General features: G+C 40.7%; 3 protein-coding genes and 2 long non-coding RNA genes across 6 annotated transcripts; 4 read left to right on the plus strand and 1 right to left on the minus strand.

Moving 5' to 3' along the window:
• The first annotated feature begins 28,298 nt into the window (after positions 1–28,298).
• On the plus strand, positions 28,299–29,120 carry LOC129856667 (uncharacterized). The gene is made up of 3 exons (XR_008759794.1): positions 28,299–28,410; positions 28,519–28,574; positions 28,717–29,120. It is a non-coding gene; the product is annotated as an uncharacterized LOC129856667 (long non-coding RNA).
• A 12,200-nt stretch (positions 29,121–41,320) lies between these two features.
• On the plus strand, positions 41,321–42,488 carry LOC129856805 (uncharacterized). The gene is made up of 3 exons (XM_055924514.1): positions 41,321–41,396; positions 41,575–41,937; positions 42,091–42,488. Exons 1-3 carry the CDS (start codon positions 41,354–41,356, stop codon positions 42,486–42,488), a joined length of 804 nt encoding a protein of 267 aa, XP_055780489.1. The 5' UTR covers positions 41,321–41,353.
• An 11,197-nt stretch (positions 42,489–53,685) lies between these two features.
• LOC129857154 (integrin alpha-6-like) lies at positions 53,686–60,607 on the plus strand. Its single transcript, XM_055925124.1, has 6 exons — positions 53,686–53,957; positions 54,454–54,575; positions 54,719–54,798; positions 55,078–55,342; positions 55,755–55,874; positions 56,345–60,607. Exons 3-6 carry the CDS (start codon positions 54,754–54,756, stop codon positions 56,536–56,538), a joined length of 624 nt encoding a protein of 207 aa, XP_055781099.1. The 5' UTR covers positions 53,686–53,957; positions 54,454–54,575; positions 54,719–54,753; the 3' UTR covers positions 56,539–60,607.
• Positions 60,608–67,472: 6,865 nt separating this feature from the next.
• On the minus strand, positions 67,473–111,636 carry LOC129857155 (NXPE family member 3-like). Of its 2 annotated transcripts, XM_055925126.1 has the most exons (6): positions 111,422–111,636; positions 82,443–82,519; positions 79,647–80,422; positions 72,205–72,272; positions 71,522–71,728; positions 67,473–71,237 (listed from the first exon to the last, which is right to left on the minus strand). In XM_055925126.1, the coding sequence occupies exons 2-6, from the start codon at positions 82,506–82,508 to the stop codon at positions 70,705–70,707; spliced, it is 1,650 nt and encodes a 549-aa protein (XP_055781101.1). In that variant the 5' UTR covers positions 82,509–82,519; positions 111,422–111,636; the 3' UTR covers positions 67,473–70,704. The 2 variants fall into 2 exon arrangements, with proteins under 2 accessions (XP_055781101.1, XP_055781100.1); XM_055925125.1 differs by lacking the exon at positions 111,422–111,636 and having other exon boundaries at positions 82,443–83,097.
• An 18,475-nt stretch (positions 111,637–130,111) lies between these two features.
• Positions 130,112–131,087, plus strand: LOC129857156 (uncharacterized). The gene is made up of 3 exons (XR_008759877.1): positions 130,112–130,224; positions 130,490–130,539; positions 130,838–131,087. It is a non-coding gene; the product is annotated as an uncharacterized LOC129857156 (long non-coding RNA).
• Positions 131,088–139,951: the final 8,864 nt, after the last annotated feature.

Here is a 139,951-nt window from a genome sequence, read left to right on the forward strand (position 1 = left end):
ATAGCGTTATATTAGCTTAGCACAGTAGCAAACCACACAACAGCATTGATTCCAGCCAAACATAGCGATAACGTATTCACCACCAAAAATATTAATTTTCACTAACCTTCTCAGAATTCTTCAGATGACAGTCCTGTAACATCATATTACACAATGCATGTAGAGTTTGTTCGAAAATGTGCATATTTAGCGGCACAAATCGTGCTTATACAATGAAAATAGTGTCCAAATACTCAAGCAATCTGTCCGGCGCCATCTTGGAAAGACACCTATTCTTATCGACAACTATTCATAAACTTGACTAAAAAAATACAGGTTGGACAGCAATTGAAAGACAAATTAGTTCTTAATGCAATCGCTGAATTACATTTTTAAAATTAACCTTACTGTGCAATACAGGGTGCAATACAGGGTGCGATAACGCAAGGCTACACGGCAAATAATGGCGTCTTATGCATTTTACTTTTTCAACAGAACAACGAATTATCAGCATAAATAGTTCTTACTATTAGCTGAACTCCCATCAGAATCTTGGGAAAGGTGTCCTTTTGCCAAAAGAATCGTTGCTGGGTTGGAGAATGTTTTCTTCCAGGTTGCAATTAGCAGTACACAATGGCATGCGAGAGAGAGAGATACCCAACTCAATACAACGGCAGAAAATGAAATGCCCGAAAATCGCAATATACTGACATAAACTGATATAAATCGGTTTAAAATAACAAGATTATGATGTCTTTAAAGCCTATATCGAATAAAAACAGAGCCGGATATATCTAGGAGCTAAAACCAGAGCTTCTAAAAACGACATCTAAAAACGACAGACCCTCTCTGCGTCAGCGCGAAGATCCAAAAGGGGGGACACCTCGATTCCAATCAATTTATAGACTTTCTGAACTGCGTAGAAACTCCATTTCAAGTCTCCCTATTCGCTAACAACCAGGGGAAGGCGTATGCAGTGCATCTCAACCAATAGAGGACAGGCAAATTAATACACAGGTCTCAGAACAGCCAGCAAAATTCTGCATTCTGACATACACATAGGAAAATTGCTCTAAGTCGAGTTCTGTTTCACCCACAGATATAATTCAAACGGTTTTAGAAACTAGAGAGTGTTTTCTATCCAATAGTGATAATAATATGCATATTGTACGAGCAAGAATTGAGTACGAGGCAGTTTAATTTGGGAACACCAAGAAAAAAATAGTGCTAACAGCTCCCCCTATTGACAAGAAGTTTTTAAGTAGTACTTTAAAGTATTTTTACTTAAGTGCTTTACACCACTGCATATTCACAGATTTATGAAGTACGTGGTCATTCTATGATACAAGTTCAAATGAAACTTAATCAACTAGGGTTATAAGTCTCTGTTATTCAGTTAAAAACTCAATTTGAAATGGATATACGTTGTTATAAATGGTATATCAACAAAGTATTATAAAAATAGATGAATGAACTAGATCCTTAAATCTTCTGAACAGTACTGACACATACAGTTACTTCGTAAAGTATTCAGACCCATTCACTTTCTCCACATTTTGTTAGGGTACAGCCTTATTCTAAAATAGATTAAATGTTTTTTTTCCCTCATCAATCTACACACAATGCCCCATAATGACAAAGCAAAAACAGTTTTTTTATTTTTAGTAATGTTAGCAAATGCATTTTCATAAGTATTCAGACACTTTGCTATGAGACTAGAAATTGAGCTCAGGTGCATTCTGTTTCCATTGATCATCCTTGAGATGTTTCTACAACTTGATTGGAGTCCACCTGTGGTAAATTGAATTAATTGGACATGATTTGGAAAGGCAAAAACCTGTCTATATAAAGCCCCACAGTTTACAGTGCATGTCAGAGCAAAAACCAAGCCATGAGGAAAAAGGAATTGTCCGTATAGCTCCGTGACAGGATTGTGTCAAGGCACAGATCTGGGGAAGGGTACCAAACAAAAGTTTGTAACCAACAAGAACCTTCTTAAAGCTGTCTGCCCAGCCAAACTGAGCAATCGGGCCTTGGTCACTGACAGAGTTCCCCTGTGGAGATGGGAGAACCTTCCAGAAGGACAACCATTTCTGCATCACTCCACCAATCAGGCCTTTATGGTAGAGTGGCCAGACGGAAGCCACTCCTCAGTAAAAGGCACATGACAGCCCGTTTGGACTTTGCCAAAGGCACCTTAAGGATTCTCAGACCATTAGAAACCAGATTCTCTGGTCTGATGAATCCAAGATTGAACTACTTGGCCTGAATGTCAAACGTCACATCTTGAGGAAACCTAGCACCATCCCTACGATGAAGCATGGTGGTGGGAGCATTATGCTGTGGGAATGTTTTTCAGTGGCAGGGACTGGGAGACTAGTCAGGATCGAGGGAAAGATGACCGGAGCAAAGTACTGTGAGATCCTTGATGAAAACCTGCTCCAGATCGTTCAGGACCTCAGACTGGGGCGAAGGTTCACATTCCAACAGGACAACGACCATCAGCACACAGCCAAGACAACGCAGGAGGGGCTTCGGGACAAGTCTCTGAGTCTCCTTGCCAAAGCCCGGACATGAACCCGAACGAACATCTTTGGAGAGCCCTGAAAATATCTGTGCAGTGACGATCCCCATTCTACCTGAGTGAGCTTGCAGAGAAGAATGGGAGAAAGTCACCAAATACAGGTGTCACACCCAAGAAGACTCGAGGCTGTAATCGCTGCCAAAGGTGCTTCAACAAAGTACTGAGTAAAGCATCTGAATACTTTTTAAATGGTTTCTTTTTTTTAAACAATTTCTACACATCTGTTTTTCCTTTGTCATTATGGGGTATTGTGTATAGATTGATGAGGGGGGAAAAACGATTTAATTGATTATAGAATAAGGCTGTAACATAACAAAATGTGGAAAAAGTCACACAAAAAAAGGGTCTAAATACTTTCCGAATGCACTGTATGTGGGCATTTAAAGACTAATTCCCTACTGCTACTAGTTGACATCATCTAGCTCAAAGTAAGTGAAGACATTTTGAGCAGAAATATGGATGTAATTCCATTGTCTATGGTATTGCATTAGGATATTGTATTGTAATATTGTAAAAGTTCATCCGAAAGCAATGTCCTGAGATTATTTAACCAAAACGCTTACATTTTGTCTAATTAGAGATGCTTGACTGAGATAATTTTGTCTATGCTGTATCTGAAACAAAGTTTGCTCCCAGTCTGAGTATCTGACATCAGAGTACACACTCTCCTGTGGTTTCTCTCTCTTCTTTCTTCCTCTTTTAGTTTTCTTCTCAGACTAATGCAATGCAGCATAATTCAACGTATCTGTGTTTGGCACCTAAGTAAGAGAGTACAGTAAATAAAAACTCAATTTTGCACAATAACAGAAAAGTCGAAATAATAACATCATTATTTATTTATTTTCAGAGTAAAAGCCTGAAACAATGCCTAAAGACTGGCCACATGTAGAGGAAGCCATAGATTTTAAATGGAAAACAACCTTTCAAAATAATAGTACTTCCTGGATGGATTTTCCTCAGGTTTTCGCCTGCCATATCCGTTCTGTTATACTCACAGACGTTATTTTTGGAAACTTTAGAGTGTTTTCTATCCAAATCTACCAATGCATATCCTAGCTTCTGGACCTGAGTAGCAGGCAGTTTACTTTGGGCACGCTTTTCATCCAAAATTCCAAATGCTGCCCCCTACCCTAGTGAAGTTCATGACCAATAACCTAAACTGACGTTTTAAGCATGTTGACATTGTTCAATATAATTTTTTAAGTTACACTACAGGTTTCTGGACAATAAATAAGCTAATGAATATTAGGGTAATTTGACATCTTAAAGCCCCACATCTAAAATGTTCCTATATATTAAAATTAAACTATCAACCACTTTATTGATCAACTGAGAGCTGGCCAAATTATAGCTGCAGGTTATAATTAAGAATATACAGGTTTTCTTTATGATACACACAACATGGCCCTAGGACCATGCCTCAGGACTACCTGGCATGATGACTCCGTGCTGTCCCCAGTCCACCTGGCCGTGCTGCTGCTCCAGTTTCAACTGTTCTGCCTGCGGCTATGGAACCCTGACCTGTTCACCGGACGTGCTACCTGTCCCAGACCTGCTGTTTTCAACTCTCTAGAGACAGCAGGAGCGGTATGAAAAGCCAACTGACATTTACTCCTGAGGTGCTGACTTGTTGCACCCTCGACAACTACTGTGATTATTATTATTTGACCATGCTGGTCATTTATGAACATTTGAACATCTTGGCCATGTTCTGTTATAATCTCCACCCGGCACAGCCAGAAGAGGACTGGCCACCCCTCATAGCCTGGTTCCTCTCGAGGTTTCTTCCTAGGTTTTGGCCTTTCTAGGGAGTTTTTCCTAGCCACCGTGTTTATACACCTGCATTGCTTGCTGTTTGGGGTTTTAGGCTGGGTTTATGTAAGAAGGGCTATAAAAATACATTTGATTTGATTTGATTTTGATCACTCCTGTTCCCAGGGGTGTAAATGACTCCTGGATGAGATTCTCCTTTGACGGCTCTGAACCAGTACACACTGTGTTCTCCTGTACAGGTCTTAGAGAGTACTGTACACTGCAGAGTCACTGAGTCTCCTGGATGGACTGGGTCAGACTCTGGCTGTTGCTCCACTGTCTTGTAGTCAGACCTCTGACCGTTTCCTAAATTAATCAGAATATATTGAGTAATTATTAAACTCTCAAATAATATAAGACAAACAAATTTTACTGCAAACTTTCTGATAGCTGATAAATTACTAATGTACCAAGCAAATGTTTAGTTTAATTACTGAACAAATTCTTCTCCAATTAACATTGTATGGACAGACGGTGGAGATGAGAAGCAGGTACAGGGAGTGAACATTTAATAAAACACTGACATGAAACAGAACACGGACAGCTTCTGGACAGGGGAAACGTAAACGAATATAATGCTGACACGGGGATGAAACAGAGGAAACAGTCAGATATAGGGATGGCAATCAAACGTGAAGGAGTCCAGGTGAGTCCAGTGAGCGCTGATGCGCGTAATGATGGCCACAGTTGTGCGTAATGAAAGGCAGCCTGGTGCCCTCGAGCGCCAGAGAGGGAGAACGGGAGCAGGCGTGACAAACATAACTTATAAATACAAAGTACAATTATTTAACCTTTTAAAGACAGAGATGTGCCATCTCTACAATTCACAGTCAGCTCTCTTCCAATTGCACAATAATACAGGGCTTCATCTTCTGGGAACTTCATGAGAGTAAGGAGAAACATCTTTTGAGACAATTTTACATTGAAGGGTGAATTGTTATATCCAGAGTGAAACACAGGCTCTGTAAAATATTTCTGCATTGATGCGACAAGTTGTGGAATACCTCCCACAGTTTGCTTGTACCAGTGCATTTCCTCATAGTTGAATTCTTCTACTGGGAAAACATAGCAGGGTTACAGGATCACCAAGTTGAACAGTGATCACTGGACTTAGCAGGTTAACATGGTCTACATCTAAATCAAATGGAAACAGAAACATAAGCATACTGTAGCTATCACACAGTCAAGGACAAATGTTAAACAAGAGAAAACAGTAGTATGTGAAAATCATTCTAGATGAAATACGTTTATTTTGCTTTCTTTGTTAATTAACACTGACTCAAGTAATTATTTATTTGTAGATGGTATGTGTGTTGGTTGAACATTCTAAATGTCAATTTATCCTATCATTCAAGAAGCTTGAAATATATTGAATTGCACGGCACCAAAACAATATTTTTTATATTCTACCAGTGAAGAAATTGTACTTACACACTGCACTGAGAAGAATCACAGCAACCCCTAATCTGACCATCATGGTACGTAGTAGGGAGGTGGTGTTTGTTTGGTCTGTGTTTAAATGAGAACCCAATATCAAGTTTTAAAACTTGAAAACATGCCTCATTGGCTGGAACATTTTATCCACATATCTGTATGTGACCGATAACATTTGATTTGATACGTTTTCTTTTTTACAATTAAATCTCTATGTTTGATGTAAATGTGACTCACCACCTGGATTCGGTCTTATCTTGCAAAATTTGAAATTGTTTTTTTTTACATTGGATAAAAGTAGAGACGTAGAGCTACAAAATGGTATATCATACAGTACACTGCATTTTAGAGGAACAAAGGGAAAGTATTTCTACTTTTAAAGTTGATACACTTGTAAACTCACTTTTGAGAAAAGGGCCTTTGAATGTTTTGGTACCTAGAGAGCTCTCTTTCATTCAGCATTGTTCACACCCTCTTAAGCCAGCCCCACCCATCTCTTTAAGGATTCACATGAGGTCATGTGCTAAACAGTGAGTAGTTTAGTAAAGATTAAGACTAAAAGTGGCAGTAGCCTATAATAATGAAAAATTCCAGGTAAACTGAAAGTGTCCATCAATTTTTTTAAAGAAATATTAGATGACGCTTACCCAGACACAGTTGTCTAAATTGATGGGTCATGTAAAATAAATGTTTTAAGCCCCAGCCACATCCAGTGTTGGAAAAAGTACTAAATTGTCATACTTAAGTAAAAGTATAAATCATTTCAAATTCCTTATATTAAACCAGACAGCACAATTGTATTTTTATATCTCTTATTGAGGGAAAGCCAGGGGCACAATGTACTCAAGCATCAAAAGTGAAAATATAAACCACTTCAAATTCCTTATATTAAGCAAACCAGACAGGACAATTGTATTATTTTTACTGACGGAGAGCCAGGGGCACACGCCAACACTCAGACATAATTTACAAACAAAGCATCTGTGTTTAGTGAGTCTGCCAGATCAGAGGCAGTAGGGATGACCAGGATGTCCTCTTGATAAGTGTGTGAATTGGACAATTTTCCTGTCAAAATGTGACGAGTACTTTTGTGTGTCAAGGAAAATGTATGGAGTAAAAAGTACATCATTTTCTTTACGAATGTGGTGAAGTAAAAGTTGCCAAAAAAATAATTTGAAAAGTAATGTACAGCTACCACAATATCAGAAATAGATAAAAATAAACGATACATTACGTACAAGAACAACATCAATAACGATATCAGTGATTGACAAGGTTATTATATGCATAAAATCAGGGATAAAGTGGCTGGGCAGCGGGATAAACCAAAAAATAGTGACAGCAATGTATAGCGTGTGTGTTAGGAGTGAGTCATGTGAATAGAGGCACTGCAGATAGTGCCGATGACAGGTCCGTCCAAACCACGCATGAAGGGAATCTATATTCGGAGAGCCTGTTTCTGTCCTGCCCTTGACTTTGGTGCAGGGCATGTGATGTCCATAGCCTATTCGTCTTAAAACTCCTTGATCTTGTCAAAAAGTTTGTTTGTCTTGCTGTGTCCAGTCCAGGTGGTGCTTTTACATGCAGACCATGTATGGGAGGAAGGATGTCAGCGTTATGCAGCATCAAAGCTGTTATACAGGGAATAACAACCAAAATCAGAAGACCTTACACCCCTGCACAACATCATTTCACCTCCCAAGCTTAGATAAGAATAACCTCATACAATGAAAATATTTTTTTTACCTGATGTACTGGTACTGCTTGATCTGTGGCAGTGGCCTGAAGTACGGAGTCAGGTGTTGTTGCCAGCCTTAACTCCCGTTCCATCCTCCCCAGCTGACTATAATTCAATCTCCATCCCCATCATCTCAATTTGAATTTGTTGTGTTGAATGTTCGTTTGATTACAAGCTAAATAAATTATTATTATTATCATAGACATGGATTGATTGAAGCCACATATTGAAGGAGACATTTGATTAAATCGTTTTTTTAAACCAAATGTTTAAAGTTAAGTTTAACTATAAATAGCTTGCATTTTGTTTGTAGCATTTAAGAATTTAAACAAAAACATTAATTTCTGATCAATGTTGAGAATATTGTCATAGCAAAATCTTCACAACTGTGTTGGTGTGTGTGGACCATGTTAATTCCTTAGTGAAGTAGACACAAGGAACTTGAAGCTCTTGACCCGCTCCACTGCAGCTCTGTCAATGTGGTTGGAGGCGTACCTGCCCCTATGTTAACTGTAGAGCACAATCATCTCCTTGGTTTTACTTACGTTGAGGGAGAGGTTATTATCCCAGCACCACACTGCCAGGTCTCTGACCTCCAATTTATAGGCTACCTCATTGTCGCCGGTGATCAGACCTACCACCGTCATGTCATCAGCAAACTTGGTGATGGTGTTGGAGTCATGAGTGGTCGAGAGTAGCCACGCAGTCGAGGGTTAACAGGGAGCACAAAAAGGGTCTAAGCACACATTTCTGTGGGTCCCCAATGTTGAGAGTCAGCGTGGCAGAGGAGATATTTTGTACCCTGAACAGCTGGGGTTGGCCCGTCAGGAAGTCCAAGATCCAGTTGCAAAGGGAAGTGTTCAGTGCCAGGGTCCTAAGCTAGGGTGTGCATCATGGCTCCCTCCCTCTTTTCTCTGCGAAGGCTTTTGCCTCTTTCCAGGTCATCCATGCTTTACTCAGTTCCTGTAGAGTGGAGCATCTCTAGTTGTTTTTTGGCCTTCTCTGCTTCATTACTCCTTGTGGGTTGTAGACCAGTGCTTGTCTTGTTATGTGTATTATGTCTTTCCTGAGTGATCCTGAGTGATCTCCATTTTCTTCTCCTCAGACTGATGATGACCTCGTTCTTCTTTATTCTCAGGTCTTGGTTTGTTATGTTGTTGGGCCACTATATCCTCAGTATATACTGCACCATTGGAAGTTATTGATAAATATTCTGAGTGGAGCCCTTTTATATGATAATTGAATTGTGGCCTTGATCTTTCCTTCACCTGGTCCTAAAGCCGCTAAAGCAGCTATTCCTTGACCCTAAAGGCCTGGAGTAGAATAGCACTGTCCTATGCTATCCTGTTTGTAGGGTAGGATCTCTGTAACATGTGTACCATTGCTGTACTTACACTCTACCTGTCTATGTAACCACCAGGTTAATACATAGGTATCGTTGGTAGACAATTACCTTTAACTAGGTGTAATTTCTAACAAAAGAGAACATTAGAGTTGATGTTGTGCCATCATGATTATTATATTACCTGTACAATAAAGGTACAATGAGCTCAGAACTTTGAGAACTGTTTGTTGGCTATTCCCCTTCACATAACTATTGGCAGTGACTACCTTTGGCATAACATTATCTGAAAGCTGTACAAATAGCAATGAAGCCTATTTGACATTACCCTCTTGTAAAGCACTTCAGGAAAGAGTTGCAGGCGTCTATATAATAGAAACATTGAAAAGTGACACAACTTTAGCAAATAACAGAATAGTGGCCTAAATGAAAAACTGCAGGGGTTTGGGTAACAAAAACACTGTTGCTAGTTCGGAAATGTAACAGGAAGTATTGTGTTTTTTACACCAGCCTATCAGGTTGGTCTTTGACTTCAGACCTGCATATTGGTACATACTTATTTCAAGTGTTTATCTGGTCAGAGGACTAACCTGAAGTTGGAGCTACACACAACGATGATCAGAATCGGTGTTGTTGTGGTATTATTCAGTTCAATATGTAAGTTTTGTAATTCCTACCTTGACTTGTCTAACCGTAATGTGATTATGTTCACAATGTAAGAATTGGAGGGGGAAATTGTCTTTATGGGGTTTCTGATACTGTTGAGCTTTCGTCAGTCCTTCAGTCCTAGTTCTTCTGATTAACCTAAACTTTTCTATCTGTTTTGCAATTTTAGATGTGACAAAATGCAACAATGTTCAGCGGCATTTTCAAGTTCAGGGGGTTCAAATTGGTGACCCAGTGACTCTCTACTGTGTTTTCTAAAAGCAAGTATACAATGAGGGAAACATGTTCTGGTTTAAGCAAATAATGGGGGAAATCCCTCACGTTGTTGCAAGGATGCAGAAATTTCAGCCCAGGCCTGAACTGTACAAGGAATTTAACAATTCACATCTCAATGTGGAGAGGGCTGAAGCTGACGGGATATATCGTCTTACAATCCCAAAGATGGAACCAATGGATGAAGCTATTTACTATTGCGCAAGTAGGACAGACTATGAAGTAAACTTGATCAATGGGACTTTTTTAGTATTAAAAGGTAATGAGAAGATGTTAATGCCCATTATTTTTAGTTCAGGGTTCTTATGTCTTCATATGTTTTCTATGTGTCTGTGTGGTTTTAACATTCATGTGCATTTAAGAAAGTTTTGTTTCAAATTGATTTATATGAAACAATAAATGTCCCATTTAGGTAAGAATCACCAGAGGTCTGATTACAAGACCGTGGTACACAGGTCAGTTTCTGACCCATTCCACCCAGGAGACTCTGTGACTCTGCAGTGCACAGTGCTCTCTGAGACCTGTACAGGAGAACACAGTGTGTACTGATTCAGAACCAGATCAGGAGAATCCCATCCAGGAGTCATTTACACCCCTGGGAACAGGAGTGATGAGGGTGAGAAGAGCCCTGAGACTCCCTCTCCTACACAGAGCTGTGTCTACAGCCTACAATGCAGCCTATTAAAAGGTTGGACAAAGAAGTTCCTGTTGTTCGTTGTTCATTCTTATTATTTTGTTATTAGATCATAAAGCTGTTTTCATTGTATTGTTATTATGTTCCCCATGTGTTTGTAGTTGGGATGGGCTGTAATGCGCTGGTTCCAGTTGGTATTGGTCTGTGTGGAGCATTGATGTTGAATGCTGTTTTACTGTTCTTTATACACTCAAGTCAAAAGGAAACAAACGGTTAGTTTTGCATTGGTGCTGTAATTTAAAAAGTGGTGCTATAATTTGACATTTTTTGACTACATGAAAATTTTTATTTTAAACAATTAATTAATTAATTTAATTATATTTATCCAAAGCATCATGCTGGGAGACTATTCACAGCTGGACCATTTCATTTTTAAAATAATCAAATTCAAGTGCTCTAACTTCCCGTTTATCTTTATATATCTCTGACATTGTGTCACAGTGTCAACTTGCTCACACATTTCCAACATGCTGTTATGCAGGTACCATACTGTTATGCAGGTACCATACTGTTATGCAGGTACCATACTGTTATGCAGGTACCATACTGTTATGCAGGCACCATACTGTAATCCAGGTACCATACTGTAATCCAGGCACCATACTGTAATCCAGGCACCATACTGTAATCCAGGCACCATACTGTTATGCAGGCACCATACTGTTATGCAGGCACCATACTGTAATCCAGGTACCATACTGTTATGCAGGTACCATACTGTTATGCAGCCACATTACTGTTATGCAGGCACCATACTGTTATGCAAGCACCATACTGTTATGCAGGCACCATACTGTTATGCAGGCACCATACTGTTATGCAGGCACCATTCTGTTATGCAGGCACCATACTGTTATGCAGGCACCATACTGTAATCCAGGTACCATACTGTTATGCAGGCACCATACTGTAATCCAGGTACCATACTGTTATGCAGGCACCATACTGTAATCCAGGTACCATACTGTTATGCAGGCACCATTCTGTTACGCAGGCACCATACTGTTATGCAGGCACCATACTGTTATGCAGGCACCATACTGTTATGCAGGCACCATTCTGTTACGCAGGCACCATACTGTTATGCAGGTACCATACTGTTATGCAGGCACCATACTGTAATCCAGGTACCATACTGTAATCCAGGCACCATACTGTAATCCAGGCACCATACTGTAATCCAGGCACCATACTGTTATGCAGGCACCATACTGTTATGCAGGCACCATACTGTAATCCAGGTACCATACTGTTATGCAGGTACCATACTGTTATGCAGCCACATTACTGTTATGCAGGCACCATACTGTTATGCAAGCACCATACTGTTATGCAGGCACCATACTGTTATGCAGGCACCATACTGTTATGCAGGCACCATACTGTAATCCAGGTACCATACTGTTATGCAGGCACCATACTGTAATCCAGGTACCATACTGTTATGCAGGCACCATTCTGTTACGCAGGCACCATACTGTTATGCAGGCACCATACTGTAATCCAGGTACCATACTGTTATGCAGGCACCATACTGTTATGCAGGCACCATACTGTTATGCAAGCACCATACTGGTATGCAGGCACCATACTGTTATGCAGGCACCATACTGTTATGCAGGCACCATTCTGTTACGCAGGCACCATACTGTTATGCAGGCACCATACTGTTATGCAGGCACCATACTGTAATCCAGGTACCATACTGTTATGCAGGCACCATACTCTATTGCAGGCACCATTCTGTTATGCAGTCTCCATTCTTGGTACTTTTCTCTCTCATGTGCACTTTTACTAATCCAGCTGTGTCTGGATAAATCACACTATGTTGTTAATTTTATGAAGTTTTTTTTCAATGATTTTCTAATCATTTCAATTAGTTCTGCTGTGGAAACAGACGGCACATCTCTACAAATCTGTGATGCCATTCTCAGTGCTGACCTATTGGGTCAACAGGTACAAGTACTAGCTTACAAATAAGTATGTGACAACTATCTTACTTAATGATCAACATCAAGCCTTGTGGACATTATTCACTTATCTTATGAATTGGGGTTTTTTTCTCCATGTTTCTGCCCAGGGATTCAGTGGTGACTGGCTACAATAAACTGGAGTGACCTTTACCACCAAGACAACTGGAACCAGGAGAAAGAAATGAAAGAATTGAGGGAGCATCCTGTCGTTCCAACAATGCAAGTTGCAACCTGAGAGAAACAAGCAAATCTATTTTTATAGACATCGATCACAGTTTGTGTTCTACAGTTTAAAAGGGTGTAATTCCCAGAGTTGTGCTTTTATGTTTCTTTGATTATTTCAGAAATGAAGTGTGAATGCATGTGCAGTAAGTTTTATTAGTAATCCATTTCAAAGAGTTGAACTTTGATGACAGTTGTGTAAATCAACCTTTGTACCATTATTAAAAGCTCAATTTTAAATAATGTGATGAATCAGACGATGTTTAATGATAAAGTGGTTTGATGATTCGACGTAGACCTACAGGTAAATTCTGGTACATTATAGCTATAAACTGTCATGGATCCCTCCGGAACTTTCATTACGCACACCTGTCCCCTATTCCCACTGATTAGTACTTGCATAAGTGTGTCCTTTGTTTTGTGGATCTGTTTTTTGTTGACTATAGCATAGTCTTCATATCCGAAAATAAAAATTTTGGGTATCATCTTTCTAAGGGTTCCGACTGAATTCACACACTGACATTCCTCTGCATTGCCACGCGCAACTTTTTCTCAGCTGGCACAATTTGATTGGCTGCTGTCCGATTCAAACTGTAATCCGTTAAATGAAGAGTTGATGCACTGCACACTTTTTTTAATAGCATAATTTTTTATATTTGGGCTTGGGGAGGGTATCAAGTCAGTTCGAGTCAAAGGGCTCAAGTCCAAGTTAAGTCACGAATCATTGGTGTTAAAGTCAAAGTCGAGTTGCAAATCATCATATTTGTGACTGGAATCTGACTCGAGTCCAAGTCATGTTACTCGAGTCCACACCTCTGATTAAGAAAAACGAATATGCATTCCTGCGCCTGTCTCCCGAATCTCTTCATTCCAAAGTGACATAAACATGTTGTTGGAACTCAAGAAATACAGTAGAATGTAATTAACTTACATTATATACAATGTTTAAGAAGGTATGCTATCCTACTGTTTGTTTCATGGGTTACAGTAAATTCCACAACAATCATACATTTAGGAAAAATGATTAAAACAATTAAAATAGAACCATAATATAATTATACATTATATAAAAAAGACTTCAAATGAGGGCTGATCAAGTCAAATGTTCTTTGAAGTATATTATTGCAACACACTTTACAGTAGAACAATAGGTAAGTAAGTCATCCTTGCCCAAGCCAGAACGGCTCATAGGTTCAATATTCAATAGCGGAAGGCAGCTTGATGTACAAGTACACCTCCTGGACAGGACACTTAACCCAATCCATCTCCTTTATGCTGACTGCCAAACAGAGACTAATCCGTTCCCATTTTTAGAGTAATTGATATGACTCGACCGGGGATCAAACCCTCAACCTTCTAATCTCACAGTGGACACTAAGCACAAGGCCATTGAGTTGGCTCACAGTTAAATAGTGTATCTAAACAAAGGGCTAACATACAATAGATACGATACAAGAGAAGAACATAGAATCACTAAGGAAGTCTAAAATAACAATACAATCACAGATTAAGATTAAAGGCCAAGCAAAAAAGGTAGATTTTCCGGCATGATTTAAAGACCTCAATAGTTTCTGGCCCTCTACCTCACAGGACAAGCCGTTCCATAACAGTGGTGCTCTGACAGAGAACGCTCCTAGAAGAACAAGCTTATTCTATGACACATTATAGTGTATCAAATGTCATGACTGTCTGAATACATTATATACATCTATATTAACAAGAGTTTCTTGACCAAACTACATCCATTCCTCTGCACATGAACAAAGTTCAGTCCCAGTCTGAGTACCTGACATCAGAGTACACACTCTCCTGTGGTGTCTCTCTCTTCTTTCTTCCTCTTCTAGTTTTCCTCTCAGAGAAACTCAATGCAGCATAATTTAACGTAACTCCTTCTTTATCCTGTGAATCATCATAATATTTTTTTATAAATAAATGTAGTCATAATAATAATAATTGTCAGGTAACTGGAGTATCTAGTATCATATTAAACATCTTCTACAAACAGGCCAAAATTATAACAATTGCATTCATATACCTGATCACATTCGGTGGTTGTGTTGTCATGTCCAATATGCTGTGCAACACTCACTGTTAACGTGAATAAAAACAGCATCAACATGACAAAAGTCAAGATTGGTAGAAGACAGCACAATAGTTGGCAACAAGTATTGGGTATTAATCTTTAAATGTTTTAGGTGTTCATCTACAGTTTTTAATACCAAAGACCTCACCTTGATAATGTTCACAAATTGGCTTTGTATTTCTGGTGAAGATGAGGATAATGATTACAATCACACAGAAAATCGATGTCACTCCCAGTCCAATGACTACATGTTCCAGTGATCTTCCTAAAAGGAAGAAAAAATGTAATAAATACAGTCAATATATACCACCCAATTATTATATTAAAGTAAAAAAATTAAAAAGATATATACCACCCTTATATTTAAAAAAAATAGTAAGAGAGATATATACCAACCTTATATTAAAATAAAATAGTAAGAGAGATATATACCAACCTTATATTAAAATAAAATAGTAAGAGAGATATATACCAACCTTATTAAAATAAAATAGTAAGATAGATATATACCACCCTTATATTAATATAAAATAGTAAGAGAGATATATACCAACCTTATTAAAATAAAATAGTAAGATAGATAGATATGGACCACCCTTTATATTAAAATAAAACAGTAAGAGAGATATATATATATACCAACCTTATATAAAAATAAAATAGTAAGATAGATATATCCCACCCTTATATTAAAATAAAATAGTAAGAGAGATATATACCAACCTTATTAAAATAAAATAGTAAGATAGATATATACCACCCTTATATTAATATAAAATAGTAAGAGAGATATATATACCAACCTTATATAAAAATGAAATAGTAATATATATATATATATACCACCCTTATATTAACACAAAGAGTAAGAGACATATACCACCCATATATTAAGATAAAATAGTAAGTGCGATATATATAGCACCCTCAAAATGTGTCTCCTCCATATGGACTATGGCGTCATGAGGTCGCCTAAGCATAGAGCTCTGTAAATATTGTACATATTTTCTTCATTTTAAAGTGTTTTCTTGTTGTATTTTTTTAATTCATGTTTTGGTTTTGAATGTTCTGTTATTTAATTTTTTATTTTTTTACCTTTATTTAGCAAGTCAGTTCAGAACAAATTCTTATTTATAATGACGGCCTACCAAAAGATAACAAGGACTGAAACTTTTCAGCAGCCATGGCATCACCCAGGTGGTTGCTACATTTCTTGTAATGGAGAAAAAGTACCTACAGAAAGGAGCGGCTTCTATGGAGGAACTGAATGCAGGAGAAACAGGTGTGGTGCTCCGATGAAGAGCCACTGGCCTGTTTGTCAGACTGTCTATGTCTCTCTCTTTCTGTACCACCGATGCCCCCTCTGCTCAAACTATACTGCCTCTCCAACCCAAACTGACTCAACTCCCGTTCCATCCTCCCCAGATGACTATAGATATTCAATCTCCATCCCTATCATCGCAATTTGAATTTGTTGTGTTAAATGTTTGTTTGATTACAAGCTAAATAAATGATTATTATCATATTAAAGGCATTGATTGACTGAAGCCACATATTGAAGGAGATATTTGATTAAATAGCTTGTGTTTAAAGTTAAGTTTAACTATCAATAGCTTGTATTTTGTTTGTAGCATTTTTTGAATATATATTCACATTAATTTCTGGTCAATGATGAGAATATTGTCAAAGCAAAATGTACTTCAACCCCTGTGCTATATGCACCACTTAAATATTACTATTTTCTACACTACAACGCATAATATTCATTACCTACCAATATTTAGGTTTATTCCATTGCCAAACAGAATCTCCCCACATGTGACCACAGCACAGTAGTAAGTCCCAGCATCAGAGAGACTGAGGTTGTTCTTGGAGAGGCTTTAGACACAGCTCTGTGTAGGAGAGGGAGTCTCAGGGCTCTTCTCACACTCATCACTCCTGTTCCCAGGGGTGTAAATAACTCCTGGATGGGATTCTCCTGATCCGGCTCTGAACCAGTACACACTGTGTTCTCCTGTACAGATCTTAGAGAGTACTGTACACTGTAGAGTCACAGAGTCTTCTGGTTGGACTGGGTCAGACACTGGCTGTTGCTCTACAGTCTGGTAGTGTGACCTTTTCTGACTGACACCTAATTGATGTTGTTTTTATGAAAGAAATGTCAGTGTCACGTGAATTCAAAAATATTGCAGTTTGGCTCTCTAGAATCATATGTATGCAGCAACCTCAGCATCTATAACTATGGATAACTTATCAAACAAAACTGTTGTGATAAACATTGAGATAAATCATATTACTGAAATAAAGTTACCTTTTACAGCCAAAAATGTTCCATTTCTAAACTTCATCTCATACACTGTTCCTATTCCACAGAAGTATGCTGCCTCATCTGATCTGCTGATATTGTTGATGATGAGAAGATATCCAACTTTTACTTTCTCCATTGTGAAACGTAGGTCATTAAACTCTCCATTAAGAACAAAATTAGCTGATTTTCTCTTTTCTAGAGTTGCCACAACTTGGGGCATTTGACCAGCTGTTTGCTTGTACCAGTACAGCCATTGGAAATAATCAATTGTCTCTGAGAAGAAACATGGAAGAGATACAGACTCTCCGAGCTGAGCTGTGGTCAGTGGAATTTGCAGAGGAACTTCTTCAGAGTGAATCAGGACTACACAAAAATTGAAAGAAATCAGTTTTTCAGCTATGCTATCCATTCATTCAGACAATTCATTTTTTTTATATATATATATATAGATATATACATTATAAATATTGTAATCCAATCTTTGCACCTGAATTGCCCACAAATATATTGCCATTGTAATTGCATCATATTGAATCTGAAGACATACAGTATCTTTTCAATCAGACATCATTATATGATCAGTTTGAAATGTTTCTATCCAGTAAGACAGTACAGTATGAGACAGTTGTTTAAACTGGTACTTACACACTTGACTGACTAACATCCAAACAAGGTTGATTCTGATCATCTTGATGTGTTGTAACAGTTGGTCTACAGTCCCCAAGGGAAACGACTGATGTAAGGAGAAATATAGTCTGATTTGAATTCTAAGAACTACCTGATTGGTTGGAAAAAACTAAAGTTCAACATTTCCTGTTCCATTTCCAACCAATAAGCAGTTAGTGTAATCAAAAGACCAGTGATATGTATCTGGGACTACAGTTCTATAATGCTTCTCTTACTGTAATCTGTTGGCTGAATGCTTTAGGCCTACTAATTGATACCATACTTATGTCATATATCTCTATTTGACCATAATGCCTTTTCCATGGTTTACTAGGCCTACTTCTTAGCCCACCTATCTTAATTGCCTCTCCTCAGTAAGATCTTAGCATAATCGCTTATGTAAATTAACTTCTTAAGGTAAAATGATTGCCTTAAAGAGATATTATACAAAAATATGAATTTATTTGATGGCATAACAATCATTCTTATAACTTGAATCATGAATAAAATTATTTTATCAATAATTTGACACACAGCCATGCAATCAAGTGTAATTGTCAAGTGTAAGCACTGTTATTGTGAAGTGGAAACATCTAGAAGCAACAACGTTCAGCCTGCAATGTGATAGGCTACACAAGGTCACAGAATGGGACTGCCGAGTGCTGAAAAGCATAGCGCGTAAAAATCGTCTGTCCTCAGTTGCAACACTCACCTCTGAGTTCCAAACTGCAACCGGAAGCAAAGTCAGCACAAGAACTGTTCGACGGGAGCTTAATGAAATGGGTTTCCATGGCAGAGCAGCCACAAACAAGCCTAAGATCACCAAGCGCAATGCCAAGCATTCTTAGGAAAGAAATGTCAGTGTCACGTGAATACACACTTATTGCAGTTTGGCTCTCTAGAATCATATGTATGTAGCACCCTCAGCATCTATAACTATGGATAACTTAACAAACAAAACTGTTGTGATAAACATTTAACATTTAACATTTAAGTCATTTAGCAGACGCTCTTATCCAGAGCGACTTACAAGTTGGTGCATTCACCTTATGATATCCAGTGGAACAACCACTTTACAATAGTGCATCTAACTCTTTTAAGGGGGGGGGGGGATAGAAGGATTACTTTATCCTATCCTAGGTATTCCTTAAAGAGGTGGTGTTTCAGGTGTTTCCAGAAGGTGGTGATTGACTCCGCTGACCTGGCGTCGTGGGGGAGTTTGTTCCACCATTGGGGTGCCAGAGCAGCGAACAGTTTTGACTGGGCTGAGCGGGAACATTGAGATAAGAGTATCCTGGATGGACTGGGTCAGACTCTGGCTGCTGCTCCACTGTCTTGTAGTCAGACTTTTGACCATTTCCTAAATGAATCAGAACATAATGAGTAATTATCAGACTTTCAAATAGTATAAGAATAACATATTTTACTGCAATCTTTCCATAGGCTGAGAAATTACAAATGTACCGAGCAAATATTTTGTTTAATTACTGAACAAATTATTGTCCAACTAACCTAATTTATAAATATAAATTAAAATGATTTGACCTTTTAATAAAGACAGAAATGTGCCATCTCTAAATTCCACAGTCATCTCTCTTCCAATTGCACAATCGAACATGGCTTCATCTTCTGGGATCATCTTCATAATAGGAAGGCAAAACATAATCTGATCCAATTTTACATTGAAGTGTGAATTATTAAATCCGGAGTGAAACACAGGCTCTGTAAAATATTTCAGCATTGATGCGAAATGTTGTGGAATACGTCCCACAGTTTGCTTGTACCAGTGCATTTAATCATCGCTGAATTTTTCTACTGGGAAAACACATAGTTTCACGCCCTGGCCATAGAGAAGCTTATATTCTCTATTTTGGTTAGGCCAGGGTGTGACTAGGGTGGGCATTCTAGTTTCTTTATTTCTATGTTTTCTATTTCTTTGTTTTTGGCCGAGTGTGGTTCCCAATCAGAGGCAGCTGTCTATCGTTGTCTCTGATTGGGAATCATACTTAAGCAGCCTTTTTCCCACCTGTGTTTTGTGGGTAGTTATTTTCTGTTTAGTCTCTATTACCTGACAGAACTGTTCGCTTTCGTATTGTTACTTGGTTCAAGTGTTTTTTGATAAATAAATAATCATAGACACTTTTCACGCTGCGCTTTGGTCCACTCCTTCCGACAACAGGCGTTACAGAACTACCCACCACCAAAGGACCAAGCAGCATGGCCAGGAGGAGCAGGGATCCTGGGCCCGGGAGAAGAGTGAGTGGAGGACCTCATGGACATGGGAGGAGGTTATGGCAGAGGACAAGACACTGCCATGGAAACAGGCGGAAACAGCAAGGGAGGAACGGCAGCAATACCAGGAGTCACGGCAACGAGGCAAGCACGAGAGGCAGCCCCCCCAAAAATGGGGGGTGGCACACGGGGGGGAGAGCAGATTCAGGGTTCAGACCTGAGCCAACTCCTCGTGCTGACCGTGGGGAGCGAGTGACCGGTCAAGCACCGTGCTATCCGGTTCTGCGCACCATGCCTTCAGTGCGCATCCACAGCCCGGTGCGCTCTGTGCAAGCTCCCCGCAGTGGCCGTGCTAGAGTGGGCATTCAGCCAGGACGGATTGTGCCGGCTCAGCGTTCCTGGCCTCCGGTGCGTCTCTTCGGCCAAGGCTATCCTGAGCCAGCTCTACGCACGGTGTCCCCGGTTCGCCAGCACAGCCCAGTGCGGCCTGTTCCAGCTCCCCGCACTTGCCGGGCTACAGGGGGTATCCAGCCATGACAAGGTGTGCCAGCTCTGCGCTCCAGACCTCCGGTGCGCCTCCACGGTCCAGTGTGTCCTGCGCTGGCTCTACGCACTATGCCTCCAGTGCGCCGTCATAGCCCAGTGCGTCCTGTGCCAGCTCTCCACACTCACCGAGCTAAAGTGGGTATCCAGCCAGGATGTGTTGTGGTAGCTCCACGTACCAGGCTTCCATTACATCTCCTCAGATAGGTGAGACCCGTTCCGGCTCCACGTACAAAGCCCCCAGTGATGATCCATGGCCCGGAGCCTGTAGTGATGATCCATGGCCCGGAGCCTCTAGTGATAATCCATGGCATGAAGCCTCCAGTGATGATCCATGGCACGAAGCCTCCAGTGATGATCCATGGCCCGGAGCCTGTAGTGGTAATCCATGGCACAAAGCCTCCAGTGATGATCCATGGCCCGGAGCCTGTAGTGTTCATCCATTGCAAGGAGCCTGCAGCGAGGGTCCCCAGTCCGGAGCCTGCAGCGACGGTCCCCAGTCCGGAGCCTGCAGCGACGGTCCCCAGTCCGGAGCCTGCAGCGACGGTCCTCAGTCCGGAGCCTGCAGCGACGGTTCCCAGCCCGGAGCCTCCAGCAATGGTTCCCAGTCCGGAGCCTCCGGCGATGATCTGCGGCCCGGTTCCTCCAGTGAAGGTCCATGCACCAGGGCCGCCACCAAAGTGGAGGAATCTGCGGGTGGAGGGGGGTCTACGTCCCCCACCGGAGCCGCCGCCGTGAAGGCATGCCCACCCAGACCCTCCCCGTTAGAGTCAGGTTTTGTGGCCGGAGTCCGCACCGTTGGGGGGGGGGGGGGGGGGGTACTGTCACGCCCTGGCCATAGAGGCTTTTATTCTCTATTTTGGTTAGGCCAGGGTGTGACTAGGGTGGGCATTCTAGTTTCTTCATTTCTATGTTTTTCTTTTTCTTTGTTTTTGGCCGAGTGTGGTTCCCAATCAGAGGCAGCTGTCTATCGTTGTCTCTGATTGGGAATCATACTTAGGCAGCCTTTTTCCCACCTGTGTTTTGTGGGTAGTTATTTTCTGTTTAGTCTCTGTTACCTGACAGAACTGTTCGCTTTCGTATTGTTACTTTGTTCAAGTGGTTTTTGATAAATAAATAATCATGAACACTTTTCACGCTGTGCTTTGGTCCACTCCTTCCGACGACAGGCGTTACACATAGCAGGGTTACAGGATCACCAAGTTGAACAGTGATCACTGGACTTAGCAGGTTAACCTGTCTAGGATCAGCGTGGCGCTAGCGGCACACCCCCCCCCCCCCCCACTGAAAAACCAGTGCCGCGAAATTCAAAAAAAATATTTTTTTAAAATATTTAACTTTCACACATTAAAGTCCAATACAGCTAATGAAAGACACAGATCTTATGAATCCAGTCAACATTTCCGATTTTTAAAATGTTTTACAGGGAAGACACAATATGTAAAGATGTACATCTATTACCTAAAAACACATTAGCATAATCCACCATCTTTTATTTGTCCACCAACACCAGTAGCCATCACCAATTCGGCTAAACTAAGATATTTATAGCCCCTAACCAACAAAAAAACTCATTAGATGACAGTCTGATAACATATTTATGGTATGGGATAGGTTTTGTTAGAAAAAAGTGCATATTTCAGGTATATGGCATAGTTTACAATTGCACCCACCATCACAAATGGACTAGAATAATTACAATGAGCAACGTGTTTACCTAACTACTAATCATCAAACATTTCGTAAAAATACACAGCATACACGAATCGAAAGACACAGATCCTGTGAATACAGACAATATTTCAGATTTTCTAAGTGTCTTACAGCGAAAACACAATAAATCGTTATATTAGCTTAGCACATAGCAATTAGCAGCCCAGCATTGATTCTAGCCAAAGTGAGCGATAAAAGTCAACATCGCCAAAAGATATTAATTTTTTCACTAACCTTCTCAGAATTCTTCCGATGACACTCCTGTAACATCACATTACAACATGCATATACAGTTTGATCGAAAATGTTTATATTTAGCCACCAAAATCATGGTTAGACAATGTGAAATGTAGACAAGCTGGTAAAGAAAACGTCCTTGCGCCACTTAGACAGTGATCTACTCTTATACATAAATACTCATAAACGTGACTAAAAAATATAGGGTGGACAGGGATTGATAGACAATTTAATTCTTAATACAATTGCGTTATTACATTTTTTAATTTATCCTTACTTTTCAATACAGTTTGCGCCAAGCGAAGCTACGTCAAAAAACATGGCGTCCTAAGCCACTAAAATGTTTCGACAGAAACACGATTTATCATAATAAAAATGTCCTACCTTGAGCTGTTCTTCCATCAGTATCTTGGGCAAAGGATCCTTTCTTGGGAGAAATCGTCTTTTGGTGGAAAGCTGTCCTCTTGCCATGTGGAAATGTCAACTACGTTCGGGATGAACTGAAAAGCGTGCCCAACTTTTCACATCGTTGCAAAAATAAATGTCCCAAAATCGCACTAAACGGATATAAATTGCTATAAAACGCTTTAAATTAACTACTTTGTGATGTTTGTAACTCCTATAACGAGTGAAAAGATGACCGGAGAAATATAACAGGCTAAACTAACGCTTGGAACAGGAGAGGGTCGGTGTCTTCCACGCGCGTTACGCAGCAAGAAAAGACTTGCTAGCTAAAGGTTTTTTTCATTTGTAGGGCCTGTGAACGAGCAATCGAGCCCGTTGGAATCGTCATCACGTAAAGGCATCCAGGGGAAGACGTAAGAAGTGTCCGTATAGTCATAGCAACGACAGTGCCCGTTTAAATGACTTCAGAAAAGTGGCCAACGTTTCTCAAATCTGACTCCATGTCAGGGAAATTGCTGTAGAATGGGCTCTGTTCCACTTAGAGACAAAATTTCAACTCCTATAGAAACTATAGACTGTTTTCTATCCAATAATAATAATAATATGCATATTGTACGATCAAGGATTTTGTGGGAAGCCGTTTAAAAAATTAGCCACATTAGCATAAATAGTCTAAACAGCGCCCCCATCCCCAACAGGTTTTAACATGGTCTACATCTAAATCAAATGGAAACAGAAACATAAGCATACTGTAGCTATCACACATACAAGGACAAATGTTAAACAAGAGAAAACAATAGTCTGAAAATCATTCCAGATGAAATACGTTTATTATGCTTTCTTTGTTTATTAACACTGACTCAAGTTATTATTTATTTGTAGATGGTATGTGTGTTGGTTGAACGTTCTAAATGTCAATTTGTCCTACCCTTCAAGAAGCTTGAATTTTATTGAATTGCACAGCACCACAACAAAACATTATATTCTACCAGTGATGAAATTGTACTTACACACTGCACTGAGAATAATCACAGCAACCCCTAATCTGACCATCATGGTATGTAACATTTGGGGAGGTGGTGTTTGTTTGGTCTGTGCTTAAATGACAACCAATGATCAAATATTCAAACTTGAAAACATACCTCATTGGCTGGAACATAGTGTTCAATACTTCCTGTAAAATGGTCCAACCCGTGACCCATTTTTTCGATAAACCTGACAAGCCTGTTAATGTCATAAGGTCACCACCGTAGCTTTCATGGTACTGTATACTATGGTGTCTCATATATAGTTTATTTTTAAGTGCCTAATTGTCCTATCCACATTACTTTTTGTTGTTGTATGGATACATGTGTAAATATTATATAACGTATTATAGATGATGCCTGTACTATTTTTGACCGTGATTGTTTTTAGTGTCTCAAATGTGGTCTCAATGTGGTTTTAAAAATATTTGTACTTTGTATAATTGTACCATTGTGGTTTGAAACTTAAATACATTTTTCTAACTAACTATATCAATGAATTTCTTATTTTTTCTGTCTGTCTGCACAGTACATTTGCTATATATTTCCAGCCTTTTTACTTGTCCTGTTTCATTGAATTGTTTTTGTCATGAAAACATCTGACTGAAAATGCACTTGTTTCCCTTGTAGGTGTTTTGACTACAACACTGTGAGGTCCTATATCGAAGTGGTCTGGGATCATTTAAGGTAGACTGGGTTGGTTACCTGAAAGCTCTCAAGTGTCAGGCTAAACAGGCAGTAACCAGTGGACCACTCAGGAACCTATGGTCTTAAAGGATACAAGCACAACAACATCTGTTAAATATGTGTATGTGACCTATAAAATGTTATTTTATTTGATATTTGTTTTTTACAACCAAATGTCTATTTTTGATGTAAATTGCATGTTATAGAAGGGTCCAGACACCTTTTTGTCATTTCAAATTTTTGAGAAACTCACCCCAAATAGAAAATCACTTCCTCATTATCGTGTAGTACGGAGGCCCTGAAAAAACATGAACAAAGGCTCCAAAAACACCCAAATACATCCTTTTAGAAACGTCAAAGCTCTCAGTATAGGGATGCAGGTCTTTAGATGTTGTACACATGAGATGACATAAACTTCTGACCCACTGGAATTGTGATACAGTGAATCATAAGTGAAATAATCTGTCTGTAAACAATTGTTGGAAAAATTACTTGTGTCATGCACAATGTAGATGTCCTAATCGACTTGCCAAAACTAGAGTTTGTTAACAAGAAATTTATGGAGTGGTTGAAAAACGAGTTTTAATGACTCCAACCTAAGTGTATGTAAACTTCCGACTTGAACTGTATATATATAAAAATATGAATATCATGGTGGACACCTAAGACTTTGTATGCAATGCCCTGATACATTTAGTGCTCAAATCTCCGATAACTGAACAATGAGGTGGACACAAGGAATAGTGTTTTTGTAATTTGTTATAGGCTGTTTATAAAGACACTTAAATGTGGCTCATTTGACCAACATCCCTAATTTATTGATGACGCTGGCTGCGCCAGGTTGGATCTGAATGCATATGGCATATTGCTTTTATGAAGATTTTAGAATATTCACATGAAAATCTGTCACTAATTGGATGGAAACCTAGCTAGACACCCTAGACTCTGGCAAGTGCGCTAGTCCAGTGTCACTTTGATTATGCCTGCACATCAAGGTTCACCAGCAGCCACAAACATCTAAGGATTATGCTTCCAGCCAAACAAACTTGTAAGAATTGTACCTGAACTCCCCTCTCATCTGGAGGTTGAGCATTTTTTTGTCTCTATCTCTGTAATGTGTCTGTTTCTATGTAATTGTAGATGTATTTACGTACAAAATAGGGACCACAATGGAAATAGGTCCCCGACTTTATTGTGCAATACACAATTATTATTTTTTTAATTACTGACAAATAAGGTCAATCAATCAATCAATCAATCCAAACTGTGCAGCAGCCAATTGATGAATGGAAAAAGACATCTGAAACAAAACACCAAAAAGTTTAATGACATTCGGAGATTGTCAAGCAAAGCCTTCAATACTTGGTAAGTCTACAAGGTAGGGAGGGATGTATTTTCTGTTTGTCGAGATTGCCATAGTCTAGTTATTGTGGTGTTGAAACTGAAAACCATAATAATGACATGCCCGAAGTCAGTAAGCTTTGTTTATTGGTTGTGTGGTGCATTGGCACATAAACTTGTCGGTGGAAAATTCATTCCATATATTTTATATAATCATAAATATGGCATCAAAATGTTGAAAATCTGATTACCTCTAGCTGATCATTGTTTGCAGCTGGATCTGATCGTAGTGTAATGAAACAGGCAGGGAGAGCGAGCACATCTGTGGTGGTCGGTGAACCCTCAACCTTCGGGCCCATAGCCCTGCGTGGCATCGACTGTGCCACAAAAGCAAGCTAAAGTGGCAAAGTCAATATCCACATTTATAAACACAGTTATTGTTATTTGTGGTTGTAAACATTATTTTGAGTAAATTCTATAAGGGGGAGAGTGTTTAATCTATTTTACAGTAGAAGGGGGGGTCATTTGAAAATATTTTTTACTTTGGGGAGGGGGGTGCTTCTTTTATGACACTTTGAGTTGGACCAGCCCCTCCCCCCAATAAATGTATGTCTGTCCCTTAGGTAACCAACCAGGTTGTTGGTGGGAAAATCTAACAGGAAGTGTAGCATGATTTAGTTTTCTCCAGCCTATCAGATAGGTCTGTGAGTATAGACTTGCCATTTTTGCATTTCATGGGCAGAGGACAACTGCACCAGACGTGTAAGAGCTACTCACCAAGATGGTCAAAATTGGAGTGATCGTGGTACTTCTGAGTTTGATGTGTAAGTGAAATTCCAACCTTAACCTATTTTTCAATAATGAATGGCTTAATTCCAAGACCCTAGTTCTGGACTAAAACTATTCTTAATGGAGATTCTGAAAAGCATTCTACATGGAGATGGCCTCGTCTATGTCTAGGAAAGCAGTCGTTGATCATGTATTTCTAGTATGTATTTCATGATACTAATCTGAAATGTTAAAGGAAACACGGTGCATATGAATAAAAACTGTGGACATGTTTCACCTCAAACACAATTGAAGGTGTTACATAAAAAAATATTTACAGAAAAATATTTTCCCATTTAAGTTGAGTGTTTCTTGTAAATGCATTGCATTATCACTTTATAACGTAGGCAATAGTTGTATTTTAATTGCCATGGCTATAAAATGTGTTTTTACAGATGTGACACAATGCAATGATGTTCAGTATCAAACTCCAGTTCGGGAGGTTCATCCTGGGGACCCAGTGACTCTCTACTGTGTTTTTTCAAAGGAAGATATCAATATGTTCTGGTACAAACAAATGGTGGGGCAAAAGCCTCAAAGTATTGTAACAATGACAAAATATGATGTGCCTGTATGGCACAAGGACTTTAACCATTCACGTTTCAATGTGGAGAAGGCTGATGCTGATGGGATGTATCGACTTGCTATTACAAACACGGACCCAACAGATGAAGCCGTTTACTATTGTGCAGTGAGAACAGCCTATGAAGTCAACTTTATCAATGGGACTCTTTTACTATTGAAAGGTAATCATAGTGCCTAAATACTATTAACATTAGTAAATGTACATGTTATTCACACAGCTCCCTTTGTACCCACTGTGTTGTGTTGATTGTTTGAATGCTAATAGTAGCATGCACATATGTGTTATTACAAAATAAAAACTCTCATTAATGTATACAATTAGCTGACAAAACTGTGCTCTTTGAATCTTTGTGAAGCATGTGATACATTAGAGAATCAAAACATGTATCCCATTTAGGTAAGAATCACCAAAGGTCACACTACCATACTGTGGTGCAGAGGTCAGTGTCTGACCCAGTCCATCCAGGAGACTCTGTGACTCTACAGTGTACAGTACTCTCTGAGACCTGTACAGGAGAACACAGTGTGTACTGGTTCAGAGCCGGATCAGAAGAATCCCATCCAGGAGTCATTTACACCCCTGGGGACAGGAGTGATGAGTGTGAGAAGAGCCCTGAGACTCCCGCTCCTACACAGAGCTGTGTCTACAGCCTCTCCAAGAACAACCTCAGTCTCTCTGATGCTGGGACTTACTACTGTGCTGTGGCCATATGTGGTGAGATCCTGTTTGGCAATGGAACAAACCTGAATATTGGTAGGTATATATGTATATATCTCAAATCTAAAACATTCTTATCAACTGAAGCCATGATTAAAGTTTGAATAGTATCAGTTCTTGAGGTTGTACACCTAAAAAACATCCAAATAACTTTTTTTTACATAAGTATGAATGCCAAAACTATGATTTTGTTGTACATTTCTAGAAAAAGCAACAGATCCTGTAATCATTGCTCTGGGAGTGACCTCGGCCGTCTGTCTGATTGGGATCATTATCCTCATCTGCACCAGACATACTAGACCAGTTTGTGAACATTGTAAAGGTGAACTGTTTAACATTGCAAATTGTTAAGGATTATCTCAAACTGTTTGGCAAATTTCCCTTTGAAAGTCTAGTAATTTTGATGCTTTATTTTTATTAATGGAAACAGTGGGTGCTTCTCAGCATATCGGACATGACAACTACACTAGAGAATCAAGCAGCAAGGTAAACACAGCAAAGTTGTCTAAACAGTATTGTCCAGAAATGTAACATGGCATTACTTTTCTCACCTTATTATTTTAAAACTACGTATCCTGTTAGGGTTTAATAGTTTATAATAGTTTGATGAAAATATTACTATTCACAGGATCAAAATGCAGATACTCTGAATTATGCTGCATTGAATTTCTCTGAGAGGAAAACTAAAAGAGGAAGAAAGAAGAGAGAGACACCACAGGAGAGTGTGTATTCTGATGTCAGGTACTCAGACTGGGAGTGAACTACAGTACAGAGGAATACATTTTGGTCAAAAATAGATTTTTTTAATTGCTATTATATACTTTAATTGTCAAGACAAAAAAGCAACACTCTTTTTGTATCATAGGGCATCAGGGTTTTTCTCATCTCTGCAACCCAGAAGCAAATCTAATTTCTAGACTAATGTGAGTAGCAGAACCAAGAACAAATCCTCTTTCCTGTATTTTATTGTTCATGTTTTCACATAATTCAAGAATTGATCCCAATTGTTGTTGTAATGTTAAATGAACCTTGTGATATTTATTTTTATTTTTTATCTAGTATACTTTGTGTAGTATCATTGCATACCACAGCATTTCTTGAGTTCAAATTTGAATTCATGAATCTGTTGATGTACAGTATATTTTGCTTTATTACATTACAAAATGTAACATTGCATATTAAAACACATTTCGCCAATAAAATATTGTTTCCATGTGAACCCAGTGCAGACTCTCAAAGTTGCATTAACAATGTCATAATGAAATCATGAAAAACCACCATGGCCCATACTGCTTCCCGGTGGTGATCTGGGCACCCTTTCCAACCATGTACATACTGTATGTCCACATGGTACCGTCTCCATTCAAGGACTTGACAGCACTCCCTCTTACAATTCCTGCAAGATACCCACACTGCAGTTTCACTTATACCCTGTTCACACTGCTAAACGGAGCTTTACTGCACTGCCCTGGTTGTCTGGCAAGCATAAAGATGTATGATCTTAATTTGATCACCCTGTTGCATGATCAAATTGTATTTTTCACATGCTTTGTAAACAACAGGTGTAGACTAACAGTAAAATGCTGACTTAAAATAATAGAAAGATAATAACACGAGGAATAAATACAAAACTAGTAAGATTAACTTGGCTATATACACAGGGTACCAGTACCAGTACCGAGTCATTGTGCGGGGGTACGAGGTAATTGAGGTAGATATGTACATTTAGGTAGGGGTAAAGTGACTAGGCAACAAGCTAGATAATTAACAGTAGCAGCAGCATATGTGAGTCAAAATAGTTAGTGCAAATAGGATCAATATAGATAGTCTGGGTAGCTATTTGGTGAAATATTTAGCACTCTTACGGCTTGGGGGTAGAAGCTGTTCAGGGTCCTGTTGGTTCCAGACTTGCTGCATCGGTACTGCTTGCCATGCGGTAGCAGAGAGAACAGTCTATGACTAGGGTGGCTGGAGTCTCTGATCATTTAGTGCTTTAGTGCCTTCCTCTGACACAGCCTGGTATAGAGGTACTGAATGGAAGGGAGCTCAGCCCCAGTGATGTACTGGGCAGTACGCACTACCTTCTGTAGCACCTTTAAAAAATAAATAAAAAATAACCTTTATTTAACCAGGTAGGCTAGTTGAGAAAAAGTTATCATTTACAACTGCGACCTGGCCAAGATAAAGCAAAGCATTGCGACACAAACAACAACACAGAGTTACACATGGAATAAACAAGCGTACAGACAATAACACAATACAAAAAAAGAAAGTCTATATACAGTGTGTGCAAATGGCGTGAGGAGGTAAGGCAATAAATAGGCTATAGTAGCGAATTAATTAACATTTAGCAAATTAACACTGGAGTGACAGATGTGCAGATGATGATGTGCAAGTAGAAATACTGGTGTGCAAAAGAGCAGAAAAGTAAATAAAAACAGTATGGGGATGAGGTAGGTAGATTGGATGGGCTATTTACAGATGGGCTATGTACAGCTGCAGTGATCGGTTAGCTGCTCAGATAGCTGATGTTTATAGTTAGTGAGAGAAATATACATCTCCAGCTTTAGCGATTTTTGCAATATTTTCCAGTCATTGGCAGCAGAGAACTGGAAGGAAAGGCGGCCAAAAGAGGTGTTGGCTTTGGGGATGACCAGTGAAATATACCTGCTGGAGCGCGTGCTACAGGTGGGTGTTGTTATCGTGACCAGTGAGCTGAGATAAGGCGGAGCTTTACCTAGCATAGACTTTTAGATGACCTGGAGCCAGTGGGTCTGGTGATGAATACGTAGCGAGGGCCAGCCGACTTGAGCATACAGGTCGCGGTGGTGGGTAGTATATGGGGCTTTGGTGACAAAACAGATGGCACTGTTATAGACTGCATCCAGTTTGCTGAGTGGAGTATTGGAGGCTATTTTGTAAATGATATCGCCGAAGTCAAGGCTCAGTAGGATAGTCAGTTTTACAAGGGTATGTTTGTCACCAAGGAGGCTTTGTGAAGGAGGCTTTGTTGCGAAATAGGAAGCCGATTCTAGAATTCATTTTGGATTGGAGATGTTTAATATGAGTCTGGAAGGAGAGTTTACAGCCTAGCCAGATACCTACTGTAGGTATTTGTAGTTGTCCACATATTCTAATTCAGAACCGTCCAAAGTAGTGATAGTAGTCGGGCGGGCGGGCAGGCAGCGAACGGTTGAAAAGCATGCATTTGGTTTTACTAGCGTTTAAGAGCAGTTGTATGGCATTGAAGCTCGTTTGGAAAGATGTTAAATTCTTATGGGAAGGTGGGACGGTAGCGTACCAACATCCGGTGAAATTGCAGAGCGCGAAATTCAACTTTCATAAAATCACAAGTGTAATACATCAAAATAAAGCGTAACTTCTTGTTATTATTCCAGCCGCCTGTGTCAGATTTCAAAAAGGCTTTACGGCGAAAGCACACCATGCGATTATCTGAGGACAGCGCCCCGCATACAAAACCATGAAAAACATATTTCAACCAGGCAGGTGAGACACGAAAGTCAGAAATAGCTAAATAATATATGCCTTACCTTTGATGATCTTCTTCTGTTGGCACTCCAAAAGGTCCCAGTTACATCACAAACAGTCCTTTTGTTCGATAATGTCCTTCTTTATATCCATAAAAACTCAGTTTAGCTGGCGCGCTTCAGTCAATAATCCACCCAGTTTCCCTTCATCAAAATGCATACAAAATTAATCCCAAACGTTACTAATAAACTTTTCCAAACAAGTCAAACAACGTTTATAATCAAACCTTAGGTACCCTAATACATAAATAAACAATACATTTTAAGACGGAGAATCGTTATTGTCTTTACCGGAGAAAAATACCAAAGAAGGCGCTCTTATTCACGCGCTTGGAAACACAACAGCCAAAATGTGAGCCACCTAGAAAAACAAAAATTTCTGGCAAATTTTTCCAAAAACCAGCCTGAAACTCTTTCTAAAGACTGTTGACATCTAGTGGAAGCCCTAGGAACTGCAATCTGGGAGGACTTCACCTTATAATAAAAGTGACAGCCTTTGAAAATAGTGGTAGGCTGCCATATTAGTTCTGTTATACTTACAGACATTATTTTAACAGTTTTAGAAACTTTAGAGTGTTTTCTATCCAAATCTACCAATTATAATCATATCCTAGCTTCTGGGCCTGAGTAACAGGCAGTTTGGGCACGCTTTTCATCCGGACGTGAATATACTGCCCCCTACTCAAGAGAGGTTAACACAGTGTCCAAAGAAGGGCCAGATGTATACAGATTGGTGTCGTCTGCGTAGAGGTGGATCAGGGAATCACCCGCAGCAAGAGCGACATCGTTGATATATACAGAGAAAAGAGTCGGCCCGAGAATTTAACCGTGTGGTACCCCCATAGAGACTGCCAGAGGTCCGGACAACAGGCCCTCCAATTTGACACACTGAACTCTGCCTGAGAAGTAGTTGGTGAACCAGGCGAGCCAGTCATTTGAGAAACTAAGGCTGTTGAGTCTGCCGATAAGAATGCGGTGATTGACAGAGTTGAAAGACTTGGCCAGGTCGATGAAGACGGCTGCACAGTACTGTCTTATCGATGGTGGTTATGATATTGTTAAGTACCTTGAGCGTGGCTAAGGTGCACCCGTGACCAGCTCGGAAACCGGATTGCACAGCGGAGAAGGTACGTTGGGATTCGAAACAGTGATCTGTTTATTAACTTGGCTTTCGAAGACTTTAGAAAGGCAGGGCAGGATGGATATAGGTCTATAACTGTTTGGGGGGATTCAAAGAGGGGGATGATCGCGGCAGCTTTCCAATCTTTAGGGATCTCGAACGATACGAAAGAGAGGTTGAACAGACTGGTAATAGGGGTTGCAACAATGGCAGCGGATAATTTTAGAAAGAGAGGGTCCAGATTGTCTAGCCCAGCTGATTTGTACGGGTCCAGGTTTTGCAGCTCTTTCAGAACATCTGCTATCTGGATTTGGGTGAAGGAGAAGCTGGGGAGGCTCGGGCAAGTAGCTGTGAGAGGTGCGGAGCTGTTGGCCGGGGTTGGGGTAGCCTTGCGGTCGGATGCCAAGCAGTTGCCATACCAAGCGGTGATGCAGCCAGTCAAGATGCTCTCAATGGTGCAGCTGTAGAACTTTTTGAGGATCTGAGGGCCCATGCCAAATCTTTTCAGTCTCCTGCTAGGTAAGAGGCGTTGTCTCTTACGTTTGTATTTCCATTTCTATTTATTAGGGATCCCCATAAGCTGCTGCCAAGGCAGCAGCTACACTTCCTGGGGTCCAAACACACTAAAGCACCCACATTATATATACAACTAAATATAAAACAGTGAACTATGTTTGTACTAAGTGACCTAAAGATAAAACAGTACATCATATAACATCCCTACACCACCACATATCCACAGCTAAAATGTTCAATACCACCATACAACAATATCACAATGTGTGAGTATGCATGTGTCTGTACCTTTGTGTGTGTCTCTTCACAGTCCGCATTGTTCCATAAGGTGTATTTTTACCTGTTTTTTAAATCTGATTCTACTGCTTGCATCAGTTACCTGATGTGGAAAAGAGTTCCATGTAGTACTGGCTCAATGTAGTACTGTGCACCTCCCATAGTCTGTTCTGGACTTGGGGACTGTGAAGAGACCTCTGGAGGCATGTCCTGTGGGGTATGCATGAGTGTCCGAGCTGTGTGGTAGTATTTTAAACAGACAGCGTGGTACATTCAGCTTGTCAACATCTCTTACAAAAACAAGTAATGATGTAATAGTGCCAGACATGCACACAAACATATACAGTTGGCATTGTTGCTATGATTGTAGTTGTCCTTGATGTCCTTTGTTATGTAATTTTTTTTGCACTGTTGTTTGCTGTTTTCTTCTGCCTTCTTCTTTTTTCTCTTTAGTTCTTGGTGCATTGGGGGGGGGGGGGTTCTTGGGGGTGTGGAATGGAATTATTATCCATTTTTTCTTCTGGGGGGGAGACTGTGGGAGGGGTCTCGAATGGTTGAGGGACAACTATTGGGGAACTGTGGGGGGTTCTTGGAGTGTTCGGGTTCACATTTTTTGGCCGGGTGGGAGATCTGTCAACGTGCTCTTGAGCAGGGCATTGACCCTGGATGCTTCTGTGTGTCGCTCTGAATGGGAGTCTGTTGGATGACTGGTATGGTGTAGTTGTTGAGAGGCTTCACTGCAAGTATATTGTATGTTTTGGATATTCAATTTAAAATATATGATAATTTAAAAAAAAGTAATGATGAAGTCAATCTCTCTTCCACTTTGAGCCATGAGAGATTGGCATGCATGTCATTAATCAGAGCTACTCAATACTGCCCCTGCAGCCATAAAAAGTTAATGGTAGCTCTCCGTGTACTTTTAAGGGCCAGCCGTGCTGCCCTGCTCTGAGCAAACTGCAATTTTTCCAAGTCCCTCCTTATGGCACCTGACCACACAACTGAACAGCAGTCTAAGTGCGTCAAAACTAGGGCCTGTAGGACCTGTCTTGTTGATAGTGTTGTTAAGAAGGCAGAGCAGCGCTTTATTATGGACAGACTTCTTCCCATCTTAGCTACTGTTATATCAATATGTTTTGACCATGACAGTTTACATTCCAGGGTTACTCCAAGCAGTTTAGTCACCTCAACTTGCTAAATTTCCACATTATTCATTACGAGACGTAGTTGAGGTTTATGGTTTAGTGAATGATTTGTCCCAAGTACAATGCTTTTATTTTTGGAAATATTTAAGACTAGCTTATTCCTTGCTACCCATTCCGCAACTAACTGCAGCTCTTTGTTAAGTGTTGCAGTCATTTCAGTTGCTGTAGTAGCTGACGTGTATAGTGTTGAGTCATCCGCATACATAGACAAACTGGCCTTACTCAAAGCCAGTGGAATTTTGTTAGTAAAGATTGAAAAAAGTAAGGGGACTAAATAGCTACCCTGGGGAATTCCTGATTCTACCTGGAATATGTTTGGGAGGCTTCCATTAAAGAACACCCTCTGTGTTCTGTTAGACAAGTAACTATTTATCCACATTATAGCAGGGGGTGTAACACCATAACACATACGTTTTTCCAGTAGCAGACTATGATCGATAATGTCAAAAGCTGCACTGAAGTCTAACAAGACAGCCCCCACAATAATTGTATCATCAATTTCTTTCAGCCAATCATCAGTCATTTGTGTAAGTACTGTGCTTGTTGAGTGTCCTTCCCTATAAGTGTGCTGAAAATCTGTTGTCAATTTGTTAACTGTGAAAGAGCATTGTATCTGGTCAAACACCATTTTTTCCCAGAAGTTTACTAAGGGTTGGTAACAGGCTGATTGGTCAGCTATTTGAGCAAGTAAAGGGGGCTTTACTATTCTTGGGTAGCTAAATTACTTTAGCTTCCCTCCAGGCCTGAGGGCACACACTTTCTAGTAGGCTTAAATTGAAGATGTGGCAAATAGGAGTGACAATATCATCCACTATTATCTTCAGTAATTTTCCATCCAGATTGTCAAACCCCGGTGGCTTGTCATTGTTGATAGACAACAATATTTTCTTCACCTCTTCCACACTAACTTTATGGAATTCAAAAGAACAAATCTTGTCTTTCATAATTAGGTCAGATATACTTGGATGTGTAGTGTCAGCGTTTGTTGCTGGCATGGCATCGCTAAGTTTGATAATCTTGCCAATGAAAAAGTCATCAAAGTAGTTGGCAATATTAGTTGGTTTTGTGATGAATGAGCCATCTGATTCAATGAATGATGGAGCCGAGTTGGCTTTTGTTCCGAAAATGTAATTTATGGTGCGCCAAAGCTTCTAACTATCATTCTTTATATCCTTTATTTTTGTTTCATAGTTTATCTTTGTTTTTATTTAGTTTAGTCACATGATTTCTTAATTTGCTGTACGTTTGCCAATCAGTTGGACTGCCAGACTTATTTGCCATTCCTTTTGCCTCATCCCTCTCAACCATACAATTTTTCAATTCCTTATCAATCCAAGGAGGTTTAACAGTTTTTCCAGTCATTTTCTTAATGGGTTTGTGCTTATTACTAACTGGAATAAGCAATTTCATAAATGTGTAAAGTGCTGCGTCTGGTTGCTCCTCATTACACACCACAGACCAGCAAATATTCTTTACATCATCAACATATGAATCAAAATATTCACTACGAAACTTATTGTATGACCTCTTATACACTATATTAGGCCCAGCCTTTGGAACTTTGGTTTTTCTAGATATGGCAATTATATTGTGATCACTACATCCTATGGATTTGGATACTGCTTTAAAGCAAATTTCTGCAGCATTAGTGAAGATGTGATCAACACATGTCGATGATTTCATTCCTGTGCTGTTTGTAAATACCCTGGTAGGTTAACTGACAACCTGAACCAGGTTGCCAGCAATGGTTACAGTTTGAAGTTTTTTCTTGAGTGGGCAGCTTGATGAGAGCCAGTCAATATTTAAATCCCCCAGAAAATATACTTCTATGTTGATATCACATACATTATCAAGCATTTCACACATATTATCCAGATACTGACTGTGAACACTTGGTGGTCTATAGCAGCTTCCCACAAGAATGGGCTTTAGGTGAGGCAGATGAACCTGTAGCCATATTACTTCAACAGTATTTAACATTAGATCGACTCTAAGCTTTACAGAAATGTGGTTCTGAAAAACTCCCTAGAAAGGCCAAAACCTAGGAAGAAACCTAGAGAGGAACCAGGCTATGAGGGGTGGCCAGTCCTCTTCTGGCTGTGCCGGGTGGAGATTATAACAGAACATGGCCAAGATGTTCAAATGTTCATAAATGACCAGCATGGTCAAATAATAATAATCACAGTGGTTGTCGAGTGTGCAGCAAGTCAGCACCTCAGGAGTAAATGTCAGCTGACTTTTCATAGCCGATCATTAAGAGTATCTCTACCGCTCCTGCTGTCTCTAGAGAGTTGAAAACAGCAGGTTTGGGACAGGTAGCACGTCCGGTGAACAGGTCGGGGTTCCATAGCCGCAGGCAGAACAGTTGAAACTGGAGCAGCAGCACGGCCAGGTGGACTGGGGACAGCAAGGAGTCATAATGCCAGGTAGTCCTGAGGCATGGGCCTAGGGCTCAGGTCCTCCGAGAGAGAGAAAGAAAGAGAGAAAGAGAGAATTAGAGAGAGCATACTTAAATTCACACAGGACACTGGATAAGACAGGAGAAGTACTCCAGATATAACAAACTGACCCTAGCCCCGCGACACATAAACTACTGCAGCATAAATACTGGAGGCTGAGACAGGAGGGGTCAGGAGACACTGTGGCCCCATCCGATGATACCCCCGGACAGGGCCAAACAGGAAGGATATAACCCCACCCACTTTGCCAAAGCCCAGCCCCTACACCACTAGAGGGATATCTTCAACCACCAACTTACCATCCTGAGACAAGGCCGAGTATAGCCCACAAAGATCTCCGCCACGGCACAATCCAAGGGGGGGCGCCAACCCAGGCAGGAAGATCACGTCAGTGACTCAACCCACTCAAGTGACGCACCCCTCCTAGGGACGGCATGAAAGAGCACCAGTAAGCCAGTGACTCAGCCCCTGTAATAGGGTTAGAGGCAGAGAATCCCAGTGGACCTTGTTTCTCAGGCTGCATATGTTAATATGAGCTATGTTTTAGCACTTTTTGGGTTGCTTGATTGTTTTGAATGCTTTACTGAGAAGCTTATCAGAAGTAGACTTGCTCATGTTATTTGTATTGGAGCTGATAGTGCAGGGTGAGGTGCACAAATTGGTCTTCCTTCACACCGCCTCAGTGTTAACAATGTAACTCTGGTTCATAGGCTCATGATTACTCGTGATTACTGCATACAATAGCTGTAGGATCAAAGATATTAAGGGCAATTCGGGGGACATAAATTAAATTACTTACATTGTGTCTGCCAACGCCCCTAGGATAATATACATTTGATGCAACATTATGATGACTCATTGTCACAATGGTAGGGATTAACTGAGCTGGACTTGGGTCATTGATAAGTCATTGTTTCAATGCAGCCCTGAAATGTGTGGACAGTGTCCAGGAGCCAAGAGGATTTGGATGGACTCCGTCATTCCTGTAGAGTATCTTCTGTTTCCAGAAGGTGTCAAAGTTATCTATAAAAGTGACTCCAGCAGAGGTACAGTAATCTTGTAGCCAGATGTGTAATGTCAGTAGCCTGCTGAATCTTTCACACCCACGGCCCAACGATGGTACCTGAAATTATTGTCTTTCAATGTTAAAAATAAAAAAAAATAAATACATTTTCAGATGTTCTGAGCTAGCCTTCCTGATGTCGTATGACCCCACATGGACTACGACAGTGTCAGCTCCCGTCAATTGTTGTAGCACAGTTGGAAACAGCCTTGTGATGTCCTGTACTCGTGCTCCTCGGTAGCACAGGGTTTGGGAAGGAAATGTTTCTCACCATAGAGTTGCCTATGATGACAGCTGGTGATGTTGAATGGGCCGGTCTCTCAGGCAGCCTCGTGGTCTGATGAAGGTGGGAGCTCCGAGGATCTTTCTTTCTCTCTCGGAGGAGGACCTGAGCCCTAGGACCATGCCTCAGGACTACCTGGCCTGATGATTCCTTGCTGTCCCCAGTTCACCTGGCCGTGCTGCTGCTCCAGTTTCAACTGTTCTGCCTGCGGCTACGGAACCCTGACCTGTTCACCGGACATGCTACCTGTCATGCTACCTGACATGCAACCTGAGATACTCTGAAAGATCGGCTATGAAAAGCCAACTGACATTTACTCTTGAGGTGCTGACCTGTTGCACCCTCGACAACCACTGTGATTATTATTATTTGACCCTGCTGGTCATCTATGAACATTTGAACATCTTGGCCATGTTCTGTTATAATCTCCACCCGGCACAGCCAGAAGAGGACTGGCCACCCCTCATAGCCTGGTTCCTCTCTAGGTTTCTTCCTAGGTTCTGGCCTTTCTAGGGAGTTTTTCCAAGCCACCGTGCTTCTACACCTGCATTGCTTGCTGTTTGGGGTTTTAGGCTGAGTTTCTGTACAGCACTTTGTGACAACAGCTGATGTAAGAAGGGCTTTATAAATCATTTGTTTGATTGATTGATCTGAACCTGAGGTACAAGCCACCAGAGAGGGAGACAGAACAGAGGACGAAGACACAGGTACCTCCGGATCCGATCTTGAATCGGAAGCCCCCAAGGAAGAAGGCGCCAGAACCTCTGGATCCAGGGAAGCAAAGCCGTTTCTGGTCTGTGTCAGGTCCAGCCTCAACATCTCCAAGGAGACTCCCGTTGCCAGAGAACACTTTCTTCGACTTCCACGGCGAGTGACGTATCTCCATGGCTGGTTGGTTGGGTCGAGAATAGCTCCGATCTCCAGGGAAGGGGGAGACCCCTTCAAGGATGGAACCCTGCTGAGCACTGGCCAGTCGGCAATGGAGAGCCGACACGGCAGCGACACTTCCACCAGACCAGATCGGTGTCCCGCTACTGGGGTGGAAGAAAAATAAAAAGTTATTAGGCGTGGATTCCCCAGTAGTTTGTGTAGGTTTGCTACTTGCAAAGAGTAGAAAAAGTATATAAAAACACACAGCTTTACTAAAACAATAAACCAAGGTCTCTCGTCCAGCTTTCAACTTTTGGCATTTCAACAGCGTTCAACAACAAACATACGTGGCGCTCAGATGACGTTGGTGTGTGTGGACCATGTTAATTCCTTAGTGATGTGGACACCGAGGAACTTGAACCTCTCGACCCGCTCCACTACAGCCCTGTCAAAGTGGATGTGTGAGTGCTCGGCCCTCCGTGTCCTGTAGTCCACGATCAGCTCCTTAGTCTTGCTGACTTTGAGGGATAGGTTGTTGTCCTGGCACCACACACACTGCCAGGTCTCTGACCTCCTCCTTATAGGCTGCCTCATCGTCGTCTGTCATCAGACCTGCCACCGTCGTGTCGTCAGCAAACTTGATGATGGTGTTGGAGTTGTGAGTGGTCATGCAGTTGTTGGTGAACAGGGAGTACAGGAGGGGACTATGCACCGACCCCACTGTGGGGCCCCCGTGTTGAGGGTCAGCGTGGCAGAGGAGATGATACATACCCTCACCAGCTGGGGTTGGCCCGTCAGGAAGTCCAGGATCCAGTTGCAAAGGGAGGTGTTCAGTCCCAGGGTCTTAAGCTAAGGCATCCACCATGGCTCTCCACCTCCCTCTTTTCTCTGCGAGGGCTTTTGCCTCTTGTCAAGTGACCCCTGTTTTATTCAGTTCATGTAGAGTGGAGCATCTCTAGTTAGTTTTTGGTCTGTTTATTTCTCCTTGTGGGTTGTAGCCCAGCGCTTGTCTTGTTATCTGTATTATGTCTTTCCTGAGTGATCCTGAGTGATCTCCATTTTCTTCTCCTCAGACTGATGATGACCTCTTTCTTCTTCATTCACAGGTCTTGGTTTGTTATGTTGTTGGGCGACTATATCCTCAGTATATACTGCACCATTGGAAGTTATTAATAATTATTCTGAGTGGAGCCCTTTTATATGATAATTGAATTGTGGCCTTAATCTTTCCTTGACCTGGTCCGAAAGCAGCTAAAGCAGCTATTCCTTGACCCTAAAGGCCTGGAGTAGAATAGCACTGTCCTATGCTATCCTGTTTGTAGGGTAGGATCTCTGTAACATGTGTACCATTGCTGTACTTACACTCTACCAGTCTATGTAACCACCAGGTTAATACATAGGTATCGTTGGTAGACAATTACCTTTAACTAGGTGTAATTTCTAACAAAAGATAACATTAGAGTTGATGTTGTGCCATCATGATTATTATATTACCTGTACAATAAAGGTACAATGAGCTCAGAACTTTGAGAACTGTTTGTTGGCTATTCCCCTTCACATAACTATTGGCAGTGACTACCTTTGGCATAACATTATCTGAAAGCTGTACAAATAGCAATGAAGCCTATTTGACATTACCCTATTGTAAAGCACTTCAGGAAAGAGTTGCAGGCGTCTATATAATAGAAACATTGAAAAGTGACACAACTTTAGCAAATAACAGAATAGTGGCCTAAATGAAAAACTGCAGGGGTTTGGGTAACCAAAAACACTGTTGCTAGTTCGGAAATGTAACAGGAAGTATTGTGTTTTTTACACCAGCCTATCAGGTTGGTCTTTGACTTCAGACCTGCATATTGGTACATACTTATTTCAAGTGTTTATCCGGTCAAAGGACTAACCTGAAGTTGGAGCTACACACAACGATGATCAGAATCGGTGTTGTTGTGGTATTATTCAGTACAATATGTAAGTTTTGTAATTCCTACCTTGACTTGTCTAACCGTAATGTGATTCTGTTCACAATGTAAGAATTGGAGGGGGAAATTGTCTTTATGGCGTTTCTGATACTGTTGAGCTTTCGTCAGTCCTTCAGTCCTAGTTCTTCTGATTAACCTAAACTTTTCTATCTGTTTTGCAATTTTAGTTGTGACAAAATGCAACAATGTGCAGCGGCATATTCAAGTTCAGGGGGTTCAAATTGGTGACCCAGTGACTCTCTACTGTGTTTTCTCAAAGCAAGTATACAATGAAGGAAACATGTTCTGGTTTAAGCAAATAACGGGGGAAATCCCTCAAGTTGTTGCAAGGATGCAGAAATTTCAGCCCAGGCCTGAACTGTACAAGGAATTTAACAATTCACATCTCAATGTGGAGAGGGCTGAAGCTGACGGGATATATCGTCTTACAATCCCAAAGATGGAACCAATGGATGAAGCTATTTACTATTGCGCAAGTAGGACAGACTATGAAGTAAACTTGATCAATGGGACTTTTTTAGTATTAAAAGGTAATGAGAAGATATTAATGCCCATTATTTTTTGTTCAGGGTTCTTACGTCTTCATATGTTTTCTATGTGTCTGTGTGGTTTTAACATTCATGTTCATTTTTGAAAGTTTTGTTTCAGATTGATTTATATGAAACCATAAATGTTCCATTTAGGTAAGAATCACCAGAGGTCTGATTACAAGACCGTGGTACAGCGGCCAATGTCTGACCCATTCCACCCAGGAGAAAATGTGACTCTGCAGTGTACAGTACTCTCTGAGACCTGTACAGGAGAACACAGTGTGTACTGGTTCAGAGCCGGATCAGGAGAATCCCATCCAGGAGTCATTTACACCCCTGGGGACAGGAGTGATGAGTGTGAGAAGAGCCCTGAGACTCCCTCTCCTACACAGAGCTGTGTCTACAGCCTCTCTAAGAACAACCTCGGCCCCTCTGATGCTGGGACTTACTACTGTGCTGTGGTCACATGTGGTGAGATCCTGTTGGGCAATGGAACAAAATTGGACATGGCCACTGACACGAAATGCAATGAGTCAGGTAGAATCATTTGAATTAAAGTGTACAGATGTAGGATCTTCATTTGAGCCATTTTTCTAAAACAGGAAAATAATCCTTCAGTAGCATGAACTGTGGATATAATTAATGGACGTTTTTGTGGGGGTTGATACATTTTTCGGTCAGGGCAAATTAAGTCTGAAATTTCAAAGTGGAAATTACAAACTTTAGAATCCTTCAGAAAACTCAAAGCACTACAAGTTCGCATATTCCTTGATGTGCAGTAAAATTCTTATTAGCATAAGAGTGGTCAAATTAAGATCTTACATCTGTAGGCCTAATCATTCATTTATAGTGCCAATACATTAACCTAAGCCAATAAATTTTTCTTGGATATAAATGATGATAGATACTTCATGACATTCATATTTATCTTTGTTTCAGAAAACGCTATGGTAGTGGTTGTTGTTGGTTTGGCAGTGGCGTTGGTGTTGTGTGGGATTGGGATCATCTTCCTTGCCTGCACCAGAAGTAAAGAGCAAGTCTGCGACAATTGCAAACGTAAGCAATACAATTACGAAAATATGCAAGATAACTTTTGCTACCCTGAAGATACAGTAGTTTTGAATTGCTATGGAGATGTATCTTGTCTTTCATCCCTGTCTGATGAAAACCTTGAAACTCCATTTTTGCCAATGTAACATTTTTTACACTTATGGAAACATGGTCATTTTTCCCGTTTCCTGACACGTTTCTGTTTTGGAGATAAGAGGTTTTCATCAGACAGCGAAGCTTTGTTTGATTTATTGTTTGTTTTCTTTTGAAGCAGTAGATGCCTGTCAGGGAGGAAGACATAACGGATTAAGGGGAGAACAGGTATATTTACATTGTGAAATGGATCAATTCCAATTTGAGGGTGAAATTCGTCAATGACTCTACTATATAGCTCATGATAACCCTTGAAAATTACTCTATGTGATTAATAACGAGCCAGTAATTATTATTAAGTATTTTCCAACCAATATGTGGCCTACTGTCTCATAGAAACTTTTAGTATTTCTGTGAACATAACCTTTAATGTTTTGAAAATGTAATATGAAAAATATTGTAATAATCATGGTGTTACTGTGTTTCTAAAATATGTTCCTCCTTAGGATCAAGATGGAGATACGTTGAATTATGCTGCATTGAATTTCTCTGAGAGGAAAACTAAAAGAGGGAGAAAGAAGAGAGAGACACCACAGGAGAGTGTGTACTCTGATGTCAGGTGTTCAGACTGGGAGTGAACTTCGTTTATGTGCAGAGGAACTTAGCCAGTGAACTTAGCATCATCATTCTAAAATGTAACATTAATAATACTTACATTTGTAAGTCAGTGCCCCTTCTACACAGAGAATTTGAAAATATGAGAATATGACAAATTTAATAAAAAAATTATAAAAATCATGATCAAGCAGAACATTAATTAACTCAATGGAAGAAAAGCTATAGTTTTTCTTAAAGGGATATGTTTCTCCCCCCAAATGTTTTAAATGTTTTGTTAGTCCGCTGTGTACAGTCCCAAATAATTGTGCATGTCAGCAGTTAATAAAATAGCGCAGTTTCAGTAAACATCTAAAAGTTTGATGGTGATTTGTTTTGAATCACGAGATGAATCATCATCATCATCCTCATCATCATCATCGTCATCCTCATCATCATCATCATCGTCATCATCATCATCGTCAACACCATCATCCTCATCATCATCATCATCCTCATCATCGTCAACACCATCATCATCATCATCATCATTACCATCATCATCATCAACATTATCATCATCATCATCATCATCACACATTTAGCTTTGTACCGAAAGTGCTCTACTCTTGTCAAACTCATGATTTAAGACTAGAGACAGGTACCCTTGGATCCAGACCACGTGGTACAAGACATGCTTATCGTGTTCTGCTGAAGCTCTTTTTTCATTCTTGCTGTTTGGATTAGAAAGTAAATGGTTACAAAGCTAAAGGGCGGTGCTGTAGAGCTGTGTGGGTGGCTGTTTGAGTGAAACAGATGTGGAGGAGAATGAACCAGTGTAATAGCACAGCCCTTTCGTTATTGATGCATTCTGTTGACAACATCAAAAAAGCCTTCCCAGATACATAGATTAGACCGATGCCCTTTGTTGCACAATGAAACACAACTGGTGTTAACCCAACATGAAACACAACTGGTATTAACCCAACGTGAAACACAACTGGTATTATCCCAACGTGAAACACAACTGGTATTAACCCAATATGAAACACAACTGGTATTAACCCAACATGAAACACAACTGGTATTAACCCAATATGAAACACAACTGGTATTAACCCAACATGAAACACAACTGGTATTAACCCAACATGAAACACAACTGGTATTAACCCAACATGAAACACAACTGGTATTAACCCAATATGAAACACAACTGGTATTAACCCAACATGAAACACAACTGGTATTAACCCAACATGAAACACAACTGGTATTAACCCAATATGAAACACAACTGGTATTAACCCAACATGAAACACAACTGGTATTAACCCAATATGAAACACAACTGGTATTAACCCAACATGAAACACAACTGGTGTTAACCCAACATGAAAAACAACTGGTATTAACCCAACATGAAACACAACTGGTATTAACCCAACATGAAACACAACTGGTATTATCCCAACGTGAAACACAACTGGTATTAACCCAACATGAAACACAGCTGGTATTAAACCAATATGTATAAAAAAGGTCCAAAGAAGGGAATATATTGATATATTTATCAAAACATATAATAATTATATATTTTTTTGTGAATTTAAAAATAAGTAACCAACTAGGTCAAAACACTAAAGCCCTGCCTTTATTTCACAGAATCTCAACCCCGAACTAGCCTCAACTCAATCACCTCCCCTCGGGTTACAGTATACAAGAAAGAATCCATACTGATAGTCAGTCGCAAACAGAGTGAGAGAGTCCTGACCCACCCCTAAATGAAGATAGCAAAGTCTTATTAATGTCATAGTCTTTAGCTCCGCCCATCAAGGGGAGGAGGTACCAGTAATGCTCCAAACTAGTGTAGCAAAAAATAGACTAGTCAGTCAGTCATCTGCCGTACAGAGAGATTATTCTCAGGTTTAATCTGAATATGAATACTTAAATTGAACAGGTGAAACATAAAATGGTTTGTTGTACTCAGTAGAACAAGCAGTATTAGTCCCAACATGATGGAGTGGGTGTTTGTTACTAGCTATCGTTAAACTCTTCTGCTGTAGTTCAAGATATGCCTAGTACTTATCTGGTAATGCACACAGGTAGCCTACAATATTCATTCAAATGTGAATAAGTTGTTTAATTAAAGAGTTTGTATCTGAGGCCACAAAGACAACATCACATGCAGTGTTTCCACAGGAGGCTGCTAAGGGGAGGATGGCTAATAATAATGGCTGGAACGGAGTGAGTGGAATGGCATCAAACACATGGAAACCTGGAACCATGTGTTTGATGTATTTGATACCATTCCAGTCATTCTACTCCAGCCATTACCACGAGCCCGTCCTCCACAATGAAGTTGCCAGCAACCTCCTGTGGTACCGTATGCCCTGTATATAACTAGGTGGTACCAAATGCCCTGTATATACATTAACTAGGTGGTACCGCATGTCCTGTATATACAGTACCAGTCAAAAATGTGGACACACCTACTCATTCCAAGGTTTTTCTTTATTTTTACTATTTTCTACATTGTAGAATAATAGTGAAGACATCAACAGTATGAAATAACACATATGGAATCACGTAGCTAGCAAAAAAGTGTTAAATAAATCAAAACATATTTTATATTTGAGATTCTTCAAAGTGGCCACCCTTTGCCTTGATGACAGCTTTGCACAATGTTAATTTGTAGAGGTAAGGGGCTGCTGTTAGTGACCAGTTTCATGTGTGAAGATAATCACCCTGTAATTTTCCACTCGGTTTTGACCGAGCGAGAGAGCGAGACCCACACAGGATGACTGACCTGCAGTTGAGGTCACACTTAAAAGAGCAGGCAGACACGTGCATTGACAAGACAAACCCTCCACTCTGAGCCTGCAGAGGGACTTACCACTTCAAAGCAAAGGTGTGAACTCCTAGGCAAAGCCAGTCAAGGTGTGAAAATGTAACGTGTTCAGCTCGAAATAGAACCATGTTGAAAAATTACGCAATTCTCAAAAAAAATTCAACATAAAGCCGATCCCCTTAGTAACTAAATTAGCCTTAATGAACTAAGCTTTAACTAACTTAGGCTTAGAAGTCAGTTAAAAACAAATTATTTTTTTACAATGACGGTCTACCCCGGCCGGTCTACCCTAACCCGGATGACGCTGGGCCAATTATGCACCGCCCTATGGGACTCCCAATGACAGCCGGCTGTGATACAGCCTGGAATCGAACCAGGGTGTCTGTAGTGACACCTCAAGCACAGAGGTGCAGTGCCTTAGACCGCTGCGCCATTCAGTAACCCTTACATGACTATAGTTAATCCTATATGACTATAGTTAGTCCCTATAGGACTAGAGTTGCCATAAATGACTACAGTAGTCCTATATGACTAGAGTTAGCCCTATACAACTAGAGTAGCCTTATATGACTACAGTTAGCCCTAAACAAATATAGTTAGTCCCTATATGACTATTGTTAACCCTATACGATTATAGTTAGCCCTGTATGACTAGAGTTAGCCATTTACAGTGACGGTCTACCCTGGTCAAACCCTACTGGGCCAATTGTGCAAAGCCCAAATTATTTATTTAACCAGGCAAGTTAGTTTAGAACAAATTCTTATATACAATGACAGCCTAACCAATTGTGCACCACCCTATGGGACTCCCAATCACTACCATATGTGATGCAGCCTGGATTCAAACCAGGAACTACAGTGACGCCTCTTGCACTGAGATGCAGTGCCTTAGACCGCTGCGCCATCCAGGAGCCCTATAATGTCACTGTCATGTGTCAGGCTGTTTGTGAGACTGTGTATGTAACACGTTTCAGGTAAGACCCAGAAGCAGACAACGTCGAAGTAACAGCAGTTTATTCATCCAACAGGGGCAGGCAAAAAACAGGTCAAATGCAGGCAGGGGTCAGTAATCCAGATAGGTGGGGAAAAGGAACAGGACAGCAGGCATGCTCAGGGTCAGGGTTGGCAGAGGTCAGTAATCCAGATAGGTGGGGCAAAGGTACAGGATGGCAGGCAGGCTCAGGGTCAGGGCAGGCAGGAAAGGTCAACACCGGGAAAACTAGAAAACAGGAACAAATTGAAAGATAGGAAAAGAGGGAAAAACACTGGTAGGCTTGACGAAACAAAACGAACTGGCAACAGACAAACAGAGAACACAGGTATAAATACACAGGGGATAATGGGGAAGATGGGGGACACCTGGAGGGCGGTGGAGACAATCACAAAGACTGGTGAAACCGATCAGGGTGTGACAGTATGGGAGTAAGTGATGGAGTGTGCAGGATGGGAATAAGTGTCTCTCTGTGTGTGTACCCATGTGTTGGTATTTTTGTGAAAGTAGGTACACATTGGTATGAGTGAGACTGATCATGCATGTGCGTGTCTCTGTATGTTTGCTGTTGGTGTGTAGACCTGTGTGTTTGTGTGTAAGGGTGTGCGTGTCAAGCATGTTCCAAGGTTGTACGTTTTGTTTAAAGTGTAAATGTGCAGTTTAAACAGTAACAAAGGGGTCACACCACCACTGAGGGGTATCCTACGAAGCAGGTTTGAGGAGTTAGCGAGGTAACTTTGGTCAACTCTGAGTTCATCTCAGGATAGCCAGTCAAACGAAATTGCTCACCTTTTATCCAGGTAAATTTCTATTGCAACAAATCCTTCAGAACTAACTTGCTCTGGGTCAGGCTAACTCACGGTGAACTCCACTTACCCTGTATGTAATGACTGTGCTGCGAGTTGAGGACAAATTAAATGAGATTATCTCCCTCTTGCAAAGAGTTCGTCATCATCCCCTTCATTTGAGGAAGACAACTGATTAAATTATTTATTTCTAATCTCAGTAATTTAATCGGATTACTTTCCGTTACCTCTGGATTACTTTCCCATTTAGGAGGCTTTGAGAAGAAGACAAAACCGATCCATCAAACGCACTTAGTGTGTCATCATATTGGTCTCTGACTTGTGGTCAGACTCGCTCAGTTGGAACAAATGTTAAATTTTTTCAATGCTGAAATGAATGTCATTGAGAAAACAGAAAGGTGTAATTAAGTTTTTCGCAAACATCTGAATAATTTCTGAATTTAAAAGTAATTAACTTCTTCTGGCTGCAAGCCCGAGGCCGCCCACAATATGACAACAGCCACTTCAAGTGCAGGGCGCGAAATTCAAAATATATTTTTTAGAAATATTTAACTTTCACACATTAACAAGTCCATTACAGGATTTGAAAGATAAACATCTTGTGAATCCAGCCAACATGTCCGATTTTAAAAATGTTTTACAGCGAAAACAGCACGTATATTTATGTTAGCTCACCACCAAATACAAAAAAGGACAGACATTTTTCACAGCACAGGTAGCATGCACAAAGCCAACCTAACTAACCAAGAACCAACCAAACTAACCAAGAAACAACTTCATCAGATGACAGTCTTATAACATGTTATTCAATAAATCTATGTTTTGTTCGAAAAATGTGCATATTTCAGGTATAAATCATAGTTTACATTGCAGCTACAATCAGAAATTGCACCGAAAGCAGACAGAATAATTACAGACACCAACGCCAAATACCTAAATACTCATCATAAAACATTTCTGAAAAATACATAGTGTACAGCAAATGAAAGACAGGCATCTTGTGATTCCAGACAATATTTCCGATTTATTAAGTGTTTTACAGCGAAAACACAATATAGCGTTATATTAGCTTACCACAATAGCCAAAAACACAAGCCATTTCCCAGCAGTAAAAGTTAGCGATCGTAACAAACCAGTAAAAGATATATAATTTTTGACTAACCTTGATATTCTTCTTCAGATGACAGTCCTATAACATCAGGTTATATACATACACTTATGTTTTGTTCGAAAATGTGCATATTTAGAGCTGAAATCAATGGTTATACATTGTGCTAACTTAGCTACTTTTTCCCACAACGTCCGGATTTTTTTCGGACACTTTTTCTGACACATATTCTGACCAAACGTCAGAAACGTCAGAAATTCATGAACATAACTAAAAAATACATGTTGTATAGGAAATGATAGATCCACTAGTTCTTAATGCAATCGCCGTGTTAGAATTCTAAAAATAACTTCATTTCGACATACTGCTTCGGTATAGCTAGAGTACCCAAAAGCTGGGCGCCGACGACTAGTTCACATGTACGACAGATATATGAAATAGCATCATAAAATGTTTCCTACTTTTGCTGATCTTCCATCAGAATGTTGTACAAGGTGTCCTTTGTCAAGAATAATCGTTGTTTGGATTTAGAACGGCCTCTTTCCCTCTCGATTTAGCAAGCACACTAGCCAAGTGGCACGAATCTCTCCATGTCAACAAACGGAAGAGAACGGAACACGGCAAAACTCCCGAAAAAATTTCAATAATCTGATTAAACTATATTGAAAAAACATACATGTGACCATATCATCGTAAAGTATCAAATAAAATCAAAGCAGGAGATAGTAGTCGCCTATAACGACAGCTTTTCAAAAGGCAAATCCAGGTCCCTCTTCGCGCCTTCCTGAAAACAGGAAATGGGGGACACGTCATTCCAAGAGCTGTAATTCGAGTCCAGATCAAGTTACACACTCCATTTCTTCTCTCACTCCTTGTCGACATCTAGTGGAAGACGTATGAAGTGCATCTAAACTAATAAATAACAAGGACTTTAATAGGCAGCCCCTAGAACAGAGCCTCAATTTCAGACTTTCCACTTCCTGTCAGGAAGTTTGCTGAAAAATGAGTTCTGTTTTACTCACAGATATAATTCAAACGGTTTTAGAAACTAGAGAGTGTTTTCTATCCAATAGTAATAATAATATGCATATGTACGAGCAAGAATTGAGTACGAGGCCGTTTGAAATGGGCACCTTTTATCTGGCTACACAATACTGCCCCTGCAGCCAAAACAGGTTAAAGAAGTAATCATCTCGTTTTAAAAGTATCTGTAATCTGATTACAAAATTTTGGGTTGTAACATAACCGATTACATTTACCCGTTTTGACATGTAATCAGTTACTCCCCAACCCTGTACAGAAGAGAACATGAACTTGACTCATGTGGACTGTATGACCAAGCACCTGTAATGATCTGTAGGGCTTTGTAACATTTCCTTTGTTATTTATCTAAATAAAAGAATGTGTGTATACCTGCATGCATGTGTTCTTGCGTGCATGCATGTGTTCATCAACAGTCATAAGGACCAGTCAATATGAGTCAAACCTTGTTGGTCTTTACAATATACTTTTGCTCTTTTGTTTTTCCACAGTTTTGCTGGCATGTTTTGCACGCCCACGCTTGACAAGTGGTGAGCCGGTTCACAGTGGTTTAGATCGTAGGCGTAGACTGTGGCGGGCCATCTCTGCACTTTGGACAGAACTCTGAGCTGTTTACTCACTACAGGCCTGTTTTCCCTGCCTGTGTGGGTAGCCACAATATGCACAGCTATGTTATGGCTGTTAGAGACTTTGACAAACAAGCTAATTTTAGCAAACCTGTTAACTTGAGAGTTGTAGGGCCAGCTTCACTGACATAGAATAAAGCTTGGAGTGAGTCTTGTTCTCACTTAGTAAATCTCTAACTTTTCCCTCAACAAGTCGTGATCTGATGTATTTACTTGAAGGCATACTTTTATTGACCGTTAGTAAAAGTCCTCTAGGAGCACATCTAAAACATGTTGTTAAAGCAGTGTTCAATGCAACATATGAAAAACTGGTCATGAGGTACCTATACATACCTGTTTGCTGATGTATATGACATTGTCATGACATGTCTTACACTCAAGATGTGCTTTTCAACTGATATCTGCAGTGTGATTGGCCTACATATGGAAACATTTATACAGGGAGGCTGTTACAGAAGCACTGAACACTGAAAAGCCCCACTTAGTTTCAGCTGCTTGGCCAGGATGACATGTATGCTGAGGGAGTGTGATTGGGTTAATCAGTAACTCTCTGAGACTCACCACCTCATTGTGACCTATTTTCAGACAGAGCTGTTTCTATGACTTACCGGATGTAGAGACAGGCTCCCTGTACAACAAAACTCTGTTCCAAAGTCCCAGTCCTTCGTGCGTCCAAAATTGCACCCTTTTCAATTATTGTTGAATAGTGTTATAACATATGGGATTTTTGATGTCTTCAATTAATTCTGGCTTGTGGTTCATCTTCATGTTGAAAAGATTGAAGCACAGAGAGCAGAGGCTTTTTAGATGATCATGGTGATATTGATGATTATGAGGATGAGGATCATGATGATACTGATGATACTGATGATGATGATGATGATGATGATGATGATGATGATCAAAATGATGATGAACTAACATAGAATATGCTGTGAAAGAACGTCATTTTCTGAAATCAAGTCATTATTGCAAACATTGTTAAAGACACTCATAGTTTATGCTAATATGGGGGGGCGGGGCATTTCATATTTTTTTCAACCAACTTTTAACCTAAATCCAATGACATGGTGACATTTGTTGAACTACTCATTGAACTAACCCAGTGGGTGAACCTGAATGTCTTTGTTGAGCCCCAAAAAATCCCCCAATAGGTTTCAAAAATCTTGGTGCTACTCTATGGAATATCTGAATTACATGCAGTGTTTTGCCTCATAGAAACACACAAGTACAGTCAACATCATGTGGAGCTCTCAACGAAATATAAATCCAGCAAATTATATACAATGGCACATAATTGTTGTTTGTTAGCTGGACTCAAACTCATGTGAGAATGTCTCTATGATATTTTCCACCCACAGTGCACTTGGTGTGAGAGCAGGTCTGTTACAGGAAGAGTAGCCTCTGTAGAATGCACACCTCTAACACCCAAACCACACTGATGCTCAAGTTTCCAGGCATCATTGTTTGTCTCTGGACATGTTTTGTGTTTGTTGGTTTCATTGCGAATGGCTAAAAGACCGCAGTGGAAAATGTCACGGCCCTGTCGTTCTGCAAGCCCTCCCTCCCCACTAGTCCACTCTACTGTTAGTTTTGACAGTACTGAGTACAGTTTCGGCCAACATAGTAATTTGAATTGCATGCACAAAATGCAATATGCATGAATAATAGGGTTAACTGGATTCACTTGTACCTTTCTTTTCAAGTTTTAATTTATTTGAATTTTGAGGGGTCAAGTCTCTCACTGCTTTTCCAGCTGATTGCTAAAACAGAATGCATATTTGATCATTTAATTGTTTAATGAGATACAACAGTGAACACTAACAAGATACATTAAATTGGCTGCATAAACCATGACCAATAGACTACAGCGTTTTAGCAGTATGAATAGATTACAACTGAGAGGGAACATCGACGTGGTTCATAATTGTAAGATTCCCCACATTGACCTACGTTTTGACTGTGAGGCTGGTAAGATAATTATGTTCTAAACTAGTGCAACATTGCCATCTGGTGAGACTACATCATCATGTCAAATGTTCCTTCCTGGTGCTGTATCAATTGTAATGTCATTGACAGGAATGTGACCATGTTCACGTTACACTACTCTCTTATGTCTTACAATGTAACATGTGCTTTGTATCGTTCCTTACCATTGAATAACTACAAAAACACATCTACTGTCAAGATCAAGTTTCACTACTTTAGACAAAAAACAGCTGTTATCATGACAGTGATCATGACAGTGAGCGGCTACATATTGTGCAGGTTCTCCTTTTAGACATTTCTCATGGTCTTGCACAATTTTCCCTTTAGTATTATCAAGTGATCAACACTGTACAGTACAGTATCACTGATTTGCTGCTGTGAACAAACCCACCAGACTTTAGATCCACGGGTGTGAAGTTCCTCATGTCCTTAGAATGGAACAAGGTAAATATTAACAAAAGCAATCAAACCATAAACATGTGAAATGCTTGAGTTCTTTGAGATAAATTCCCCTTGAACCACACCCTGTCTGTCAACTCCTGCAGCAAACACTGTATACCGCAGCCAGTGCCGAGTCACATCCCATTTCTGTACTGTTGCCCTCCCATTCTGCTTCACAACACGAGGACAGCACAGAAGAAGCTATTGGGTTAACTAGAACAGAGAGTTGTACCAACACCAACATGACAATTCAATGGTGGGGCCTCCTACTGGACCTGTGGTTTCTTTTGTCCTGCCTACCATTTCACATCTCAACTTTCAATCTGGACACGGACACAAAGCATGTTCTGAGGAAAAATGGTGATCCGGGAAGCCTGTTTGGATTCTCCCTGGCACTGCACCAACAACTGAATCCTGTCAATAAGAAACTGTGAGTTGACCTCTTAGAGGAAATGATTAACAGTGTCCCATACATACTATTATCTGACCTTGCTGGTCATATATGAACTTATTTGTGTGTCCTCTATCCTGTCTGATTACCCATCAGTCTGATATATGTACACACTATGAACTGAGAAACGATCTAGCCTTAATCTCTAGCCGGTACAGCCAGAAGAGAATGGGCCACCTCTCTGAGCCTGGTTCCTCTCTAGGTTTCATCCTCATTTCCGTCCTTCTAGGGAGTTGTTCCTGGCCTCTCTGTTTTCACGTCTGCTTTGCTTGCTCTTTGGGGTCTAGGCCGGAAAACTGTAAAGCACTTTGTGACAACTGCTGATGTAAAAAGCGTTTTTATAAAATAACATTGATTGATTGATTGATACAACTCAGACCAGCAGTGACAAAGTTGTTTTTAGTTTGAATATTTTATTGTAGAGCTGCATGTGAATTTTACATCAATGTACAACACTCTGATTTATTTTTCCTAGATTGCTGGTTGGAGCACCACGCGCCAAGTCATTTACCAAAGCTGAAGTTACGGGAGGAATCTACCAGTGTGAGCTCACCACTGATTCTAAGAGCTGTGAGCGTGTCAAGCTCGACAACAATGGTTTGTTTGCTTACACTCACGTGTAACAGGTTTTGTGTGTTTGATTGCTGTTAAGAAAATATGTGTGATTTTGTTAATGCGTGTTTAACAATGTGTGTTTAACATAACAACAAATTTTGTGTTTAAAAACGAATGTTCCCCAGAGTTTGTTTAAAGCAGTGATGTCAAAGACCAATGGATGGGTGTACGAGTGACAAGCCAAGGCCCTGGTCAAAGCGTGATGGTATGGTAAATATTGTGAACTTTAATCTTTGAATTGCCATTTGTTGACAATAATAAACTTATATTGTTTTTTGTTTTGTTTGTTTTGTTTTGTAATGAACGTATATTGTTTTTTGTTTTGTTTTTAATTCAAGGAATTTAATTGACTCGGACAGGACAACATTTCAGGGTTTCAGTGAAGTTAGCAAAAGAGCACATTTTCATTATAAATCAAACCTCTTTTTTTATGACTTAGAATTCCTTACGTCTGAGAGAATTTCTATCATTCTCCCCACCACAGACCTGCGCACATCGATACCAGGAGTGGAGCACCAATCCTGACACCCCTAACCTCGTATTCGGTCAGTGCTATATCCTGGGGGAGGATCTCCACAAGAGTGATGCCCATAGAATCTGGAGGAGGGTGATCTGTGATGACAGAAAACACATCAAGGATAAGCCTAAGAATCCTGATTGGTTCGGATACTGTCAACAAGGTCATTCTGCCGCCTTCGCCATGGACAAAACATCTCTGCTGTTTGGCCCCGGAGCTTACCAGTGGAAAGGTACATGTTTTGAATTGGGAGATACTTTTAGAATGGGTTTCATCTTGTTAATGGAAAAATATGATGCACTGAATTATGATATGTATCTGATATGTATGAGACATGGTATTCATATACTGTATGTTTGGGACATTCAAGCACACTTGCAGTCAGTACACACTGCACTGATATTGGAATGAGCTGTCGATGTCAATGCAACTGAGATCAGACCTAGTTTTGTCTTGAAAAGCCCCGACAGGTTGAAACATTTTGACAATCTCTATTATAGATTCTTTCTTTTCATTTTTACCCCGGATTTAAGCCTGTTTAAGGACCCTGGTGTCCACAGCATTTAAAATTAATTCAAAACAACTTCATTTATTCCCAAGGGTCAATTATTCACATAATTCTCTTGTCCATCTGCCTGTCACAGGAATTGTGAGAATGGAGTCCCGAGACAACCTTGAAGTGTCAAATGAAGAGCCCCGTGAAACTGGGGATGTGGACAGACTTGACCGTGACCTCATCCCTCTCCTTAACAACAGTTATCTAGGTCAGTTTAGATGGATAGAGCTTTTTTCATCCTCTATTCAATCCATTCAATCACACTGAAAGGAAAACACAGAAGTGCTTGGCGTGGTGGTAAATTTCATCAATACTCTTTTTATACTGTTGGTGTAAGTAATGCAGTAATGATGCTTTACTCTCTTAAAAATGTAAAGAATGGCATGTTTCGTATTTATTCATACTATTTATTTACACATTTTGTGAATTACATCTCCCTTTCCCATAGACTTGGACCCTTGTGCACAATTTACATTTGAGTAATTTAGGAGACGCTCTTATCCAGAGCGACTTACAGTAGTGAGTGCATCCATTTTCATACTGTTTCCCTGTGGGCATCAAACCCACAACCCTGGTTTTGCAAGCACCATGCTCTAACAACTGAGCAAAACGAAACCCCCTGTTCATCGTGGTAGCACTGCAGTTGCTAACATTGAGTAATTGCTGTCTTTTTTCCAGGGTTCTCAATCGACTCTGGAATGGCCCTCAACAAGAAGGGCCAGCTGACTATAGTGTCTGGGGCACCACGAGGCGGTTTCAGTGGGGAGGTGGCATTTCTGAAGAGAGACCCATTGGCTGAAAGAAGTCTATCTGTGGAAAACATTCTTAACTTCTCTGCGCTACGGATCCCTTTAGCGGGATCATTTTCCTAAACAACCGCTGAATTGCAGGGCGCAAAATATTACTAACAATATTTATAATCATGCAATCACAAGTGAAATATACCAAAACACAGCTTAGCTTGTTGTTAATCTACCTATCGTGTCAGATTTTGAAAATATGCTTTGCAGCGAAAGCAATCCAAGCTTTTGTGAGTGTATCAATCAATGCTACAACAGCTAGCCCGAAATTAGCATGGTCACGAAAGTCAGAAAAGCAATAAAATGAATCGCTTACCTTTGATAATCTTCGGATGTTTGCACTCACGAGACTCCCAGTTACACAACAAATGTTATTTTTGTTTTGATAAATATTACTTTTATAACAAAAAAATGCCAGTTGGGTTGCGCGTTATGTTTAGAAAACTACAGCCTCGTTCCGTTCCTGAAAGGCAGACGAAAATTCCCAAAAGTATCCGTAATGTTCATAGAAACATGTCAAATGTTTTTTATAATCAATCTTCAGGTTGTTTTTAACAAACGTAATCGATAATATATTCAACCGGACCGTAACCTATTCAATAAAAGAGAGAAAGAAAATGGAGAGCTACCCCTCTCGCGTGCAGGAACTGATCAGAGTACACCTGACTAGTTTTGAAAAATCTCGCTCATTTTTCAAAATAAAAGCCTGAAACTATGTCTAAAGCCTGGTCACAGTCTGAGGAAGCCATTGGAAAAGGAATCTGGTTGATACCCCTTTAAATGGAAGAAAGACGGGCCAGGAAACACAGATTTAAAAAAAATAATAATAATAATCACTTCCGGGTTAGATTTTCTCAGGTTTTCGCCTGCAGAATCAGTTTTGTTATACTCACAGACAATATTTTGACAGTTTTGGAATTTTTGGAGTGTTTTCTATCCTAATCTGTAAATGATATGCATATTCTACGATCTGGACCTGAGAAATAGTCAGTTTACCTTGGGAACGTTATTAAAAAATTATAAAAAATCTGACCCCTAGCGTAAAGAGGTTATTAAAGGCCCAGGCCTGGCCTCATCCTTTGGCTACGACATAGCCGTGGTGGACCTCGATGCTGATTGGTACAGATTTCAGCCAGTAGCTTTGTCACAATTATCTCCCCTTCCTCCCAAAGTGTCCATTGTTCACTTCCTTTCAATGATTTGAAAGGAAGTTACTGGTATACGAAATATGGTGGAAACTCTCACTATCCCATGCCTCCACCAATTCAATGCTTTAAAGAGATTCTCCGGTACATAGTTCTGAAAGTAGTGCTCAAGAGCCAAAAGTGGTCCCTGTAAATTGCCTACTAAGTCACATATCTGCAATGATGTGCACCACATCATTGCGCTCTCTCTAGCTCTGCTGTTTGTGCATCTTGCTAGCTGTCACTCAAATGATGAGGGGCTGAAGCTCAATGGCTAGAATTGCTAGAGGGCTGGGCCATGTGGGGGACAATGTTGGGGAAATGGCGCCGCACAGCTTCCAAAAAAACAGTTGTTTTCAAACTAGGGAGTTTGTGCACATTTCAGTGCACATTTCAGAAGAGAGGAGATATTATTGTGATGTACGCTTTGTATAGGTCTTTGTATAGGCCCAGTTCAGTCAAAAATTTGATTTTTCTGTGTTTAATATACAATATTTTTCCACACTACGAGGTTGGAATAATATTGTGAAAATTATGATAATGCCCTTTTAGTATAAGAGCTGTTTGAAAAGACAACCTGAAATTTCAGGCTGTTTTCCTGGGATGGAGTTTTGGCCTGCTTAGTGACGTCACCTGACATCACCAGGGGGTAAATTGGTTGATAGACCATTAAGAAAGACCTCTCTGCCAATAACAGCTAGTTTTCAGATTTACCTTCCCACTCAGACCACTCAGTCTTAGCAAATTCTTGATTGAGAAATTGCTCTTTGCTAAGAAGCTATTTTTGTTTCTTTTAACCCATTTTAATAGAAAACAATCACAGTAAGATACTTATAGTTCCTTCAGAAAGTGTATTCACAGCCATTCACTTTTTCCACATTGTGTTGTGTACAAGGGGCTGAATTTAAAATGCTTCCAGACCAAACACCTTCTTTGCCCGCTCTGAGGATAATAAAGTGCCACCGACACGACCCGCTACCAAGGACTGTGGGCTCTCCTTCTCCGTGGCCGACGTGAGTAAGACATTTAAACGTGTTAACCCTCGCAGGGCTGCCAGCCCAGACGGCATCCCTAGCCGCGTCCTCAGAGCATGCGCAGACCAGCTGGCTGGTGTGTCTACGGAGATATTCAATATCTCCCTATCCTGTTAAAGAGACTGAAAAATAGCTTCTATCTCAAGGCCAACAGACTGTTAAACAGCTATCACTAACACAGTGAGGCTGCTGCCTACATACAGACTTAAAATCATTGGCCACTTTAATAAATGGATCACTAGTCACTTTAATAATGCTACTTTAATAATGTTTACATATCTTGCATTACTCATCTCATATGTATATACTGTATTTTATACCATCTATTGCATCTTGCCAATGCCGCTCGGTCATTGCTCATCCATATATTTATATGTATATAGTCTTATTCCATTCCTTTACTTGGATCGTGTGTATTAGGTAGTTGTTGTGGAATTGTTAGATTACTTGTTAGATATTGCTGCACTGTCAGAACTAGAAGCACAAGCATTTCGCTACACTCGCAATAACATCTGCTAACAATGTGTATGTGACCAATACAATTTGATTTGATTCATTTTAGATTTTTTTTTAAATTGTCACTGGCCTACACACAATAACCCACAACGTCAAAGTGGAATTATATTGTTTTTTAATGAAAAGTTGAAATGTCCTGAGTCAATAAGTATTCAACCACTTTGTTACACATTTGCTTAACAAGTCATATAATAGGGTTTAACAGAATTCTTGAATGACAACTAGATAACCCCACACATACAATTATCTCTAAGTCGAGCAGTGAATTTCAAACAAAGATTCAACCACAAAGACAGGGAGCTTTTCCAATGGCTCACAAAGGGCACCTATTGGTAAAAAAAACAGATACTGAATAGCCCTTTGAGCATGGTGAAGTTATTTATTACACTTTGGATGGTGTATCAATACAACCAGTCACTACAAAGACACAGGCGTCCCTCCTAACTCAGTTGCCGGAGAAGAATGAAACCGCTCAGGGACTTCACCATAAGGCCAATGGTGACTTTAAAACAGTTACAGAGTTTAATGGCAGTGATAGGACACAACTGAGGATGAATCAACAACATTGTAGTTACTCCACAATACTAACCTAAATGACAGAGTGAAAAGAACGTAGCCTGTACAGCAGGGTACCCCAACTGGAGGCCCGCAGCCCCCCAAGTTCTCCGTTTTTTTTGTTTATATTTATATATTTATAGATATGCTTGATTTGCTTGATTTGTTCGTTAATGTCCATTATTTATGTCAAATTAGCTACTTTCGAATTGTTTACCAAACACCCTAACCAAAGTCTCAAAGCGCGACCACTATAACGTGACGAAATGTCCAAACGTTCCGTTACAGTCAGTAGAAACATGTCAAACGATGTACTGAATCAATCTTTAGAATGTTGTTAACAAACATCTTGAATAACGTTCCAACCGGAGTATTACATCGACTTCAATTGAGAGATGGAACGGAGCTGCCTCTCACGTGAACGCGCGTGTTGAATGCATGGTCACCTCATGGCAGTGATTACTAATTTCTGTCTCCTTCGACCCCCCTTCACATTAGAGTCATCAGACTTAGTCCTATTGACTTTTGACATCTAGTGGAAGCCGTAGGAAGTGAAAACCCATCCATATCTCTCTGTATTTTCAATGAGAGCTTGGTTGAAAATATGGCACCCCCAGAAAAAATCCAAACAGGAAGTGGAACTTCTCAGGTTTTTGCCTGCCATATGAGTTCTGTTAATCTCACAGACATAATTCAAACAGTTTTAGAAACTTTAGAGTGTTTTCTATCCAATACCAATAATAATATGCATATATTAGTAACTGGGACTGAGGAGGAGGCCGTTTACTCTGGGCACCTTTCATCCATGCTACTCAATACTGCCCCTGCAGCCATAAGAAGTTAAATGTTTTATTTAACCTTTATATCAATATCAATACACTGCCGTAATGAAACCCAACATATATTTGTCTACATTTGCATAGTACTTTCAAGGCACGGGCATGCTTTACCTACACAGCACAGCCGCCATCCCACAACCCCAGACTGAGTAAGTTCATTACCTTCAGCCCTCTAAATGACCATGCCCTGGTACTGCTGAGATTGAGGCTGTCCTAATACGGACACTGTACTCTTGACCCTTTATGTACACTGTGCTTCAGGAACTTATGCGATGCGTTCTCTTCCTATAGCTGTCAACTATGCCTTCGAGGCTGACGCTGAGGCGAGGAAACAGAGGCGTTCCTCCAGGATGCAGTATATTTGTCAAAGGTAGCTCTCCTTTTGAGAGAAGTGCCTAAAGTATTACACATACTATTCATCTAATGTGAAAGGAATTAAGATATTAGAAAAAAAGAAATAGAAATTCAAACGTTTTTTAGTACAACCTAGGCAAAAGGGTCAGAAATTCTTGCTGCTGCTAACCTGGTGTTGTGCTGCAAGTGGCAATTTGTTCTCTTTTCAAGGAACGGGTCCCAACTTCTTGTGTGTGGTCTACCAGTCACAGGGATGACAGCTCCACCTGGGATGGGTGGGGTGGCGTTTTTTTATGGGAGTGAAATTGGATGAGAACTGGAGGTCTACTTTGTCAGTTGGAGCTACAGTATGTTTAGCAAGGCATCTATCAAGGTACAGCTACGTGGATAAGACAGGCATCTATTATGGTACAGTACAGCTACGTAGATTACAGACAGGCTTCTATCATGGCACAGCTACGTAGATAACAGAGAGGCATTGATTCTGGTGGTCCTGGTAGGTATGGATAAGTATTTCAAAATAATAAGGATAGTGGTACGTATCTCAAAATATAACCCGTCATGATAATTGGTGATTTGAATATAGATAGCTATAATTCCAATGGTTTGGCTGATAATAGGAAAATAATAGCAGTTTGTACATGGCTAAAGGAGAACGATTATCATATTTATTGTTTACAGGAAACTCATTTGATATCTTCTGACGAAGGGGAATAGGAAAAATTGTGGAATCGTAAAATCTTCTTTCTGTCAAAAGGTGTTATGATCCTACTGAAAAACAGTCTAGATCTTAAGGTGCAATCCATTAAAATAGATCCTCAAGGAAGATGGATTGCCCTAATATATATATTACTTGATGATATGCCGATGTGGCTCATAAATCTATAAGGACCCAATAATGATGATCCAAACTTCTTTCTACAGACTATCAGTAACATTTCAACTATGTACTCACCCTTGCCCTAACCCTAAATAACTGTAACCCTAGCAAGAAGTTGCTTATCAACAGATAGTTTGTTGATAATATGACAGATGCGTCTAAAGATTAACTATCCGGACTATACAAATAAAGTATGACCAAATAATTATAATAATCTAATTAGTCTCCAAGATACAAATAATGATATTATAATGGTAGGGGACTACAACACAGTTTTATGCACAGCAATAGTGTCACGCCCTAACCCTAGAGATCCTTTTTATGTCTCTATTTTGGTTGGTCAGGGCGTGAGTTTGGGTGGGCATTCTATGTCTGGTGTTCTATGTTGTCTATTTCTTTGTGTTTGGCCGTGTGTGGTTCTCAATCAGAGGCAGCTGTCTATCGTTGTCTCTGATTGAGAACCACATTTAGGTAGCCTGTTTGCCCACTTTGAGTTGTGGGTGATTATTTTCTGTTTAGTGTTTTTCGTCAACTTTCAGAACTGTTCGTTTGTCGTGTTGTTGTTTTGTTAGAGTGTTCATTTTATTAAAATAATGTATTATGAATACTTACCACGCTGCACCTTGGTCCTCTTCTCCTTCTCCCGACGACGTGCGTTACAAATAGACCGTAAAGGCAATCATACTACTAACTATCACCCCTGGTGCTCAAAGAAATAACAAATATTATGGACACCTTGGAATTGACTGATATTTGTAGGCTTAAACAAAACTGGATCTTGTGAGATATACTTGGAGGAGGCTTAACTTCTACTGCCTCAGAAACCCGGATCCGGGAGCACCCCCAACCCCCCACACACTGTTTAGCATAGCTAGCATAGCTTCACAAGTAGATAGTAGCATCTAAATATCATTAAATCACAAGTCCAAGACACCAGATGAAAGATACAGATCTTGTGAATAAAGCCACCATTTCCGATTTTTAAAATGTTTTACAGGGAAGACACAATATGTAAAGATGTACATCTATTACCTAAAAACACATTAGCATAATCCACCATCTTTTATTTGTCCACCAACACCAGTAGCCATCACCAATTCGGCTAAACTAAGATATTTATAGCCCCTAACCAACAAAAAAACTCATTAGATGACAGTCTGATAACATATTTATGGTATGGGATAGGTTTTGTTAGAAAAAAGTGCATATTTCAGGTAGCTGCCATAGGTTACAATTGCACCCACCGTCACAAATGGACTAGAATAATTACAATGAGCAACGTGTTTACCTAACTACTAATCATCAAACATTTCGTAAAAATACACAGCATACACGAATCGAAAGACACAGATCCTGTGAATACAGACAATATTTCAGATTTTCTAAGTGTCTTACAGCGAAAACACAATAAATCGTTATATTAGCGTAGCACATAGCACATAGCAGCCCAGCATTGATTCTAGCCAAAGTGAGCGATAAAAGTCAACATCGCCAAAAGATATTAATTTTTTCACTAACCTTCTCAGAATTCTTCCGATGACACTCCTGTAACATCATTTTACAATATACATATACAGTTTGTTCGAAAAGGTGCATATTTAGCCATACAAAACCGTGGTTACACAATGAAAATAGTAGCAAAACAAGCCTGAAAATGTCGGTCGCCATCTTTCAGAGTGATCTGGTTTAATTAATAGCTAATCATATACTTGACTAAAAAATACAGGGTTTACAGGAATCGAAAGACAAATTAGTTCTTAATGCAACCGCTGATTTACATTTTTAAAATTATCCTTACTTTTCAATACAGGGTTCGCCAAGTGAAGCTATACCAAACAAAATGGCGAAATGTGCGTTTAAAATATTTCGACAGAAACACGATTTATCATATTAAATATTGCTTACTTTGAGCTGTTCTTCCATCAGATTCTTGGGCAATGTATCCTTTCTATGTTATAAACGTCTTTTGGTCGATAGATGTCCTCTGTCCTTCGAAATGTCCACCACCAACGACCGACACCCCAAAACGTGTCCAAAGTTTCAGAGTGCACAACAAATAAATTCCTCTAAAATCGCACTAAACGGATATAAATTGCTATAAAACGGTTCAAATTAACTACATTTTGATGTTTTTAACACCTAAAACGAGTGAAAACATGACCGGAGAAATATTGCTGGTTAGAAAACGATTTGGAACGAGGCAGGTCCGATGCCCTTCACGCTTCAGGCGCACGACGAGAAAGGGCGGTCTCTATACATTTTGGTCTTTTATACTGGCTGTGAATATCCCATCGATTCCATTGAAAGCGTGATGACGTACAGACACCCAGAGGAAGACGTAGGCAGTGTCGGTTTCTTCATAGCATTCACTGTCGCCTTAAAAACAGACCCCAGATCAGAGGTAAAAAAAATTGAAATCTGAACCCTGTCATGAAAAGTGCTGTAGAAATTGTTCTGTACAACTCAGAGACAAAATTTCAACTTCTATAGAAACTAGAAGGTGTTTTCTATCCAATAATAACAATAATATGCATATTGTACGATCAAGAATTTAGCACGAGGCAGTTTAATTTGGAGACACAAATATGCTAATGCGGAACAGCACCCCCTATAGTTCCAAGAGGTTAATAAAGCTAGCTGGATTTATTATTTTCTGGTATCCATTTCTATGGTGCCAAAAGTGGAAAAAAGTATGGATTTTAGGATTGAATGTGACAACTTATATCCCTCCAGATAACTATGACAGGCTTTCCACAAGGAAGGGAATATTGAACATTTTCTTCAGGATTTATTGACTGACAGTACTTTCTTAAAAAAACAAAGAAATTCATAAAATATTTTTCCTGCACAATATAGCTTCAGCGGATCCACTTATTGTATGGGATGCCTTTCAATGTGGCTTAGAGGCCACTCAATTCTGTTTTCATCCCCCCCAAAAAATCAGCAGAGAAATGACTTACAACAAACAGAAATAGAAAAACGAACATTACACATCAATGGATGTTGATGAATGTACTACTGAAACACTGAATAATCTAGACGCGAAAAGATCAGGATTCATTTATCTAAAAAACAGAGCAAATTGGATGGAGAATGGCCAAAAATTAGAAACGCAATCAAAAAATAATAATTAAATATGGAGAAATCCTTATCGCACCAAAAGAGATTTTGAATGAAGAAGTAAAATATTTTTAACAAATGTTCTCTCGTCAAGATCTTCCAAACTCACTTGACGATAGCTTTTGTGATTTCCTTCAAAAAAATCTGCGAAACAAAAAATATTGTGACGCCCTAATTACGCAGGACGAACTACAGTTAGCAATTGATTAATTTCAGACAGAGAAAACCTCTGGCCTCAATCCAATAAAGATACTGTACATCACTTTTTATGAACTACTGAAAGATCCACTACTATGATGTTTTAATTACTTGTTTGTACAGTATATATACTGAACAAAAATATAAACGCAACATGTATTTCCCATGTTTCATGAGCTGAAATAAAAAATCCCAGAAATGATACATTGTCTCAAATGTTGTTTGCATCCCTGTTAGTGAGCATTTCTCCTTTGACAAGATAATCCATCCACCTGACAGGTGTGGCATATCAAGAAGCTGATTAAACGGCATGATCATTATACAGGTGCACCTTGTATTGGGGACAATAAAAGGCCACTCTAAAATGGGCAGTATTGTCACACAACACAATGCCACAGATGTCAAGTTTTGAGGGAGCGTGCAATTGCCATGCTGAGTGCAGGAATGTCCAGCTGAACTGTTGCCAGATAATTTTATGTTGATTTCTCTACCATAAGGCGCCTCCAACGTTGTCTTAGAAGCCTGCGTACTCACTAGACATGTCACCCATTGAGCATGTTTGGGATGAACTGGGTCGTCGTGTACGACAGCGTTTTCCAGCGCCCATCAATATAAATAAACTTCGCACCACCATTGAAGAGGAGTGGGACAATATTCCACAGGCCACAATCAACAGCCTGATCAACTCTATGTAAAGGAGATGTGTCGCACTGCATGAGGCAAATGGTGGTCACTCCAGATACTGACTGGTTTTCGGATCCACGCCCCTACCTTTTTTAAATTATCTGTGACCAATGGATGCATATGTATATTCCCATTCATGTTAAATCCATAGATCAGGGCCTAATGAACTTATTTAAATTAACTGAATTCTTTATTTGAATTGTAACATCCTTGAAATTGTTGCATGTTGTGTTTATATTTTTGTTCAGTGTAAATTGTGCCAACTATCAGACACAAAGAGGGACTGATCTTTCTCCTACTGAAGCAGGAACCACTGGGACAGTACAAAAACTCAGTATCTCTAAGAAATTGGAGGCCTTTCACCCTTAAATGTTCCAACGCAAAAAATATTGGCAAGATTTATTGCTCATAGAATTATAAAGGTCCTACCGGACATTATTCATCATGATCAGACGGGATTCTTAAAAATAAAATATACAACATTAGACAACTACTAGAAATAATCAAAAACTCTGAGAATACAGGAAAACCAGGTATCTTTTTAGCCCTCTAATGTTGGGGTCAAATTGGGGTCATGATAGGGGCTGCACCAAATGTTTGATGTATTATAATAATTGATTATGCTTATGTTGTATTAATAGAAGGGGAAGGGTTATAGGACCCCTCCCCCACTACATTTATAGGGTTCTAGACTACAGATTAACAATATGTATATACCTTAAAAGGTTTTAAAATTGTTCCACAATCTTTTCTAAGTCTCTGCCTCTTATAAAGAAATGGTCTGAGAAATGGGTGAATTATTGTATGGGGTCTGTGAGAAAGCACTTCAAAGATTAACATAGAGCCCTGCAGGGGAGTAAAAGAGATAAGAGGCTAGTCAGACATACCTCTATAAATCAACTTGGGGGAGTGGACATTTATTGCTGAGGCTTTAGAAAACACTGGAACTATTATATCTCTCTTGCAAGTTTGTATAGCTATGTATGCATGGGCTTGGTCTGATGAGTAGCAGATAATGACGTATGGAATGACATCACTAGGGCTGGACTTCGGGCATAATAAAATAAATTGGGACTTATCCTATGGGGTAGAACTCAGGAGAAACATCAGTTGTATGTGTGATGTTTGATCTTTGACTTCTGTCTACAGCTGTATTTTGATTAAAATTGTTATGATTTATAGGTGCACATTTTGAGTGTTCCTTATTTGTTACGTAAATAAAACGGACCACAGAAAAACGGAACCAAGTTTATCACCATACCTATTTATTGTGGCCGTTACAATGTTAGCGATAAAAATCTGATCCAGTGATAACATTAAACACAACCGTTGTAAATCAGTTTCCGCTCTCCTGCGGCTGACTTCTCTGCCGCTAGTAGCATCGCATTACAAAGACGTGCCGCTCTGATCTGTGCCACCTTAACTAGGTCTTTCCTTGCAGCACTCGACCACACGACTGGACAATAATCAAGATAAGACAAAACTAGAGCCTGCAGGACTTGCTTTATGGCAGTGTTGGAAAAAGTACCCAATTGTCATACTTGAGTAAAAGATAGCTTCAAAGAAAATGATTCAAGTAAAAGTGAAAGTCACTCAGTTGTCACGATCGTCGTTAGGTGAAAGAGAGGACCAAGGCGCAGTGTGATATAAATACATCTTCTTTTTAATAGAAGAAGAAACGAACACGAACACTAATACAAACTAGACAAAACAACAAACGACCGTGAAGCTATCAAACGAAAGTGCAGACACACGCAACTAACGTCAAGACATAGACAATTACCCACAACCTACCTAATGCCTATGGCTGCCTAAATATGTCTCTCAATCAGAGACAACGATAGACAGCGGTCTCTAATTGAGAACCAATCCAGGCAACCATAGACTTACATAAACACCTACACTGAACACAACCCAATGAACTCTACAAAACCCCCTAGACAATACACACACCCTACACTAGACAAAAAACACACAAACATCCCCCATGTCACACCCTGACCTAACTAAAATAATAAAGAAAACAAAGATAACTAAGGCCAGAGCGTGACATCAGTAAAAAACAACTTTAGTAAAAGTCTGAAAGTGTTTTTAAAAAATATATTTAAGTATCAAAAGTAAATATAAGAGTATAAATAATTTCAAAGCAAAGGAGACGGACACATTTTCTGGTGTTTAATTTATTTACAGATAGCCAGGGGCACGCTCCAAGTCTCAGGCATCATTTACAAACGAGGCATGTGTTTAGTGAGTCCACCAGATCAGAGTCATTAGGAATGACCAGGGATGTTCTCTGGATAAGTGTATGAATTAGACAATTTTCTGGTCCTGCTTATCATTCAAAATGTAACGAGTACTTTTGAGTGTCAGGGAAAATGTATGGAGTAAAAAGTAAGTAATTTTCTTTGGGAATGTAGTGAAGTAAAAGTAGTCAAAAATATTGATAGTAAAGTAAAGTACAGATACCCCAAACAATTACTTAAGTAGTACTTTAAAGCATTACTCCTTAAAACCTGTTTGGGATAGGGGGCAGCATTTTCACGTTCAGGTGAAAAGCATGCCCAGAGTAAACTGTCTGCTACTCTGACCCAGAAGCTAATACAGTATATGCATATTATTAGTAGTATTGGACAAAAACACTCTGAAGTTTCAAAAACTGTTTGAATGATGTCTGTGAGTATAACAGGACTCATATGGTAGGCAAAAACCTGAGAAAAATCCAACCAGGAAGTGGGAAATCTGAGGTTTGTAGTTTTTCAACTCATTGCCTATCAAATATACAGTGTCTATGGGGTCATATTGCACTTCCTATTGCTTCCACTAGATGTCAACAGTCTTTAGAACCTTGTTTGATGCTTCTACTGTAAATGAGGGGGGAATGGGAGCTGAACGAGTCAGGGGTCTGGTAGAATGGCATGAGCTGGTCAAGCGCGCTCACGTGAGAGCGACCTGCGTTCCATCGCAATTCTAAAGACAAAGGAATTCTCCGGTTTGAAAATTATTGAAGATTTATGTTAAAAACAACCTAAAGATTGATTCTATACATCGTTTGACATGTTTCTACGGACTGTAACGGAACTTTTTAACTTTTCGTCTGGACCTAGTGATCGCGCGTTATGAATTTGGATTTGTGAACTCAAGACGCGAACAACAAGGAGGTATTTGGACATAAATTATGGACTTTATCGAACTAAACAAACATTTATTGTGGAACTGGGATTCCTGGGAGTGCATTCTGATGAAGATCATCAAAGGTAAGTGAATATTTATAATGCTATTTCTGACTTCTGTTGACTCCGCAACATGGCGGATAAATGTTTGGCTTGTTTTGGTCTCAGATTATACTCAGATTATTGCATGGTTTGCTTTTTCCGTAAAGCTTTTTTGAACTCTGACAAAGCGGTTGCATTAAGGAGAAGTATATTTTCAATACAAGTATAAGTTTATTATGAGTATTTCTGTAAATTGATGTGGCTCTGTGCAAATTCACGGGATGTTTTGGAGGCAAAGCCAAATGTAAACTGAGGTTTTTGGATATAAAAATGAACTTGATCGAACAAAACATACATGTATTGTGTAACATGTTGTCCCGGGAGTGTCATCTGATGAAGAATATCAAAGGTTAGTGATTCATTTTATCTCTATTTCTGCTTTTTTGACTCCTCTCTTTGGTTAGAAAATGGCTGTATGCTTTCTGTGACTAGGTGCTGACCTAACATAATGACATGTTGTGCTTTCGCCAAAGAGCCTTTTTGAAATCGGACACTGTGGTTGGATTAACGAGAAGTTTATCTTTAAAATGGTGTCTAGTTCTTGTATGTTGGAGAAATTTGAGTTATGAGATTTCTGTTGTTTGAATTTGGCGCCCTGCAATTTCATTGGCTGTTAGCGAGGGGTTCCCAGACAGGTTAATTACTTTACACCACTGCTTTTTGGAGTATTTGTACCATATATATTGGGCCTTTAAACAAACAATTTCTCTTTAGCATACAGAGGAACTGGTCTGCTGAGAAAGATAACCATCAAAAATGGTTGCAGCCAAACTTCTAAGTAACTGCCTTTATTTTAACTTAAAAGAAAAGTTATTTAAAGATATATATATTTAAGTTTAAATTGAGGGACTGCAGAGAAGAATGGGAGAAACCCCCCAAATACAGGTGTGCCAAGCTTGTAGCATCATACCCAAGAACACTCAAGGCTGTAATCGCTGCCAAAGGTGCTTCAACAAAGTACTGAGTAAACAACAATCTAACAATAGATTGTGTCACTTGCTTTTCTATAATTTGTGGATAAAAATATAAGAATAAAGGTATCTGTGACATCACAGGGTAAGATTAAAACACTGTGATTTTCAAAACCTGCAACGAGTTTCTTACCGTAAATCTCATGTGTCCTTCTCAATTGCATATAATGTATCTAACAGTAAATTCACATAATCTGTATTAAGTGTCAATAATAATCTATCAAATTATATTTAAATGAAAATCTAATGAAGTGCTTAAATTACAACCAGGAGCACTAAGTATCAGCACTTCTCTTGAATTGATTTTCTGTGGATATTAATAGTTATGCTATTCTCAGAAATGTGTGAGAAACAGAAATTATTAAGGTTGAGGGGATTTTGGTTGTAAACAAAACATTGAGCTCTGTGGTCTGCCATAGTTTTGAAAAGTTTTCATAGGTAAAATAGTTTTTATTTTAAAATAAGGCAATTTAGACAAGCTTTACATTCATTTTGAATAAGGCAAACCGTTTTTAAAGGAATTATCGTCTTAACATTACAATCCCTTTTCCCATATACTGTAGATTCCTTTGGGAGAGCATTTTGTATACAGTAAGGCACAATGTTACTACAGGCATGACTTCAAATTTTTTCACTGCGGACAAACAAAGGACAGGAAGAGATCCACTTCATTTTGGATCACCACAGAGGGCGGGTGAATGTTGTCCGGAGAATAGTGGCAGGAAGTCATCTGCCAAACGTCAATGAGGACCAGAGGCAAGTCCCTGAATATTTCCCTGAGTGCCATGTCGAGCTGCCAGGAGAGCCAGTCGCTGCCATACACATCCTTGTAGCCCGTGTTGGCTGACTTGATCACCACCAGAGTAGTGGGAGATCGTCTTAGGAGCGACGCCACAGCCTTACGGATGACGACCAGACGGTGTGCGTACATAGCCAGTGGGTACGTGGTGAAATGAGCCCAGATGGTGAAGACGACTACAGAGTGTGCACCCCCTGCCAAACCCTCCACCTCCCTGGCGATGTAGTGTAGGTCAGCCCAGGGGGTCTTGCTTGTCCGTATAGGTATCCCATGGGCCCGCCAGATGATACGGGTGTTATACTGGGTGTCAACTGCCTCAAAGGGGCCCGATTTGCTTGATGTGTGAAGGTTCAGGCGTTTCAATGCTGCAGAAGGATCATACATTTAATGCAAATATATTAATTCAGACAAACAATGCGCGGGGATATGTATTTCAAATATGATATGCATTAATTAACCAAAGAAGTTATAAAGGTTATTATTACACTTTTGCCAAATACCGTGACTTACATGGGTGTCTTTGCATTCAACAATACCAGTTGTATAATTGCCTGGACAAAGCTTTATTAACCCATGTAAACCCATTTGAACACATAGACTTGACTACAAACATATTGACATAATAAACTGATTACAAACTATATCATACTTGGCACAGTTTCCTCCAGGTAGTCGAACCACTGACGGAGAGTAGAGTCACCCATCATAAGGATCTGTTTGTCCTTCAGGCATCCAGATATCAGTTTAGCTGAGGGAAAGGATTTTGAGTCACACACCAGGGACGTCCAGTGATCCTGGAGGTAGAATCCAGCTGGTACTGAGGTGTGCAAACCAGGACGGCATTTTGTTTGTGATCCTAGAGAGAGAAAAAATACTTTCAGGCCTATGTTAGAACAACATGGGATTAATAGATAACAGTGGGTTAATAATTAATCATATGCGTTAGGCTAAAGCATGTGATTAATTTGAAATGTTTTTATATATCCTCATTTTGACATTCATTGTGATAACACACAACTAATCATGTGATTAATTAAAATATTTTTAATATTAACATAAATAATTCAAATGATTGTTAAACAAGCTTTCACCTTAGAGTAATGTCGTCAAAACAAATTGTACTGGCAAATGACCTTGCATCACCTTGAAGCAACCATTATGTGCAATCATTGTAGTTATGTTTTTTTTTTTTCTGAAAGTCAAAGCTGTAAGAAACACATACGGATGTCTCTGCAAAACTCTTGTGAGTTACAGTCAGTTAGCTAGGCCTATGTCAGACTTGGCTGTTGGTTCATAAGATAAGCAAAGGAGAAGTAATTTGGAACAATTTACGGATTTCATTGTCCTGTTGCTGGACATCGATAGCTGAATCGTCACCTGGTACAATAATGTTTGTGGAACTGCAGAGAAGAAGGAACTGTTAGTTTACAATTATTTTAAACGTTGTTAACAAGTAACCAAAAAGTGTTTGAGTTTTTGTTCTTAGTACTGTTTACTACGTGGCTGCTGTGCCATATGTTTCAACATCTTTGCTGCAAGAAACTTTCATGTTTCACACCAGATATATATATGTATATTATAATGGTTTCAATCACTAACGGTTGAATGTGGGCTGGTCTGACCTAATTCCAATAAGGGAAATTTCCCCCAAAATTACAATTTTGTGTTGTTGCTATAAGTATTTAGGTATTTCCTACACATTCGCATTTTATGTCACGCTTATCTGACTGTATAGCGGTGAGCAAAATAGGACGTACAATTTAATGACATCATAACATTGTATTCTTAAGATGACTAAAAGTTAATTCTGCATAGAGTCATTTTCGGCATCAAATGGGAAACCTTCCAAGCAAATCAAACTGTAATACATTACACATTACAAATTATCATTAACCTCTACAGGATTGATTGGTCCCACTCGAATCGCTTGAGCTAACATAGGCTAATGCAATTAGCATGAGGTTGAAAGTAACAAGAACATTTCCCAGGACATAGACATATCTGATATTGGCAGAAAGCTTAAATTCTTGTTAACCTCTCTAGGGTATGTGGGACGGTAGCGTCTCACCTCGTCAACAGCCAGTGAAACTGCAGGGCGCCAAATTCAAAACAACAGAAATCCCATAATTAAAATTCCTCAAACATACATGTATTTTACACAATTTTAAAGATACACTTGTTGTAAATTTCAAAAAGGCTTTACGACGAAAGCAAACCATGCGATTATGTTAGGTCAGAGCCAAGTCACAGGAAAACACAACCATTTTTCCAGCCAAAGAGAGGAGTCACAAAAAGCAGAAATATAGATAAAATTAATCACTAACCTTTGATGATCTTCATCAGATGACACTCATAGGACTTCATGTTACACAATGCATGTATGTTTTGTTCGGTAAAGTTCATATTTATATCGAAAAATTGCAGTTTACATTGGCGCGTTATGTTCGGTAGTTCCAAAACATCCGGTGATTTTGCAGAGAGCCACATCAATTTACAGAAATAGTTATCATAAATGTTGATGAAAATACAAGTGTCATACATGGAATTTTAGATCCACTTATCCTTAATGCAACCGCTGTATCAAATGTCAAAAAACTTTACGGAAAAAGCAAACCATGCAATAATCTGAGTACGGCGCTCAGACGACAAATCAACCCAAAGAGATATCCGCCATGTTGGAGTCAACAGAAGTCAGAAATAGCATTATAAATATTCACTTACCTTTGATGATCTTCATCAGAATGCACTCCCAGGAATCCCAGTTCCACAATAAATGTTAGTTTTGTTCGATAAAGTCCATAATTTATGTCCAAATTCCTCCTTGTTGTTCGCGCGTTCAGTACACAATCTAAACTCACGACGCGCGGGCAGGTCCAGGCAAAAGTTCTGACGAAAAGTCATATTACAGTCCATAGAAACATGTCAAACGAAGTATAGAATCAATCTTTAGCATGATTTTAACATAAATCTTCAATAATGTTCCAACCGGAGAATTCCTTTGTCTTCAGAAATGCGATGTAACTCAAGCTAACTCTCACATGAACGCGCACGGTCAGCGCATGGTCAGCTCATGGCAGACCTTATTCAATCCCATCTCATTCGCCCCCACCTCACAGTAGAAGCATCATACAAGGTTCTAAAGACTGTTGACATCTAGTGGAAGCCTTAGGAAGTGCAACATGACCCCATTTCCACTGTATCTTGGATAAGCAAAGAGTTGAAAAACTGAAAACCTCAGATTTCCCACTTTCTGGTTGGATTTTTTCTCAGGTTTTTGCCTGCCATATGAGTTCTGTTATACTCACAGACATCATTCAAACAGTTTTAGAAACTTCAGTGTGTTTTCTATCCGAATCTACTATTAATATGCATATCCTATCATCTGGGCCTGAGTAGCAGGCAGTTTACTCTGGGCACGCTTTTCATCCGGATGTGAAAATACTGCCCCCTACCCCAAAGAAGTTAATCTAACCACACTGTCCAATTTACAGTAGCTATTACAGTGAAATAATACCATGTCATTGTTTGCGGAGAGTGCAGTTATGAACTTCAAAAGTTATTAATAAACCAATTAGGCACATTTGGGCAGTGTTGATACAACATTTTGAACAGAAATGCAATGGTTAATTGCATCACTCTAAAACTTTGCACACACACTGCTGCCATCTAGTGACCAACATCTAAATTGCTCCTAGGCTGGAATAATACACTATGGCCTTTCTTTTGCATTTCAAAGATGGTACAAAAAAATTAAAAAAATAATAATAAAACGTGCATGGTCTTTTCTTTGTATTATCTTTTACCAAATCTAATGTTATATTCTCCTACATTCATTTCACATTTCCACAAATTTCTAAATGTTTACTTTAATGGTATCAAGAATATGCATATCCTTACTTCAGGTCCTGAGCTACAGGCTGTTAGATTTGGGTATGTCCTTTTAGGCAAAACATTTTTTTTAAAGAGGCCGATTCTTAAGAGGTTTTTAACCAAAGGGCCTTGGTAACTACATTCCATTCACCTCATATCAGTCCACATACAGTAATACACTACCATTCAAAAGCTAATCCAAGTTTATCATTTTAAAAGGCTAATTGATCATTAGAAAACCCTTTTGCAATTATGTTATCACAGCTAAAACTGGCCTTCTTTAGACTAGTTGAGTATCTGGAGCATCAGCATTTGTAGGTTCGATTACAGGCCCAAATGGCCAGAAACAAAGTACTTTCTTCTGAAACTCATCAGTCTATTCATGTTCCGAGAAATTAAGGCTACTCCATGCGAGAAATTGCCAAGAAACTGAAGATCTCGTACAATGCTGTGTACTACTCCCTTCACAGAACAGCGCAAACTGTCTCTAACCAGAATAGAAAGAGGAGTGGGAGGCCCCGGTGCACAACAGAGCAAGAGGACAAGTACATTAGAGTGTCTAGTTTGAGAAACAGACACCTCACAAGTCTTCAACTGGCAGCATCATTAAATAGTACCCGCAAAATACCAGTCTCAATGTCAACAGTGAAGAGGCGACTCCGGGATGCTGGCCTTCTAGGCAGAGTTGCAAATAGAAAAAGCCATATCTCAGACTGGCCAATAAAAATAAAACATTAAGATGGGCAAAAGAACAGAGACACTGGACAGAGGAAGTGTCACGCCCTGACCTTAGAGATCCTTATTTATTCTCTATGTTTGGTTAGGTCAGGGTGTGACTCGGTTGGGAAAATCTATGTTTTCTATTTCTTTGTTGTTTTGCCGTGTGTGGTTCCCAATCAGAGGCAGCTGTCTATCGTTGTCTCTGATTGGGGATCATATATAAGTTGTCATTTTCCGTTTGGGTTTTGTGGGGTGTTGTTTTCTGTTTAGGTTGTTTCCCTGACAGAACTGTGCGCTTTCGTTTTCTCCGTTTGTCATTTTGTTTGAGTGTTTTTGTGAACATTAAATTATGAACACTTTCCACGCTGCGCTTTGGTCTCATTCCGACGACGAACGTTACAGGAAGATTGTAAAAAAGTGTCATGGACAGACAAATCTGAGTCTGAGGTGTTCGGATCACAAAGAAGAACATTCGTGAGACGCAGAAAAAATGAAAAGATGCTGGAAGAGTGCTTGACGCCATCTGTCAAGCACTCCAAGCAATGTGATGGCCTGAGGGTGCTTTGGTGGAGGTAAAGTTGGAGATTTGTACAGGATTAAAGGGATCTTGAAGAAGGAAGGCTATCCCTCCATTTTGCAATGCCATGTCATACCCTGTGGACGGTGCTTATTTGGAGACAATTTCCTCCTACGACAGGACAATGACCCAAAACACAGCTCCAAACTATGCAAGAACTATTTATGGAAGAAGCAGTCAGCTGGTATTCTGTCTATAATGGAGTGGCCAGCACATCTCAACCCTATTGAGCTGTGCCCATCCAGCCAATCCAACTTGTGGGAGGTGTTTCAGGAAGCATGGGGTGAAATCTCTTCAGATTACCTCAACAAATTGACAACTAGAATGCCAAAGGTTTGCAAGGCTGTAATTGCTGCAAATGGAGGATTCTTTGACATAAGCAAAGTTTGAAGGACACAATTATTATTTCAATTAAAAATCATTATTTATAACCTTGTCAACGTCTTGACTACATTTCCTATTCATTTTGCAACTCATTTCATGTATGTTTTCATGGAAAACAAGTACATTTCTAAGTGACCCCAAACGGTATTGTACAATGTAGTATCCTACTGGCTACATTGTACAATCTCACTAAAGAATGAATTGAAATTATCTACATTTGCTCTTTTTTAAAAGCGCTTTAGAAGTTGAGCGTATTATTATTAATAATAAATATAGACCTACTATGTATTGTAGTTCACAGCTCAATTGAAAATGACCCTACAAAGCAACACACACTAATACTGTATACTGTATCCTCCTTCCCACTGCTCCCTTCCTTAGTGGGACCACTCCTTAAAACCAGAGGAAGGCCTCTAAATGTCATAAAACATCATTCACTCTTGCAGGACATTCTACTACTGTTACCTCTTTCTGTTTGGCCTTGCCCTAGGGACCCTCACTGCCCAGCAAATCTTACTGCAGCACATCAGCTGATAATCCAATCTTGAATAAACAACAATTGTTTGGTCTGTCACCCCATACATTTTTCTTCTAAATTAAAATATTTGCATTAAACCAATAAGGTTTTCTTTGAATAAGTCTTTTAGTTATTCTTCTTCATGCAATATAGCAATTTTTTGTCATTTGGGGGGATTTTGTTTGGGTTTAACATAAACTTCTGTAGTTTTGTCATACTGTTCTTATTTAGCAGTATTAATCCAAACTAGCCACGCCCTGCCCTTATGGGCGGTAAATCATCTGAAATAATACATTTGATTCAATGCAACTTCATCTTTGAGAACTGACAGTGAAGAACCCACCACAGAATTTTCACCTCAATAACCTCCCTGCAAATATATATTTTTGTGTTTATTCTCTTTAGCTTTTTGGTCTGCATATGCCTCAACTCTGTCCTAAATTTAATGTGGTATCATGGCTTGAGTTCCATGTTCTATGTTATCCAATAGGACACCTAAGGCCAGCTAATTGTTTTTGGTCCTGGATGTGCATTGCACACATCTAAGCTTGGAGTGAAGGTTATATTTCGCCCTCTATGTGTTGACCGACTAATCTACCAGCTCAGTTTGTGGCTAACATAATTGTAATATGGATAGTATTGTGTATAATTGCATATAAACCCTGTGAGTCGTAGAAATTTGCACATACTGTGCCTTTAGAAAAAAGTCACACCGTTTGACTTTTCCATATTTTGTTGTTTTACAGCCTGAATTTCAAATTTATTAAATTCAGATTTTTCATCACTGGTCTACACACAATTCCCCATAATATCAAAGTGAAATTATGTTTTTCAAATTTTTTTACAAATGAGTTAAACAGAAAGCTAAAATGTCTTGATTCATTAAGTATTCAACCCCGTTGTTATGGCAAGTCTTAATAAGTTCAGGAGCAAAAATCCACTTAACAAGTCACATAATAAGTGGCATGGACTCACTCTGTGTGCAATAATAGTGTTTAACATGATTTTTGATTGACTACCTCATCTCTGTACCCCACACGTACAATTATCTGTCAGGTCCCTCTGTCGAGCAGTGAATTTCAAACACAGATCCAACCACAAAGACCAGGGAGGTTTTCCAATGCCTCGCAAAGATGGGCACCTAATGGTAGATGGGTAAAAGAACAGGCATTGGACTATCCCTTTGAGCATGGTGAAGTTAATAGTTACACTTTGGATGGTGTATCAAAACACCCAGTCACTACAAAGATACAGGTGTCCTTCCTGCCAATGGTGACTTTAAAACAGTTACAGAGTTAAATGGCTGTGATAGGACAAAACTGAGAATGGATCAACAACATTGTAGTTACTCCACAATACTAACCTAATTGACAGAGTGAAAATAAGGAAGCCTGTACAGTATAATATAGTCCAAAACATTCATCCTGTTTACAACAAGGTACTAAAGTAATACTGCAAAGCAATTAACGTTTTGTCCTGAATACAAAGTGTTATGTATAGGTAAAATCCAAAACAAAACATTACTGAGTACCACTCTCCATATTTTCAAGCATAGCGGTGGCTGCATCATGTCATGGGTATGCTCGTAATCATTAAGCCCTGGTTAGCAGTGGTGAAAAAAGTACCTAAATGTCATACTTGAGTAAAAGTAAAGATACCTTAATAGAAAATTACTCAAGTAAAAGTAAAATTCAACATGTAAAACCCTAATTGATTAAAAGTCTAAAAGTATTTTGGTTCAAATATACTTAAATATCAAAAGTAAATGTAATTGCTAAAATGAATTTAAGTATCAAAAGGTAAAGCATAAATCATTTAAATTAACTTATATTAAGCAAACCAGACGGCACCATTTTCTTGTTTTTTTTAATTGACGGATAGCCAGGGGCACACTCCAACACTCAGATATAACTTATAAATGAACATTTGTGTTTAGTGAGTCCGCCAGATCAGAGGCAATAGGGATGACCAGGGATGTTCTCTTGAGAAGTGCATGAATTGGACCTTTTTCCTGTCCGGCTAAGCATTCAAAATTTAAGGAGTACTTATGGGTGTCAGGGAAAATGTCTGGAGTAAAAAGCACATTATCTTCTTCGGGAATGTTGTCAAGTTAAAGTAACAGTTGTCAAAAACCAATATAGTAAATAAAACTGCTGGGGAGTCTTTAACAAAACAGAATGGAGCTAAGCACAGGAAAATCCTAGGGGAAAACATGGTTCAGTCTCCTTTCCAACAGACACTGCGAAATTCAAATTTCAGCAGGACAATAACGTAAAAATCAAGGCCAAATATATACTGGAGTTGCTTACCAAGAAGACAGTGAATGTTCCTGAGTGGCCGAGTTACAGTTTTGACTTAAATCTGCTTGAAAATATATGGCAAGACTTTTAAAGGGATATATATGATAAACAACCATTAACAGAGCTTGAAGAATTCTGAAAATAATAATGGGCAAATATTGCACAATGCAGGTGTGGAAAGCTTACCCAGAACGCGTGTGAATCTTATGTAAATTATATTTCTGTATTTAATTTTCAATACATTTGCAAAAAGTCTAAAAACATGTTTCCACTATGTCATTATGGGGTATTTTGTGTAGATGGGTCAGAAAACAAATCCATTTAATCCATTTTCAATTCAAGCTGTAACAAAGAAAATTGGAATAAGTCAAGGAGTATGAATATTTTCTGAAGGTACTGTATCTACCTCTTAAGAAGGGTCGTCTCCATCTTGGAGAGTACTGCCTGGTAACCGCCCATGCTGTGGTAGGTCAAAGCATGGCAAGGCAGGGAAGATGGCCGACGACAGAACCAGGTCTCCCCAGTGACTGGCTCTCTGTACTCACAGCAACACTGTGACTCGTTCCCCACCAGCCTAGGACTTCTCTGGGCATTGCACATCACCGTTTCCTGCTCGCCACCCTTCTCAAAGTAGCCTTGGAAGTAGACCTTATCTGGGTCCTGTTCCCTTTGCCGACACAGTACCTGCACGGCCTCGCTGGAGTGCACTAGCCGGATGGACACCTTGGCAGGTCCGGGCCAATGCAGGGCCAAGCGGGCAGTGTAGGTGCCATTAAAGTGGTCTGTTACAGCTCCATAAGTACTGGCCTTAAGTTCTGAGTTAAACAACTTGGCCTGAAAAAAGTCCCCTCCATAGGTTTTGATCCTGTTTTTAGTATCTCTAGCTGTCAAAATCACATCTATAAACCCTCCAACTGTGTGGTTTGAATTGGGGTTGACAACAGAGAATGAGCACTTAGTGGGGTTTGTGGCCTCATCTGTGGATAAGAAGACAACAGGCGGTAATGACCATTGTAGCTCTGTGAGCAGAGATTCCCATTCCTCTTTACTTATGAAGGAGTCATTGGTTGGTGTAAATGTCCTGTTGGTGATTCCACTACAATGACTTGGGAAGCTAGTGTGGTTGTATTTGAGATGATTGGATGGTGACACATTCAGTAGGCACTGGTTGAATTGACATACCTACAGTGAGACAAAGAGACAATCTGTTTATCACCAAACAAACTATTGGCCTAGACATTATGTTGACTAAAGCCATAAGGCACATAGAAAGTGTACCTTAATACCTCTTGAGCTTAGTATAGCTGTCTTACCCCCTCAAACACAGTGCATTCGGAAAGTATTTAGACGCCTTGACCTTTTCCACATTTTGACAAGTCACAGCCTTCTTCTAAAATTGATTAAATTGTTTTTTCCCCTCATCAATCTACACACACAATACCTCATAGTGACAAAGCAAAAACGGGTTAAGAAATTTTAGCAAATGTATTAAAATGTAAAACTGAAATATCACATTTACATAAGTATTCAGACGCTTTATACTCAGGACTTTTGTTGAAGCACCTTTGGCAGGGATTACAGCCTTGAGTCTTCTTGGGTATGACGCTAGAAGCTTGGCACACCTGTATTTGGGGAGTTTCTCCCCTTCTTCTCTGCAGATCCTCTCAAGCTCTTGTCAGGTTGCATGGGGAGCGTTGCTGCACAGGTATTTTCAGGTCTCTCCAGAGATGTTCGATTGGGTTCAAGTCCAGGCTCTGGCTGGGCTACTCAAGGACATTCAGAGACTTGTCCCGAAGCCACTCCTGTGTTGTCTTGGCTGTATGCTTACGGTCATTGTCCTGTTGTAAGGTGAACCTTCACCCCAGTCTGAGGTCCTGAGTGCTCTAGAGCAGGTTTTCATCAAGGATCTCGCATTACTTTGCTCCGTTCATCTTTCCCTTGATCCTGACTAGTCTCCCAGTCCCTGCAGCTGAAAAACATCCCCACACCATGATGCTGCCACCACCATTATTTGACAGGCAAGTCAGTTAAGAGCAATTTCTTATTTGCAATGACGCCCTACCGGGGAACAGTGGGTTAACTGCCTTTTCAAGGGCAGAACGACAGATTTTTACCTTGTCAGCTCGGGAATTCAATCCAGCAACTTTTCGGTTACTGGCCCAACGCTCTAACCACTAGGCTACCTTCCGAAGTAGGGAAGGTGCCAAGTTTTCCCCAGATGTAACGCTTGGCATTCAGGCCAAAGAGTTCAATCTTGGTTTCATCAGACTAGAGAATCTGTTTCTCATGGTCTGAGAGTCTTTAGATGCCTTTTGGTCAACTCCAAGCGGGCTGTCGTGCCTTTTACTGAGGAGTGGCTTCCGTCTGGCCAATTTATCATAAGGACCTGAATGGTGGTGTGCTGCAGAACTGGAGCAGAACTGGACCTCTGTCAGAGTGACCATTGGGTTCTTGGTCTCCTCCCTGACCAAGGCTCTTCTCCCCCGATTGTTCATTTTGGCCAGGCTGACAGCTCTAGGAAGTCTTGGTGGTTCCAAACTTATTCCATTTAAGAATGAAGGAGGCCACTGTGTTCTTGGGGACCTTCAATGCTGCAGATATTATTTTGTAAGCTTCCCCAGATCTTTGCCTCGATACAATCCTGTCTCGGAGCTCTACGGACAATTCCTTCGACAACATGGCTTGGTTTTTGCTCTGACATACACTGTCAACTGTGGGACCTTATATAGACAGGTGTGTGCCTTTCAAAATCATGTCCAATCAATTGAATTTACCACAGGTGGACGCCAATCAAGTTGTAGAAACATCTGAAGGATGATCGACGGAAACAGGATGCACCTGAGCTCAATTTCGAGTCTCAAAGCAAAGGGTCTGAATACTTATGTAAATAAGGTGTTTCTGTGTTTTATTTTTAATTTTCTAAAATGTTGAGGCATTGTGTGTAGATTGATGAGGATTTTTTTTATTTAATCCATTTTAGAATAAGGTTGTAACATAACAACATGTGGAAAAAGGGAAAGGATCTGAATGCTTTCCGAATGAACTGTATAATCTTGTATCAATAATGCTGTCGTAAACAATGTATAGCTTCAAAATGGTTAAAACAAAATACATGTTTAAAATGATCCTGTGGCTGGCATGCCAGTCTTAACATCTGAAGCTCTGTCTATACATTTGGCTTGGGTTCCATTTCAGAACTTACAAATAAAAGATAAATGCAGATCAATAGTATCAAAGCCAATATCAGTAGCTGAAGCAGTCTTCCCATCCTCCATATATCTGTTGGTAAATTAAAGGAGAACATCAAAGTGAACTTCAGCACAGTAATAATAAACAGTCACAATTATACAAATATGAATGAAAATGTGTAAATGAATAGAATGGAACTATACTGTAGGTCTGGTTTATTCTCCGAGGGGAAGCTGAATTTATCAAGTTTTCTCGGCAGGTTGGACTCTGGTTGAACTTAACTGCTAGAAATAAACACATGATGATGGTGGACGCTAAAGTTACCTATCTAGATAGCTAGATATTGACTGCATGCATTGTTTTGTTAACTTGCTGCTTGTCTGGTCACATTTTCACCTCTGTTTGGTAAAGCCTACCACTCTTGTTCTTGATGAAAATAGAGAGCAGCTAATTCAACAGTTGCTGCTAGCCTGCATGAAGCTATATACTGCAGCTCGTGCTCACACTGGAGGAGACGCTGTCTGGAGGCTCAATAGAGAGCAATAGTAATTGTAGCCCCTAACTCCGCCATGGCTTGTTAGCCAACGCCTATAGGGAAATTATTTGTTTAGATAAATGCCAAAAATAAGGTCTGAGGAAAACACAGGCGTTGGAGATCTTCATCAGCTAACGTAAGATTTTGTAAATCTTGACACATTCATTTAATCCAAAAATCACTTAAAAACAAGTGTATCTTTAATTTGCTGTACAACATGTATTTTTCAGCAAAGTTTATAATGAGTTTTTTGGTTAGATTACGTCGCTGTGTAAAATTTCTCCCGACAATTTGGTGTTATTTGTGACCATGGCTGCGTTGTAAAACCCAGATTTGTAGCTATAAATATGCACATTTTCAAACAAAACATAAATGTATTGTATAACATGATGTTATAAGACTGTCATCTGATGAAGTTGTTCAAAGGTTAGTGATTAATTTTATCTCTATTTGTGGGTTTTGTGAAAGCTATGTTTGCGGTGAAAAAATAGCGTTGTGTGTTTGGCTTTTGTGGTGAGCTAACATAAATATATATTGTGTTTTCGCTGTAAAACGTTTTAAAAATCGGAAATGTTGGCTGGATTCACAAGATGTTTATCTTTCATTTTCTGTATTGGACTTGTGATTTCATGAAATTATATTATATGATATCTGTGGCGCTAGGCTAGGCTATGCTAGTCAGCTTTTTTGATGAGGATGATCCCGGATCCGGGATTGGGGGTCCGTAGAGCAGAAAGGTTTCATACTTCATAAAGATCATGGTAACTGAATGACATTATTGTTGTTAATTTTCTCGAAATCTAAAGGCAAACCTAGATTTGAGCCAATGTCATAATAGCTGAAACTGTAATTACTACAACCTTGTGAAAGTGTCAAAGTGGGCCTCCTGAGTGGTGCAGCGGTACTAAGTTACTGCATCGCAATGCTTGAGGCGTCACTACCGACCGGGGTTCGATCCTAGGCTGTGTCACAGCCTAGGATCGGCCCAGCGTCGTCCGTGTTAGGGGAAGGTTTGTCTGGACGGATTTCCTTGTCCTAGCGACTCCTTGTGGCGGGCCGGGTAAGACTTTGGTCGCCTGGTGTACGGTGTTTCCTCCGACACATTGGTGTGGCTGACTTCCGGGTTAAGCGAGCAGTTTATCAAGAAGCAGTGTGGCTTGGCAGGGTCATGTTTCGGAGGATGCATGGCTCTCAACCTTTGCCTCTCCCGAGACTGTATGGGAGTTGCAACGATGGGACAAGACTGAAACTACCAATTGGATATCACGAAAAACGGGTAAAAACACACAAAAAAGTGACAAAGTGACAGGTTTTTATTTGATCAATAACAACTTTATATTGAAGGCTACTATTTGTTTTGTAACAGAGGGGGTTAATATAAGCCTTGTTGTCTGCCTGTCAGACCTCATCAACATCATTATGGATATATCCAAGTAAATACCAATAGAACACAGCTCAAATTGTCACGCCCTGACCTTAGAGAGCCTTTTTATGTCTCTATTTGGTTTGGTCAGGGTGTGATTTGGGTGGGCATTCTATGCTCATTATTTCCAGGTTTTGTGTTTCTATGTTTTGGCCGGGTATGGTTCTCAATCAGGGACAGCTGTCTATCGTTGTCTCTGATTGGGAATCATACTTAGGCAGCCTGTTTTGCCACCTTAGGTTGTGGGATGTTGTTTTTTGTTAGCTCTGTGTAGCCTTCAGAACGTGACGTTCGTTGTTCTTTTGTTGTTTTGTTTGGTGTTCGGATTTAATAAAGATGAACACGTACCACGCTGCATCTTGTTCTCATCCTTCCGACGAGCGTTACACAAATAAACAAAAATGCAGCTAGTGTGTCATTCCAGGTGCAATGTTTGACATGACTGTGGTAGTTGAAGTTTACTTGCTTGCTGTAACGACGGTCCTCCTCCTCTTCGCCCGAAAAGGAGGAGTATTGATCGAACCAAGGCGCAGTGGAGTTTGAACACATATTTATTAAACGAAAACACGAACTTAACTAAACTAACAAAACAACAAACGGTGTAGACAGACCTAGACGACGAACTTACATGAAACAAGAAGAACGCACGAATAGGGAACAGACTACATAAACCGAACAAACCGTAAACAGTCCCGTATGGTGCAAACATATACACAGACACGGAAGACAATCACCCACAACGAACACTGTGACAACGCCTACCTAAATATGACTCTTAATTAGAGGAACGCCAAACACCTGCCTCTAATTAAGAGCCATACCAGGCAACCCAAAACCAACACAGAAACAGAAAACATAGAATGCCCACCCAACCTCACGTCCTGACCAACTAACACACATAACAAACTAACATAAATAGGTCAGGAACGTGACATAACCCCCCCCATAAGGTGCGAACTCCGGGCGCACCAGCACAAAGTCTAGGGGAGGGTCTGGGTGGGCATCTAACCACGGTGGTGGCTCAGGCTCCGGGCGAGGTCCCCACCCCACCATAATCCATCCTAGCCTCCATCTCCCCCTAAGAATGTCCACCCTCCTTTTACCCCCACAAAATCTTCTTAGTAACATCACTGATAGGGACAGCACCGGGACAGAGAGATAGATCAAGACAGAGGGATAGATAAGAATATAGAGGTAGATCAAGATAGAGAGGGAGATAATGATAGAGGGGCAACTCCGGACTGAAAGGCAGCTCCGGACAGAGAGACAGCTCTGGACTGATGGGCAGTTCTGGGTATATAGCCGTTTCAGGCTGAAGGGCAGCTCATGGCTGACTGACGAATCTGGACGCTCATGGCAGGCTGACGGCTCTCGACGCTCATGGCAGGCTGACGGCTCTCGACGCTCATGGCTGGCTGACGGCTCTCGACGCTCATGGCTGGCTGACGGCTCGCGACGCTCATGGCTGGCTGACGGCTCTCGACGCTCATGGCAGGCTGACGGCTCTCGACGCTCATGGCTCTCTGACGGCTCTGGCTGCTCATGGCTCGTTGGCGGCTCTGGCAGATCCTGTCTGGTTGGCGGCTCTGGCAGACCCTATCTGGTTGGCGGCTCTGGCAGATCCTGTCTGGTTGGCGGCTCTGGCAGATCCTGTCTGACGGGCGGCTCTAGCGGCTCCTGTCTGGCGGGCGGCTCTAGCGGCTCCTGTCTGGCGGGCGGCTCTAGCGGCTCCTGTCTGGCTGGCGGCTCTGTAGGCTCATGGCAGACGGGCGGCTTTGCAGGCTCATGGCAGACGGGCGGCTTTGCAGGCTCATTGCAGACGGATGGCTCAGACGGCGCTGGGGAGACGGATGGCTCAGATGGCGCTGGGGAGACGGATGGCTCAGATGGCGCTGGGGAGACGGATGGCTCAGATGGCGCTGGTGAGACGGATGGCTCTGGCCGGATAAGGCGCACTGTAGACCTGGTGCGTGGTGCTGGAACTGGAGGCACCGGGCTAAGGATACGCACCTTCATACTAGTGCGGGGAGCAGGGACAGGGCACACTGTACTCTCAAAGCCCACTCTATACCTGATGCGTGGTACCGGCACTGGTGACACCGGGCTGAGGACAAGCACATCAGGATTAGTAGGGGGAGAAGATACAGTGTGTACAGGGCTCTGGAGACGCACAGGAGGCTTAGTGCGTGGTGACGGAACTGGAGTCACCGAACTGGATACACGCACTACAGGGAGAGTGCGTGGAGGAGGAACAGGGCTCAGGAGACGCACTGGTAGCCTAGTGCGTAATGTAGGCACTGTAGGTACTAGGCTGGGGCGGGGAGGTGGCGCCGGAAATACCGGACCGTGGAGGCGTACTGGCACTCTTGAGCATTGAGCCTGCCCAACCTTACCTGGTTGAATGCTCCAGGTCGCCCGACCAGTGCGGGGAGGTGGAATAACCCGCACCGGCCTATGTAGGCGAACCGGGGAAACCATGCGTAAGGCATGTGCCATGTATGCCGGCCCGAGGAGACGCACTGGAGACCAGACGCGTTGAGCCGGCCTCATGACACCTGGCTCAATACCCAATCTAGCCCTACCAGTGCGGGGAGGTGGAATAACCCGCACTGGGCTATGCACTCGTACAGGAGACACCGTGCGCTCTACTGCGTAACACGGCGCCTGCCCGTACTCCCGCTCTCCACGGTAAGCCTGGGAAGTGGGCGCAGGTCTCCTACCTGCCCTTGGCCCACTACCACTTAACCCCCCCCAAGAAATTTTTGGGTGTTACTCATGGGCTTTTTGGGCTTCCGTGCCAGACGCGTTCCCTCATAACTCCGGTTCCTCTCTCCGGTAGCCTCTGCTCTCCTCAGTGCCTCCAGCTGTTTCCATGGGAGGCGATCCCTACCAGCCAGGATCTCCTCCCATGTGTAGCAACCTTTTCCGTCCAATATATCGTCCCAAGTCCATTCCTCCTTCTTTTCCTGTCCCTTACTCCGTCTACTCCGCTGCTTGGTTCTGGAGATTTGGTGGGTGATTCTCTAATGACGGTCCTCCTCCTCTTCGCCCGAAAAGGAGGAGTATTGATCGAACCAAGGCGCAGTGGAGTTTGAACACATATTTATTAAACGAAAACACGAACTTAACTAAACTAACAAAACAACAAACGGTGTAGACAGACCTAGACGACGAACTTACATGAAACAAGAAGAACGCACGAATAGGGAACAGACTACATAAACCGAACAAACCGTAAACAGTCCCGTATGGTGCAAACATATACACAGACACGGAAGACAATCACCCACAAGACTCTTAATTAGAGGAACGCCAAACACCTCCCTCTAATTAAGAGCCATACCAGGCAACCCAAAACCAACACAGAAACAGAAAACATAGAATGCCCACCCAACATCACGTCCGGACCAACTAACACACATAACAAACTAACATAAATAGGTCAGGAACGTGACACTTGCTAGCTAGCAAGTGACACGAACATTAGGAAAGATACTGGTAATTAACCCAAGATATCTCATCAGCGTCATTTCCAATGGGAGAAAAATAAGCATAGTGTGCAGAACAAGCAAAGGGGTGGACAGAGCCAAGCAAGAGTTAGCGAGATCCTATTGGCATGTTTTAGCATGTATTTGCATATTTCCGTCAGGGAACATCTTCTATGTGAAGTGCACATGTGCAATAACTAAATTCGTACTCCTGTCATGACGTTGGCCTGTTTGTGAAGTTTATGACCCCGCATAAATACCTTTCCCCCTTTCCCCTCTCTCTACTCTACAGAGTGACTCTTGGAAACACTCTTTGTTAACATAGAGAGAGTCAGGTAACATCAAAAGGGTTGTAAACAGAACCATATTCCGGTAATCCAAACAGTTGAAAATATGCGTTGGTACTTAAAGAACATGATATCAGATCAGTTGTCATCTGAGTCATTATTACTGATGATAGGACGACATAAACTGTATCTTGGAAAGTCTACACATTATAGTTATCAGATTCACATGGAATTGTTGTGCAATTTAAATGATTATACATGAAACTATTTGTGAACAGATGAAATGTAATTTTAGCTTCTAAATTAGAGAATTGCTTTTCATAAGTGAACTAGGCTCAACTCAGTGGCCCTGCCCATGTGATCAGACATTGGTTGTGAACTATGAAACACGCCCTTCTCTCCCTACTACATAAGCCCTTTACAAAAATGTAACATTTGTGTTCCCGAGGACGTGAGGACGGCTGTCCATACATTAAAAGGGCTTATATCAACTGCAGAAATAAGACAAAAACCTAACGAAATAGGCATCATGTTCCAGACGACGAGAGGGCTGCTGTCCAGACATTAAAAATGGTGAATTTCAACTTGGAGGTGACGATCGACACGTTGAAGAGATTCATTTTGACTATACCAGCCAGAATATAGCATGAGAGTATAATATGGCAACTTGGTATGAACTTTGAACTCTTATTCACTAAAGAAGTGATATCCCGGGGCCTCCTGGGTGACGCAGTGGTCTAGGGCACTGCATCGCAGTGCTAGCTGCGCCACCAGAGTCTCTGGGTTTGCGCCCAGGCTCTGTCGCAGCCGGCCGCGACCGGGAGGTCCGTGGGGCGATGCACAACTGGCATAGCGTTGTCCGGGTTAGGGAGGGTTTGGCCGGTAGGGATATCCTTGTCTCATCGCGCTCCAGCGACTCCTGTGGCGGGCCGGACGCAGTGCGCGCTAACCAAGGGGGCCAGGTACACAGTGTTTCCTCCGACACATTGGTGCGGCTGGCTTCCGGGTTGGAGGCGCGCTGTGTTAAGAAGCAGTGCGGCTTGGTTGGGTTGTGCTTCGGAGGACGCATGGCTTTCGACCTTCGTCTCTCCCGAGCCCGTACGGAAGTTGTAGCGATGAGACAAGATAGTAATTACTAGCGATTGGATACCACGAAAATTGGGGAGAAAAGGGGATACAATTTAAATAAAATAAAAAAATAATTAAAAAAGAAGTGATATCTCCTAGCCGTTGAGTTAGCAGCAGCAGCTGTAAACGTGGGCTTTGAAAGGACGAACAGAGTATCTGGTCTATCACACGGTGACGGTTCTACAACGTATCCACTCTACCACCAGACATTCTTCAGAGGACAAGAGATTCCTGCTGGGCAACCCGGCCTTCCATTTACGACCAACCTATTGAAGCGCAGCTCAGAGTAAATATTTCTTGCATTTTCCTTTTCCAAATGGGCGGTTATTTAGAACGCATAAGATTCTGTATTACGATAGCATGGCTTTCCAAGGTCCGATAGAACCACAAACCCTTTGTTCCTCAGTATTCCCGCGCTTTCATTTCACCCAACCCCATTTCTTTGTGTAACCAGCCGTCATATCTGTTCCGTCCACTAGAGACGTCGTTTTGTATGACCTAATTAGTAATCAATGTATGACCCATCCTGTGTATATGTAATTCTGTGTGATTGTTTAGGTATTTCATAAATAAATAAATTAACCAAATGTTGTATTGCTGATTCAACTTGTTAGCCAGGGTTCGGGAAGATAACCAAGAGGTTACGATGATCAGATGAGACTGAATAAGGTGACGATTAATAATTGACTGCTATTGATGTAAAAGATTACCAAGTCTTTAAGAGTTTATTTGGAAGATAACAGCTCTATAAACATTATTTTGTGGTTCCCCGACTTTCTAGTTAATTACATTTACATGATAAGTTTAATCAGGTAATATTAATTACAGAGAAATTACTTTATAGAATAGCATGTCAAATCACTTAATCTGGCATAGGAAAGACACGACACTCCTTTTAACCCTCCTGTTGTGTCCTGGTCGAAACGGACCGATTTACACGTTTTCTCTCTGAAATATGTAGTTCATTTAATCTGATTCCCATAAAGTTCTGTGACTTTGTCCACACAGGGCATCTGAACACACAAAATACATGTTTATGATTTTTATTACATTTTGGGTGTTTTCCTTCACTTTTGTACACCTGTGGTCTTCAACCCCACATGACAGGAGAGGTCGGCTGTCGGCGGAAAATGTTATCAGGATGACCCCAGGTCCAACGAGATACGCCATATCCTGAGATGATGACATAAAATCCTGCTTCGAACTGTTCCTGACAGAGTCAATCGAAACTATAGTGATAAACATGACCAACTTGGAGGGGAGTCGCGTTTACAAAGACAACTGGAAGGAGGTAGACCAGACAGATGTCCAAGCATACTTGGGTCTCTTGATTTTGGCTGGTGTGTACAGATCCAGAAACAAATCTAGCACTAGTTTATGGGATGCAGAGTCTGGTCGGGCAATTTTTCGTGCCACTATGTCACTCCAGACATTTCATGTGTTGTCACGGGTCATTCGCTTCGACAATCGTGATACAAGACCAGGCCGCCTTCAACAAGACAAGCTGGCAGCGATCAAAGAGGTTTGGCACAAGTGGGTGGAGAGCCTGCAACTCATCTATAACCCAAGTCCAGACATCATAGTGGAAAAGCATCTGATCACTTTTAGGGGACGCTGCCCATTCAAACAGGACATGCCGAGTAAACCGTCTAAATATGGAATAAAGATATGGGCAGCATGTGATGCCAGGACAAGTTATGCCTGGAACATGCAGGTTTACACCGGGCAACCTGCTGACGGTGTTCCCGAAAGGAACCAGGCGAAGCGGGTGGTCCTGGAAATGACTGCACATCTCCAGGGGAACAACATCACGTGACACTTTCTTCACCTCATATGCTCTTGATCAGGAACTGCTCCAAAAATAAATGACCATGTTCGGGACGGTCAGAAGGAACAAGCCTGCGTTGCCTCCTGCATTACTCACTACCAAGAACAGGGATCGTTTTTCCTCTAAATTTGCCTTCACAGATACACACACTCTTGTGTCCTACTGCCCATAGAAAAATAAGAATGTGCTCCTGATGACAACTCTGCACAAGGATGCCGCTGTGAGTAGCAGGGAGAAGGTAAAAAAATGTTTTCATGTTTTATCAGCACCATAAAAATAAGACATGTTGTTGTTTGGTGAAATGCTCATTGAATTTGTGAACAATATGGAGTCAATTCTATTAATTTGAATATGTAAATATGTTTTAGATGTGATAAATTTAAACAACGCTTTGATGCAATTTAAACAACGCTTTGATGCAATTTTTCACGTTATTATGCAAGACATGAAGTATCACTTGTACGTACTCATTTTTTAATTTACTGATTGATGCACTTTTGCAGGTTACTGGCACATACTCTTGTAAGAGGATCCCGGCCAGTTGGCCCATGGAGGTGTTCTTCAACATTCTAGATGTGTCAGTCTACAACGCGTTTGTGGTGTGGATGGAGGTGAATCCAAGCTGGAAGCAGGGGAAATTCTTCAAGGGGAGACTATTCCTAGAAGAGTTGGGGAAAACCATGGTGGTACCGCTCATTCAAAGGTGCCAAAACCTTCCTCCAACACCATCCTCTGCTGAATTGGTGAGAGATATACAAGGGCCAGAAGCAAGATCTATGGCCGCAAGAGACAGAAGAAACAAAAGGAAGAGGTGGAATCTGTGTGCACCAAGAGATGTCAAAACGGGCATTATGTACCATAAATGCAGTGGATATATTTGCAAGGCACATGCAACAATCACCACGTATTTTTCAACATGTGCATGAGAACACACAAAATGTAACCACCATTGATTTACAGATTGGGAACATGTTAATGTTTTTGTTATTGTTAGTAATACTGTTATTGTTACTGTTGTTCTTTAATGTGTTCAGACATTCATTTTGTAAAATGGTAAAGTTTTCATGTGTAGTTTTGGGCCTATGTCTTTTCTTTACTAATAAAATCATACCTGTCAGTTTTGACCGGGAACACAACAGATGTTATTTTGTGCCACTATTTAAAAATATGAAATGGTTTCAAAACAAATGTCATTGTTAAACTTTGTAGTCCTTGTTAAACACAAAGTAGTCTGTGATAAATAGCACAATATGTTTCATCTGAGTATTTGTTAAAGTCAAATGAATCCATACATTATGCTTTTTTTACTCAAAAACGAGTTGTATGCACTCAGGTCAATGAGGCCTACATGCCATAAATAGCAAATAGAAGTTCAAAATTTGCAATGTTCACAAGAACGTAAGTTGATGAAAATATCTAACACAATATTAGGTCATATAATATGTATTATTATGGTTTTATAATCAGCTATAATGGGGCGGTCATTTTGGACCGGGAACACAGAATTAAAACTTCTTAGGGATAGGCGTCCCCCTAGTGGACAACAAAGTCAAGGACAACAAAGTCAAGGTATTGGAGTGGCCATCACAAAGCCATGACCTCAATTCTATAGAAAATTTGTGGGCAGAATTGAAAAAGCATGTGTGAGCAAGGAGGCCTACAAACCTGACTCAGTTACACCAGCTCTGTCAGGAGGAATGGTCCAAAATTCACCCAACTTATTGTGGGAAGCTTGTGGATGGCTACCTGAAACGTTTGACCCAAGTTAAACAATTTAAAGGCAATTCTACCAAATACTAATTGAGTGTATGTAAACTTCTGACCCACTGGGAATGTGATGAAAGAAATAAAAGCTGAAATAAATCATTCTCTCTACAATTATTCTGACATTTCACATTCTTAAAATAAAGTGGTGATCATTAACTGACCTAAGACAGGGAATCTTTACTAGGATTAAATGTCATGAATTGTGAAAAACTGATTTTAAATGTATTTGGCCAAGATGTATGTAAACTTCCGACTTCAACTGTATTTTTTAACCAAACCCATTCAACATTCTGGCAACAATATCGACATCCTCTGGGAGAAAACAGTTGATGATGAGATGGCGGCACAGAAAAGAATGGGTACACTGAACCGGTAAGAATTATAAACATACACTAAGTGTACAAAACATTAGGAACACCTTCCTAATATGGAGTTGCACCCCCCTTTGCCTTCAGAACAGCTTCAATTTGTTGGGGCAATAACTCTACAAGGTGTCGAAAGCGTTCCACATGGATGCTAGCCCATGTTGACTCCAATGCTTCCCACAGTTTTCTGGATATCCTTTGGGTGGTGGACCATTCTTGATACACACAATAAACTGTTGAGCGTGAAAAACCCAGCAGCATTACAGGTCTTGACACACTCAAACTGGTGCGCTTGGCATCTACTACCATACCCCCTTCACAGGCACTAAAATATTTTGTCTTGCCCATTCACACTCTGAATTGCACACATACACAATCTATGACTCAATTGTCTCAAGGCTTAAAAATCCTTCTTTAAACTGTCTCCTCTCCTCTACAGTTACTGAAGATTTAACAGGTGACATCAGTAAGGGACAATAGCTTTCAACTGGATTCATCTGGCCAGTCCATGTCATGGAAACTCAGTGTAGATAACATTGTAATTAAAATGGGTAAGGGCCAGTGGCGACCTGTCGTTCAGGGCAGGCAGAGCCCCACCTGTTTAGCTAAAAAAAATAAAAACAATAACAAATATTTATTTTGCCATTAATACGTTTCACATATTAGTTTGCAAACAATGAACAAAAAAAAGTTTATAAAGCCACATACAAACATGGTCTCTTTTGTTTTCCTGAGTAAGGCAGCTCCAAAATGCAGGTGTTTCAGCCTAGCTCAGTGCTTTCTGTGGTGGTGGGGCAGCGAGTGTAAAATACTGAGCGTAGGGGATAGGAATGTTCTCTAGTTGTGCCGTGATTGGCTCAGTGTTCTGTCACTCACGGGGACACTGCGTCACTGGAAAAGCTTGAGAGCTTGAAGATTGAAAATTGCGTATTGCAAGCTTGAGAGTTTGGAGAGCTTGAAAATTGCACCCCTTGGATGCTGTCATAGAGTTACATTAGAAGTGCCCATCCAAGAAGGCTCAAGGTCATTGATCATGTCAATATCATACTTTCAAAATCTTAGCTAGCAAGCTATAGTAGCAGTCATCATTATTAATCAATTCGACAATCTACTGGCAAATCCTTTTCAATCCTTGTCATATGAAGAAAAATGATGAAGAGAAATTATAGATAAAACGTATCGGTGCTCATCAGTCATTGGACATAAACATTACACAACAAGTTGGAAATCGCAAATTCAACAATGAGTGGTTTGGAAGGAATCAGTGGCTAACTGCAAGCATTGCAAAGCAATAACTAGCCTGCTATTCAGTGGTGTGGGTGTGTGGACCAAGTCTGAGTTTAAGGGTCTCTTTTCCAAGCTTAACTTCTTGGTGACAGTGGGGCAGTATTGAGTAGCTTGGATGAATAAGATGCCCATAGTAAACTGCCTGCTACTCAGTCCCAGTTGCTAATACATGCATAGTATTAGAAGTATTGGATAGAAAACACTCTGAAGTTTCTAAAACTGTTTGAATGATGTCTGTGAGTATAACAGAAATCATATGGCAGCGAAAACCTGAGAAAAGAATCCAACCAGGAAGTGGGAAATCTGAGGTTGGTTGAGTTTCAACTCATTCCCTATTGATGATACAATGTTATATTGGTCATGTTGCACTTCCTAATGCTTTCACTAGATGTCAACAGTCTTTAGAACTTTGTTTGAGGCTTCTACTGTGAAGTGGGGGCGAATGAGAGGGGAATGAGTCAGAGGTCTGGCAGAATGCTTTGAGCTCGTGACGCGCGGTCATGTGAGATGTAGCTCACGCTGCATTGCTTTTCTACAGACAAAGGAATTCCCCAGGTTGGAATATTATTGAAGATTTATGTTAAAAACATCCTAAAGATTGATTCTATACTTAGTTTGACATGTTTCTACGGACTGTAACGGAACTTTTTGGACTTTTCGTCCGACCTTTTGGCTGGACTTGCACGCTCGTTTGGATTTGTTTACCAAATGCAATAACAAAGGAAGGTATTTTGACATGAATTATGAACTTTATCGAACAAATCAAACCTTTACTGTGGAACTGGGATTCCTGGGAGTGCATTCTGATGAAGATCATCAAAGGTAAGTGAATATTTATAATGCTATTTCTGACTAATGTTGACGACACAACATCTCTTTGGCTGTTTTGGTCTCTGAGCGCCGTACTCAGATTATTGCATGGGGTGCTTTTTCCGTAAAGTGTTTTTGTCTGACACAGCGGTTGCATTAAGGATAAGTTTATCTAAAGTTCCATGTATAATAGTTGTATCTTTTATCAATGTTTATTATGAGTATTTCTGTGAATTGATGTGGCTCTCTGCAAAATCACTGCATGTTTTGGAACTACTGAAGATAACACGCCAATGTAAAATGCGATTTTTGCATATAAATATGAACTTTACCGAACAAAACATACATGTATTGTGTAACATGAAGTCCTATGAGTGTCATCTGATGAAGATCATCAAAGGTTAGTGATTAATTTTATCTATATTTCTGCTTTTTGTGACTCCTCTCTTCGGCTGGAAAAACGGCTGTGTTTTTCTGTGATTTGGTGGTGACCTAACATAATCGTTTGTGGTGCTTTCACTGTAAAGCCTTTTTGAAATCAGACACCCCGTGGCTGGATTAATGAGAATTCTATCTTTAAAATGGTGTAAAATACTTGTATGCTTGAGGAATTTTAATTATGAGATTTTTGTTGTTTTGAATTTGGCGCCCTGCTCTTTCCCTGGCTGTTGGCGGGGTGGGACTTAACTGTTCCAAATATCCCAGAGAGGTTTTAAAAGGATAAACATTCAACATTGGCCATTCTGTCAACCCAGTATGACTTCTGCTGCGTTCAAAACACCTGGAAACTCTGAAATCTTAGACTTTAGTAAGTTCAAGACAACTAGGAACTCTGAAAAAAACGAGCTCCGACTGGGAAAATACATTTTAAAAGGTCATCCAACTCGGAATTCGAGTTCCAAGTTGTCATGAAAGAACCGTAAATGCAGAGAATGCCAGACTTTGATGACTAAGGTTGATGACAAAATTTGCACACGAAGGACCGCGGCTCCACCTTCCTGTTCAAGTAAATACAGCACAATAAGGTGAGTACAAAAATGTATTGACACTGCTGCATAAATTGTGTAATACGCCAGGGAGATATGTATACTGTAGCTAAGAAAGTAATACTAAGTGTATGTTGTGTAGTAAGCTGTTAGTACCCCATGTGCCTCACCCTAATAATTTGGTCACTTTTCCCCTCATAATTTAACCTACTGTTCTGACTTGGTGGTGCACATTTAGCCAATAGCCAAAATGTCATCATTGAATATTGTATGAGCTTTCATTGTCTGCTATTTGCCCCCTTTATTTATCCTACGGTTCTGACTTGGTGTACAGGGAGAATTATGTCGCTGTACATTTCAAAAGTGCTGAACAAATAGTTATATTGACTACGTCCATTCTAGCTCACTCATTAATTTCTTAATCAGAATTATAGATTGCCTCTTGTCCGCTCGTTGTCCCCTTATGCCATAATTTGTACAGCTCAATTGTTAGTAGAACCCACATTTGTTTAATGGATAGGGGGCAGAATTTTCACTTTTTGATGAAAAGCGTGCCCAGAGTAAACTGCCTCCTACTCAGTTCCAGATGCTAATATATGCATATTATTAGTAGTATTGGATAGGAAACACTCTGAAGTTTCTAGAACTGTTTGAATGATGTCTGTGAGTATAACAGAACTCATATGGCAGGCAAAAACCTAAGAAGAAATCCAACGAGGAAGTGAGAAATCTGAGGTTTGTAGTTTTTCAACTCAGCCCTTATTGAATATACAGTGGGATATGGGTCATCGTGCACTTCCTAAGGCTTCCACTAGATGTCAACAGTCTTTAGAACCTTGTCTGATGCTTCTACTGTGAAGTGGGGCCGAATGAGAAGGGAATGAGTCAGAGGTCTGCCAGCAGACACGAGCTGACCATGCGCATTTACATGAGAGGTAGCTCCCGTTCCATTTGCTTTTCTGAAGACAAATCTGACACAGCGGTTGCATTAAGGAGAAGCATATCTTTAAATCTCTGAATAACACTTGTATCTTTTATTAATGTTTATTATGAGTATTTCTGTGATTTGATGTGGCTCTGTGCAAATTCAAGGGATGTTTTGGAGGCAAAGCCAAATGTAAACTGAGGTTTTTGGATATAAATAAGAACTTGATCGAACAAAACATACATGTATTGTGTAACATGTTGTCCCGGGAGTGTCATCTGATGACAAATATCAAAGGTTAGTGATTCATTTTATCAATATTTCTGCTTTTTGTGACTCCTCTCTTTGCTTGGAAAATCGCTGTATGCTTTCTGTGACTAGTTGCTGACCTAACATAATGATATGTTCTGCTTTCGCCAAAAAGCTTTTTTGATATCGGACACTGTGGTTGGATTAACGAGAAGTTTATCTTTAAAATGGTGTCTAATACTTGTATGTTTGAGAAAATTTAATTATGAGATTTCTGTTGATTGAATTTGGCGCCCTGCAATTTCATTGGCCGTTGGCGAGGGGTTCCCAATCCTAGACAGTTTAAGCAAGTCAGCCATTTCATATATTTGGGCTCCTGAGTAGCATCTCAGTTCTAGAGGCGTCACTACTGTGGCGGATGAATCAGAATTAGTTGGGTAACATAGATAATTAAGATGTCTTATCGGCATAATATGCTTATGTGATATACTTGTTATTAGAATGTATCCCTTTGGATTCTGGTGTTGGCAGTTGCACTTCTTCCCTCAGCTGGGGCTCAGTCACTTGGGGCCCAGAGAGAGGAGAGGTCAGGCTTGTCTTTCACATGTCCCTGGTGCTATGCAGAGTTTCAGAAAGGGAAGAGGACAGGATGGAACATTGTCTTCATATGTGAATGTGTCTTTACCTATTCTTAGACCATGTGTAGGGATGGCGTGATTAATGGGGAACCAATTACTTGTCTCCACAATGTCTGTGCGCATGTCACTCCCTCCTTTGGCATTGGGGGGAGGTGTATAGCAGTGTCTGGAACCATTGTATGTCCTCTCTGATGTTGCACTTATCCTGGGATGGTGTATGACCTAGAGACTCACTCCCCTCAGTGAGCTTGTCCAGGAGTGGGGTCTAGAAGGGGTTTTACTTGAGATGGGAGTATCTAGAGTTGACAATTGATTTATGCCATTGGATGAGTTGGTGTTTTTGTGCTATGAAGTACCAGGAATGAGATAGTAACCTCGTCTTCGGGGGCCAAACTGAACGATAGTTTATAGTGAATGCTATCTGCCTACGGGATACTCCTTTCTCATTTATAAAGTCTCACTTTGTGAACTGTTCCTAATATCTGTGGTGTGTTAAGTTGACTAGGGGGTGGATCTTTGCTATAAAAGATTTCAGTAGCCAGTGTGCTGTCACTCTCAACGGATCATTAGAAAATGGTGAGTCATTGCTATTGCAAAGCACTTATTATTAAAGATGTAGTTTAATTATAACTCTGACTTGTGTGATAAGTTTGTCTCTCCTCATTTGATAGTAAAGACGCTACAGACCGAATCAGGCTGAATCACAACCGGCCGTGATTGGGAGTTCCATAGGGTGGTGCACAATTGGCCCAGCGTCGTCCGGGTTTGGCCAGGGTAGACAGCCATTGTAATTAAGAATTTGTTCTTAATTAACTGGCTTGCCTAGTTAAGCAAAAGAAAAATCAGCTATGTTTTTAAAAGGCAGTAAATGAGGCTGAATGAACTGTTTCACTGCCAGACAAGGCTCCGCTGATTGCCATGTGTAGCAGTGGTAAAGTGTTGGGACTCTGCTTTAGGGGGAGAGCTTTATGTAGGCTCATAAAGGCTCGTCCTATATAACTACTGCTGTACACACCTTTTTTTATTCATATACGGTCTGTGCTGTCTTTCACACTATTATATACAGTACATATACACTCAGTGGCCAGTTTATTTGGTACCAGGACACCTCTTTGCCTCCAGAACAGCCTGAACTCTTAGGGGCATTCTACAAGGTGTTCCACAGGAAGTGTTCGTAAGCATTCCACAGGGATGTTGGTCCAGATTGGACAGCGGTACATTCATGCTGAGAACAGTCCGTTCCATCTCATCCCAAAGATGTTAGATTGAGTTGAGGTCTGGGGACTTGCAAGCCACTCAAGTAAATTTAACTAGCTGGCATGTTCAAGGCAATGTTTTTCCACTCCTCAATTGTCATGTGTTGGTGATCGTGTGCCCAATGGAGCCGCTTCTTTTGGTTTTTAGCTGATAGGAGTGGAACCTGTCGTTGTCGTCTGCTGCAATTGCCCATCAATGACAAGGATCGACGAGTTATGCGTTCCGAGTTGCCGTTCTACACACCACTGTTGCACTGCGCTGTTATTTGTCTGTTTGTGGCCCGTCTGTTAGCTTGCATGATTCTTGCCATTCTGCTTTGACCTCTCTCATCAATGAGCTGTTTTTGCCCATAGGACTGCCACTGACTGAACACTGCCCTGCGTGATAAGCCCAGGAGGGCGGACGTTTCTGAGATACTGGATCTGGTGCGCCTGGCACCAATGACCATACCAGACTCAGTCGCTTAGGTCACTTGTTTTGCCCATTCTAACGTTCAATCGAACAGTAACTTAATGCCTCGATGCCTGTCTGCCTGCTTTATATAGAAAGCCACGGCCACATGACTCACTGTCTGTAGGAGCGATCCATTTTTGTGAATGTGGTGGATTCTGACATTGCTCGTTCTGATATTTCTTAATTTCTTTATTTGGTATTTATGCATTTAGTGTTTTTAGGTATTACTGCACAGTTGGGGCCAGAAACATAAGCATTTCGCTGCACCTGCGATAACATCTGCAAAATATGTGTATGCAACCAATAAAATTTGATATGAGCTAAACATTTAGAAAGCTGGCTAGTTGACTGCTGTGGCTAGCCAAAAAATTACACATTTGGAAAGTTGGATTATCTTATCGTTTGAGGCTTTAAAAGCGTTCTTACACTATGATTTTGAACATTCAAAGCAACTGGGAAACGTCCATGGCTGGCATTGTTGTCACCTTAGCTTGCTACATAACTTCTGAGTGATAGGAAGCACAAGCACCACCGCCAATCAGCCTACACTACCGAACACACACCAGTCGTTACTATGACAAATAGCGTAGCCATGTTAGCAAATTACTATCTGAACACACACAAGTCTGACTTGGTCACGTAACTTGCTGTTTAGACAGTCAGTATTCCAAAACGGTTTTGAAAAACCAAACTGATTTGAGCATTAAGGCACGCAGTGTGAACAATGTAGTAGAACATGTAGTAATATTAGTATTACCTAGTAATATTTTACATCAATAGCAGTCAATATTAATCGTCACCTTATTTCAGTCTCATCTGAAAGTTCTTCTTCACGAACCCTGGCTAACAAGTTGAATCAGCAATACAAAATTGGGTTTAAATATTTATTTACTAAATACCTAACTAATCACACAGAATTACATATACACAGAATGAATCATACCTTGATTACGAATTATGTCATAAAGGAAAACGTCCCTAGCGGACGGAACAGATATGACAGCTGGTTACACAAAGAAAAGGGGCCTGGGTTTGAGTGAAAGAGCGGGAAGACTGAAGAACAAAGGGAGAAGCGATGTCTCTATCGGGCCGTAGGCAGCTACTCTATCGTAAATACAGAATCTTATGCATTCTAAATTACCGGCCATTTGGAAAAGAAAAATGCAATAAATATTTACTCTGAGCTGCGCTTCAATAGGTTGGTGGTAGATGGAAGGCCGTGTTGCTCAACAGAGTCCTTTGTCCTTTGAAGAGTGTCTCTGGTGGTGAACGGGAAACGTTGTAGTGTCGTCGTTGTGTGGTAGACGGGATACTCTGTCCGTCCTTTCCTAGCCAACATTTACAGAGGCCGCTGCTAACTCAACGGCTAGGAGGTATCACCTCTGTAGCGAATAAGAGTTCAAAGTGCATACCATTCGCAACGAAAGCTCACGCCGAGGTTGTCTTCGTTCTGTTGTTATTATCTGAATCCTTCTGACATCGGATCGTCATCCTAATGTACTCGGAACAGTTATTATCTGAATCCTTCTGACATCGGATCGTCATCCTAATGTACCCAGAACAGGAGGTTCATTTTCGTCAAGGGCTTATATAGTGGAGGAAGAAGGGTGTGTTTCATACTTTATAACCCATGTCTCTTCACAGGGGCGGGCCACTGATTGAGCAGAGCCCTAACCTTATGAAAACCCAAATCTCTCATTTGGAAGCTAAAATTACATTTCATCTTTTCATTAATAATTTTATATTTAAACATTTGAATTGCACAACAATTCCATGTGAATCTGATAACTATAATGTGTAGACTTTCCCAGATACAGTTTAGGTCGTCCTGTCATCAGTCATAATGTCTCAGTTGACAACCGAACTGACATATTCACTAAGTACCAATGCATATTTTCAACTGGTTCTATAACCGAAATAAGGTTCCTTTCCCTCTACTTGTTTGATGTTCCCAGACTCTCTGTTTAACAAAGGCTATTCAAGAGTCCCCCTAGAGTCAAGAGAGAGGGAAGGGAGAAAGGTATTTATGGGGGGGTCATAAACCTTACCCACAGGCCAACGTCATGACACTACCTACACCTGTAGGTGTTCGGCACATGTGACAAATAAATTGGGAACTTTACGGTGGCGCCGAATGGTAAGACGCGGTCACATGTGCCAGCAAGCCAGAGGTCCTGTGTTGAGCCTCGATGTGAGACAAATAAGGAGGAAGCGGTACTCGCTAAGCAAGCAGGGTTACATAAGCACAAAAAACTAAACAGATCATCAAAATGCCTCTTCCTTAAAACTTTAAGCACATTTTCAATTCACTGACTACAAGCAAATTCACAAAGTACTTGTTCACTGCATCAAATCACTCTTTCAATTTGGATAAATATTCAATATAAGTATCTGCCTTTCACGATGCAATATTCAGTTTACTTTTGAAATTATTTTCTTGTCATTTGTTAACAATACAATCAACTATCACTTAATCAAACTGCTAAAAACAGATAACTAGTGAAGCAAAATTATGTAGTGCATAGTCAAAGATGCACTATGCAAAATCACTCTGTCATTTCCTAGTTGCTAAAATTCTCATAGTTTGTCTAATTTCAGTTTGTGATAAAACAAGCAAGTATAGTCCAGAGAATCATTGTACCATCTAAACCGCTGTGAAATATATATTTTCCATAACAAAATAGATTGTATTTTCAGCTGTTTGAAGCTGGTGTACAAAACTGAAAGTAAAGGACACAAAAACAAAACTAGCGTACATAGAGCAGATCTACTGCTTCTTAGACTTGCATTCATTGAGAATGACAGATCTATAACTCACATTTCTATGTGAATTTTGTCAGGTCGCCCAAAAATGTACATATCGCAGCTTTAACGTATATATTTTGATAACAAATGCCTCACAAGTCGTCAACTGGCAGCTTCATTAAATAGTACCCGCAAAACACCAGTCTCAATGTCAACAGTGAAGAGGCGACTCCGGGGTGCTGGCCATCTAGGCAGAGTTCCTCTGTCCAGTGTCTGTGTTCTTTTGCCCATCTTAATATTTTATTTTTATTGGCCAGTCTAAGATATTGATTTATCTTTGCAACTCTGCCTAGAAGGCCAGCATCCCGGAGTCGCCTCTTCACTGTTGATGTTGAGACTAGTGTTTTTCGGGTACTATTTAATGAAGCTGCCAGTTGAGGACTTGTGAGGCATTTGTTATCAAACTATATACGTTAAAGCTGTGATATGTACATTTTTGAGCGACCCAACAAAATGCACATAGAAATGTGAGTTATAGATATGTCATAGATCTGTGAAGGGAGTAGTACACAGCATTGTACGAGATCTTCAGTTTTTTGGCAATTTCTCGCATGGAATAGCCTTCATTTCTCAGAACAAGAGTAGACTGACGAGTTTCAGAAGAAAGTTCTTTGTTTCTGGCTATTTTGAGCCTGTAATCGAACCCACAAATGCTGATGCTCCAGATACTCAACTAGTCTAAATAAGGCCAGTTGTATTGCTTCTTTAATCAGGATAACAGTTTTCAGCTGTGATAACATAATTTCAAAAAGGGTTTTCTAATGATCAATTAGCCTTTTAAAATGATAAACTTGGATTAGCTAACACAATGTGCCATTGGAACACAGGAGTAATTGATGTTTGTTGATAATGGGCCTCTGTACGCCTATGTAGATATTCCATAAAAAATCTGTTGTTTCCAGCTACAATAGTCATTTACAACATTAACAATGTCTACACATTATTTCCAATCAATTTGATGTTATTTTAATGGACAAAAAACGTTATTTCCTTTCAAAAACAAGGACATTTCTAAGTGACCCAAAACTTTTGAATGGTGGTGTACATAAAACACAAATAACGTTTTTGATGCACTGGGCCTTTAAAGTAATCCAAGAATTAATCATCTATTTTTTCAAAAGTATACCTCACCTGATTACAATCTTTTTGTTGGTAAAGTACTTGATTACAGTTTCAGGTTTTTTGCTATCAAATTATACGTAAGTGAAATCAGTTACTCCCCAACACTGTTGACAGGAATAAATACCCAGACACTTCTACCTGAAGCAAGTAATGAGGTCTATGTAAATGTAGCCTATTGGGCAGGCTGTGCTGCAGCTGGTGCATGTTGGGATATGTCCTTGCCACTCCAGCATTGCTGTAATGCATTTGCTTCAAAAAGACTCATTCAAACTTGCTTTCTAGTAGGCAGCCACCATGTCATAATGACAGATGATGTTCAAACACTTTATGCTGGATTTGCTTGAAAACAGGCTATATGGATTATATCTAAACATAATTAAACTTTCCTGTAAAATACAGTAAACAGAGCAGTGGGTCCCTCTGAAGACCGCAATCTTGCAACAACTATGGGGCTTTACCAACAGCATGAATAGCACATGACGCTTTGACATTTGTTAGAGCCAATGCTTCCTACTTCTGACAGTCAAAAGCTGTCCTTAAATCAAACTAGAGTATCATAAATAGTCAGCAAATAATCAAAAGGTGTTTAGGGCGATCAGAGAGTTTGTTCTTATTAAAATGAGTTTTCAATCCAAGAGGGGTGTTTCTCCTTATTGATGACCAAAATACAAAGTGTACGAAATTCCTTCAAAACTGTCACTGTAGGCTCTTATGCTCTTTTGTATATGGGCTGAACAACTATGATTGATAATCCATATAGGACTACTAAAGTAAATAATAATGAAAACATAATGATGCATTAGATACATTAACCTAATATTCATATAGGTCTGATAATGACACTGCTTTAGTGAAGACTAAACCACCATAATTGTTATTTTACAATAATGTACTTAAATTACTCAAAACATACTATTTCCTGCATGGGAAACAAGATGAGGGGAACACATCTCGACAATCTGGTACATAAAAAGTAAAGGACTGAGTAGTCTATATACTCGGAAAAGGAAAGTAATTTGCTAAGTATCTATGAACTTGTCCAGTGATTTGTTTTGACGACATTTAGAAAAGCAGCATAGAAAAAATAAATTCGACAATTGCCAGCCAGCTATGGTACATTTCCGTTTAACCATCTTGTGTTGACTGATGTGCTCTGTACAGCTCTGATATCATTACAGGCGAGACAGTTCTTTCAAGGTAGGATTTCAACGCTCTTGATTGATTACAATTGTAACACTTTCAGAGCCCTTATATTAGCAAAAAACTATAGTGTCGAAAAATAATGAGGTGATTGAAGTGTTTCCGTTACCCATTTAGACCAATTGCGCAGTTTCATGTCTCCGGTCAACACAGTCTCACATTCAATTCGCGCATATATGTACAAAATGTATTTCAGCAGATTTCGTGCGTTTTTGTGCATTTTTGGGGTGGTTCAATTCGTTTGAAAATACACGAATTTCTGTGCTACTTAATTCGTGCGAAAAGACACAAATTTAACCAGTAGGTGACACACAAGCCGTTGCAACAACCATGTAGACGCGATAATTTGTATTTCATTTTTGTTCTTCTTAATGGCTAATTCAACGTCATGAATATACAGAAATGTTGTCTTTGTTTAACCATGTTTTAAAATGTGTCGTTGTATGCCTATATGTACTGTTTTAGACTTGCTGAACAGAATTTTTGAGAAAATACGCACATTTACCTGCGACTTAATTCGTGGGAAATATTGTTTTATTAATGCCAATGCTGTTTTCTGTGCTTGATTTCGCTTAATACTTTTGATACTGGTGCACTTGTAATCAGAACACCTTGTTGTCATGTAGGCAACCATACACGATCTTCTTCATAACCCATTTCATATTTCGTGGAGCCTAAATTACACCATTTTCTTCATAATGCATGTATTACATGTTAATGTAAAATAATGAATTATGTTGGCTTACACTTATGGCCTTTCCAAGGCCTTTCCATACTTTAAGGGAACATTTTAGCACTCGCCATATGGTTAGTGAGAAACGCCACATTGCAAATGTAAGGTCCCTTACTAGACGTCCTGCAACGTTTCTAAAATTCGCGGACGGCGTCGGGCCGTGCGCGGGGGAGAGATCTTTCAGGAAGTCATCAAACTAAATCTCTCGGACGTTCGGTTTCCGTTTTATAAAAATAACACATTTTGGTCATTTTCCGCAGTCTAGGAAATTCCCACCAGAGGGAAAAGAAATAATATTGCAAATGCACAAGCACATTGCAAATGTATGTGGCCTTTTCTCCTAAACGGAAAATATTTAGAAGACGTAATGGACAGTTGGCCCCGAACAAGATGGCTTCGAGGCTTCAACGCTTTTTGAGTTATGGCCATTTTTCTGGGATTAAAGGTCAAAAAACGTAAAGTAGGGTGCTAATTTGACCGCTTCACGTCAAAGTACATAAGCATACGGTGTCAGGAAAAAAAGAACCAGCCATTTATCTATCGTAATTTAAGAGAAATCGTACATTGACAAATTGGTCATGTTTACAAAAAGGAGTTAAAAAAATAAATAATTACAGATCCAGTTGCAGTGTGTTCAGACGAACATTTTTTAAGTGGGTCTCGAAGCTCTGCCACTGCATCGCAGTGCTAGCTGCGCCACCAGAGTCTCTGGGTTCGCGCCCAGGCTCTGCCGCAGCCGGCCGCGACCGGGAGGTCCGTTGGCCTAGCGTCGTCAGGGTTAGGGAGAGTTTGGCCGGTAGGGATGTCCTTGTCTCATCGCGCTCCAGCGACTCCTGTGGCGGGCCAGGGGCAGTGCGCGCTAGCCAAGGGGGCCATGTGCACGGTGTTTCCTCCGACACATTGGTGCGGCTGGCTTCCGGGTTGGAGGCGCGCTGTGTTAAGAAGCAGTGCGGCTTGGTTGGGTTGTGCTTCGGAGGACGCGTGGCTTTCGACCTTCGTCTCTCCTGAGCCCATACAGGAGTTGTAGCGATGAGACAAGATAGTAATTACTAGCGATTGGATACCACGAAGAAAAGGGGATAAAAGGATGGAGTGAAAAAGTACGGTGCTTAAAGACACACAAAGCCTGCAATGGCATTGCCATTATCTCCAGGCCGTGCCGAGTTCAACGAGATGCCCCGCTTGACCGTAGCTAGCTCGGTCTGAGTGCAGCGACCGTTACAAGAAGAAGGACCCAAATGACCCTTTGACCTCAATTTCATAGTTTTTTGCTTTTGGGAGACAGAGAGAGAACCGTTAAGGTTAGAAGCACAATTTGACCTCAGGAACGTTCCTAAGGTCCTCCCGATCTGTGCAAGCCTAACATTGACCGTGTGGCATTAACCCTTAATAGTTAAAAGAAGGTGTTTACATCAAACAGTTTACAATGACATGTCTCCCCATAGGAATACATTGCCTGCTCCCCTAAATTCAACCTGAAGCCTATGTGGGTTAATAATGCCTTATGAACCTGTCTTCGATGACAATCCATCAGGCCACTATGAGGTCTACCTGTGTCGATTCTAAGCTTCCTGAAGCAACCGGAAGTGGTTAAATCACCCTAAAAGTGTTTGCCATACCCAACCTGCAGTTTGAGAGAAATAGTGCATTCAACCCTATGTAAATCAGTGAGTTCTTAACGTATAGACTTAAAACTCAGGATTCTGTGAAAGCCCACTCCAATGAGGATATGTGTTTACTTTCAGCTTCCTGTGCCAACCGGAAGTGCCATAATTGGTGTCAAAAGGGCTGTTTCGAAGGGTTAAAAAAGTCAAATCTTTCCAAAACTTAATATATGTGAATAGGCAACCCTCATGAACTGTAAATCAGTCATTCATCCCATCAGATTTCAAGGAAAAATTTACACACCCACACAGAAAGGATGGAGTGACACACTGAGGGGCTTAGAGGCAGACAGTGCCTGCAATAGTTACTTTTGTTTGAACTTTTAAAGAACCGTCAGACCTAGAGTTCTGAAACTTTACAAACCTGTTCTAGACCTCAGGTCGATTGTGCACGGTGAGTTATGTGGCTCTAGAAGGTTCTCGGACCGATAAAAAGCCTCGGTGCATTTGCATTGACTTCAATTCATTTTGAGCATTACAAAATGGTGACATTTAGAAAAGTCCCAGAGTTGCAAGACTAGGTGCATTGAAACCGGCTCGGCCCATAGAGACGGACCCCGACATTTCTGTCCGATAGCTCATTCAAGGACCCCGTAGCAAGGCATGGAAAAAAGTGGAATTTCAGCACCAATTAAGGTTTTGCTCGGGCACCGAATTACCTATCTAGCCGAAACTTGGGATTCGAGGTCGCCTCACATAGGGCTAAACATAATGTTAAAACTGGACCCGCAGCTAGAACATAACTACGTATTATTTGTTTTATTATGGTTTAAATGGAAGGCGCTGTGAATTTTGGGCCTGCTCTGAAATATGTGATAGTTGGCTTCTAAACGAGTTGGAAAAAGTGAGTTTGGAGTCAGATGGTATCAGTTTGGTGTCTGAAAATATCTAATTAGCTGATGGACACTGACTTGCTAGTTGACTTTTGTGCATTTGCAATATGTTTCAACAGTGAAAAACCACCAAAATAGCATTCTGAAATCACCACTAAAAATGACATTACCATAGCCGTGCCGAGTTCAACGAGATGCCCCGCTTGACCGTAGCTTGCTCGGTCTGAGCGCAGCGACAGTGACAAGAAGATGACCCTTGACCTACATTTCAAGTCTTTTGCTTTTGGGAGACAGAGAGAGAACTGTTAAGGTTTAGAAGCACAATTTGACCTCAGGAACGTTCCTAAGATCTCTGTGCAAGCCTAACATTGACCGTGTGGCATTAACCCTTAACAGTTAAAAGAAGGTGTTTACATCAAACAGTTTACAATGACATCTCACCCCATAGGAATACATTGCCTGCTCCCCTAAATTCATCCTGAAGCCTATGTGGGTTATGAATGTCTTATGAACCTGTCTTCAATGACAATCCATCAAGCCACTATGAGGTCTACCTGTGTTGATTCTAAGCTTCCTGGAGCAACCGGAAGTGATAAAATCACCCTAAAAGTGTTTTGCCATACCCAACCAGCAGTTTGTGATATATAGTGCATTCAACCCTGTGTAAATCAGTCAGTTCTTAACGTATAGACTCAAAACTCAGGATTCTGTAAAAGCATACCCCGATCAGGATATGTATTTACTTATAGCTTCCTGTGCCAACCGGAAGGGCCTTAAAATGGGGTCATAGGTGCTGTTTCGAAGGTTTAAAAAAGTCAGATCTTTCCAAAACTTTAAATGTGTGAATCGGTCAACCCTCATGAACTGTAAATCAGTAATTTCGCTAAACAGATGTCAAAGAAAAGCTCTCTCACACACACACACACACACACACACACACACACACACACACACACACACACACACACACACACACACACACACACACACACACACACACACACACACACACACACACACACACACACACACACACAGCAAGGATGGAGTGAAAAAGTATGGTGCTTAAAGACACACAGAGCATTAAATGCTTTTAGGGGGGATCCAGACTTCCATACCCGCTCTGGGAGCGCTATACTACCGCCCCAAATCAATGGGTGCTGGCCTGAGTGATTTATGGAGGTTTTCAAAAAATATTCTGTTTTTTCTTCTGGAAAATATTTTATGTTTTTTCTTCTCGAGTCAATGGCCTGAGTGATTTAGGGAGGTTTTCAAAAAATATTCTAATTCCAAACTTTTCATGCACCTGGTATTTTTTTGGTTACCAGGTGTCATTTTTCAAAACGGTTGAAATTGATTTTAGGGGGCATCCAGAGTGTCACATGACCGGATGAGGTAACTATTCTTGTTCTTCTTGTAACTTTCCGGTAGGCTAGAAGCTTTCCGGTGTTTTGCTGCTCGACACAGGTCGACGCAGGTATTGCACTTGATTTATCGTTATCGTAACCGTAGGTGCAGCCAAGTGGAAATACGAAAGCTTTCTAGCTATTTCGCACTGACGGTAATTTGAACACAAGAACGTTTCTAGTGAAAAGGTGCTTACACTCAGAGCCATGTATTTACACTCAGCCACCCTAGCCTTATTACGGGTTAACGTTTTGGTAATTTTGGTTGGCCAACAAAATGTAAGACTACAATGACTGCATACGTTTCCCCAAATGTTATACGAAAAAAAAAAGTTTTGTTATTGATGGACAATGGCAAGGCTGCCATTTTATTTTCAGTTACATTCTGTTCAATAAAAATGGTTTACACGTTTATTTTTTAAGAAATACATGGAACTACAACCGAATAAAACACCATTAACCATCATGCATTGCTTACATTCATTCTATCCTGAAAAGTCTGTTCAGGAAAAAATCGAAAACAGTACATATAGGCATAAAACCACAATGTTTTAATAGGGATTAAATAAAGACAATATATATATAACCTCTTGTGGTTAAATGGTTAAAAAAAGACAAAATATCTATATATTCATAACGTAAAATAAATAAATACAGGCGATCGCGTCTATGGTTGTTGCAACGGCTTGTGTGTCGCCTACTGGTTAAATTCGTGTCTTTTCGCACGAATTAAGTAGCACAGAAATGTGTGTATTTTCAAACGAATTGAACCACCCCAAAAATGCACAAAAACGCACGAAATCTGCTGAAATACATTTTGTACATATATGCGCGAATTGAATGTGAGGCTGGGCTGCTCCGGTAGCCCGTAAAAGCCCGAACGGATATAATGCAAGAATTTAGTAATGTTTGCCATATTCTAATAATTATAATATGCCAACGTATCACCACGGTCCGTGCCATGGTGAAACGTGCACTCATGTAGATCGGAAACAATTGGATGGATAAACTTGCCAGCCAACCACAAATGTAAGGCGAAGCAATTCAGGCATTATTGAAAGTTAGGACAATCCTTGTCCTGCAAATTAACATTATTTGTATAGTTGAATGTTTATTTTGCAAGCAGTATGCATTTAAGATTAAATGTGAAGTGGAACGTTACAGTTACACGGTGACATAACATGCCCAACGTAGCTACCTTCAAAATGATTCGGCAATGACCATTTTTTCGAAAAACACCGTTCCACCATCATTTGTCGCAATAAAGAAAGTTCTACAAAACAAATATTCACCCTGTGGAACGAATAAAAAGGTTTCCGATCTTTAGAAGGTTTCTCCTGTATCTGCCGCTTCTGTTAGACGTTGTAATAAAAAAAATTGCGACATTGCTTTTGTCGAATAAACTTGTGTCAATGGAAACATGTCTAATATAGACTATTTTCAATTTTTAGATTAATAAGACCAACAAATAATGAAAATTGTAGGTATCAAAAATATATACGAGGTAGGCCTACTGATTTATATTATTCCATGTAAAATTAGGCTAATGCGTATTTTGATAATTGATTAATCTGGGTGGTTAATAATAAGCCGAAACCGTTACAATACCTTCTTCAATGGATAAGCGGAGTGTAAATAATCAAACTAATCTTAGGAAAACGCTCCAGATAATACGTTAAATGTTACCCTTTTTCATTAAGTCTAGTAGCCTAACCTACAAAACGGATGTGAAATAATATTCTCCATACACTCTCCAGTCTCATTTACTCACCAGGTATTATTTTGAAAAGATATTGTACTTACTGACGTAAAGGTCATAGGCTACCTTACAACAAGCGCAACTCCACAGAAATACCCTCTTGACGCACTCGTGAACGGTGCTGAATGGTCAGTCATTTATGATTATCTCCTATAATGGCTTTCGACCATCTCTCCCCACCCAAAAAGAGTGTACCAGCCTACAGCTATCCACCCTATGACTGTAGCTGAATTTAAAAAGGTCCAATGCTGCCGTTTTAATCTCATTATCAAATCAATTCTGGGTAAAAAATAAATTGTTAAGTACCTTACTGTGATTCTTTTCAATTAAAATCGTCGATAAAAAAAAACATAAAAATAGCTTCTTAGCAAAGAGCAATTTCTCAAGTTAAAATGTTGCTCGGACTGTCTGGGAGTGATCTGAGTGGGGAAACTAGCTGTTATTGGCAGAGAGGTTTGGAGCGCTCTTTCTTATTGCCTGGTGGCGTCACCAGGCAGGCCAACACTCCATCCCACCACAACAGGCTGACATTTCAGGTGGTCCTTTCAAACAGCTCTTACACTAAATGGGTCTTATTATCATAATTTTCACAATTTCACAGTAGTATTCCAACCTCATAGTGTGGAAATAAAATTAACACACAGGAAATCACGTTTTTGACTGCACTGGGCCTTTAAAATAATCCAAAAAGTAATAATCTATTTTTTCAAAAGTATCCGTCACCTGATTACAATATTTTTGCTGGGATAGTAAGTGATTACAGTTTCAGGTTTTTTGCTATCTTATTATACGTACGTGTAATCAGTTACTCCCCAACACTGTTGACAGGAATAAATACTCAGTCACTTCTACCTGTAGCAAAGAATGAAGCCTCTGTAAATGTAGCCTATTGGGCAGGCTGTGCTGCAGCTGGTGCATGTTGGGATATGTCCTTGCCACTCCAGCATAGCTGTAATGCATTTGCTTCAAAAAGACTCATTCAAACTTGCTTTCTAGTAGGCAGCCACCATGTCATAATGACAGATGATGTTCAAACACTTTATGCTGGATTTGCTTGAAAACAGGCTATATGGATTATATCTAAACATAATTAAACTTTCCTGTAAAATACAGTAAACAGAGCAGTAGGTCCCTCTGAAGACTGCAATCTTGCAACAACTATGGGATGTTTAACAGCTGTATGAATAGCACGTGACGCTTTGAAGTTTGTTACAGCCAATGCTTCCTACTTCTGACAGTCAAAAGCTGTCCTTAAATCAAACTAGAATATCATAAATAGTCAGCAAATAATCAAAAGGTGTTTAGGGCGATCAGAGAGTTTGTTCTTATTAAAATGAGTTTTCAATCCAAGAGGGGTGTTTCTCCTTATTGATGACCAAAATGCAAAGTGTACGAAATTCCTTCAAAACTGTCACTGTAGGCTCTTATGCTCTTTTGTATATGGGCTGAACAACTATGATTGATAATCCATATAGGACTACTAAAGTAAATAATAATGAAAACATAATGATGCATTAGATACATTAACCTAATATTCATATAGGTCTGATAATGACACTGCTTTAGTGAAGACTAAACCACCATAATTGTTATTTTACAATAATGTACTTAAATTACTCAAAACATACTATTTCCTGCATGGGAAACAAGATGAGGGGAACACATCTCGACAATCTGGTACATAAAAAGTAAAGGACTGAGTAGTCTGCATACTCGGAAAAGGATAGTCATTTGCTAAGTATCTATGAACTTGTCCAGTGATTTGTTTTGACGACATTTAGAAAAGCAGCATAGAGAAAATAAATTCGACCATTGCCAGCCAGCTATGGTACATTTCCGTTTAACCATCTTTTGTTAACTGATGTGCTCTGTACAGCTCTGATATCATTACAGGCGAGACAGTTCTTTCAAGGTAGGATTTCAACGCTCTTGATTGATTACAATTGTAACACTTTCAGAGCCCTTATATTAGCAAAAAACTATAGTGTCGAAAAATAATGAGGTGATTGAAGTGTTTCCGTTACCCATTTAGACCAATTGCGCAGTTTCATGTCTCCGGTAGCCCGTAAAAGCCCGAACGGATATAATGCAAGAATTTAGTAATGTTTGCCATATTCTAATAATTATAATGTGCCAACGTATCGCCACTGTCCGTGCCATGGTGAAACGTGCACTCCTGTAGATCGGAAACAATTGGATGGTTAAACTTGCCAGCCAACCACAAATGTAAGGCGAAGCAATTCAGGCATTATTGAAAGTTAGGACAATCCTTGTCCTGCAAATTAACATTATTTGTATAGTTGAATGTTTATTTTGCAAGCAGTATGCATTTAAGATTAAATGCGAAGTGGAACGTTACAGTTACACGGTGACATAACATGCCCAACGTAGCTACCTTCAAAATGATTCGGCAATGACCATTTTTTCGAAAAACACCGTTCCACCATCATTTGTCGCAATAAAGAAAGTTCTACAAAACAAATATTCACCCCTGTGGAACGAATAAAAATGTTTCCGATCTTTAGAAGGTTTCTCCTGTATCTGCCGCTTCTGTTAGACGTTGTAATAAAAAAAATTGCGACATTGCTTTTGTCGAATAAACTTGTGTCAATGGAAACATGTCTAATATAGACTATTTTCAATTTTTAGATTAATAAGACCAACAAATAATGAAAATTGTAGGTATCAAAAATATATACGAGGTAGGCCTACTGATTTATATTATTCCATGTAAAATTAGGCTAATGCGTATTTTGATAATTGATTAATCTGGGTGGTTAATAATAAGCCGAAACCGTTACAATACCTTCTTCAATGGATAAGCGGAGTGTAAATAATCAAACTAACCGTAGGAAAACGCTCCAGATAATACGTTAAATGTTACCCTTTTTCATTAAGTCTAGTAGCCTAACCTACAAAACGGATGTGAAATAATATTCTCCATACACTCTCCAGTCTCATTTACTCACCAGGTATTATTTTGAAAAGATATTGTACTTACTGACGTAAAGGTCATAGGCTACCTTACAACAAGCGCAACTCCACAGAAATACCCTCTTGACGCACTCGTGAACGGTGCTGAATGGTCAGTCATTTATGATTATCTCCTATAATGGCTTTCGACCATCTCTCCCCACCCAAAAAGAGTGTACCAGCCTACAGCTATCCACCCTATGACTGTAGCTGAATTTAAAAAGGTCCAATGCTGCCGTTTTAATCTCATTATCAAATCAATTCTGGGTAAAAATTAAATTGTTAAGTACCTTACTGTGATTCTTTTCAATTAAAATCGTCGATAAAAAAAAACATAAAAATAGCTTCTTAGCAAAGAGCAATTTCTCAAGTTAAAATGTTGCTCGGACTGTCTGGGAGTGATCTGAGTGGGGAAACTAGCTGTTATTGGCAGAGAGGTTTGGAGCGCTCTTTCTTATTGCCTGGTGGCGTCACCAGGCAGGCCAACACTCCATCCCACCACAACAGGCTGACATTTCAGGTGGTACTTTCAAACAGCTCTTACACTAAAAGGGTCTTATTATCATAATTTTCACAATTTCACAGTAGTATTCCAACCTCATAGTGTGGAAATAAAATTAACACACAGGAAATCACGTTTTTGACTGCACTGGGCCTTTAAAATAATCCAAAAAGTAATAATCTATTTTTTCAAAAGTATCCGTCACCTGATTACAATATTTTTGCTGGGATAGTAAGTGATTACAGTTTCAGGTTTTTTGCTATCTTATTATACGTACGTGTAATCAGTTACTCCCCAACACTGTTGACAGGAATAAATACTCAGTCACTTCTACCTGTAGCAAAGAATGAAGCCTCTGTAAATGTAGCCTATTGGGCAGGCTGTGCTGCAGCTGGTGCATGTTGGGATATGTCCTTGCCACTCCAGCATAGCTGTAATGCATTTGCTTCAAAAAGACTCATTCAAACTTGCTTTCTAGTAGGCAGCCACCATGTCATAATGACAGATGATGTTCAAACACTTTATGCTGGATTTGCTTGAAAACAGGCTATATGGATTATATCTAAACATAATTAAACGTTCCTGTAAAATACAGTAAACAGAGCAGTAGGTCCCTCTGAAGACCGCAATCTTGCAACAACTATGGGATGTTTAACAGCTGTATGAATAGCACGTGACGCTTTGAAGTTTGTTACAGCCAATGCTTCCTACTTCTGACAGTCAAAAGCTGTCCTTAAATCAAACTAGAATATCATAAATATTCAGCAAATAATCAAAAGGTGTTTAGGGCGATCAGAGAGTTTGTTCTTATTAAAATGAGTTTTCAATCCAAGAGGGGTGTTTCTCCTTATTGATGACCAAAATACAAAGTGTACGAAATTCCTTCAAAACTGTCACTGTAGGCTCTTATGCTCTTTTGTATATGGGCTGAACAACTATGATTGATAATCCATATAGGACTACTAAAGTAAATAATAATGAAAACATAATGATGCATTAGATACATTAACCTAATATTCATATAGGTCTGATAATGACACTGCTTTAGTGAAGACTAAACCACCATAATTGTTATTTTACAATAATGTACTTAAATTACTCAAAACATACTATTTCCTGCATGGGAAACAAGATGAGGGGAACACATCTCGACAATCTGGTACATAAAAAGTAAAGGACTGAGTAGTCTACATTCTCGGAAAAGGAAAGTCATTTGCTAAGTATCTATGAACTTGTCCAGTGATTTGTTTTGACGACATTTAGAAAAGCAGCATAGAGAAAATAAATTCGACAATTGCCAGCCAGCTATGGTACATTTCCGTTTAACCATCTTGTGTTGACTGATGTGCTCTGTACAGCTCTGATATCATTACAGGCGAGACAGTTCTTTCAAGGTAGGATTTCAACGCTCTTGATTGATTACAATTGTAACACTTTCAGAGCCCTTATATTAGCAAAAAAACTATAGTGTCGAAAAATAATGAGGTGATTGAAGTGTTTCCGTTACCCATTTAGACCAATTGCGCAGTTTCAAGTCTCCGGTAGCCCGTAAAAGCCCGGACGGATATAATGCAAGAATTTAGTAATGTTTGCCATATTCTAATAATTATAATGTGCCAACGTATCGCCACTGTCCGTGCCATGGTGAAACGTGCACTCCTGTAGATCGGAAACAATTGGATGGTTAAACTTGCCAGCCAACCACAAATGTAAGGCGAAGCAATTCAGGCATTATTGAAAGTTAGGACAATCCTTGTCCTGCAAATAAACATTATTTGTATAGTTGAATGTTTATTTTGCAAGCAGTAGGCGTTTAAAATTAAATGTGAAGTGGAACGTTACAGTTACACGGTGACATAACATGCCCAACGTAGCTACCTTCAAAATGATTCGGCAATGACCATTTTTTCGAAAAACACCGTTTCCACCATCATTTGTCGCAATAAAGAAAGTTCTACAAAACAAACATTCATCCCTGTGAAACGAATAAAAATGTTTCCTATCTTTAGAAGGTTTCTCCTGTATCTGCCGCTTCTGTTAGACGTTATAAATAATAATGAAAATTGTAGGTATCAAAAATATAAATGACGTAGGCCTACTGATTTCTATAATTCCTTGTAAAATTGGGCTATGGAGTATTTTGATAACTGACTAATATGGGTGGTTAATAATAAACCGAAACGGTTACAATACCTTCTTCAATGGATAAACGGAGTGTAAATAATCAAACTAACCGTAGGAAAACGCTCCAGATAATACGTTAAATGTTACCATTTTTCATTAAGTCTAGTAGCCTAACCTACAAAACGGATGTGAAATAATATTCTCCATACACTCTCCAGTCTCATTTACTCACCAGGTATTATTTTGAAAAGATATTGTACTTACTGACGTAAAGGTCATAGGCTACCTTACAACAAGCGCAACTCCACAGAAATACCCTCTTGACGCACTCGTGAACGGTGCTGAATGGTCAGTAATTTATGATTGTCTCCTATAATGGCTTTCACCCAACTCTCCCCACCCAAAAAGAGTGTACCAGCCTACAGCTATCCACCCTATGACTATAGATGCATTTAAAAAGGTCCAATGCTGCCGTTTTAATCTCATTATCAAATAATTTCTGGGTAACAATTAAGTACCTTACTATGATTGTTTTCAATTAAAATCATCGAGAAAAAAAATACAAAAATAGCTTCTTAGCAAAGAGAAATTTCTCAAGTTATAGTTTTGCTAGGACTGTCTGGGAGTGATCTGAGTGAGGAAAACTAGCTGTTATTGGTAGAGGGGTTAGGAGCTCTCTTTCTTATTGCCTGGTGACGTCACCAGGCAGGTCTACACTCCATCCCACCACAAAAGGCTGAAATTTCAGGTGGTACTTTCAAACAGCTCTTACACTAAAAGAGTATTATTATAGTTTTCACAATTTCACAGTATTATTCCAACCTCATATAGTGTGGAAATAAATATAAAACACAGACAATCACGTTTTTGACTGAGTTGGGCCTTTAAAATAATCCAAGAAGTAATCATCTTGTTTTTCAAAAGTATCTGAAATCTGATTACAATATTTTTGCTAACATAACAGATAACAGTTGCAGGTATTTTGCAATCAAATTATAATCTCAGCAAAAAAAGAAATGTCCTCTAACTGTCAACTGCATTTATTTTCAGGAAACTTAACATAAGTAAATATTTGTATGAACATAACAAGATTCAACAACTGAGACATAAACTGAACCAATTCCACAGACATGTGACTATCAGAAATGGAATAATGTGTCCCTGAACAAAGGGGGGGTTAAAATCAAAAGTAACCGTCAGTATCTGGTGTGGCCACCAGCTGCATTAACTTCTTATGGCTGCAGGGGCAGTATTGAGTAGCTTGGATGAAAGGTGCCCATTTCAAACGGCCTCGTACTCAATTCTTGCTCGAACAATATGCATAGTATTATTACTATTGGATAGAAAACACTCTCAAGTTTCTAAAACCGTTTGAATTATATCTGTGAGTCAAACAGAACTCATTTTGCAGCAAACTTCCTGTCAGAAAGTGAAAATCAGAAATCGAGGCTCTGTTCCAGGGCCTCTCTATTAATTTGCTTGAAATCTATTAGTATACATGCACTTCATACGCCTTCCACTAGATGTCAATAGGCAGTGAGAGAAGAAATGGAGTGTATAGCTTGATCTGAGGTCAAAAGAGAGGTCTTGGAATGACATGACCCCAATTTCCTTTGTTCAGGAAGGCGCGGGTAGGACATCAGCATTGGCTTCTGAAAAGCTTTCGTTATAAACGGCTACTATCTCCGGCTTTGATTTTATTTGATAAATGGTACAATATCATCGTAAAGTATGTTTTTTCAATATAGTTTTATCAGATTATTGACATTTTATCGGGAGTTTTGGCGTGTTCCGTTCTCTGCGTTTGGTGACGATGGACAGCTTCGCGCCACTTTGCTAGCTTTGGTTGCTAAATCTACAGACGAAGAGGACATTCGAAATCCAAACAACGATTGTTCTGGACAAAGGACCCCTTGTACAAGATTCTGATGGAAGCTCACCAAAAGTAGGACCCATTTATGATGTTATTTCGTATTTCTGTCAAATGTTTGGACGTATATTCCGCCCAGATTTTGGGCGCTGTCTCGCTATAACGTAAGCTGTATGTCGTACTAAAGTTATTTTTAGAATTCTAACACGGCGATTGCATTAAGAACTAGTGTATCTATCATTTGCTGTACAACAAGTATTTTTTAGTAAAGTTTATGATAAGTTATTTGGTCAGAATAGGTGAGTGTCAGAAATATATCCGGAGATTCTGGAAAAAAGATGCTACGTTTTCACAATGTATAACCACGGATTTCAGCTCTAAACATGCACATTTTCGAACAAAACATAAGTGTATTGTATAACCTGATGTTATAGGACTGTCATCTGATGAAGTTTGTCCAGGTTAGTGAAAAATTATATATCTTTTGCTGTTTTTTTGCGATCGCTAACTTTTGCTGCTGATAAATGGGTTGTGTTTTTGGATATTGTGGTAAGCTAATATAATGCTATATTGTGTTTTCGCTGTAAAACACTTAAAAAATCTGAAATATTGGCTGGATTCACAAGATGTTTGTCTTTCATTTGCTGTACACCATGTATTTTTCATAAATGTTTATGATGAGTATTTAGGTATTTCACGTTGGTCTCTGTAATTGTTCTAGCTGCTTCGGTGCTATTTCTGATTGTAGCTGCAATGTAAAACTATGATTTATAACTGAAATATGCACATTATTCGAACAAAACATAGATTTATTGTATAACATGTTATAAGACTGTCATCTGATGAAGTTGTTTCTTGGTTAGTGACTAATTCTATCTCTATTTGGTCGGTTTTGTGCAATCTACCTGTGCTGTGAAAGAAATGTCTGTGCTTTTTTGTATTTGGTGGTGAGCTAACATAAATATACGTGGTGTTTTCACTGTAAAACATTTTAAAAATCGGACATGTTTCTGGATTCACAAGATGTTTATCTTTCATTTGCTGTATTGGACTTGTTAATGTGTGAAAGTTAAATATTTATAAAAAATATATTTTGAATTTCGCGCCCTGCACTTGGACTGGCTGTTGTCATATTGAGCCCGACTTAGGGCTTGCAGCCATAAGAAGTAAGTACTGCAGTGCATCTCCTCCTCATGGACTGCACCAGATTTGCCAGTTCTTGCTGTGAGGTGTTACCCCACTCTTCCACCAAAGCACCTGCAAGTTCCCGGACATTGACCCTAGCCCTCACCCTCCGATCACACAGGTACCAGACGTGCTCAATGCAATTGAGATCCGGGCTCTTTGCTGGCCATGGCAGAACACTGACATTCCTGTATTGCAGGAAATCACGCACAGAACGAGCAGTATGACTGGTGGCATTGTCATGCTGGAGGGTCATGTCAGGATGAGCCTGTAGGAAGGGTACCACATGAGGAAGGAGGATGTCTTCCCTGTAACACACAGAGTTGAGATTGCCTGCAATGACAACAAGCTCAGTCCGATGATGCTGTGACACACCGCCCCAGACCATGACGGACCCTCCACCTCCAAATCGATCCCGCTCCAGAGTACAGGCCTCGGTGTAACGCTCATTCCTTCGACGATAAACAACGGTGGGTTTGTGCCCATAGGCGATGTTGTTGCCGGAGATGTCTGGTGAGGACCTGCCTTACAACAGACCTATAAGCCCTCAGTCCAGCCTCTCTCAGCCTATTGTGGACAGTCTGAGCACTGATGGAGGGATTATGCGTTCCTGGTGTGACTCGGGCAGTTGTTGTTGCCATCCTGTGCCTGTCCCGCAGGTGTGATGTTCGGATGTACCGATCCTGTGCAGGTGTTTTTACACATGGTCTGCCACTGCGAGGACATTCAGCTGTCTGTCCTGTCTCCCTGTAGCACTGTCTTGGGCGTCTCACAGTACTGACATTGCAATTTATTGCCATGGCCACATCTGCAGTCCTCATGCATCCTTGCAGCATGCCTAAGGCACGTTCATGCAAATGAGCAGGGACCCTGGGCATCTTTCTTTTGGTGTTTTTCAGAGTCAGTAGAAAGGCCTCTTTAGTGTCCTAAGTTTCCATAACTGTGACCTTAATTGCCTACCGTCTGTAAGCTTTTAGTGTCTTAACGACCGTTCCACAGGTGCATGTTCATTATTTGTTTATGTTTCATTGAACAAGCATGGGAAACAGTGTTTAAAACCTTTACAATGAAGATCTGTGAAATTATTTGAATTTTTATGAATTATCTTTGAAAGACATGGTCCTGAAAAAGGGACGTTTCTTTTTTTGCTGAGTTTCTGTCATTTTAGAAATGTCAAAGCTCTCAGTATAGGGATGCAGATCTTTAGATGTTGTACACATGAGATTGTGTAAATCTGAACATTATCCACAATGTTATTGGCCCTGGCAGCCATTATTATGCACACCTGCTCCCCATCATTACCCACACCTGGACTTCATCATCACCTTGATTACCTTCCCTTTATTTGGCGCCTCTGGTGCGAGGGTTCCCGCACCAGAGGCGCCACCAAAGTGGGGTGAGCCAGAGGTGGAGCAGGGTCTACGTCCCGCTCCAGAGCCGCCACCGCAGATAGATGCCCACCCAGACCCTCCCCTATAGGTTCAGGTTTTCTGTCCGGAGTCCGCACCTTTGGGGGGGGTACTTTCACGCCCTGACCTTAGAGAACCTTTTTATGTCTCTATTTGGTTTGGTCAGGGTGTGATTTGGGTGGGCATTCTATGTTCTTTATTTATATGATTTGTGTTTCTATGTTTTGGCCGGGTATGGTTCTCAATCAGGGACAGCTGTCTATCGTTGTCTCTGATTGGGAATCATACTTAGGCAGCATGTTTTGCCACCTTAGGTTGTGGGATGTTGTTTTTTTTAGCTCTGTGTAGCCTTCAAGACGTTACATTCGTTGGACTTTTGTTGATTTGTTTGGTGTTCGGTTTTTTATAAAAGAAGCATGAACAAGTATCACGCTGCACCTTGGTCTTCTTCCGACGAGCGTTACAGCTGGCACAATTTGATTGGCTGAAGTTCGATTCAAACTGTAATCCGTTAAATGAGAGTTGATGTGCTGCACACTTTTTAATAGCATAATTTTTCATATTTGGGCTTGGGGAGGGTATCAAGTCAGGTCGAGTCATAAGGCTCAAATCCAAGTCAAGTCATGAGTCATTGGTGTTAAAGTCAAAGTTGAGTTGCAAGTCATCATATTTGTGACTCGAGTCTGACTCGAGTCCAAGTCATGTGACTCGAGTCCACACCTCTGCAATTTTCAGCCCGGCCTGCTGGGTGTGCGGGATTGTTGTGTGTACAGTCTGTACATTCTTGTGTGTCAGGATACGTGTTCGTTGGTTGATGTTTATTTTCGTGTTTCTCACTTTGCTTGTGGTGAAGCATTTGGTTTAGAGGAGCGTCGTGTGTTCACCCGTGTGGGGAATTAAATTTGGAACGCTACTCTGAACTCTCTGTCTCCTGCGTTTGACTCTTTGCATCCACGACACCCCGGGCATTACAACATCCTAGATCTGAATGAATGAAATATTCTTATTAAATACTTTTTTCTTTACATAGTTGAATGTGCTGACAACAAAATCACACAAAAATTATCAATGGAAATCAAATTTATCAACCCATGGAGGTCTGGGATTTGGAGTCACACTCAAAATTAAAGTGGAAAACCACACTACAGGCTGATCCAACTTTGATGTAATGTCCTTAAAACAAGTCAAAATGAGGCTCAGTAGTGTGTGTGGCCTCCACGTGCCTGTATGACCTCCCTACAACGCCTGGGCATGCTCCTTATGAGGTGGCGGATGGTCTCCTGAGGGATCTCCTCCCAGACCTGGACTAAAGCATCCGCCAACTCCTGGACAGTCTGTGGTGCAACATGGCGTTGGTGGATGGAGCGAGACATGATGTCCCAGATGTGCTCAATTGGATTCAGGTCTGGGGAACGGGCGGGCCAGTCCATAGCATCAATGCCTTCCTCTTGCAGGAACTGCTGACACTCCAGCCACATGAGGTCTAGCATTGTCTTGCATTAGGAGGAACCCAGGGCCAACCGCACCAGCATATGGTCTCACAAGGGGTCTGAGGATCTCATCTCGGTACCTAATGGCAGTCAGGCTACCTCTGGCGAGCACATGGAGGGCTGTGCGGCCCCCCAAAGAAATGCCACCCCACACCATGACTGACCCACCGCCAAACCAGTCATGCTGGAGGATGTTGCAGGCAGCAGAACGTTCTCCACTGCGTCTCCAGACTCTGTCACGTCTGTCACATGTGCTCAGTGTGAACCTGCTTTCATCTGTGAAGAGCACAGGGCGCCAATTTGGCGAATTTGCCAATCTTGGTGTTCTCTGGCAAATGCCAAACGTCCTGCATGGTGTTGGGCTTTAAGCACAACCCCCACCTGTGGATGTCGGACCCTCATACCACCCTCATGGAGTCATGTTTCTGACCGTTTGAGCAGACACATGCACATTTGTGGCCTGCTGGAGGTCATTTTGCAGGGCTCTGGCAGTGCTCCTCCTTGCACAAAGGCGGAGGTAGCGGTCCTGCTGCTGGGTTGTTGCCCTCCTACGGCCTCCTCCACATCTCCTGATGTACTGGCCTGTCTCCTGGTAGCGCCTCCATGCTCTGGACACTACGCTGACAGACACAGCAAACCTTCTTGCCACAGCTCGCATTGATGTGCCATCCTGGATGAGCTGCACTATCTGAGCCACTTGTGTGGGTTGTAGACTCCGTCTCATGCTACCACTAGAGTGAAAGCACCGCCAGCATTCAAAAGTGACCAAAACATCAGCCAGGAAGCATAGGAACTGAGAAGTGGTCTGTGGTCACCACCTGCAGAACCACTCCTTTATTGGGGGTGTCTTGCTAATTGCCTATAATTTCCACCTGTTGTCTATTCCATTTGCACAACAGCATGTGAAATGTATTGTCAATCAGTGTTGCTTCCTAAGTGGACAGTTTGATTTCACAGAAGTGTGATTGACTTGGAGTTACATTGCCACACTCCTAGAGAGGAGTGTGGCTAAGCCAGGTGGCAGACCTGAGCGCACTCCTCGTGCTTATCCTAAGCAACGCGTTACTGGTCAGGCACCGTGTTATGCGGTTAAGCGCACGGTGTCGCCAGTGCGTTCCCATAGCCCGGTGCGCTATAGGGCAGCCCCCCGAAAGTGTCATGTGAGTGTGGGCATCCAGCCGGGACGTATTGTGCCTGCTCAGCGGGTCTGGTCTCCGGTACGCAGTTTCGGTCCAGGGTATCCTGCGCCGGCTCTGCGTGCTGTGTCTCCTGGGCGCTGGGAAGGTGCAGTGCATCCTATGCCTACGCTCCGCTCGTACCGGGCAAATGTGGGAGTGGAGCCTAAGGGAGAGGTGCGCGTAGTAGGCACTAGATCTCCAGTGCTCATCCACAGCCCGGTTCAACGTGTGCCTGCACTCTAGAGGGTACGGGCTGGAGTAGTATTCCAGCCTGGGGGAGTGGTGCCAAGGCTGCGCACCAGAGCTCCAGTGCTCCCCCACAGCCCGGTCCTTCAGGTGCCTCTTCTTAACATCAAGCCTCCTGTAGGTCTCTCCAGCCTGGTGGGTCCTGTGGCAGCCCCACGCACCAGGCTATCTCTCCGTCTCCTCCCTACAGGTGTGCCCGTCTGCCCAGAGCCGCCTGCACTGCCAGTCTGCCCAGAACTGCCTGCCTGCCCAGCGCTGTCTGAACTGTCTGCCTGCCCAGCGCTGTCTGAACTGCCTGCCTGCCCAGCGCTGTCTGAGCTGCCTGCCTGCCCAGCGCTGTCTGAACTGCCTGCCTGCCCAGCGCTGTCTGCGCTGCCTGCCTGCCCAGCGCTGTCCGTCTGTTCCGAGCCGTCAGAGCTGCCCGTCTGTCCCGAGCCGTCAGAGCTGCCCGTCTGTCCCGAGCCGTCAGAGCTGCCCGTCTGTCCCGAGCCGTCAGAGCCGTCCGCCAGACAGGAGCAGCCAGAGCCTTCCGCCAGACAGGAGCAGCCAGAGCCTTCCGCCAGACAGGAGCAGCCGGAGCCTTCCGCCAGACAGGAGCAGCCGGAGCCTTCCGCCAGACAGGAGCAGCCGGAGCCTTCCGCCAGACAGGAACTGTCAGAGCCAGCCAGCCAGGATCCGCCAGAGCCGTCCAGCCAGGACCAGCCAGAGCCGTCCAGCCAGGACCAGCCAGAGCCGTCCAGCCAGGACCCGCCAGAGCCGTCCAGCCAGGACCCGCCAGAGCCGTCCAGCCAGGATCTGCCAGAACCGTCCAGCCAGGATCTGCCAGAGCCAGCCAGCCAGGATCCGTCAGCCAGCCAGGAGCTGGAGCTGCCAGAACCATCTGTCAGTCCGGAGCTGCCCCTCAGTCCGGAGCTGCCCCTCAGTCCGGTGCTGCCCCTCAGTCCGGTGCTGCTCCCCAGTCCGGTGCTGCCCCTCAGTCCGGTGCTGCCCCTCAGTCCGGTGCTGCCCCTCAGTCCGGAGCTGCCCCTCAGTCTGGAGCTGCCCCTTAGTCCGGTGCTGCGTGCATGGAGGGTGGTTGTTAGGAGGAGGCCATGGGGGCGAGTAGGGAGGCGGACAAAGACATTGTTAAGGTGGGGTCTACGTCCCGCGCCAGAGACGCCACCGTGGCCTCCTCCTACCGCCACCGACAGACGCCCACCCAGACCCTCCCCTAGAAGTTATGGTGGTGCGCCCGGAGTTCGCACCTTAAGGGGGGGGTTCTGTCACGTTCTTGACCTGTTTTCCTTTGTCTTGTATTTATTTTAGTTGGTCAGGGCGTGAGTTGGGTGGGTTTGTCTATGGTTGATTTTTTATGTTGGGATTTTTGTGTTCGGCCTGGTATGAATCTCAATCAGAGGCAGCTGTCATTTGTTGTCCTTGATTGAGAATCATACTTAGGCAGCCTGGGTTTCACGTGTGTTTTGTGGGTGTTTGTTTCCGTGTTTGTGTTTTTCCCCACACGGTACTGTATCTGTTTTCTGCACTTCGTTTATTTGTTTTGTATTTTCAGTGTTCAGTTTTTCCGTTATAATAAATCATTCATCATGAACACTAACCACTCCGCGTATTGGTCCGATCCTTCTCGCGGAATACGACGATAGCCGTTACAGAGACACCACAGGAGAGTGTGTACTCTGATGTCAGGTACTCAGACTGGGACTGAACTGCAGTGCAGAGGAATACATTTTGGTCAATAATCAATTGTTCTATTGCTACTACATACTGTAATATTCAAGACAAAAAAAGCAACACTCTTTTTGTATCATAGGGCAACAGTGTTTTTCTCATCTCTGCGACCCAGAACCAAATCTAATTTCTAGACTACTGTGAATAGAGGGACCAGGAGACATCCTCTATCCTATATTTTATTGTTCATGTTTTCACGTAATTCAAGTATCCCAATTGTTTTTGTAGTGTTAAATGAACCTCATAAAATGAATGTAATTCTAATTTACTATAGATAATGTCATAATGAAATCATGAAAAACCACCATGGCCCATACTGCTTCCCAGTGGTGATCTGGGAACCCTTTCCAACCATGTACATACTGTAAAGCATTGACCCTGGATGCTTCTATGTGTTGCTCTGAATGGGAATCTGTTTGATGACTGGTATGGTGTAGTTGTTGAGAGGCTTCACTGCAAGTAATGATGTCTCATGTTTTGGATATTCAATTTAAAAGATATGATAATTTTTTTAAAGTAATGATGAAATCAATTCCTCTTCCACTTTGAGCCATGAGAGATTGGCATGCATGTCATTAATGTTAGCTCACCGTGTACTTTTAAGGGCCAGCAGTGCTGCAATGTTCTGAGCCAACTGCAATTTTTCCAAGTCCCTCCTTGTGGCACCTGACCACACAACTGAACAGCAGTCTAAGTGCGTCAAAACTAGGGCCTGTAGGACCTGTCTTGTTGATAGTGTTGTTAAGAAGGCAGAGCAGCGCTTTATTATGGACAGACTTCTCCCCATCTTAGCTATTGTTATATCATTATGTTTGACCATGACAGTTTACAATCCAGGGTTACTCCAAGCAGTTTAGTCACCTCAACTTGCTTAATTTCCACATTATTCAATACGAGACGTAGTTGAGGTTTAGGGTTTAGTGAATGATTTGTCCTAAATACAATGCTTTTATTTTTGGAAATATTTAAGACTAGCTTATTCCTTGCTACTCATTCCGAAACTAACTGCAGCTCTTTGTTAAGTGTTGCAGTCATTTCAGTCGCTGTAGTAGCTGACGTGTATAGTGTTGAGTCATCCGCATACATAGGCACACTGGCCTTACTCAAAGCCAGTGGAATTTTGTTAGTAAAGATTTAAAAAGGTAAGGGGCCTAAATAGCTACCCTGGGAAATTCCTGATTCTACCTGGAATATGTTTGGGAGGCTTCCATTAAAGAACACCCTCTGTGTTCTGTTAGACAAGTAACTATTTATCCACATTATAGCAGGGGGTGTAAAGCCATAACACATACGTTTTTCCAGCAGCAGACTATGATCGATATTGTCAAAAGCTGCACTGAAGTCTAAGACAGCCCCCACAATCATTTTATCATCAATTTCTCTCAGCCAATCATCAGTCATTTGTGTAAGTACTGTGCTTGTTAAGTGTCCTTCCCTATAAGTGTGCTGAAAGTCTGTTGTCAATTTGTTAACTGTGAAATAGCATTGTATCTGGTCAAACACCATTTTTTTCCAGAAGTTTACTAAGGGTTGGTAACAGGCTGATTGGTCAGCTATTTGAGCAAGTAAAGGGGGCTTTACTATTCTTGGGTAGCTAAATTACTTTAGCTTCCCTCCAGGCCTGAGGGCACACACTTTCTAGTAGGCTTAAATTGAAGATGTGGCAATTTGGAGTGGCAATATCATCCACTATTATCTTCAGTAATTTTCCATCTAGATTGTCAAACCCCGGTGGCTTGTCATTGTTAAAAGACAACAATGTTTTTTTCACCTCTTCCACACTAACTTTATGGAATTCAAAAGAACAAATCTTGTCTTTCATAATTAGGTCAGATATACTTGGATGTGTAGTGTCAGCATTTGTTGCTGGCATGGCATCGCTATGTTTTCTAATCTTGCCAATGAAAAAGTCATCAAAGTAGTTGGCAATATTAGTTGGTTTTGTGATGAATGATTCATCCAATCCATCTGATTCAATGAATGATGGAGCCGAGTTGGCTTTTGTTCCGAAAATGTAATTTATGGTGCACCAAAGCTTCTAACTATCATTCTTTATATCCTTTATATCCTTTATTAAATATTTATAAAATATCCTTTTTGTTTCATAGTTTATCTTTGTTTTTATTTAGTTTAGTCACATGATTTCTTAATTTGCTGTACGTTTGCCAATCAGTTGGACTGCCAGACTTATTTGCCATACCTTTTGTCTCATCCCTCTCAACCATACAATTTTTCAATTCCTTATCAATCCAAGGAGATTTAACAGTTTTTACAGTCATTTTCTTAATGGGTTTGTGCTTATTAGTAACTGTAATAAGCAATTTCATAAATGTGTAAAGTGCTGCATCTGGTTGCTCCTCATTACACACCACAGACCAACAAATATTCTTTACATCATCAACATATGAATCAAAATATTCACTACAAAACGTATTGTATGACCTCTTATACATTATATTAGGCCCAACCTTTGGAACTTTGGTTTTTCTAGATATGGCAATTATATTGTGATCACTACATCCTATGGATTTGGATACTGCTTTAAAGCAAATTTCTGCAGCATTAGTGAAGATGTGATCAACACATGTCGATGATTTCATTCCTGTGCTGTTTGTAAATACCCTGGTAGGTTAACTGACAACCTGAACCAGGTTGCAGGCAATGGTTACAGTTTGAAGTTTTTTCTTGAGTGGGCAGCTTGATGAGAGCCAGTCAAAATTTAAATCCACCAGAAAATATACTTCTATGTTGATATCACATACATTATCAAGCATTTCACACATATTATCCAGATACTGACTGTCAACACTTGGTGGTCTATAGCAGCTTCCCACAAGAATAGGCTTCAGGTGAGGCAGATGAACCTGTAGCCATATTACTCCAACAGTATTTAACATTAGATCGACTCTAAGCTTTACAGGAATGTGGTTCTGAATATATATAGACCACAACACCGCCCCCGTTGGCATTTCTGTATTTTCGGTAGATGTTAAAACCATGTATTGCTATCACTGTATCATCAAAGGTATTATCTAGGTGAGTTTCAGAGATAGTCAGAATATGAATGTCATCTGTTACATGCATGTGACTTCGTGGACCTTGTTTCTCAGGCTGCATATGTTAATGTGGGCAATTTTTTTAGCACTTGTGGGTGGCTTGATTGTTTTGAATGCTTTACTGGGAAGCTTATCAGAAGTAGACTTGCTCATGTCATTTGTATTGGAGCTGATAGTGCAGGGTGAGCTGCACAAATTGGTCTTCCTTCACACCGCCTCAGTGTTAACAGTGTAACTCTGGTTCATAGGCTCATGATTACTCATGATTACTGCATACAATAGCTGTAGGATCAAAGGAATTAAGGGCAATTGGGGGGACATAAATGAGGTTACTTACATTGTGCCTGCCAACGCCCCTAGGATAATATACATTTGATGCAACATTATGATGACTCATTGTCACAATGGTAGGGATTAACTGAGCTGGACTTGGGTCATTGATAAGTCATTGTTTCAATGCAGCCCTGAAATGCGTGGACAGAGTCCGTAGGAGCCAAGATGATTTGGATGGTCTCTGTCATTCCTGTAGAGTATCTTCTGTTTCCAGAAGGTGTCAAAGTTATCTATAAAAGTGACTTCAGCAGAGGTACAGTAATCTTGTAGCCAGATGTGTAATGCCAGTAGCCTGCTGAATCTTTCACACCCATGGCCCAACGATGGTACCTGAAATGATTGTCTTTCAATGCTAAAATCAGTTCTTTCAAATCCATTTTCAGATGTTCTGAGCTAGCCTTCCTGATGTTGTATGACCCCACATGGACTACGACAGTGTCAGCTCCCGTCAATTGTCGTACCACAGTTGTGCAGTAAAATTCTTATTAACATAAGAGTGATCATGTTAATCTGTAGGCCTACATCTGTAGGCCTAATCATTCATTTATAGTGCCAATACATTAACCTAAGCCAATACATTTTTCTTGGATAAAAATGATGATAGATACTTCATGACATTCATATTTATCTTTGTTTCAGAAAGGTCTCTGGTAGTGGTTGTTGTTGGTTTGACAGTGGCGTTGGTGTTGTGTGGGATTGGGATCATCTTCCTTGCCTGCACCAGAAGTAAAGAGCAAGTCTGCGACAATTGCAAAGGTAAGCAATACAATTACGAAAATATGCAAGATAACTTTTGCTACCCTGAAGATACAGTAGTTTTGAATTGCTATGGAGATGTATCTTGTCTTTCATCCCTGTCTGATGAAAACCTTGTAACTCCATTTTTGCCAATGTCCATTTTTTTACACTTATTGAAACATGGTCATTTTTCCCGTTTCCTGACAAGTTTCTGTTTTGGAGATAAGAGGTTTTCATCAGACAGCGAAGCTTTGTTTGATTTATTGTTTGTTTTCTTTTGAAGCAGTAGATGCCTGTCGGGGAGGAAGACATAATGGATTAAGGGGAGAACAGGTATATTTACATTGTGAAATGGATCAATTCCAATTTGAGGGTGAAATTTGTCAATGACTCTACTACATAGCTCATGATAACCCTTGAAAACAACTCTATGTGATTAATAATGAGCCAGTAATTATTATTAAGTATTTTCCAACCAATATGTGGCCTACTGTCTCATAGAAACTTTTAGTATTTCTGTGAACATAACCTTTAATGGTTTGAAAATGTAATATGAAAAACATTTAACTGAAAAGAATGTATGTGTAATAGTCATGGTGTTACTGTGTTTCAAAAATATGTTCCTCCTTAGGATCAAGATGGAGATACGATGAATTATGCTGCATTGAATTTCTCTGAGAGGAAAACTAGAAGAGGAAGAAAGAAGAGAGAGACACCACAGGAGAGTGTGTACTCTGATGTCAGGTATTCAGACTGGGAGTGAACTTTGTTTATGTGCAGGGGAACTTAGCCAGTGAACTTAGCATCATCATTCTAAAATGTAACATTAATAATACTTACATGTGTAAGTCAGTGCCCCTTCTACACAGAGAATTTGAAAATATGAGAATATGACAAATTTAATAAAAAAATTATAAAAATCATGATCAAGCAGAACATTAATTAACTCAATGGAAGAAAAGCTAAAGTTTTTCTTAAAGTGATATGTTTCTCCCCCTAAATGTTTTAAATGTTTTGTTAGTCCGCTGTGTACAGTCCCAAATAATTGTGCATGTCAGCAGTTAATAAAATAGCGCAGTTTCAGTAAGAATCTAAAAGTTTGATGATGATTTGTTTTGAATCACGAGATGAATCATCATCATCATCCTCATCGTCGTCATACTCCTCATCATCATCATCATCATCGTCATCATCGTCATCCTCATCCTTATCATCATCGTCGTCATACTCGTCATCGTCATCATCATCATCCTCATCATCATCCTCATCATCATCATCATCATCATCGTCAACACCATCATCATCATCATCATCAACATTATCATCATCATCATCATCATCATCATCATCATCATCATCATCATCACATGTTTAGCTTTGTACCGAAAGTGCTCTACTCTTGTCAAACTCATGATTTAAGACTAGAGACAGGTACGCTGGGATCCAGACCACGTGGTACAAGACATGCTTATCGTGTTCTGCTGAAGCTCTTTTTTCATTCTTGCTGTTTGGATTAGAAAGTAAATGGTTGTAAAGCTAAGGGGCGGTGCTGTAGAGCTGTGTGGGTGACTGTTTGAGTGAAACAGATGAGGAGGCAATGGTACCAGTGTAATAGCACAGCCCTTTCGTTATTGATGTATCCTGTTGACAACATCAAAAAAGCCTTCCCAGATACATAGATTAGACTGATGCCCTTTGTTGCACAATGAAACACTGGTGTTAAAACACAATGAAACTGATGTTAACCCAACATGAAACACAACTGGTATTAACCCAACATGAAACGGGGCGGCAGCGTAGCCTAGTGGTTAGAGCGTTGGACTAGTAACCGGAAGGTTGCAAGTTCAAATCCCCGAGCTGACAAGGTACAAATCTGTCGTTCTGCCCCTGAACAGGCAGTTAACCCACTGTTCCTAGGCCGTCATTGAAAATAAGAATTTGTTCTTAACTGACTTGCCTAGTTAAATAAAGGTAAAAAAAAAATAATAAAAAAAAAAAAACACAACTGGTATTAACCCAACATGAAACACAACTGGTATTAACCCAATATGAAACACAACTGGTATTAACCCAACATGAAACACAACTGGTATTAACCCAACATGAAACACAACTGGTATTAACCCAACGTGAAACACAACTGGTATTAACCCAACATGAAACACAACTGGTATTAACCCAACATGAAACACAACTGGTGTTAACCCAACATGAATTATTGTGAATTATTGTATTATTGAATTATTGAATTATTGAATTATTGTGAATTATTGTATTCTTGAATTATTGGTCCCAACATGATGGAGTGGGTGTTTGTTACTAGCTATCGTTAAACTCTTCTGCTGTAGTTCAAGATATGCCTAGTACTTATCTGGTAATGCACACAGGTAGCCTACAATATTGATTCAAATGTGAATAAGTTGTTTAATTAAAGAGTTTGTATCTGAGGCCACAAAGACAACATCACATGCAGTGTTTCCACAGGAGGCTGCTGAGGGGAGGACGGCTAATAATAATGTCTGGAACGGAGTGAGTGGAATGGCATCAAACACATGGAAACCTGGAACCATGTGTTTGATGTATTTGATACCATTCCAGTCATTCTACTCCAGCCATTACCACGAGCCCGTCCTCCACAATGAAGTTGCCAGCAACCTCCTGTGGTATTGTGCCCTGTATATAACTAGGTGGTACCAAATGCCCTGTGTATACATTAACTAGCTGGTACCGTATGTCCTGTATATACATTAACTAGGTGTTACCGTATGTCCTGTATATACATTAACTAGGTGGTTCCGTATGTCCTGTATATACATTAACTAGGTGGTACCATATGCCCTGTATATAACTAGGTGGTACCGTATGTTCTGTATATACATTAACATTTGATATAATGTTTAAGAGCAGCAGGTCTATTACCCAGGCCTGCTTGAACTCCTCACTAGAGACCAGCAGATCTATTACCCAGGCCTGTTTGACCTCCTCACTAGAGACCAGCAGATCTGTTACCCAGGCCTGTTTGACCTCCTCACTAGAGACCAGCAGATCTATTACCCAGGCCTGTTTGACCTCCTCACTAGAGACCAGCAGATCTATTACCCAGGCCTGTTTGACCTCCTCACTAGAGACCAGCAGATGTATTACCCAGGCCTGCTTGACCTCCTCACTAGAGACCAGCAGATCTATTACCCAGGCCTGTTTGACCTCCTCACTAGAGACCAGCAGATCTATTACCCAGGCCTGCTTGAACTCCTCACTAGAGACCAGCAGATCTATTACCCAGGCCTGTTTGACCTCCTCACTAGAGACCAGCAGATCTATTACCCAGGCCTGTTTGACCTCCTCACTAGAGACCAGCAGATCTATTACCCAGGCCTGTTTGACCTCCTCACTAGAGACCAGCAGATGTATTACCCAGGCCTGCTTGACCTCCTCACTAGAGACCAGCAGATCTATTACCCAGGCCTGTTTGACCTCCTCACTAGAGACCAGCAGATCTATTACCCAGGCCTGCTTGACCTCCTCACTCGAGACCAGCAGATCTATTACCCAGGCCTGCTTGACCTCCTCACTAGAGACCAGCAGATCTATTACCCAGGCCTGCTTGACCTCCTCACTAGAGACCAGCAGATATGTTACCCAGGCCTGTTAGACCTCCTCACTAGAGACCAGCAGATCTATTAACCAGGCCTGCTTGACCTCCCCACTAGAGACCATCAGATCTATTACCCAGGCCTGTTTGAACTCCTCACTAGAGACCAGCAGATCTATTACCCAGGCCTGCTTGACCTCCTCACTAGAGACCAGCAGATATGTTACCCAGGCCTGTTTGACCTCCTCACTAGAGACCAGCAGATCTATTACCCAGGCCAGTTTGACCTCCTCACTAGAGACCAGCAGATCTTTTACCCAGGCCTGCTTGACCTCCTCACTAGAGACCAGCAGATCTATTACCCAGGCCTGCTTGACCTCCTCACTAGAGACCAGCAGATCTATTACCAAGGCCTGTTGAACCTCCCCACTAGAGACCATCAGATCTATTACCCAGGCCTGTTTGACCTCCCCACTAGAGGCCATCAGATCTATTACCCAGGCCTGCTTGACCTCCTCACTAGAGACCAGCAGATCTATTACCCAGGCCTGTTTGACCTCCTCACTAGAGACCAGCAGATCTATTACCCAGGCCTGCTTGACCTCCTCACTAGAGACCAGCAGATCTATTACCAAGGCCTGTTGAACCTCCCCACTAGAGACCATCAGATCTATTACCCAGGCATGTTTGACCTCCCCACTAGAGGCCAGCAGATCTATTACCCAGGCCTGCTTGACCTCCTCACTAGAGACCAGCAGATCTATTACCCAGGCCTGTTTGACCTCCTCACTAGAGACCAGCAGATCTATTACCCAGGCCTGCTTGACCTCCTCACTAGAGACCAGCAGATCTATTACCCAGGCCTGTTTGACCTCCTCACTAGAGACCAGCAGATCTATTACCCAGGCCTGTTTGAACTCCTCACTAGAGACCAGCAGATCTATTACCCAGGCCTGCTTGACCTCCTCACTAGAGACCAGCAGATCTATTACCCAGGCCTGCTTGACCTCCTCACTAGAGACCAGCAGATCTATTACCAAGGCCTGTTGAACCTCCCCACTAGAGACCATCAGATCTATTACCCAGGCCTGTTTGACCTCCCCACTAGAGGCCATCAGATCTATTACCCAGGCCTGTTTGACCTCCCCACTAGAGACCAGCAGATCTATTACCCAGGCCTGTTTGACCTCCCCACTAGAGACCATCAGATCTATTACCCAGGCCTGTTTGACCTCCCCACTAGAGACCATCAGATCTATTACCCAGGCCTGTTTAACCTCCCCACTAGAGAACAGCAGACCTAATAATAATTTTTGTATAATTTCTTTTATTTAACCTTTGTTTAACTAGGAAAGTCAGTTGTGAACAAATTATTTTCCGACGACGCTGGGCCAATATGCACCGCCCTATGGGACTCCCAATCACTGCCGGCTGTGATACGGCCTGGAATCGAACCAGGGTGTCTGTAGTGATGCCTCAAGCAGTAAGGTGCTGTGCCTTAGACCGCTGCGCCATTCGGTAGCCCTTATATGACTATAGTTAGACTTATATGACTAGAGTAGCCCTATATGACCATAGTTAGTCCTATACAACTATAGTTAGTCCTTATATGACTAGATTAGCCCTTTATGACTACAGTTAGCCCTTGTGGTGGCATATTTCTGCTTTACCAAATGAGGAGAGTTACAAACTTCACACACCAGTCAGAGTTATACTTAAACTACATATTTAATAATAAGAGCTTTGCAATAGCCTTTGAGTTTCAATGATGCGCTATCTCTAATGAACCATTAAAAGTGTCAACAGAAAAATACAAAGATCTTTTATAGCCAAGATACACCCCTCTCAACTTTCATGACGAACCACAGATCTTAGGAACTGTTCACAAAGAAAGACTTTTACTTGAGAGAGAGGAGTATCCCATAGCCAGATAGTATTCGCTATAAATTATCGTTCAGTTTGGTCCCTAAAACGAGGTTCTAATCTCATTCCTGGTACTTCATAGCACAAAAACATTACCTCATGTTATCTGGAATGCTCTTTAGGTTTTATCACCCAAAGACATGGTAAATCTCCTCTGTCAGTGCTATCTTATAGAGGCCCATCCTCAGTGGAACACACACACAATAGTTAACAGAATACTCTATTCTGTCAAATAAAACAACCATTATAATGCAATACAAGCATTATAACATAATCTTGAAATTTTCCACGACATCCTATATGACTACAGTTAGCCCTATATGACTACAGTTAGCCCTATATGACTATAGTTAGTCCCTATATGACATGAGTAGCCCTAAAAAAACTAGAAAACAGAAATAAATCGAGAGATAGGAAAAGAGGGAAAACGCTGGTAGGCTTGACGAAACAAAACTAACTGGCAACAGACGAACCGAGAACACAGGTATAAATACACAGACGATAATGGGGAAGATGGGCGACACCTGGAGGGAGGTGGAGACAATCACAAAGACTGGTGAAACCGATCAGGGTGTGACAGTATGGAAGTAAGTGATGGAGTGTGCAGGATGGAAATAAGTGTCTCTGTGTGTGTACCCATGTGCTGGTATTTTTGTGAAAGTAGATACACATTGGTATGAGTGAGACTGATCATGCATGTGCGTGTCTCTGTATGTTTGCTGTTGGTGTGTAGACCTGTGTGTTTGTGTGTAAGGATGTGCGTGTCAAGCATGTTCCAAGGTTGTACGTTTTGTTTAAAGTGTAAATATGCAGTTAAAACAGTAACAAAGGGGTCACACCACCACTGAGGGGTAGCCTACGAAGCAGGTTTGAGGAGTTAGCGAGGTAACTTTGGTCAACTCTGAGTTCATCTCAGGATAGCCAGTCAAACGAAATTGCTCACCTTTTATCCAGGTAAATTTCTAATGCAACAAATCTTTCAGAACTAACTTGCTCGGGGTCAGGCTAACTCACGGTGAACTCCAATGGTGAACTCTAATGACTGTGCTGCGAGTTGAGGACCAATGAAATCAGATTCCCTCCCTCTTGCAACGAGTGCGTCAACTAATTAAATATTTTATTAATGACATTTCTATTCTCAGTAATTTAATCAAATTACTTTCCTTCACTTGTGGATTACTTTCCCCTTTAGGAGGCTTTGAAAAGAAGGCAAAACGGATCCATCAAACGCACTTAGTGTGTCATCATATTGGTCTCTGACTTGTGGTCAGACTCACTCAGTTGGAACAAATATTAACTTTTTTCAATGCTGAATTGAATGTTATTGAGAAAACAGAAAGGTGTAATTAATTTTTCGCAAACATCTGAACATTTATGAATTTTAAAGTAATCCAAGAAGTAATCATCTTGTTTTTAAAAGTATCTGTAATCTGATTACAATATTTTTGGTTGTAACATAACCGATTACATTTACCCGTTTTGACATGTAATCAGTTACTCCCCAACTCTGTACAGAAGAGAACACGAACTTGACTCATGTGGACTGTATGACCAAGCACCTGTAATGATCTGTAGGGCTTTGTAACATTTCCTTTGTTATTTATCTAAATAAAAGAATGTGTGCATTTGTACGAATGTGTGTATACCTGCATGCATGTGTTCTTGCGTGCATGCATGTGTCATCAACAGTCATAAGGACCAGTCAATATGAGTCAAACCTTGCTGGCCATTACAATGCACTTTTGCTCTTCTGTGTTGCAGCAGTTTTGCTGGCATGTTTTGCACGCCCACGCTTGACAAGTGGTGAGCCGGTTCACAGTGGTTTAGATCGTAGGCGTAGACTGTGGCGGGCCATCTCTGCACTTTGGACAGAACTCTGAGCTGTTTACTCACTACAGGCCTGTTTTCCCTGCCTGTGTGGGTAGCCACAATATGCACAGCTATGTTATGGCTGTTAGAGACTTTGACAAACAAGCTAATTTTAGCAAACCTGTTAACTTGAGAGTTGTAGGGCCAGCTTCACTGACATAGAATAAAGCTTGGAGTGAGCCTTGTTCTCACTTAGTAAATCTCTAACTTTTACCCTCAACAAGTCCTGATCTAATGTAAGTCTGATGTATTTACTTGAAGGCATACTTTTATTGACCGTTAGTAAAAGTCCTCTAGGAGTACATCTAAAATATGTTGTTAATGCAGTGTTCAATGCAACATATGAAAAACTGGTCATGAGGTACCTATACATACCTGTTTGCTGATGTATATGACATTGTCATGACATGTCTTACACTCAAGATGTGCTTTTCAACTGATATATGCAGTGTGATTGGCCTACATATGGAAACATTTATACAGGGAGGCTGTTAAAGAAGCACTGAACACTGAAAAGCCCCACTCAGCTTCAGCTGCTTGGCCAGGATGACATGTATGCTGAGGGAGTGTGATTGGGTTAATCAGTAACTCTCTGAGACTCACCACCTCATTGTGACCTATTTTCAGACAGAGCTGTTTCTATGACTTACCGGATGTGGAGACAGGCTCCCTGTACAACAAAACTCTGTTCCAATGTGCCAGTCCTTCGTGCGTCCAAAATTGCACCCTTTTCAATTATTGTTGAATAGTGTTATAACATATGGGATTTTTGGTGTCTTCAATTAATTCTGGCTTGTGGTTCATCTTCATGTTGAAAAGATTGAAGCACAGAGAGCAGAGGCTTTTTAGATGATCATGCTGATATTGATGATTATGAGGATGAGGATCATGATGATACTGATGATATTGATGATGATGATGATGATGATGATGATGATGATGATGATGATGATGATCAAAATGATGATGAACTAACATAGAATATGCTGTGAAAGAACGTCATTTTCTGAAATCAAGTCATTATTGCAAACATTGTTAAAGACACTCATAGTTTATGCTAATGTGGGGGGGCGGGGCATTTCATATTTTTTTCAAACAACTTTTAACCTAAATCCAATGACATGGTGACATTTGTTGAACTACTCATTGAACTAACCCAGTGGGTGAACCTGAATGTCTTTGTTGAGCCCAAAAAAATCCCCCAATAGGTTTCAAAAATCTTGGTGCTACTCTATGGAATATCTGGATTACATGCAGTGTTTTGCCTCATAGAAACACACAAGTACAGTCAACATCATGTGGAGCTCTCAACAAAATATAAATCCAGCAAATTATATACAATGGCACATAATTGTTGTTTGTTAGCTGGACTCAAACTCATGTGAGAATGTCTCTATGATATTTTCCACCCACAGTGCACTTGGTGTGAGAGCAGGTCTGTTACAGGAAGAGTAGCTTCTGTAGAATGCACACCTTTAACACCAAAACCACACTGATGTTCAAGTTTCCAGGCATCATTGTTTGTCTCTGGACATGTTTTGTGTTTGTTGGTTTCATTGCGGGTGGCTAAAAGACCGCAGTGGAAAATGTCACGGCCCTGTCGTTCTGGAAGCCCTCCCTCCCCACTAGGCCACTCTACTGTTAGTTTTGACAGTACTGAGTACAGTTTCGGCCAACATAGTAATTTGAGTTGCATGCACAAAATGCAATATGCATGAATAATAGGGTTAACTGGATTCACTTGTACCTTTCTTTTCAAGTTTTAATTGATTTGAATTTTGAGGGGTCAAGTCTCTCACTGCTTTTCCAGCTGATTGCTAAAACAGAATGCATATTTGATGATTTAATTGTTTAATGAGATACAACAGTGAACACTAACAAGATACATTAAATTGGCTGCATAAACCATGACCAATAGACTACAGCGTTTTAGCAGTATGAATAGATTACAACTGAGAGGGAACATCTACGTGGCTCATAATTGTAAGATTCCCCACATTGACCTACGTTTTGACTGTGAGCCTGGTAAGATAATTATGTTCTAAACTAGTGCAACATTGCCATCTGGTGAGACTACATCATCATGTCAAATTTTCCTTCCTGATGCTGTATCAATTGTAATGTCATTGACAGAAATGTCACCATGTTCACGTTACACTACTTTCTTATGTCTTACAATGTAACATGTGCTTTGTATCGTTCCTTACCATTGAATAACTACAAAAACACATCAACTGTCAAGATCAAGTTCCACTACTTTAGACAAATAACAGCTGTTATCATGACAGTGATCATGACAGTGAGCGGCTACATATTGTGCAGGTTCTCCTTTTAGACATTTCTCATGGTCTTGCACACTTT

The sequence above is a fragment of the Salvelinus fontinalis genome, chromosome 6 (genome assembly GCF_029448725.1).
Source record: "Salvelinus fontinalis isolate EN_2023a chromosome 6, ASM2944872v1, whole genome shotgun sequence".
Classification (NCBI taxonomy): Eukaryota; Metazoa; Chordata; class Actinopteri; order Salmoniformes; family Salmonidae; genus Salvelinus; species Salvelinus fontinalis.

What these genes read in the sequence shown, in the direction of transcription:
- LOC129856805 (XM_055924514.1), top strand. Translation starts at nt 41,354, where the DNA reads ATGATCAGAATCGGTGTTGTTGTGGTATTATTCAGTACAATAT. An exon ending in GGTATTATTCAGTACAATAT is followed by an intron (nt 41,397 to 41,574) that starts GTAAGTTTTGTA and finishes TTGCAATTTTAG; the next exon opens with TTGTGACAAAATGCAACAAT. An exon ending in GACTTTTTTAGTATTAAAAG is followed by an intron (nt 41,938 to 42,090) that starts GTAATGAGAAGA and finishes TGTTCCATTTAG; the next exon opens with GTAAGAATCACCAGAGGTCT.
- LOC129857154 (XM_055925124.1), top strand. Translation starts at nt 54,754, where the DNA reads ATGGGTGTACGAGTGACAAGCCAAGGCCCTGGTCAAAGCGTGATG. An exon ending in GCCCTGGTCAAAGCGTGATG is followed by an intron (nt 54,799 to 55,077) that starts GTATGGTAAATA and finishes TCCCCACCACAG; the next exon opens with ACCTGCGCACATCGATACCA. An exon ending in CGGAGCTTACCAGTGGAAAG is followed by an intron (nt 55,343 to 55,754) that starts GTACATGTTTTG and finishes TGCCTGTCACAG; the next exon opens with GAATTGTGAGAATGGAGTCC.
- LOC129857155 (XM_055925125.1), bottom strand. Translation starts at nt 82,544, where the DNA reads ATGTTCTCCTTTAATTTACCAACAGATATATGGAGGATGGGAAGACTG. An exon ending in TCTGCATTTATCTTTTATTT is followed by an intron (nt 80,423 to 82,442) that starts GTAAGTTCTGAA and finishes GTCTCACTGTAG; the next exon opens with GTATGTCAATTCAACCAGTG. An exon ending in GAGACGACCCTTCTTAAGAG is followed by an intron (nt 72,273 to 79,646) that starts GTAGATACAGTA and finishes TCTTCTCTGCAG; the next exon opens with TTCCACAAACATTATTGTAC.